General features: G+C 33.1%; 2 long non-coding RNA genes and 1 pseudogene across 2 annotated transcripts; all 3 read right to left on the bottom strand.

The window, feature by feature from the left end:
- Positions 1 to 9740: 9740 nt before the first annotated feature.
- Positions 9741 to 49652, bottom strand: LOC127708303 (FACT complex subunit SSRP1-like; annotated as a pseudogene).
- On the bottom strand, positions 34461 to 36286 carry LOC127710189 (uncharacterized). Its single transcript, XR_007986030.1, has 3 exons — positions 36244 to 36286; positions 35107 to 35367; positions 34461 to 34567 (listed from the first exon to the last, which is right to left on the bottom strand). It is a non-coding gene; the product is annotated as an uncharacterized LOC127710189 (long non-coding RNA).
- Positions 49653 to 130195: 80543 nt separating the features above from the next.
- LOC127710188 (uncharacterized) lies at positions 130196 to 137971 on the bottom strand. Its single transcript, XR_007986029.1, has 4 exons — positions 137836 to 137971; positions 131134 to 131293; positions 130796 to 130902; positions 130196 to 130346 (listed from the first exon to the last, which is right to left on the bottom strand). It is a non-coding gene; the product is annotated as an uncharacterized LOC127710188 (long non-coding RNA).
- Between the last annotated feature and the right edge of the window lie 6208 nt (positions 137972 to 144179).

Here is a 144179-nt window from a genome sequence, read left to right on the forward strand (position 1 = left end):
TCCGAAACATTTGATCAGCATATTGCAGATTTACGACGTTTTTCAAAGACTTTCGAATGCAGATTTAAAGCTGGGACCCAAAAGTGCACTTTTGCTCAGAATTCTTGTATATACTTAAGTCATAAAATTTAAAATAAAGGAATTGAGCCGCCACCGGAACGTGTTCAAGCCATTGTTGATTACCCTATACCAAAAAGTGTCAACGAGTAACGTCGCCTTGTTGGTCTATTTAATTGGTTTCGAAAATACATTAAACATTTCAGTGCTGAAATGGAACCTCTGACTAGACTTTTAAAGAAATATGAACGTTTTAACTTGATCGATGAACATCAACGTACATTTCAGAATGTTAAATCACTCCTGATGAATTCTCCTATTCTGGCCTTTCCAAACTTCAATTTACCATTTAGACTTGCTGTAGACTCTTGTTGCAATGGGATTGGTTACGTGTTCTATCAGAAAATTAATGAAATTGATGAAATTCGTGTTATACGATTCGGATCTAAGGCACTTAATAAATGGTAGAAATCATATAGTCCAACAAAACTAGAATTACTTGGCATGGTTACAGCCGTTATAGAATGTTCATCATACCTACGAACCAAGCCGTTTGTTATAGACTGCTACCACCAAACGCTGAAACCGCTATTTATCAACCAACTGGCGCCATTTATGAGCGATGGATTGCTATTTTGCAGCAGTATAACTTTGAAATTCAATAAAAACCTGCACGGGAAATGCAAGTTCCGGATGCCTTGTCAAGATGCACGCAAGAGACTAGTACATGTAATGCTTTTGAAAGTCCAGACGAGAAAGATCCGTACTTCCCATATGAACCCGAAAATACAGGACAATTTATTGTTCCAGGAGGTATACAATTGACCACTTTATTACGTGACTCTTATACTAGCGACAGTAATAATTTATCTTTCTGTCTGCGCCAGTTCGTATGTAAACCGTCGTTAAAAGTGTTCCACTCAAAAAGGTAATGCTACATGCGAAATGAATATGATGCCGACACTGAAGACATTGATCAACAGTATATACATGTATCAAAGAAACGTAAACCCCGAAAAACGATACAACTTCACCCACGAAAGAAATATAACGTAGTGAAAGAATTGGAACATTTGGATTTGATTTGATTTGTTTTTTGTGTTTTAACGCCACTTTTAAGCACCGCTTTTGGGCTATTTCGTGGCGGCCAGTTTGTATTGGTGAAGGAAGCCGGAGTGCCCGGAGAAAACCACCGACCTTCGATAGGAAAATAGAAAATCCTAGTCAATTAAGATTGGAGTCGAATGCACCCGCACGAGCGGGGTTCGAACTCACAACCTCAGTGTTGACTGGCTGGTGATTTCAGTAGTAACTACTTAGACCACTCGGCCACCGAGGCCCCTCGGAACATTTGGATATCCATAGTAAAGATAAAATGACCGATTGTGATTCAAAACATACCAAAATGTCGATTTCGGATCAGTTGAACCAGTTCGACAACGTTTATCAGCACATCACTCAAACGACTAATTTATAAAAATCGGATTAAATATTTGATCAAAGTACTGATAGTGCTTATTCTCAATGTGATGCAACATTTTTAAATCAAAGCACTGAAAGTTCTCATATTCAAGATCCAGACAAAATATTCAATAAAAGCACTGCAAGTGATACTATACAGGATTCGGACAAAATATTTGAACAAAGTACTGACATTAATGATACGCATACTAGTTATAATGGTATGAGTGACAATGAAATCAGGAACAATTATACCAAAAAACGAGACTCTGTTACTTGTGTTGATTCAAATGTAAATATTTTGACATCGATTGACATTTTTCGGGAAAAGGGATTTAGTGTCGATTCGATACATGAGTTGACGCAAACGGCAGACCGTTGATTCGGTATCTTGAAGGAAATGAACTACCAAAGCTGCAGAAAGAAGCGCGCAGATTTCTTTCATTAATACCAAATTTTCACTTGATCAATGGAATATTATTTCATACACGAAATAGGAAATCGGTCCGTTCAAAAACAATGAATAATTTTCAGCTGGTTGTTCCTGAACCTTCACTAAAAACAATAATTGAATTTACACCGTGATTCAACGTTAGGTGGATATTGCGGTATACAAAATACTCTTGATTTGATCCAAGAACAGTAGTATTTTCCGAATTTGAGTGAAAAAGTAACTGACTATATTCGTTCATGTCATCAAAGTCAAAGCAGAAAAAATACCACGCTAAAAAAAGCAGTAATTACGTCATTTCCTACGTCGTGTGCACCATTTGAAGTTTGGGAAATGGACCTTCAATATGGATCCGTTCCTGTCTTTCGCAGTGGCAATTCTTACATTTTTACTGCAATTAACTTATTTAGTAAATACATGTTTTTAGAGCATAAATGGTAATCTTTAGGTACAGACGAAAATTTTTTTTTACAAGAAACCAAACCAAAGTGTTGGATTTTCGCCTTTTGAAATAGTGTATGGGAAAAGACCACAATTTCCGTTGTCTCTACATATTAAGGACACCGACTTTTCGTCTGTACCTAAAGATTACCATTTATGCTTGTGAGAGACCTCACAGAACTTTGTCTGAAAGACTAACGCTGTTTCTTGTAAAAAAAAAACATGGGAGGATGTATTACCGGGAATAGAACAATACTCCAAACCAAAGTGTTGGATTTTCGCCTTTTGAAATAGTGTATGGGAAAAGACCACAATTTCCGTTGTCTCTACATATTAAGGTTACCTAACACTTGTCCGTTAACAGTTGGAAATGCTCTTTTTAAGTTAGTCACGCAATTTGGATATTATTCAGGAATATACCCCTAGCTTCGCTCACCACTGTTTGGGAGCTTGTGAGAGACCTCACAGAACTTTGTCTGAAAGACTAACGCCGTTTCTTGTAAAAAAAAACATGGGAGGATGTCTTACCGGGAATAGTATTTTCGATGAACAATACTCCAAACCAAAGTGTTGGATTTTCGCCTTTTGAAATAGTGTATGGGAAAAGACCACAATTTCCGTTGTCTCTACATATTACGGACACCGACTTTTCGTCTGTACCTAAAGATTACCATACGTATCTCAAACAGCAATGTGAAAAATTAAACATTATACGTACTGAAGTCGAGAAAAATATTAATTTAAAATTTAAAATGCTTGACCGAGTCAATAAGGACAAAATACAAAATATTTCATTCCATGGAAACGACACTGTTTATTTGTGAAAGAGCCAACCGGATCAGGACAAAAATTTAAGAATAAATTTGCCGGTCCTTAAGTGATCTCTACAGTAATTAGTCCTCATATATGTGTACTTTGAAGGACCCAAACACGAACAAAATATTATCACAGCCAGTGCATGTTAATAGGCTGAAATCTGCTTATGTAAGAAAACCAAATCCTTCAAAAAATGTAATGGATCCCGTTCTTACAAAACTTGACGATGTTGAAGTACAAGATCATACTTCTATGGATGAAGATAGTACGCCTGTTAAGGACAATTCAAACACCAATTATGACAATTTATCAGATAACACTTCCGAATCTGATAAAACACGGAAATCAGACAATATTCTATTTGTTCAAAATAACAAAGCCCCGTCTCGCCCAAAGCGCGCTAAGAAATTGCCAGCTAGGTTCAAAGATCGGAATTTTATTAATTTTAGTGAAGTTGACGTGTCTAGGGAATCAACGTCTGCAAGTCAGTTAAAAGTTAAACGATTCCTGGCGCAGAAATTTATAAACGGACATAGTTCGTATCTTGCTCATATAGTTAGTGAACCAGCCCAACACGCTATTTGGCTTCAGGAAAATCAGCTTGGACCGAAAGCAAAGGCAAAATTGAATTCTCGACCTCCGCCACACATTTAAACATTTTATTTTCTTTATTCAGTGGATTGTTTTAAGTCAACATATAATCATGGAAATAGTGTAAAAAACCCCAAGATCATCTTCATTTAATATGCGTCCACACTTTATACTCGTTAGATTTATCTCATGAGCACATGTGTAATATAGATGTGTACATATATTGACAAGTTACTATATGTCTGTGAGAGTTTTCTCATGACTATTAATAAAGTAGCTATGCACAATTAACGTAAAATTCCTCTTGATTTGGAATTATATCGAATCGTAAATAAGGAAATCGTCAGGATCTATGTGATTTATTGTTAGTGCTGTCTGTATTTTATTCTTCCGCAGACTTATTTGTGAGATTTATCTCATAGTAAGATATCCGGCATACTGCAACTTCTTCTATAGATGTCAGTAAATGAAGACCATAGAATAAAAAGAAAAGACAAATATGAACATTTATTGTGTGTTCCTTTATTATATTTTGTATCATTATGCATTGATGTTTGTTTTTTTTATATCATTCCAGCATCACTTACATTTTGATTACTTTAATATGATTATTGAATTTCGTATTTTGTACGTATTGATTATTGATAACTTGAATAATTTTGTTTGATTAACATGTTTTTGTTTTGTAATGAAGCTTTTATTAGAGTTTAAAGGAAGTTAGCCTAAATTGTTTTTGAAATGCAAATTTATTGAATATAGAACAAGTAGTAAGAACCGTTAGTTCCTTCTCTGTTTTAACTGAGGATTTTTGTATACCGTATTTGAATGTAATTTGTTATAACAATGAATGGTCGAAAGTTAAAAGGATTAGTTAAAAAGAATGAATCGTATTGTCAAAAACTATACACTTTACTTTGATAACCGAACATTTGTTTTTTCTAGTGTTGACTGTTAATGAAATAAGTTTAAAACCCCCCAAATCATGGACATTGGAATAGTATGGCATAGCTAACCAAATGAGATTGTGTGAATATCTGTCAGTGACCTTTATATGTTAATCACAAATAACCTTAGTAGTATTGCTATGAGTGGTTAATGAGAAATTTCGAGTGCATGAGAGTATTATGAGCTGGTCTTATATTGTACATATGTGTGTGTGTGTGTGTGAGACTGTTTGAATGTTTGTATATTTCATCATTTTAAGCATTTATCTACAAAATAAGAGTAAGGTCTCTGGTGATTTCATAGTATTTTATATGATATTTACTGTCACGTTAATGACGAGCAAGATATTTTCTATGCATGTAGTACTCCGCAATGTGTTATAAGATGCTTATTTCACAAAGTTATCCATACTAGTTAATTGTTCGTTTATATATATATATTGAAAGTTAAAGAATCTTGAATAATATGAAAGTTAGAAAGATATATTGGTAATCTTGATCATGCATTTTTATTTGAATGTGCTCTGAATTCCACATATGCAAAAATTCATTGGGAATTTTCTTTCTGCCGAGGGATGTTATATATTTAGATATATATTATATTATATATGTGTAATTCAGTTTTATATATTTTATACGATATTATACAAGTGATGTCCGGAAACGCCTTTTTGTTTTACTCTCTCTCTGGTAATAAATGTCGTTCATGTAAGACGTGTTTTTATTCATGATCTAGTTCCCAATCGAAAAACTAAAGTTAAAAGACGAGGCTCATATCGTCTAAAGTGGTATGCATGTTTTTCTCGAACTGTTAATGACGTCTTTACACTAAATTCATTGGATGTTGGATGTGTACTGATTGATACTTTAGTCTTAGATACATGACTATTTGTATTAGTTGTTATTGGCTTTGAACTAGCTGTCAGTAACTGCGAGTACTCTTAGATCTATACTTAGTGTTTTTTTTTTGTTGTTGTTAGGGATGAGGGATGGATATATACCCTGTCATGTCCTGTCAGTGTTTTTGTTTGTATTGCTTTGATGAGTAAAGCATTTTCAAATGATTTTTATAGTTTGTTCTTATGTTGTGCTGTTACACTACTGTCCAAGGTTAGGGAAGGGTTGAGCGCCCACAAACTTGTTTAACCCCGTCCACATTCTTTATATGCCTGTCCAAAGTCAGGAAGGAGCCTGTAGTTCAGTGGTTGACCTCTGTCATATTTTTTTTCTCGTAAATTGTTTTGTTTTAAATTAGGCCGTTAGTTTTCTCAATTGAATTGTTTCATATTTTTCATGTCGGGGCCTATACAGTATGTGATTTTCGCATTGTTTAACATGTTTAAGGCAGTACAGTTGCCTATAATTGCTTACATCCACTTTATTCGAGCTTTGGTGGATAGTTTTCTCGTTGGCAATCATACCATATCTCCTTATTTTATATAAATAATATACACATATATCAAATGACACTGCCCAAATATCAAAATCTATCAACTTTGCAGTTTAGTTTTACTTTAACAAGTATTGTTGTCCTAATAAATATGTAATATGTAATCAAAATCATCATCATTAAAGGGCAATAAATCAAATATGGAATCATCTTAAAATTTTCCATTGATTTGCGGACATTATTAACAGTTTACTTAAAAGTTGAAATACCTCTTTCAATAAGCTTTCAACTTTTAGGGATATAAAATCCGCATTTGTACAGAGATGTTCTTTATAGCTCCTGCATTCAAACACGATATATCGATTCATGCAGACTTTTTGATCCTTTGGATAACTTCTTCTAAAAGGTTATCAATTTAACACCGTAAAAAGATCTTCGAAAATTGCTTTAATCTTTACCCTCATTAATTTGTACTTATATATATTCCTACAAGTTATTTTAAAACACTTACGGTCCTACGTCGTGTCGATGCTTATATTTTGACATTGCACATGTTCACATTTCCCCCAGACTGTTAAAGTCGTTTTTACACTTAATGCATTGGATATGTACTAAAAAATATTATAATTTCGATTCCAGATTTTAATTATATCTATATAATGCTGCCATGTTATTTTAAATACTTCCTCCAAAGGTGTTCAATACAGGAACCAGTTTCTCTACCTTTTTTTACCCCCAATGCCCATGCTCATCTACATGTCAAATAAAAAATACTCCAGAAAAATTAATGTTTAAGAGACTTAGTTTGAAAAGCAATATTTTTAAGAACTTCATATATAATGATATATATGCAGCAGGATTTTGACCACCTGACTTTGTTACAATAATTATCCTCCTTTTCCTTCTTTCAACCACATGTACATGTATCAGTTTTAAAAAAAATAATTTTATTATATTTAATCTAACAAGTTAACCTCAAGAAATCAACCAGAAACAACAATTTGCACAAATATAATTTTACTCTATTTCCAGTCCATCCTTAGCAACGGTACCAGAGACCTTCCCCTTTTGACCTGGAAATCAATCAGATTCTCCCACTTTTCTGTCTCTTCCATCTGTACAAGTTGTTTCACTCTTATAGAGAAAACTCAGTTGCCATCCTTAGCAAAAAAAAAAATGATAAAACAAAAGCAAATTCGTCAGGAAACTATTATTTCCAAAAATCTTTATCGGTAACAACTATCTTCTACTTTGCCCTATCAACTCCAAAATCTATAGGATTCTTCCTCTTAACTCATACCAGGACAACTGATGGTTTCAGTCTTATAACCTTTTTGAAGCCATTCTGATAAATTTCGCTTCTTGGTGTTACTGTGTATCTATTCACAAGCTATAAACTATGAAAATATAAAATGGATTTATTTTTGCACTGTGAATAAGGTACATACTGTTCTTGGCAGGTGAGCTACTCTTTTTCTTAATTGAATAGGATTGCCAATTGTCCTGACAAAGGTTTTCTCCCGGTAATAAAAAACAGCTGCACCAAGAGCCCATCATACGACAATATTTGAATTATTGCAAAATAAAATTGGATAGTAAGAAGGCATTTAATCAGAGGAAAATAAAACGGCTCTTTAGAAAAACATGCATGATTATACCCTTATGCATGTAAGTATTGTGTTAATTAAGACTATTAAAAGTCCCCATAACTCTGAAATAACAAATCAGAAATTTTTCAAAATTAAATGACTATATTGTGTTAGTTATGACTATTAAAAGTCCAATAGCTCTGAAATAACAAATCAGAAATTTTTCAAAATTACATTTGTTCATTCACAAATCCCAACAATAGTGTTAAGTATGTTGTAATTTGATCCAACCATACTATAACTACTGTATGGCATTTAAAAAAAATGACTTTTACTTACGACTGTTGTAATCCCATACATCTAGAATAACAGATCTGATTATTTTTAATAGAACAGTGCGTTATTTTCACCAAATCCAAAAATTATGTCAAGTTGTCAGTTTATCATTCCAAATGAATGAACATAGTTTCAATGTCCCCGGAGTTGCAAATATCTAAATGTCCAAGGGTCAATAACAAAAAAAAAACGTCTTTTTATAAATATGTTTAGAGAAATGAAGGCTTGACAGCAAATGTATTGCAATTTCCGATATAGTTTATATTTCCAAGGGGATAACACTTTTTTTGCATTTATTTTCGATCTTGTCCAAGACATTTCTGATAAAAACCTTTGATATATATTTGATAAAACTGGAAAAAATTGCACACGAGAGAGTGCTTGCTATGCAATTTTCCATATAACTAAAATTTCCAAGGCACATAAATCTTTTAAACATAATTGATCGATTTTCAAAATTGTTAGAGACATTGCTGATATACACCAATGAAATAAGTTTGATTAAAATTTAGCAAGAATTGTGCACATGTACATTCAACTGGTTAAAGTCCCGATCTCTGGAACAACAAAGTAAAACGTTTTTAAAATCAAAAGTGAGCTTTCTTCCCTCAATCCTTGTGTTGTGTAAAAATTACATGAGAATTGGTTAAAGCAAATTTGAGATTTAATCATAAAGTGATGACTGACAGCGTATACAAACTGCCTAAACTGGCCATCCCAATATAGCCAAGAGTGCTTTCAGTGGCATCAAACATCAATAATCAACCAATTAAGCATCTTCAGCATGTGGTATTGTCTGCCCTTCTTTAAAATTTACTGCACAATCTCCCTACTTTCTCTTTTTATCCATGAACAAAACTTAAGTATTTTTTTTTTAAATTTGAGACAAAAAGTAATATGTCAACAACCAGTCAATAAACTAACAAGTCTGCACTGAAAGGGAGTGCCCCATACTTTATGAAAGGCAGTGCCCCATACCTTATGAAAAGGGGGTGCCCCATACCTTATGAAAAGGGGGTGCCCCATACTTTTTCTTTTACACTAATGTTAGTACAACAAAAAATATGGAACTTTCATCAGTGATGTTCATACTGGGTTAATGCGAAAAGTACTGTGGATTCATTAATATTCGTGGGATTCCAATTTTAGTTGATTTCGTGGGTTTTCGTAGTAGAAATTTTCTATCAGCTTATATGTAGACATTGGCAAAACCACGAAATCAAATATCCACGAAAACACGATTTTTCAACAATCCATGAAAATTGGTACCCACGAAAATAAATGAAACCACAGTAGCAGTTAACATAAAAAAAATCAAATCCTGTTTTGAACAGACATGTTTTACATTTTTTATTGCTCAGGCCTTTCATAGCTTACCATACAGTATGAGTTTTGCTCATTGTTGAACGCCATACGGTGACCTATAGTTGCTTTCATCGAAATCAATTGATCTCTGGTGGATTGTTGTCTCATTGGCAGTCACAACATAGTTTTAATTTTTATATACATATGTTCTCATAAAGTTATTTATTCAACCTGTTGGATTGCGCTCATATTATCCTTTAAGGTAGGATAGTTTAACCTGATTCAAATCATAGCATTTTATATTTCCACATCTCTGATATTGTTTAAGAAGATTAAGAAAGGGAGTAATAATTCACAAACAGTTTGTTATATCTTTACTTTCAATAAAATAACACAACAGGCTACAAAGATGAAGTAATACATCTGAACATTACAAAGTCATTAATGATATACATTGTTCTTTATTTTCACATTTTGTATTCAGTTTGGATACAAGTGAAAACATTCTTTGTATCACACTGGTATTCTATAGCAGATGAAATCACCAGAACAAATTTATCAGTGATACTGTTCTCTAATGCAGTCACCTTAAAATGAAAAACATGATTTTAAAGATCAACTTATCTACAAGAATGTGCAGAAAGTTAACTCTAGATAATTGTTCAATAAAGAGTTATTTAAACAAACCAAAAATACTATACTATTCTGTTTTCATACTTCTAATTTTTAAAATAATGCTGATTGACATGGTCAGTGATGTGGTGTCCATTTGTGAAATGAAACTGACAATTTATCAATTACTTGCACTTCCACTTTTTTATATACGGTCAGCATTGGAAACCTCCCTGGAGAATTGTTTGTAACTTCATCAAATGTGATTTTTATAATTTTTCTCCTTTTCTTAGTTTAGTTTTAGAGCTATTCGATAAAGACATAAATGATACCCAGGGAGGCACTTAAGAAATCTCAACTTAATTTGTGTCACATAAATCTTATTATAAAACTTACTTGCTTTCTTCTCCTTCACTTTCCTCACCACTGCCTGCTTTAGGTTTATTTTTCAGATATTCCTCCATAGCAATGTTATATTCTTCCTTTGCTTTGAGACATTTTTGCTCCCATTCCTACAAAAGTTCAAACAGTAGCAGATATTAATACACTGTTAACACAGAGATACGCCTTGTCTGTGTGACCAGAAATACTGAACTTCCAACAACTGTTGATGCTAATGACACAGGAAACCCACCCCTTAGTATTGCCTCTGTGACTTTTGTGTAGGTGAGACAAAAATTACTTCATAAAACAATTTACATAGATTTGTTTTTAATTAACTAAAGGAAATCTGAAATTCACAAGAACTCATCATTATTTAAAGATTGGAAATGAATTGACATGAAGTGAAGGGTACAGGACATACAAGTGGGAGCACTGAGGTCGTATTTTATCAATTGCAGAAATTGAAGGAACAAATGACAAAATGAATGAGGAAGATATTAATAAACTGCATGTACATGACCACACAGAGAGTTAGGAAATATACACATATAAATATATAATGAAGAGCATCAGTGTCCCAGAGGTCTAAGAAGTTCATCTACAGTCCTGACTAGCCTGTTTGAATCCCACTTGTGGTAACATGTGTTTGACACTGAACTAAATAGACTGGAATTGTTAGTTTTCCATCAATAAAACAGGCTTCCATAATATATATCCAAGGTCAGTAAAAATGTCATTAAACACGCAAGCACACATATAATGTACACTCACACCATGCATTACAATTATAACTCATTTTTTCTTGTACATCAAACCCAAAAATGCAACAGGGCCAATATGCAGAAGTTTTGATAACTTTAACAAATTTTGAAAAACTTGGCTTCAAGAATTCCTAATGAAAGATTATCCAGAAATTTCCTGAACAGTAATCCATTGTGTATATTATATTTCCTTTAGCTATCATAGCCATCTTGAATTTCAGATCAAACCACTGGACATTTCAATTGTGGAAAAACGATATTGTAAACTTACTCCTCGTTCACTAGCATCCATACTTCTCCAAAGTTCTCCGCTTTTCTTGGATATATCTGTGAAGGAAGCATCAGGGTTCTTCTCTTTGATATCATTTCTGTTCGTACTTAACCACATAAAATATGATGTCATTGGCTTCTTAGGTTTGTTTTGGTCAACATCTTTCTTCTGCTTCTTCTTCTTTCTTGTTGAACCTTTTTTCTGCATATGAAGAAAAGAAAAAGGTTGTGACATTTATACTCCTTTTAAAGGATTGTTTGTATGCTTGATATTTTTTTCTTAACATCCAGTTCATGGTATTGAAATCATGTAGTCTCTATTTATACATTTTCTTTAAATTCTGCATGTTATTTTTCAGTTACTGTGGAATCATTTATTTTTGTGGGCACCATTTTTTGTAATGTTTAAAAAGTCTGCATACAAACCTTTAGAAAATTGTTCTTTGCTGAACATTAGATTTCTTGATTCACCTGGACCAACAAAATCCACGAACATTGGTACCCCACGAATAATAATGAATTCACAGTAGTCTAAATTTAAAAGTGCTTGTCCAAGGTCAGGAAGATGTATAAATATTTTACCACAGTTTTAGCAGTTTTAGACTTCTTTTCCTTTTCCTGCTTTTTTTTCTTCTCTTTCTGTTGTTTCTTTTTCTCTGCCCTTTTTTCTTTAGCTTCTTCGTCTTCCTCTCCATCTTCACTGGCATTGTTTCCCCCTGAATCATACTCGTAGTCAGTTTCACTATCTGATGTTGTTGGTGGATTGCTGTCATATGTATAAAATTATCATGATTTTTACTCTCAAAACGTATATATGTTTTTGATTGTAAATATCAGACAAAATTGGCAAATGGTGACTGGGGATTGTAAATATGGTAATCTGCCATCTGGCATTTAGAACTATGATGGGGATATCAATTAACTATGCAAGATATATACATACACAATGATGTATGGACAGAGAGAGAAAATTAAATCTTATTACCAAAGCAAGCTGCTACAATTCTTAAGTAATTTCTGCCTTGTGCAAATATCCCTCATTTTCAACTGCTACAAGAGTTATCTAAAAATTCAAGTAGGCAATTTCTATTTCCTCTTAACAATAAAAAGTTTAAATTACTGACCAATGAATCAATAATAGTTTTTCAACACAAAATAGCAATAAAACATTACGAAGGAGATACAAGTAAATAAGAGGTGGAAAAGACCAAGGAGACATTCATAACTCAAAAGTCGAAGAGAATCTGACAACATCGTGGCAAAAAAAAAAACAACTAAAGGGCAGACAAGTTATGTAAATCTTATTATAGAACTTACTTGCTTTCTTCTCCTTCACTTTCTTCACCACTGCCTGCCTCAGCTTTATTTTTCAGATATTCCTCCAAAGCAATGTTATATTCTTCCTTTGCTTTGAGAAATTTTTGTTTCCATTCCTACAAAAGTTCAAACAGTAGCAGATACTAATAAACTGTTAACACAGATATATCCCTCTTCTGTGTGACCAGAAAAAAACCGAACTTCCAACAACTGTTGATGCTAATGACACTGGAAACCCACCCTTTAGTATTACTGCCTCTTTGACTTTTTAGGTGAGACAAAAATTACTTCAAAAAACAATTTACATAGATTTATTTTTAATCAACTAAAGAAAATCTGAAATTCACCAGAATTCATCATTATTTAAAGATTGGAACAGAATTGACATGAAGTGAATGGTACAGGACATAAAAAAGGGAGCACTGAAGTTTGTGTGGTTATCAATTACACAAATTGAAGGATCAAATTAGTAAGATATAAAACTAGAGGCTCTCAAGAGCCTGTGTCGCTCACCTGTATCTTCTGTGGTTTTGAAAATCATGTAAAATAAGTGCATTCATCCAATATAAGTATGCTGAAAGAGATGGTGTAATAAAAGAACCTTTGTGAGCACGCTCACATACCCCACGCCCCTACATTGTCACTGGACAAACAAAATCTCACCAGATTTCTAAGTTCAAAGACTCATAACTCTACAAAAGTCAACTGATAAAAATTTTCTTGTGGATATGCAAATTTACACAGAAGTACATTTAGGCCAGAATTTTAAATTCAAATGGGCATTACTCCTGGAAAAAAATCAATAGTAATTTCCGGTTGATATGCACATCTGCATAGTATGTCCTTATTATATACAAAGTTTCATGAAATTCTGTTGTGTGGTTTCAGAGAAGTTGCGATGACAAACTGCTGCAGTAGTATAATTGGGCCAAATTCTAAGTTCAAAGAGGCATAACTCCTAGAAAAAAATTCTATCGTAATTTCCTGTCGATATGCACTTCTACATAGTATTTCCTTATTATCTACAAAGTTCCATGAAATTCTGTTGTGTGGTTTCAGAGGAGTTGCGATAACAAACTGTTGTAGTAGTATATTTTGGGCAAAATTCTAAGTTAAAGGGTCATAACTCCTAGAAAAAAATTGAATCGTAATTTCCTATCGATATGCACATCTACATAGTATGTCAATATTATCTAAGAAGTTTCATGAAATTCTGTTGAGGGGTTTCAGAGGAGTTGCGATGACAAACTGTTGCGTAGTATATTTTGGCCAAAATTCAAAGTTAAAGTGACATTACTCCTCGAAAAACAATTAAATCGTAATTTCCTGCTGATATGCACATCTACATAGTATGTCCTTATTATCTACAAAGTTTCATGAAATTCTGTTGTGTGGTTTCAGAGGAGTTGTGATGACAAGAACAGGACTGACGGGTCAAAAACATTATACCCTCCGCAACTTTGTTGCGTGGGGTATAATAATGGTTTATAGAAAAGTTACTGAATAATTTTGAAAATGAAAAATATCAAAGAAAATTATAAGCACCCCCCCCCCTGAAAAAAATGCATCCTCCCATGGGAAAAAATCAAGTCATCCCATTGTAGTCTTACAATAGTTACTGAGGACCCCTTATCATTATTCAATTTAGTTTTCAAGTTGTTACCATTTGAAAATGTTTTTTCCAACAATTTTCCTGTGGACTTCTATAGTAAACCCATATGTTCTATTTTTAGCCATGGCTGACAATGTTGGTTGGATGGCAGGGTCATAGGATATAATTTTCAATCAAGATACCCTATGGAAAATTGTGGCTAAGTTTAATTATATTAGGCCCTGTAGATTAAGTGGAGAAGATCTTTGTAAAAGATAACAAAAATTTACAATAAATTGCTTCGCCGAGCGCAGCTGGATACGACCGCAGAGGTCCAACCCTGAACAGTTGGGACAAAAATGGACACAATATTCGCGCTTGATACATGTCTGAATTTGGATTGTAACTAGATATCATTGAGATGAGAGCCATCTCTGTGGGCCCCGCTGTGAATAATGTGTGGTATAAAATTTGTATCTTTATCATTGGACATGGGGTTGTCAACTGAAACCAAAGTTTTTTACCTTGACCTTTGACCAAGGAAGTTGTACACAAATTATGACACACCCTCTTGTGTTTGTTTATATGCATGTCAAGTATAAACTTTGAAATCATAACGGTTCTCAAGATATAGAGCGGACACGATCTTTACCATATGACATGGGGTTGTCAACTAAAACCAAAGTTTTTGACCTTGACCTTTGACCTAGGAAGTTGTACATACATTATGATACACCCTCTGGTGTTGGTTAATATACATGTCAAGTATAAACTTTGAAATCATAACGGTACTCTAGATATAGAGCGGACACAATTTGTTACGGACGGACGGACGGACGGACGGTCGGTACGACAGACGGACGGACAGACTGATCACTATAGGGCGTCCGCCATTCGGCGGGGCCCAAATTAAATATTTGACACATAATAGGTTTCTGACACTGAATAACTGTAGTCAAAGGACTTAGAATTGGTTATATGATTTGAATTTATATTAAATTTCTTGCTTTTGTGCAATACACTGTGCTGTTGCACAATACTTAGTAAATCTGTTTTCAGATGATATACAAAGAATTAGCAATTGTGAAACACAATTTTTCTTTGGAAAATTGACAATTTCTTAAATCTTGAAGAAATATTGACCCCCAAAAAAATTTTTTTATATACCTTCATCAGCATTTAATAGTAACTTCTAAAAATAAATTGACAGCTAATCACCTCAAGACAATACAACATTTCTTTATAACAAAACCATTGTAAGGGAGGTAACTCTTAATGCTCAAAAAAACTTTCATGACTTTACATATTTTAAAAGCAATGTAAGGGAGGTAATTCAATTATAACATTGTATTATTATCTTTTAAATTTTGTTTAATGTTTATTAAATCAAAAACAAAACAAATATTATAGCCTTAGGACCAAAATTTGGACTAATTAGAAAATGGGCCCAACAACAAAATACGAACAAACCAGTTAGCTTCAGCATAAGAAAAAAATGTAATTCTTATAGCATGAAAAACTGTTATACTTATAGCAAAAAGTCCCAACATATAGAATCAAAGCTTTCTCAAAATCAAAATCCAAAAGTATTGTTTTCTTCTATATACTGTAAAATATCATGAATCAATCGAATGCTATCCCTTATATAATCCATTGAGTATATTATATTTCCTTCAGCTTTGATAGCTAGATCTTGAATTTCAGATTAAATCACTGGACATTTACGATATTGTAAACTTACTCCTCGTTCACTAGCATCCATACTTCTCCAAAGTTCTCCGCCTTTCTTGGATATATCTGTGAGGGAAGCATCAGGGTTCTTCTCTTTGATATCATTTCTGTTCGTACTGAACCACATAAAATATGATGTCATTGGCCTCTTAGGTTTGTTTTGGTCAACATCTTTCTTCTGCTTCTTCTTCTTTCTTGTTGAACCTTCTTTCTGCATATGAAGAAAAGAAAAAGGTTGTGAAAATTCTATTCCTTTTAAAGGATTGTTTGCATGCTTCATTTTTTTTGTTAACATCCAGTTTATAGTATTAAAATCATGTAGTCTCTATTTGTATATTTTTTTTAAATTCTGCATGTTATTTTTCAGTTACTGTGGAATCATTTATTTTCGTGGGCACCAATTTTGATGTTTTAAAAAGTCTGCATACAAGCCTTTGGAAAGTTGTTCTTTGTTGAACATTTTCGCCTGAAGGTGCTAACTTGTTTATACTAGTTGCTAAAATCAGAGACATATATTATATGTCTCTGCTAAAATTAGATGGACGGTTGAGTCAGTAAACACGCTCATTAAAACATGGAAGTATTTAGATAAAGTTGTCCCAAATATCGATATCTTGAACCTTAAAGAATACTTGAGAATAGTAGGCACTATATGCAATAAATTCAAGCTGCCGTTAATCACATCGGTTGAGGAACATATGGTGCCATAGCTAGAAATATGCTAGAAAAGTCCAAACAACCAAACCTTTTACAAGGGTTTTGAAAGACCAAGCATTGAGTAAAGCATTACACGACTGTAAACATTATGACTGACAGAAGATTATTTATGATTTCTTACATTTGGTGTTTACCAATTATACCAGGCTCCTAACTATGCCGACCAGCATCTTGACACTGACTGTGATATCGATATCTTTCTACACACTGTCTCTTCGTCCATCATTCAAGCCATAATACAATCCAGACACACTAGCTGTAAACAATACAGTCTTTGGCTTGAATTAAATGAGGATAATGATACCCATCCAGTTAACGGTTGGTTTTGTGAGTGTAAGGCAGGAGCCCGAACTGTGGGATGCTGTGCCCATGTAGCTACGATAATGTGGTACATGCGATATGCCAGACATACAGAATATAAAACCTAAACAAACAGATATTACTCTGCATTTAAAGATTCCAGTATAGACATTGAAACAGAGACCGATCATGAATCAGATTAGAAGATTTACAATATGTTAATGGTATACCTATAGTTGCTTACATCTAAATCATTTGGTGTCTGGTGTGATTGCCAACGAGCTACATTCGGTATGTGCCTGTCCCAAGTCAGGAGCATGTAATTCAGTGTAATGGTTGTCGTTTGTTGCTGTATCATATTTGTTTTTCTTTCATTATTTTGTACATAAATCAGGCCGTTAGTTTTCTCGTTTGAATTGTTTGTGTGGATATGAATTATTATAAGAGTCAGAGTCAATCTCTCTCACCAACAAAAAAGCAAGCCTACTGTCAATTACTTTATCAATGGACGTCTCCTTGTACGCGTGAAGGATACATCTATAGTCCCGAAAGTCGTTCGGTTGTCATCGTATAACGAAGATATGTTTTAACCCGCCACATGACACTGAAACTGCGTTGATTCAGCGATGGAATTGGTCACAGGCATTGTCAATTCTGCGTTGCATTGTAAATAGCAAAACACCCTGCAGACACAATATTCGTCTGCTATAAAAAGAGGGGAAATAAAGCGCTGGTGATGGGAACGAACGCCAGGAGTGATATCGACTCGTTGACTTCTACAACTTTTTGTTTATTTAACCGTACAGTGCCCATTTATTTTCCCCTTCACTTTCTCTCACTCGGAGTTTCCTCCCTCTCTCTCATATCTCTAGCTCGTATTTTATTTTTATTTTTTTTTATTATGATTTTTTGTTTTTGACAAAACGATGTTGAAGCCTTGGCTTCTGAGCTTCCGCCTAGCTACGCCACTGCGGTGGCACCTCAATTTTTATTTTCATATATATATATGTATATATGTTTACATAAACAGTTGTTTATCCAACATATTGGATTCCTATCATATTATCCTTTATTGTAGGACAGTTCAGCCTCATTCAAATCATAGCCTTTCGCTTTCCCACATGATCACTGATATTGTTTATGAAGATTAACAAGAGGCTCTCAAGAGCCTGAATCGCTCACCTGTAATTTTTTGCTTAAATCTTTCATCAATGATTATTTTTGCTTTTTTATATATATTAATTGAGTCGCTTAATAAAATGCTCCGCAGGGCGCAGCTTGATACGACCGCAGAGGTCGAACCCTGAACAGTTGGGGCAAGTATGGACACAACATTCAAGCTTGATACAGCTCTGAATTTGGATTGTGATTAAATATTTGACACAGCATAGGTTTCTGACACAGAATGAATGTGGTCTAAGAACTTAAAAATTTTAAATTGGACATTCACCTATTATGGTCCAATATTCAAAATCTAAATACATGGTTAGATTCAGCATATCAAAGAACCCCAAGAATTCAATTTTTGATGAAATCAAACAAAGTTTAATTATGGACCCTTTTGACCTCAATGTGGACAAAGTTGATAACGGGGCCCAAAAATCAAAAATCTAAATACATGGTTAGATTCAGCATATCAAAGAACCCCATATATTCATTTTTTGTTGAAATCAAACAAAGTTTAATTTAAGACCCCGATTTGGACCAACTTGAAAACTGGGACCATAATTAAAAATCTAAATACATGTTTAGATTCAGCATATCAAAGAACCCTAAGAATTCAATTTTTGTTAAAATCAAACTTAGTTTAATTTTGGACCCTTTGGACCTTAATGTAGACCAATTTGAAAACGGAACCAAAAATTAAGAATCTAAATACACGGTTAGATTCGGCATATCAAAGAACCCCAATAATTCAATTTTTGATGAAATCAAACAAAGTTTAATTTTGGACCCTTTGGACCTCAATGTGGACCAATTTAAAAACGGGGCCCAAAATCCAAAAACTTAATACACGGTTAGATTCAGCATATTAAAGAACCCCAAGAATTCAAGAATAAAACCCCATTGAAATTGGTCAAGAAATAAGCAATATATACGAAGTATCTTCTTTTGCACAATACTGTGCAATTGAATATTTCTTGCTATTGCGCAATACTGCACAATTGACAATTTCTTGCTATTGCGCAATATTGTGCTATTGGATATTTCTTGCTATTGCGCAATACTGTGCAATTGAAGATTTCTTGCTATTGCGCAATACTGTGCAAATGAAGATTTCTTGCTATTGTGCAATACTGTGCAATTGAAAATTTCTTGCTATTGCACAATACTTATTATATGATAATTTACACATCCTGTTTGGTGTGTATCTCCTACCATATCATTATTATTTGCTTTTAAATTTAAATCAGAAATAACCAACTTAAAATGGAAAATTTTAAAAGAAAAAAAAAAGGAAAAAAAGAAAAAAAAGGAAAACAAAAAAACTCCCCCCCCAAAAATTTTTTGAACCCCCTTATGATTCATCACCCCCAAACTCAATCCCAGCCTTCCCTTTGTGGTATGGTACCTTGCAGTACAATTTCAGAGAGATCCATACAATTGAACGCAAGTTATTGTCTGGAAACTAGAAAAATGTGTTTTTTGGCCCCTTTTTGGCCCCTTATTCCTAAACGTTTCGGGCAATTACCCCCAAACTCAATTCCAGCTTTCCCTTTGTGATATGGAACCTTGTAGTACAATTTCAGAGAGATCCATACACTAACACACAAGTTATGTCTGGAAGTTACAAAAATGCTTATTTTTGGCCCCTATTTGGCCCCTAATTCCTTAACTGTTGGTACCATAACCCCCAAAATCAATCCCAACCTTCCTTTTGTGGTATTGAACCTTATGGTAAAATTTCATAGAGATCCATTCACTTAAACTAAAGTTAGAGTGCGAAAACCAATGTGTCTTCGGACGACGCAGGACGACGCCGGACGAAACGCCAACATCATACCAATATACGACCGCAAACATTTTTGCGGTCGTATAAAAATGACATTTAAATGTTCTTTGCATCCGTCATATTTTCTTCACAAGCAAAAAACTCCATTTTCGCCATAGTGGCTATGTTTCTTGACGTACAAGTAAATAAAACACAAAATTCATACTAGACACTCTGAAACTCATTCAGCCCAAGTTTGGCTGAAATTGATTCCGCAGTTTCAAAGGAGAAGATTTTTTTTAAGTAAGCAAACTAGATGAACAAATTGTGAAAAATTGTCTTTAAAGAGCAATAACTCCTTAAAGGGTCAATTGACAATTTTGGTCATACAAACTTATTTGTAGATCTTACTTTGCTGAACATTTTTGCTGTTTACAGTTAATCTTTATCTATAATTATATTCAAGATAATAACCAAAAACTGCAAAATTTCCTTAAAATTACCAATTTAGTAGCAGCAACCCCACAATGGGTTATTAGGTTCACCTGAAAATTTCAGGGCTGATAGAACTTCACCAACTTATTTGTAGATCTTACTTTGCTGAACAGTTTTGCTGTTTACAGTTTATCTTTATCTATAATAATATTCAAGGTAATTACCGAAAACTGCAAAATTTTCTTAAAATCATCAATTCAGGGTCAATTAAAGAACCTTAGTGAGCGCGCTCACATACCCCACGTCCCCACATTGTCATTGGAGAAATAAAATAAGTGTAAGAAAAAAAATTGAATCATAATTTCCTGTCAATATGCACATCTACATATTATGTCCTTATTATCTACAAAGTTTCATGAAATTCTGTTGTGTGGTTTCAGAGGAGTTGCGATGACAAACTGTTGCAGAAGTACACTGAAGCAAATAAGTTCAAAGGGGCGTAACTCCTAGAAAAAAAATTGAATCGCAATTTCCTGTCGATATGCACAACTACATAGTATGTCCTTATTATCTAAAAAGGTTTCGTGAGATTCTGTTGTGTGGTTTGAGAGGACTGACGGACTGACGGACGGACGGACAGACGGACGGGTCAAAAACATTATACCCCCCGCAACCCGTTGCGTGGGGTATAATACCCTAAAAATCTGGCTGATAATTTCAGAGCAGGCAGGCCTTGACCTAATGAATACTTTACTTCTTGTCTGATTTGCTCTAAGTGCTTTAGTTTCTGAGATATAAGTCAATCAAAGTGCTTGTAAGCACAGGAGGGTAAAGATTGAGTTAATTTATCAGTGGGAAGTAAAATTAAATATTGCATTGTCAATAAATTGATTGAACTGCAATTCTGGACAATGGGAGATAACTCCACTTTAAAGATGACTTTAACAATGACATCATTTACATTTTTAGAACAGATATTAGATTCCTGCACCTTGGAAAAGTTATGTAATTTTCTTAACAGGTGTAACATTGTTTTGTGACTTGAATATCTGAGCATATATTACATTGATAAATTTCTGGAAATGTTCATGGATAGGATGTACAGAATGTTATGATCAATGCACTATATTTTGTGTTTCAAAAAGGTAGTGATAAGCCTTGGAAGTTTTAGATATCAAGTCAGTTACATAGGGTTTAGATTACATTTCATGCAATCTTTACCAAAAAATTGCATTTTACCCCCATGTTCTTTTTTTAGCCATGGCAACCATGTTTCCTGAGGAAACAGAAAATAAAGTACAAACTTTATTCTAGATAACCTAAGAATCATTCAGCTTAAGTTTGGTTTAATTTGGTTCATTAGTTTCAGAGGAGAAGATTTTTTAAAGTTAGAAAACATGATATTAAAACAAATTGTGTAAAATTGTCCTTAAAATGCAATAACTCCTTAAGGGGTCAATTGACAATTTTGGTCATATACACTTATTTGTAGATCTAACTTTGCTGAACATTTTTGCTGTTTACAGTTTATCTTTATCTATAATTATATTCAAGATAATAGTCGAAAACTGCAAAATTTCCTTAAAATTACCAATTTAGTAGCAGCTGATAGAACTTCACCTAATGAACACTTTTACCCCGTGTCAGATTTGCTCTAAATGCTTAAGTTTTTGAGATTTAAGGTAGTTCAGGGGTATAGAAAATCAAAGAGCTGAAAGCTCTGAGGAAAAATGACGCCACTGTCTCTAATATTGTGATATTTTTTATGCAAGTCTTGATTTTCACATACCGTAATAAGTTTAACATTGCAACATGTCTCGTAAGCATATAATTGATATTCGTATATGTGTCTGTTTTTTCAGTACAAATGAATAGGTCAAGACTACCTGAATGATCTACAGTATCCAATTACTACTGGCTGTTTTTTTTGTATAAATAAATAGGTCAAGACTACCGGAATGATCTGCAATATCCAATGACTACTAGCTGTTCTTTTGTACTAATAAAAAGTCAAGACTATGTGAATGATCTACAATATCCAATGACTACTGGCTGTTCTTTTGTACATATAAATAAAGACTACCTGAATGATCTAAAGTATTCTAAGTAATGTGATTTTTTTCTTGCAATTACATTTTTCTAAATCAAGAATATAGACTTCTAGTATCCTTTTCAAACCAAATGATTATGAAGAGCCTGTTGTTAGCAAGCTCTTATACCCCACATACTCATTAAATAAGTTACTAGTGACCTAGTTATTTCTGTTACTTGAAGCAAATTGTATTTCTGTATATTTAGACAATAGTATAATATTGTTTTACTAGTTTTATTTCACCTTGAAGATTAGACAAATAGAGATATTCCTTCGATTTTTTATTTCATGTCAGTCAGGTCGCTTTATATGAAACTTGAAACCACTTCTCTGCCATATTGTTATTTTATAACAACTCTGCCCTTGACCATGTTGACCCATGTAATTGATATTCATTCCTTAACCATATATCATAGTCAGTTAGTTTTTGATTTTGCACTCCCACACCACCTTTCATGTCTTTCAGGTCAAATGTCTGTCTCCATTTAAGTTAATGACATTGAACAATCATGGTATTAAACACAATTTCAATAGTGATAATGCTGTTCTCGTGGGTCACCATATATTCAACTTGGGTAGCATTCCAGTTATTGAAATTTGTGTCAGATTAGAACAATGATCTAGATCTTTAGGAACGGATCTTATAATTTAATATGGAGCCATAGTATGGGACCCCTACACGGTAACAAAAAATACAAGCTTGAAAGGATACAATGTCAAGCGGCAAAATCTATCACCAGAGATTACAAGTCAAAAGAGGATGGACGGGATACGTCTCTAAAATGCTTGCTGAACTGGAACTACAGCAAGACCTCCAGACAAGACGAACAAAGCGTTGAAGCCAGAAGTTATTATTTATGTAAAAAGTAGTTGAGGGGCTGATTCCCGCTATTGAACCATACTGTCATTCTATAATATCATTGCGTAAGTATTACTGTATTGGCCTTGTTATTGGTCCATGTCTTGGGTGTATTGGTCTGAGGCGAAGCGGAAGGCCAATACTGCTGGCCGAGGACCAATAATAAGGCCAATACAGAAATACACGTAATAGTATCTTTATCAATTAACTACAGTGTTACAATATTTTTTGTATTTCATTTCACAAGAGATAAACATTTTTACCTTGAGGTGGAACTACCAATACAGAAATACATGTAACAGTATCTTTATTAATTAACTACAGTGTTACAATATTTTTTTAATTTCATTTCACAAGAGATAAACATTTTAACCTTGAAGTGGAACTATCCAAATCTCAGTTTCTTTTTATAAGATGCAATATCTAATGATTCGGTGCCGTTTGAAGTATCTTCAGCCTTTTTTCTCGTCTGATGAATTTTTCTACCCTTTCCAGTCACTATGAAGTGTTACAACTTTAATTTAGACACAACACATAAATAGTAATTGGAAAGGTACTGCCATTGCATGTGTAATGCAAATATATTTAAAAAAAAAATAATGTAAGAGTTGAAATTGATACAACTATCCTTAAGCCAATTGACCAAAGAACGAAGATTTGCACAATTACAGAATGCATATGCCTTGTTCGGGTTTAAAAATAAACGACCGTTTACATACAAAACATGAGAAGCGACAGTAAACAGTAAACAAAATCGATTTGTACCATCGACATGATGAAATTATGAGGTCAAGAAATGAACTTTGTGATAATTTACTCGTTCCCCAAACCTGAAATAATCCCATCGTCTATTTTCAAAATGCTTTTTAAATGAATGGGACCGTCTTTAACCTAAAATATATGCCATACTGAACGTTTCAGCTTGTTTATGGTGAGTAAACCTGCGTCTTACAAACAACTGTTTACTTTCAGTTTGAGTTTATCGTGACTTACGATCTAAAAACTAGAGACGTTCCGAAATCCTGTTTTGTAAACAAAGATTCATACGCACCGCGTGGGTATAACCGTATTACTAATTTCTGGTTTTTAAAATCTTCGTAAATCTGGATAAAGACCAGTTTCTATCCAATGGATATCAAGATGATTCCAATTTTCACTTTTTTTAATGATTGTAAAGTTGAAATGGCATGAAAGGCTGACATCATTTAGAACTATTTTGTCTAGCGATTGCTGATCATTGGAGGGTAAAAAGTCCAACACCATAACAAAACGGATCTATTTATCATGTATACATACCGATTGTTTACGATTGTAAGACATGTGCATAAAAGTGAAAGCTCGAATAAATATGAAAAATATAAAAAAGGGATAGCTCCAAATACAATTTAATAACAAAAACATATGGACAGGTCAAGATATCTTTTTGGAAAATAAAATAAAGTATGTAAACTGGTTCCCGTCCGACTACAACACTTTGTTCGAGTGTAGCGTAATACAAGCAGATTCCAGTTAGTATGTAAAATAGTAAATATGAAACCGAGTGCGGTAGGCGGAGGCAATAATCGACTTCCGTAAGTTCTGGTCAATGGTATCGGAAACATGCCGCTGATAGCGTCATTTTCCAAAAATGACAGAATTTTCTTATACTTTGTGAACTTAAACCTTGTAGCATGGTAATTGAAAAAATGCAATAAAATTTGGGGGTCACTGGCCATCCAAGAAATTTTTTTTTACCTCTGAAAATGAGTGCAAATAGGCTAATTTCTCAATGGATATATAGGGAAAATTGACATAAAACCTCTTTGATTGAATATTCTCAGCCAAAAAAATGACAGAAGATGCTCATTTTTTCATACTGAAAACTTTGATGTCTCTATTTTATAAAATTGGAATAAAATTTGGGGGTCACCAGCAATATAAGAAAAATAATTTATTTTTTATGACTGACTTACCATGGAAACAGACTAAAAGTAACAATTCAGAAAAAAACATTTTGGAGTGTTTGTCCGAAAACTGGAAAATCCCCCTTTTTAATGAATAAAACCCACAAGTTGGAAAAGTAAAATCGAAAAGGGAGCTTACGTCAATAGATATAAACAATTCACCAAAGTTTCATGCACATTTGTTAAAGGGTTTAGAATTATTGTCGGACATGTTGACGACGGACAAAGCAATTTTTATGAATGGAGAAGTTTGATATCAACATATCTTTTAAAGTTTCCAAGTGAATTCAATAAAATTTGGAAGGGTAATTAGGTACTATTTGCAGAAACAAAAGTTGATTTTAGGGGTTTCCCATGGTAAAACACGGACTCAGCCATTACTCCATTTCAAATGTCATCAACATGTCGCTTGCAATTTTCATTAGTAAGAATTAATTAAAACTTCAAAGGATTATTTTAAGTATAATTTGTAGATATGCAAATACCCTAATAGAATTTTTATTTATTTACCAAACTGACTTTGTGGTCAATTATGGTAAAACAAGGACTTTGCTATTTATGTGTACTTTAATATCTCCTTTCTGAGGAGTACCCCCATGCGATATGGTGTAAATAAGACATTTAGTACATGGAACAGACATAGATTAGTGTAAGTATTTCCTTATCCAGTTCAGTAGTTAGGCTGGGATGGTTCTTACTACCACAATGTTAACTACCTTTCAATTCTGGTAAAGCATGGACAAAACCATTTCTACAATTGTAATTTGTCATAATTCACATATCTCCTATATGCAACTTCCATAGGACTTAACTTATTTTTTTAGTTATTAATTTTAGTGATTCCACCATTGATTACCATAATCTTTGAAGGAAGTCTCCATATATTTCGTTCTCTTGTGTGCACATTAACAAACATAGCTTGTCTTGCATTGATAGATGGTTGCATCTGGGTTGAAAATTGAAAAATAGTTTTCATACCTCCAAAATGGTATGGGGTGTAAATAAAAAATGATAAGATTTTTCTTAAACTTTGCACAGTTGATCCTAACAATACGTTCTTCGAAAAAAATATAGAAAAAAAGTTGGGGGGTTACCCATTACCGACCATTTAAAAATTATATTAACTCCAGAAAAAAAGATTTTTTTGCTTCATTAGTTATGATATAGAGTGAAAATTAATCCTTATCCTCTACCAGTCTTTAGGAAGACATGAATTATAGACATTCGTCATTTATAGATACGAAGTACCACAATTTTAAGTCTTAAAAACCTTTGCCATATACATAGACATATGTGCATCAGTAATATCTCAGATGTTAAATGCTCCAAAAGAGTATACTTGTATATTAAATGTGAATTTTTGATTCACTAGTAAATATTTGCAGCCAAAATTGATTCAAAGAAATGTCTTAAAATATAATATATATCTATACGTCTTCGTAACAGAACCAACTACTTATTCATATAGCTGACTAAATTTCCTACAATGCTCTTTCACAACATAAACAATGTAGTACCTGGATTTTCCTAAAATTATACAGAGTGAAGCTTTTCCAATGAGATTTTAGGCCATTTGTCTTCTCTGTTTAAATGCCTCTCATTGTGTCATGCACAGGCCTTGTTTCGCTGACTTTACAGTATGGACATTGCTAATTGTTGAAGGCCTAAGATTGTTTTGTATTGTTTAACATCATTGTTCTTTGGTCTCTGGTGGATATTTAAAGTAAACAGGTGAAAAAAAGAAAATGTTTTACATTTCTTTCAATTTAGAGAACATTGCAGATATTAAGGTCCACTCAATGGGATATTTAAGTCCAATTGTCAGATTTTTTTAGTTAGGGGCGGATCCAGATTTTATTAAGGGGGGTTCCAACCATATGTCCATTCAAAAGCATTGATCGTAAAATAAAGTGGGGATTCCAACCCCAGGAAGCCCAAACTTTAACTTTCCATGATGTATGTTTGTATATATTTTCAAAATTCTTATGAATCCTGTATAATGGCCTTATTGACTGGTTTGCCACAAAATTTCTCTGTTGCTACATGTACATGCTCAAATTGGCATTTTTTCATGTTAAAAGAACATGCATTGTGTGAAGAAAAAATGTTTGTACCAAATAATATTTTGCTATTTAGGGTAAAAATATAACTTTTATTGTATAAGAACTATCTTTCAATCTGAATTGTTTTAGCATAGCCTGATTTTAATTAATCTTCATTGTAGACTTTTTTAATTCTGTCCATGAAAAGTGAACTGTACTAGTGGTACATGTATAACTTCATCAATTATAATTAATTCTGCAAAGTGAATACAATCATGACGAATATTTTATTACTGTGCTTAAACCATGTTTGTGTCGACATATGATAAGTGTGAGCTGAGAGTCTGCAAGGTTTTTATGCATACTTGGCATTCTGACTTTCTATCTGACAGGTTTTTATGTGTCAATATTTGTGTTTCAATATAAAAAGATGTGGTATGATTGCCAATGAGACAACTCTCCACAATAAACCAAATGACACAGAAATTAACAACTATAGGTCAATATATAAATAACACATAGCTGAGAAGGTGATAGAGCAGATTGTTACCCCGAGAAAACATTGTCAACTGAGGCAAAGCCAAGGTTGACAATGTCTTTTCGAGGGGTAACAATCTGCTCTATCACACTCTCAGATATGTGTTATTTAATTTATTATACTGAATGTTCTGTTATTACTGTCTATTAAATTTCAAATTCAAATTAATAAACTATGTCGTCTTGTACATAACAATCATCCGTATTTATTAAAGTATTTTTTAAAACGCACACTTGAGCAAGCGTCTCCGTGAAGGGTAATAGAGTATTTGCCATGGGATAGAGTAAATTGTCTCCCTCGTATTAACCAATCAAAATCTGGCATTTTGACATGAAGTATAATAAAAGCCGTTACCGCATAGTCAGCTATAAAAGGCCCCGAAATGACTAATGTAAAACAATTCAAACGAGAAAACTGACGGCCTAATTTATGTACAAAATAATGAACAATAACAAATATGTAACACAGCAACAAAAGACAACCACTGAATTACAGGTTCCCGACTTGGGACAGGAACATACAGAATGTGGTGGGGTTAATGTTTGAAGGTGCCAACCATCCCCCTAACCTGGGACAGTGGTGTAATGGTACAACATATAGAAGGCTTTTATCAAGTTGTATTATTCATTTGTGAACTCTGAATCTAAAGAAAAGTAAATTATCACAGAAAAAATGTGCAAAATGTGTTGTATGAATGGTCATCGTCTAATAGCCTTTATGAAGCAAGTAAAATGTGAGGAGCTTTGTACATAAAAGTCCATCATAAAGATTTCACTAAATTTGCACTTTACAATGTCTTTTGTAACTGTTGCATTTCACATACCATCTTTCTCTTCTACTGTAGGATAGTAAGGGATCATAGATTAATTCTTACGAGCAAGCTCTGAGCATGCACGGAGGATGCTCGGAGCTTTTTAAGTAGGCTCTTCTCAGCAGTTAATGTGACAATAATTATCATGATCCATTAAGATGTCAATCAAATCTACACCACTTCTATGAAAAGGAAAGTAGAGCATTATAGAGGAAGCTCCATAAACACCTGTGTAAACATCTGGTCTATTCAAATACATTTTGCATGACAGTTTACAAAACAATAAAATAGATTAGAAATTCTTCAACAGTGCTGCGTATTGCTTGGAACGAAATCTCAATTCTCCACAAAAAGTAAAAGTCATTTAAATATTTCCTTTTTATATTTAATAATCATTCCTTTTTTTATAATAAAAAGACACAAACAACAGTCAGGTGGCGATACTAAACAAGTAATTTTTTTTAGTCACTTTTATAAGTATTTTTTGTTTTTAAAAATTATTTAATAACTCAATAGTTATTTTAAATGTCAAATAAAGCATGGACTTAATGTAGTTTTTAAGAATTTTTATATCATTTCATTAAATAAAATTAAGTCTTTATCCAATTTTAGATGAGTATAGAGAGGTTACTTTAAAAAATAATGACAAAAATATTACTTTAATAAATTATTTTATACAACTTCAAAAAACTTAGTACTTACAATTATTTAAGGAATATATGTAATAGCTTATGATTAAGATTCAAATTATAAATAACTACAAGTCTAAATTAAAGGTTCCATATCTAGTTATAACTGTCTATCTCTAAGATTTTAAGGGGAAATGATATTTTAATAGCCCCAAGAGGCCAATCTTTGACCAAGAAGTGTGGCATCAGAAAAGCAATTAGTGCTTGTTGAGGATTTAAATAGTTTTACCAGTATATTTCATGGGGAAAATAACCAGATGTCTGTGAAAATTTGTTAAAGCTAGAAAAACCTGTATGAATGGACACCTATAAAAATGATATTAACAGAAGTTACTTATTCATGATATAGATATTTGAAACAGCCTCGTTTTCAACGTAACTTGTATAGGTAATTTTGAAAATTACTTGCTTAAGTAATGCCCCTAACTAAACAATGGTAATATGTTTTTTTTAAATAGCAAACTAAGTTCTTTTATAGAAAATTATTGCTACTTTAAGAAAAGTTGTAATTCTTTAGTGGAAGCCTGGTTTGAGGGGGTAATACCACCATTGTTTTCCCTCTAGTACGTCTCTCTTTTCTTGGCATTTTTTTGTTTAATTGTGCAGATTTAGCTTTGTTTTAAATAAAGAAATACTTGGCATGAATAAAATTATTTTCCCCCTATAAGTCTTTGTTTAATTGTCATGATTGTTATATTTAAAAAAAAATGTGAAGAATTTATCTATCTTTTAAATAAAGAAATACTTGACATAAATAAATGTCCTGTACTACAGTGAAAATACAGCATAACTTTTCAGTGCATATAAGAAAGTAAACATGACCATCGAAGTTAACCAATCAAATTCTCTCCCCCTTTTTTCCCTGCAGAATAGAGTATATTTTTATTGCTTTGAAACATCCAAGAAACATGTTTACGACTCAAAAAAACTTTTCTGCAATGAAATGGAGGGTTAATTTCAAACAACTGTCAAATTAAATGGAATATAAACAAAGATCAACCCTTTTTTGCATGAAACTGAATGTACTATGTTTTGGTAGTATGGTTATAAATCAATAACCATAGTTTGTGTCTTTGATGACTTTTATATTTCATTTTATATAAAATAAATTTAAAATATATTTATATTTCAAATATAAAATTTGAGTGTTTTTCTGTATCATGTGTATTGAAAAAGAATGATATTAGGAAATTTTTTTTAAATCATTTTCTTTCTGTGAAGACTTGATACCAAGCATTGTACAGTAATATTGAAGAATTTCTCATCTATTTTATAGTTTTGTAAAATTAATGCAAGATTTGTTTGAATAGACCAGATGTTTACACAGGTGTTAATGGAGCTTCCTCTATAATGCTCTACTTTCCTTATTATAAACGTGCTATAGATTTGATTGACATCTTAATGGATCATGATAATTATTGTCACATAAACTGCTGAGAAGAGCCTACTTAAAAAGCTCCAAGCATCCTCCGAGCATGCTCAGAGCTTCCTCGTAAGAATAAATCTATGATCCCTAAGTGGTTCAAATATATGCCTGTTGAGACTAAAATTACATGCAGATTTTTCACTGAAAAGTGAAAAAACTTTGTATTAGACCATACTGTCTTTAAAAAAGTTTCAGTATGCATTTTTAAATGTAAATACAATGCATGTGCTATGGCCTAAATTAACCCTGAATTATTTTCAGTGTTATTTGGCCTAAGACCATTTAATACTAATATGATATGCTATTTGTAATTTTCTTTCCATTTAAAGTATATTTTGTACATATGGAAGGATTATTTGTAACAAAAAAACTTCACAAATTTTAAATTGCTGAAAAAGATTACATCTTCATGCAAGGCCCCCCTTCATTCGAAAACCTTTATTTTAAGGCACAGACTCATAATTTTGACTTTTGAATAATTTTTATACATCTGATACATCAAATGAGTATTCTTTTGCTTTAAATACATGACACATTTAAAATTAGGGCATTTAAAAGGTATTTTTTGCAATATTTAAATGTTTAAAGCCCCAAATGTTGATAGTTGAAATTCTTCAATTTTAACGTCAAAATTTAACAACCAAAGTTGAATATACATGTGGTCATTTTGTCTATAATATATATCTTATTGCCATGAAACTTGGTCTTTTAATTTAGTAAGCTTTGGTCATACCAAGTTTTATTAAGATTGGTTAAGTCTTTCTATCCTATTAGATAAGAACACAGTTATCGTCCTTGGATTTTTCGGTGTCTACAAATATAGACCCTAGTGTGAACAGTGTATTACTTTCAATATTTTCATACAACTTTAAAAATTTATTTCTTCATTTTTTTATGCCTTAAAGAGGAAGTATGGGGATGAAATTACACTGTAAAAAAAACTTTGTATCATGAATGGTACAGCTGAAAAAGATTAAAAGTTAGTATGTCTGAAGCTGTCAAAAGAATTCCAGACCTGCTTAACATGAAATTGTTCATATTTTGAGTAAGAGCTGATGAAGTTTTCTATAAATTTGATATAAATTGTCCCAAAAGACCTCAATGTATTTAAATAAAATAGATTATTTTAATAATCAAATGTCATTTTCATGGCAAATTACGACAATAAGCATGACTTACGATATCATTGAGCAACTTCATGCGCAGACAGCGCGAAAATTTAAACCCCCAAACTACCTTAAGCCAAAAACTGCATTATACCCCTATGTTCTATTTTGAGCCATGGCGGCCATGTTTTTTGACAAACCAGAAAATAAAACACAAACCTTATTCAAGATACCCTAAGGGTCATTCATCTTAAGTTTGGTTGGAATTGGTTCTGTAGTTTTAGAGGGGAAGATGTTTGAAATAGTTTACAACGAGGGACGACGACGACGCCAAGTGATGACAAAAGCTCACATATTCTTCGGAAAGGTGAGCTAAAAAGGGATATAATATAATATAAATAATAACAGTTTGTTACATTTTTACTTCCACTGAAATTAGCACAAGAGGCTACAATGATGAAATCATACATCTGAACATTACAAAGTCATTAATGATATACATTGTTCTTCATTTTCTCATTTTGTATTCAGTTTGGATGATTACAATTGCAACAAGCTAATAACGTCTTTGTATTACACTAGTATCCTACAACAGATGAAATCACTAGAATAAACCTATCTGACAGTGATACTGTACTCTGATACAGTCATTTTAAAATGAATAAAATGCTCCGCTGGGGCGCAGCTTGATACGACCGCAGAGGTCGAACCCTGAACAGTTGTGGCAAGTATGGACACAACATTCAAGCTTGATACAGCACTGAATTGGGATTGTAATTAAATATTAGACACAGCATAGGTTTCTGACACAGAATGAAAGTGGTCTTAGAACTTAAATTTTTTCAATTTGCCTATTTAAACCATATCATTATTATTTGCTTTATATATAAATCAGAAATAACCCAATTTAAAATAAAAAAATTTAAAGAAAAAAAAAGGAAAACCCCCCCCCCCCCCCCCCAAATTTTTTGAACCCCCTTATGATTCATCACCCCAAAACTAAATCCCAACCTTCCCTTTGTGGTATGGTACCTTGCAGTACAATTTCAGAGAGATCCATACACTTGAACACAAGTTATTGTCTGGAAACTAGAAAAATGCTTGTTTTTTGGCCCCTTTTTGGCCCCAAATTCCTAAACATTTAGGGCAATTACCCCCAAACTCAAACCCAGCTTTCCCTTTGTGATATGGAACCTTGCAGTACAATTTCATAAAGATCCATACACTTACACACAAAGTTATTGTCCTGAAACTAGAAAAATGCTTGTTTTTTTGCCCTTTTATGGCCCCTAATTACTAAAATTTTGAGGGAATTACCCCCATAATCAATCCCAGCCTTCCCTTTGTGGTATGGTACCTTGCAGTACAATTTCAGAGAGATCCATACACTTGAACACAAGTTTTTGTCTGGAAACTAGAAAAATGCTTATTTTTGGCCCCTTTTTCCTAAAATTTTTGGGCAATTACCCCCAAACTCACTTCCAGCATTCCCTTTGTGATATGGAACCTTGTAGTACAATTTCATAAAGATCCATACCCTTACACACAAGTTATTGTCCTGAAACTAGAAAAATGCTTGTTTTTTTGCCCTTTTATGGCCCCTAATTACTAAAATTTTGAGGGAATTACCCCCAAAATCAATCCCAGCCTTCCCTTTGTGGTATGGTACCTTGCGGTACAATTTCATAGAGATCCATACACTTGAACACAAGTTATTGTCTGGAAACTAGAAAAATGCTTATTTTTGGCCCCTTTTTGGCCCCTTTTTCCTAAAATTTTTGGGCAATTATCCCCAAACTCAATTCCAGCTTTCCCTTTGTGATATGGAACCTTGTAGTACAATTTCATAAAGATCCATACACTTACACACAAGTTATTGTCATGAAACTAGAAAAATGCTAGCTTTTTGCCCCTTTTCGGCCCCTAATTCCTAAAATTACCCCCAAAATCAATCACAGCATTCCCTTTGTGATATGGAACCTTGTGATACAATGTCAGAGAGATCCATAGACTTACACACAAGTTATTGTCATGAAACTAGAAAAATGCTTGTTTTTTGCCCCTTTTTGGCCCCTAATTCCTAAAATTTGGAGGCAATTACCCCAAAATCAATCCCAGCATTCGGTTTGTGATATGGAACCTTGTGGTACAATGTCAGAGAGATCCATACTCTTACACACAAGTTATGTCTGGAAGTTACAAAAATGCATTTTGTTGGCCCCTAATTCCTTAACTGTTGGTACCATAACCCCCAAAATCAACCCCCACCTTCCTTTTGTGGTATTGAACCTTATGGTAAAATTTCATTGAGATCCATTCACTTAAACTAAAGTTAGAGTGAGAAAACTAATGTATCTTCGGACGACGACGCCAACGTCATACCAATATACGACCACAAAAATTTTGTTGCGGTCATATAAAACATAACCTTAATGATCAACTTATCTACAAGAATGTGTAGAAAGATAACTTTGGTCAATTGTTCAAAAAATAATTAGAATTGACATCAACCATTGTCAACATACTAAGTGTTGATTTTCATTTCATTTTGTTCAATATGATCCAGATTCTGATCCTGATCCTTTGTGTGATGATTTTGGTGTTGCTAAGATCTCCTCATCAGATGGCAGCTGTAAAAAAAATAAAAAAAAATTGTTTATATCATACAATGAAAATTCAACATTCGAAGATTTCAAAATGATGATGGAAGGCTGTTTAATGTCAAACATATTTTACGAGTAATAGATCTCACCTTTAGCTATCATATGTCATATGAAATATCTCCACTCCTTACATATTTTTATAAATAAATGGTGTACTGATACATTATATGCAACAGAAAAGCGTCTATGTGAACAAAAATTTCCAAGAAGAAACTAATATTGGAGCGGCATGCGGGCCAAAAATATGCAGAAACTTTTATTGAAAAGTCAATTTCTCCAAAACAGGAGCAGGAAAATCCAAAGAACTAGGAAACAAATTGGTGTGGCCTAAGATAAAAAATCTAAATATAATTTGCACAACTTCGTGTACTGTAGAAGGATCTGGGCAAGTTTGGTTGACATCTGTTGTTAAAGAGTTGCAAATTAACAATGTGTTGCCTACAATAACTCAAGACTCAAGACCCCCCCCCCCCCCCCCCCAAAAAAAAACCAAACAAAAATATTACCTCTCCTGCACTACTAGACTTTTCTTCTTCACTTTCTTTTTTCTTTTGTTCCTTCTTTCCCTTTTCCTTTCCTTTTTTCTTTCCTTCCTTAGGTTTTGATTTTTCTTTCTTTATTTTTTTCTTCAGTGGGGCATCTGAGTCTGAGCTAGAACCACTTGAGATGTATTCTTTGCTCTTATAATTCCCTCCGTTCCAGCTTTAGTATCAACAGCCTTCTTTGGACTGGATTTCTGAGATTTCTTCTTTTTACTACTACCTGATCTGTTAAAAAAAATAGGAGACAGATTCGTAAAAATAAATTTGCTTGATTCTGACTCCTAGATGTTTATTTCAAGTGTATTTTATTGTCACGTGATGATTTATCTGAATAAATATTGTTTACACACATAAAATACAATACTTTTTATTTTCATACTTCTTCCTTTTAAAACAAGTGAAACTGCGAGCTACTGCTCACTGATGATACCCCCACCCAAATACTTGACAGTAAACAGGAAGTTATTGAGTTGAGTTATACTGTGTAAAGCGTTTTTAGATTCATCACTCAACAACTTCCTGTTTACCGAATATGTAATGTAGTTCCTGAGAAAGATGTGACAAAAATATTCAAGGGTCGGACGGACAGATGGACTGAGGGATGGACCAATGGATGGATGGACAGACAGACAGACAGACAGACAGACAGACAGACAGAGGTATAACAGTATACCCCCCTTTTTTTTATACCAAGGCAGAGTATAATAATACTGATTGACATGGTACACTATATATAAAAAAAGATGTGGCATGATAGCTATAGATTGTTACCCCTTTTTCAAAGTGCCTTCCCAGGGTATCATATATGTTTTAGTGAAACAGCCCTTATGTGTCGTGTTTTTTAACTAATTTTGTGTCACGTGACAACTTTTCCTATTTTATAAGAGAACTTACTTGCTATCTTCATGTCAAGTGACAACTTTGCCCATTTTAAACGAGAACTTACTTGCTATCTTCTCTTCAAGACACAACTTTGGCCATTTTAAACGAGAACTTACTTGCTATCTTCTCTTCAAGTGACAACTTTGGCCATTTTAAACGAGAACTTACTTGCTATCTTTATGTCAAGTGACAACTTTGCCCATTTAAACGAGAACTTACTTGCTTTCTTCATGTCAAGTGATACCTTTGCCCATTTTATACGAGAACTTACTTGCTTTCTTCATGTCAAGTGATACCTTTGCCCATTTTATACGAGAACTTACTTGCTATCTTCTCCTTCATTTTCCTCACCACTGCCTGCCTGAGGTTTATTTTTCAGATATTCCTCCATAGCAACATTATATTCTTCCTTTGCTTTCAGAAATTTTTGCTCCCATTCCTACAAAAGTTCAAACAGATATACGTAGCAGATATTAATAAACTGTTAACACAGAAAAACACCTTGTCTGTGTGACAAGAGACTTACCCCTTAGTATTGCATCTGTGACTTTTGTACAAGTGAGAAAAAAATAAATCATCAAACAATTTACAAAAAAATATTTTTAATAAACTATAGGAAATCTGAAATTTCACCAAAATTCATCATTATTTATTTCAATTTTTTAAGATTGGAACAGAATGACATGAAGTACCAATCTACAATTCTAATTGATTTTTTCTTGTGCTTCAAAACTGAAAATACAAGAGGGCCAGTATGTAGAAGTTATGTTAACTTAAATTTTTTTTTGAAAAACTTGTCTCCATGAATTCATAATTATAAAGGTTATCCAGAAATTTCTTCAACAGCAATCCATAGTGTATACTATATTTCCCTTAGCTATGATAGCAATCTTGAATTTCAGATCAAACCACTGATTATTTCAATGGTGGAAAAACAATATTGTAAACTTACTCCTATTTTGCAAATCAAATCCCCTAGTTTCATTAGCAATTAATAATGCAGGGGGGAACCTTAGCGTCATTGTTGTAGTGCTAAGGGACATTGTTCACAATCAGTAGTGTAATAAAATATTTGAAGTTGGAAAAAAAAAGCAAACTTACTCCTCGTTCACTAGCATCCATAGCTCTCCAAAGTTCTCCGCCTTTCTTGGTTATATCTGTGAGGGAAGCATCAGGGTTTTTCTCTTTGATATCATTTCTGTTTGTACTGAACCACATCATATATGATGTCATTGGCCTCTAAGGTTTGTTTGGGTCAACATCTTTCTTCTGCTTCTTCTTCTTTCTTGTTGAACCTTCTTTCTGCATATGAAGAAAAGAAAAAGTTTGTGACAATTCTATTCCTTTCTATTCAAAGATTGTTTGTATGCTTGATTTTTTTTTGTTAACATCCAGTATGGTATTGAAATCATAAAGTCTCTATTCATATATTTTTTTTAATTTTGCATGTTATTTTTTCAGTTACTATGGATTCATTTATTTTTCTTGGGCACCAATTTTTGTGGTGTTCAAAAAGTCTGCAAACAAGCATTTAGAAAATTTAAAGTGTTCTTTGTTGAACATTAGATTTCTTGATTCACCTGGATCAACGAAATCCACGAAAATTGGTATCCCACGAATAATCATAAATTTACAGTAATTTAGATTTAAAAGTGCTTGTCCAAGACCGGGAAGTCGTACAAATATTTTACCACAGTTTTTGCAGTTTTCGACTTCTTTTCCTTTTCCTTCTTTTCTTTCTGTTGTTTCTTTTTCTCTGCCCTCTTTTCTTTAGCTTCTTCGTCTTGCTCCCCATCTTCACTGGCATTGTCTCCCCCTGAATCATACTCGTAGTCAGTTTCACTATCTGAGGTTGTTGGTGGATTGCTGTCATATCTACAAAATTTACATGATTTTTACTCTCATATCCACAAAACGTATATATTTTGACAAATGGTGACTGGGGATTGCAAATATGGTAATCTACCATCTGCTATTAAAAGTAAAAACTATGATGGGCATATCAATTATCTATGCAAGATATATACATACACAATAATGTAAGGACAGACGGAGAAAATTAAATCTTACTACCAAAGGAAAGGTGCTACAACATTAATTCTTTACTAATTTCTGCCTTACACAAATATTTCCCTCCTTTTCAACTGCTACAAGAGATATTGAGCAATTAAAAAGAACAGCTTTTGTATCAAGTTTAAATCATTGACAGAAGGATCAATAATTGTATTTCAACAAAAAATAGTAATAAAACATTATGAAGAAAATCGAAGTAAAAAAAAGAGGTGGAAGAAACCAAGGAGATATTCATAACTCAGAAGTCAAAAAGAATCTGACAACGTCTTGAAAAAACACAAAAGATGAAGAAAGGGCAGACAATTCCGCAGAACACTACACAGAAAAACTAAATTGCAACACACCACCACTAAAGTCAAGACTTTTCATAACAGTTAAAAGTAGTAATAGCTGTTGCAGTATGCAGCCACTAATTAGGTACTCTTATATACATGAAAACTCCAAACATTTTTACCCTTGGACTGTACAGAATCACCACTATAACCTTCTGATATTTAACTATGTCATAGACCAGCATAACTACTTAAATTTTTAATTTTCAATGGCGTCCTCGCTACTGCAACATGATTTATACTTACTCTTCAGCCACTTCACTACCACTCTCACCAGGGTTGAACGATTCATCTGAAAAACGTAAAAATATCTTTAAACCTTTTCATTTAAGATTTCTTACTTATATTCAGGCAACACAAAATTATGCATTCAAATATTTGAACAGCAGTGTCTTATCTTATATAAACATCAATCACTTGTTTCGTATTCCAAGTATATAAAAAAATCAATGGACTATTGCTTTAAATACAATGGATGTGGCCGGGTTGGAAAGGATTCTCTTGTGTTTGTTTGTACAGTATTCCTGTCAAGTAGTGTTGTCATTTTAGCAGTATTTAACATTGCCATAAAACCAGGTTCAACCCACCATTTTTTCTTTAAATCTCTGTACCATGTCAGGAATGTTGCAGTTGTTATCATATAGTTCATTTCTATGTATGTTGGCATTTGTTTTTGTTGCTGTTCAGTGTTTCTGTTGTTTTGTTGTTTTCAACTTATAGTTGATGTGTCTCCCTTGGTTTTAGTTTGTAACCTGGATTTGTTTTCTCTTAATTGATGTATGACTGTTGAACAGATGTATACTACTGTTGCCTTTATTTCTACAAAATCTCCCCACAACCAATAGTTTATTTGTAATTTTGCATACATCAAATAAACATACAAACACAACTGAATGACAATGTCCAAAATTGTAACTTCTCTTCCTACCTTCAACAAATAATTCTAATGGAACAGGCCTTAGTTATTTAAATCCAACAATTTACCTGAGCTGTCACTATCGTCATCCTCATCTCCACTGAATCTGTCTTTACCCTCCTGTTTCATACGTTCTAAGTAATGAACAATATTTACCTGAGCTGTCACTATTGTCATCCTCATCCCCACTGAACTTGTCTTTACCCTCCTGTTTCATACGTTCTAAGTAATGAACAATATTTACTTGAGCTGTCACTATCGTCATCCTCGTCTCCACTGAATCTGTCTTTACCCTGCTGTTTCATACGTTCTAAGTAATGAACAATATTTACCCGAGCTGTCACTATTGTCATCCTCGTCTCCACTGACCCTGTCTTTACCCTCCTGTTTCGTACGTTCTAAGTAATGAACAATATTTACCTGAGCTGTCACTATCGTCATCCTCGTCTCCACTGAATCTGTCTTTACCCTGCTGTTTCATACGTTCTAAGTAATGAAACAATATTTACCTGAGCTGTCACTATTGTCATCCTCATCTCCACTGAATCTGTCTTTACCCTCCTGTTTCATACGTTCTAAGTAATGAACAATATTTACCTGAGCTGTCACTATTGTCATCCTCGTCTCCACTGACCCTGTCTTTACCTCCCTGTTTCATACGTTTTAAGTAATAAACAACATTTACCTGAGCTGTCACTATCGTCATCCTCGTCTCCACTGACCCTGTCTTTACCCTCCTGTTTCATATGTTCTCAGTAATGATCAATATTTACCTGAGCTGTCACTATCGTCATCCTCGTCTCCACTGACCCTGTCTTTACCCTCCTGTTTCATATGTTCTCAGTAATGATCAATATTTACCTGAGCTGTCACTATTGTCATCCTCGTCTCCACTGACCCTGTCTTTACCCTCCTGTTTCATACGTTCTAAGTAATGAACAATATTTACCTGAGCTGTCACTATCGTCATCCTCGTCTCCACTGAATCTGTCTTTACCCTCCTGTTTCATACGTTCTAAGTAATGAACAATATTTACCTGAGCTGTCACTATCGTCATCCTCGTCTCCACTGAATCTGTCTTTACCCTCCTGTTTCATACGTTCTAAGTAATGAACAATATTTACCTGAGCTGTCACTATTGTCATCCTCGTCTCCACTGAATCTGTCTTTACCCTCCTGTTTCATACGTTCTAAGTAATGAACAATATTTACCTGAGCTGTCACTATTGTCATCCTCGTCTCCACTGAATCTGTCTTTACCCTCCTGTTTCATACGTTCTAAGTAATGAACAATATTTACCTGAGCTGTCACTATCGTCATCCTCGTCTCCACTGAATCTGTCTTTACCCTCCTGTTTCATACGTTCTAAGTAACGAGCAATATTTACCTGAGCTGTCACTATCGTCATCCTCATCCCCACTGAACCTGTCTTTACCCTCCTGTTTCATACGTTCAAAGTAATGATCTGTGTTTGTTTCTTCTTCATCAATCAGAGGCCAAAATATCCTCATCACATTTCTGTTTCTGTAACATAAAAATAAATTTTCATTTAACGGAAATATAAAACTTTGGAATATTACAGAATATTTCATCAGATTTTTACTTATACTGATTTCCATTAGGGAAGCAGGAACCTTTACCCTTCAAACATGCACAACCTTAAATTCCTCAAACATAAAGTAAGGCTAAATAAAATAATATGTGTGTTTCCTATTACATCTTTGAAAAAAATACGGTAGGTAGGTAGAGAATTTTTTGTTTATTTTACATTGAGTCTATGGGAGAGAATTTCTGACTTTAACAGTGCTTATTGAAAAATGACCAAAAAAACTATAAGGTACATGTAGGCTATTTCTAAGCTTAAAATATAGGGTAGGTAGGGAAATAGGAAACACATGTATTATTTTTTTTGGCCTAAGGACTGTTTCAAATTTACATTTAGATCATTTTGTACACAAATATAGCAAATGAAAAATTTTGCCTGGCTTCTATATACCTCTGATTTGTTAAAATACATTCGTTTAAGCCAGTATAGTGACCTCAGAAGAATAAAATTTTAAATCATTTATTTTCGCACACGATTTCCAGTGTTAAAATAATATGTACACATTTCGTGATTTCTACATTTTTTGAAACTTTTTTCTTTGATCTATTCTATAGAAAATGTCAAATATCTCCAACTATGATGTATTTATAATAATGACATTGTATATAGCTTACAAGTATTATATTGTATGTATGTCATGTATATGTTTTAATTACTGGAAATAAAAAAATCAAAATTAAAAAAAAAAAAATGTGGATAGTGTCCACATGTGGACACAGATGATGCCCCCGCTTGCATATCATATAGTTATAAAGAGACTTAACTGAAGAACGATAAAAGTGACGCTACCCAAATTTGAACTTGATCTGAGTTTTGTGGTAATAAGCATTGTGTGTAAGTCTCATAACATTTGGTTGAGGCTAACTTAAGTAGAGAACAGAAACTAAAAATTCAGCAATTTTTCTATTTGTAAACACCCATAACTCTAGAACAGTTGTGTATAAGTTTTACAACATTTGGTTGAGACAAACTAAAAAATTCAGCAATTTTTATGTTTATAAAGGGACATAACTCTAGAATGGTAAAAGTGTTGCCAACTAATTTCGTACTTAATCTGTATTATGTAGTAATAAGCATTGTGTATAAGTTTCATAACATTTGGTTGAGGCAAACTCAAGTTAGAGAACTGAAACAAAAAATTGTACTTGATCCTTACTGAGTTTTGTGGTAATGAATATTGTGTATAGGTTTCATAATGTTTGGCTGGCGAAAACTTCAGTTTCAGAATGGAAACTAAAAAAATTTGCAATCTTTCTATTTATAAAGGGGCATAACTCAATAATGGTTAAAGTGACACTACCCAAATTCAACTTGATCTGTGTTTTATCAGTGGAAGTCAAAATTAAACATTGCATTGTATAAAGCATTGATTGTAGTTGATCCAACTATAATCATGGTCAAAGGAAGATAACTCCAATTTTAAAAATATATTATATAAACTTGATATTTAGAAGAAAATAAAAATTTTGCAATTTTTCCTTTTATAAAGGGGCATAACTCTAGATCGGTTAAAGTGACACCACCAAAATTCAAACTTGATCTGTGTTTTGTGGTAATAAGCATTGTGTATAAGTTTCATAACATTTGGTTGAGGCAAACTTAAGTTAGAGAACGGAAACTAAAAATTTTGCAATATTTCCTTTTATAAAGGGGCATAACTCTAGATCGGTTAAAGTGGAACCACCAAAATTCAAACTTGATCTGTGTTTTGTGGTAATAAGCATTGTGTATAAGTTTCATAACATTTGGTTGAGGCAAACTCAAGTTAGAGAACGGAAACCAATTTCGGGACGTACGGACGGACGGACGTACGTACGTACAGACGGACAAGGGTAAAACTTAATGCCCCCTCCGCTACGGCGGGGGCATACAAATCGTGATTTCTTACACCAAACATATTTGAGTTTCATTTTTCCAAGGCCTGAATCTGATCTGCCTTTAAAGTCAATATACTTGAAGAGATATTTGTATGATATTTTTCTATTCATCACAAAATTATTGTGGAAATAAATTCCTGTAGAAAATTTCCCCAATTACAGTATACATGGATGTATCTTACCGATTTGCCTCCAATTTTTTTAACAGACAGTTTCTTCTGTGAAACAAAATCATACAGTTTGCCATATTCATCTCTACAAAATAAAAATATAACACTTATTAAACTTTAAACTCAAAAAAGAAATTACAAATCATATTACCAGTATGTGCAAATAAACTCATCATAAATACCAGGATAGAAATTTTGTATTTGGCTAGACACACGTTTCGTCTACAAAAGACTCATCAGTGACGCTCGAATAAAAAAATGCTAAAAAAGGCCAAATAAAGTATGAAGTTGAAGAGCATTGAGGACCAAAATTTCCTAAAAGTTTTGCCAGATACAGCTAAGGTAATCTATTCCTGGGGTAGAAAAGCCTTAGTATTTCAAAAATTCAAAGTTTTGTAAATAGTTAATTTATAATTATGACCAGACCATATCAATGATAAGTCATGTCAACACAGAAATCAACAGTTCTTACAAGAAAACACTGTACCAGTATAAAGTCAACAAGTCTGCCAACAACTACTGACATATTTGCTATTAAAAGATTAACTCCAGTCATTTTCTGGATAGCCAAACACCACTGCATGTAGTAGTAGTTGCAAGAAATGAAACCAAGCAAGCACTGAGTCAAAGTCATAAACCATTTTTTTGCTAGTGATTCCTTTTTTTTTTTATGTAAGTTCACAATGTAGGCAGCCAGGGTTCAATCCCACAACTTCCAACACTCTAGGTGAACAAATTTCCAAGAGACCACCAAGACAGTTTCATAATTTCAAGATTAAAACCTACTTTTCTATACCAACAAAGTTGTAAGTTGTCCCAGATTTAGTCTCCACATCAAAGTCAAAAGATCTGGTATTCTCAGCACTTCTGGCAAAGTTAATATTACCGATTTCATCAAATCTGATATGCATTGGCGGTTTATGTACGAAGATAAAACCTCTTTCTATGGGATACAGGAAACCAGTCGCAGCCTTGTATGAACAGCCTATGGCCTGGGCACCAGAATTCCTACAAAATATCAAGTATACAACTTTGAAGATACTATTTTATATCCCAATCATAAGTAACTGTGAATATCAGTTTTAATCATGTACAAAATTTACAATTCAGAACATCTTTACTGTTAAATGAAGCTGACTTTCAAGACTATAATGAGTGGTTGTCATTGGTTCATGTCTGTCGTATTTATTTTTCTTAGCAGTATTGTTTATAAATTAGGCTGTTAGTTTTCTTGTTTGAATTGTTTCCCATTTTTAATATTTAAGCATTTTATAGATGACTATATGGTCTCTTTGTTGTAGGCTGTACAATTGTGTATATCCACATCATTTTAACTCTGGTGGATAGTTGTCTCATTGAAAATCATAGCACATCAAATTACCTTTATTCTAAAAATGCTTTTTTGTATGTAATTTTTTTTCTATTAAAGCAAATATACAAATCAATAGAAAGAATTATTTAACAAGAACATTTTTAAATTATCTTTAACCACAGTTCAGTTTACTAATTATAAACATACGATTTAAATGTCCCTGGTAGAGTTATTTTTCTCGTTGTGACAGACTTGAAAATTCTGCTGACCAATTCAAACTCTGGTCCGGACATTTCTTTCTGTAACTTTCCAATTCTTCTCTAAAATTCAATAACATTATTCTCGCATTTGATAGGACAAGTAATATTATCTAATTGGAAGTTTTTGCTATTAATTTTGGGAATTTTTTAAATTGTATTTCCGTGGAATAAACTATTTGTTATTGAAGGAATGAACTCTTTTATTTGAAATTATTTGATTGTTTGCAAATCGTAAATTGATTGTGAGATATGATAAAAATTGAATTTGCACAAAATAATACCAGAAATTTACTAGTATATGAAATAGCAATTTCCATAAGAATTTGTCACCTTTAGCTTTGAGTTTTTACCAAATACATATTTGCAACTTTTCTTTCAGATAATTCTTGCTGTTGTTTTTACTCTTTTTTCAAATATACTGGTCCTTTGGGCATAGTTTGCCTCTCTGAAAATATGTAGACTATAACAAAAACTAAAGGGGCAAGTGAGAAAAGATATTCAAATAAAAAGAATCCAGTTGTTTCAGTGTTATCATTTCTTTCACAAAATCAAGTTTCCATTTTTAAGTAAAATATACATTATATACATAAGTGCTAACATTTGACTACATAATAATACTTACTACAAAGAAAACCTGTCTTCCATCTTTGTGTGGGAGTAAAAACAATCGTAATACAGTGGTGTATGGTATCTTATAATCAAATGTTTTACCATGAAGCTGAAGGAAAGTCCCGTATATCTTAATATCATAACGACCTCTGAAAATACAATAAGGCAGTTTTAAACCATAGTATTTACCTTTTTTTTTTAACTTTTGAATGAAAACAATGAAAATGTGATAAAGGGTACAATAAATAAACAGCTGCGCCATGAGCGCATGATACGTCCGTGGCTTTTTCAATAAAGTTCAATAACTTCTCAATGTTATTTATATCAGAAATTTATAAAAAAACTAAAGGGAGGTTATCTTAATAGATATAAATCAGTCATCAAAGTTTAATGAAAACTGCTCTAAGCACTTTAAGGATATTGTCCAAAAACTTGAAAATCACCACTTTTTCATGAATAAAATCTTATATAACTCAGAAACGTTAAATCTTAAATTTATAAAAATCAAAAGGGAGCTTACAACAATAGATATTAACAATTTACCAAAGTTTCATAAAAAATGCTGAAAGCATTTTTTAGTTATTGTCCGAAAACTGGAAAATCCCCCTTTTTGTAATGAATAAAACCCCATAAATCAGAAACATATCGTCTAAAATTTATAAAAATCAAAAGAAAGCTCATGTCGATAGAAATAAACAATTCACCAAAGTTTCTTGCATATTGGTGAAATTTTTTTTGAGTTATTGTCCGAAAACTGGAAAATCCCCCCTTTTTTAATGAATAAACCCCCAAAACTCAAAAACGTTAAATCTGAAATTTATAAAAAACGAAAGGGAGCTCACGTCAATAAATATAAACAATTCACCAAAGTTTCATGCATATTCAGTCAGGGGTACTACTTGTACAAGTAATTTTTATTTACTTGAAGAAGTAAATATAAATATACTTATATAAGTAAATTTGTAGGATACTTATACAAGTGTATTTTATTCACTTGTATAGGTAAATAATTTTTTGGCTTAGTTATGTCCCTTAGACATTCAGATTTATTTACTTATATAATTTAAAAGTCATCCTATCTTCTTATCTTGAATTCTTAGGACTTCTTTGCTCTAATAGAATTTTAAATTGTCTGTCCTTTGCAGATGTCTTTACTTATTAATTTAGTGTAATTTCTATGGACAATGAAAATCTCATTTGTCTGTTATCTTCATTAAAGGCATGTTTTTACATCTCAAAACTTGAGAATTTTAGTGGGATTGTAAAAAAAATTTACTTATACAAGTAAATTTATGAGAAAATTAAGGGGAGATTATTCAAACATTTTTATTAACTTATATAAGTATATTTTTTTTACTTCTTCAAGTAAACAAGAGTGCACACGCTGAAATGTCTCGCCTTCTTTTCTAATCATTGATATTATGTTGATAGTCCTAAATATAAAGCTTTCTTACAACTGTCACATAAACTTAACATTAACCAAGAAAACTAAACATTGACCAATGAACCATGAAAATGAGGTCAAGGTCAGATGAACCATGCCAGGCAGGCATGTACTCCTAATAATTCTTCCATACAACAAATATAGTTGACCTATTGCTTATAGTTTAAGAAAAACAGACCAAAACACAAAAACTTAACACTGAGCAATGAACTGTGAAAATGAGGTCAAGGTCAAATAAAAACTGCGCGAATGACATAAAGATCATAAAATATTTCCATACACCAAATATAGTTGACCTATTGCATATAGTATTAGAAAAAAAGACCAAAACTCAAAATCCTAACTTTGACCACTGAACCATGAAAATGAGGCCAAGGTCAAATGACACCTGCCAGCTAGACATGTACATCATTAAATATTTCCATACACCAAATTTAGTTGACCTATTGCATACAGTATTAGGAAAACAGACCAAAACACAAAAACCTAACATAAGTAATGAACCATGAAAATGAGGTCAAGGTCAAATAAAACCTGCCAGACTGACATGTACATCATTAAATATTTCCATACACCAAATATAGTTGACCTACTGCATACATTATTAGGAAAACAGACCAAAACACAAAAACTTAACATTTAGCAATAAACCTTGAAAATGAGATCAAGGTCAAATAAAACATGCCAGACTGACATGTACATCGTAAAATATTTCCATACACCAAATATAGTTGACCTACTGCATACAGTATTAGAAAAACAAACCAAAACACAAAAACTTAACATTGAGCAATGAACCGTAAAAATGAGGTCAAGGTCAAATAAAACTTGCCAGACAGACATGAACATCGTACAATATTTTCATACACCAAATACAATTGACCTATTGCAAACAGTATTAGAAAAACAGACCAAAACACAAAAACTAAACTATGACCACTGAACCATGAAAATGAGGTCAAGGTCAGATGACACCTGCCAGTTTGACATGTACCCCTTACTATCATTACATACACCAAATATAGTAGACCTATTGCTTATAGTATCTCAGATATGGACTTGACCACGAAAACTTAACCTTGTTCACTGATCCATGAAATGAGGTCGAAGTCAAGTGAAAACTATCTGACGGGCATGAGGACCTTGCAAGGTACGCACATACCAAATATAGTTATCCTGTTACTTATAATAAGAGAGAATTTAACATTCCAAAAAATTTGAACTTTTTTTTCAAGTAATCACTGAACCATGAAAATGAGGTCAAGGACATTGTACATGTGACTGACGGAAACTTCGTAACATGAGGCATCTATATACAAAGTATGAAGCATCCAGGTCTTCCACCTTCTAAAATATAAAGCTTTTAAGAAGTTAGCTAACGCCGCCGGGGTAGCCGCCGGATCACTATCCCTGTCGAGCTTTCTGCGACAAAAGTCACAGGCTCGACAATAAAGATTACTTGTACAAGTAGTACCCCTGACTGATATTGGTTAAAGTGTTTTTGAGTTAATGTCCTACATGTTGACGACGGATGGACAGACAGACAGACGGTCAACGGTATACTATAATACGTCCCGTAAACGGGCGTATAAAAATTTTAAGAGTTTTTCACATTTAAGAAATTTTAAACAAATTTTAACAGCAAAAGACAAGTTTTAAGTCACCACTCCAAACAAGCAAGATTGATGCTTCACATTAATATGTTCTTCTACTTCATTCAAAATAAAAAAAAAATTATTGCGGGGTATTCAGCTGAATTTGCTCTGAATCATCATAGATCTGCCTTGGGATAACCTTATGACTTCAAGCAACAATTACTTTTTAACTATGACATGAAATGTTTTAAATTGTGATGCAATATTTTGTTTGAAAGTGTAAATAGTCCATATTTCAGTGGTAATATTACCTTGGTGTTAAGCACTGTACTTCACTGAGATTACAGATAGCATCCCCTGTAGCCTGTATAATGTCTGCTTTGTCTACAACTTGGTTGTAAAATTCCTGCAAGAATAATAATAGAAATTCTAATTTGACGTCCTTCTTTCACTTCGGAAACAAAGCCATGTTCCAATTACAATAAAACATGGGCTGCAAATGATTGATGTCACAATTGAAATTGCAACGTCAGTTGTATTTTGAACAACACTGGAGATCGAAATAGACATTTTTGCTGTTGTTGGTCGCTAGGAAATCAAATATAATCATTCTAAAAGTAAGTTTACCCATGTATGTTAATCATTCTAAAAGTAAGTTTACCCATGTATGTTAATCATTCTAAAAGTAAGTTTACCCATGTATGTTAATCATTTCATTGGCGAACTGTTGACTTTCTTACATAAAAATTTTTGGTTCATGAAATCAAAATAGCTGCCTTTCTAATGTGTATTATATAGGTCTGCCTCGAAGTACAAAGTACAAAAGTTCTTAATAATCCTATCAGAAACAAAATAATTTTATCATGGGTAGGCATTATAATTGTCAATACTTAACACCTTGCTGACGCTCATATAAACATATTCACAAATAATGCTTACCCATGTTAAAATGAGCATACAGCATGGCATGAAAGAATTATTTCTTTATGAAATCACAGATAACACACTGACAGTATAGATAATCATCATAAAGAAATATTTTGGTTTTGTTGTTTATTAACAAAGTTATCTATGTAATGCAAATTCACTGGTACATTTTAAATGCCTCAGTTTCCAGGAATGACCCCTTTGTCCAACCAAAACATATATGCTTTCATCCAATATTTGCCCTAAAGTTTGTCTAAGAAAAATAGGTTCCTTTTTTTTACTTTTTCTTCTTTTCAGTAAAAAGCTCCTCTTACAATTTCAGACTAACCCTTTGCATTAACAGGGTAGTAACAATTGCAAATTTTATGTGTAATTTGTTTCTCGATGGAGGCATTCAATACCTCCCCCACCTCAATCCACCTAAATCACCTACTGTTAAGTATACAAAAATATTCCATACCTGTTCAGTATCTTTTTCTGAATCTTTTGGGTCATTAGGTATATGAAATCAAATTCTAAAGAGTTCCCTGAAAAAAAAAATCAACATAAATAGTTGTTGGTTTTTATATTCAAATATCAATTGCAATATTTCTGCACGCCAAAAAAGTATATATAATTCTAAAACGAATAAAAAAAAATTGGACCAAAAAAAAAATATACCACAGATTTTTAAAAACATGATTTATCCTATATATAGTCAGTCTTAAGCTTGGTCTTCACGATAAACTTTTACAGCTACAGGGCCAATAATTTTTGGGAGGGATTTTGCAGATTTTGTTAAGAAATTCTTACAGGACTTGTAATTTTTTCTAGCCTGGGCTTGTCCCAGGTTAGAGGAAGACATAGCACTCATAAAAAGGTTTAACATGCCACATTCTGTATATGCCTGGCCTGTCCCAAGTCAGGAGTCTACAATTCAGTGGGTGTCTGTTGCTGTCTGATATCTCTTTATCCTTTGTTTTGTCAAATAAAAGGCCATTACTTTTTTTTGTTTTGCTCATTGTTGAAGGCCCTATGGTGACCTATAATTATCTAAAATACGCGTCATTTGGACAACATCTCATTATTCATATCATGCTCGAGCATGAACCCTGTAATGTGTAAATAAATGGAAAAGTAAGTTTAACTGAACAATATGATATTAGAATACAGGTATTCAACAGGCACTTTGCACTATTCCTCTTGTTATCAACAAAGTACATTTACAATGTATCTTTACCTTCAAATTTAGCAAGACCCCAATTCCATCCTTTGACAGAAACGTCTCTTTTTTCTAAACTCACACTGTAATACTTTGAAATGAAAGATGCAAGCTTCTCAAAGTCCTGAAAGAAAAAAAATATTTCAACATACAAAAGCAGCTGGGCTTTCTATAAATCTAATACCATTGTACTGGGTGCAGTAATTTTTGGTTCGATCATTTCTTTTTCTACTTTTTCCTGATCTTAGATACACTAGGCAGGTTTGGATACACATTAAGCAAAACAACTTATAAGTTCAGATAAAATAATGGACTACCTATATCAAGAAAATATTCTTAACACCCAAGCGATTGAACATAAACATACGAACACGTAAACCTTATATTGCTTTGTTTAATGTGTACATAAATGTGTTTTGTTACTTACCCAATATTTTGTACCCTCCCTTTTTTTTGGTCAAATTTGTTTGCTTTCCATTTTAGTTCAACTGCATTCAAGTTTAAGAAGAATTGATCATGTTGATTTTCTTGGCAATGATGCTCTGCAATGAGTGACTGTACATTCAGTCAGGGGTACTACTTGTACAAGTAATCTTTATTTACTTGAAGAAGTAAAAAAGATATACTTATATAAGTTAATTATACTGTTTGAATAATCTCCCCTTAATTTTCTCAAAAATTCACTTGTATACAGAACTATTCAAACGAACCAGCTCTCCCACACCCTACACCAAGGAAAATTTCGGAGTCACTCGGAGAAACTCCGATATTCCTCCCAAAATGTTGGGAGGAATCAGGAGTAATCTCTCCCAAAATCGTGTAAATGTTAATTGTGATAGCGAGCTCACTCCCAACACCAAGGAATTAATTGCCCTAATCCTACTTTAATCTATGCCAGCACACGACTGATAGGGCAATTGGATTACCTGATGTAATAAACAATTATATTTCCAGTCTACTGTACCAGTTTAAGTGTCAAACAAGTGTATAATTTTAAATGTCTTTTTATATTGGTTAAGTTTAACTTTTGTGTTAAAAATGAGTTAAAATATTTTCTTATTTCTTGCTTGCTAATCAAAAAATATATTTACCTAAATGGAATTGCTTGTTTAAAAAAAAAAACCAGACATTACCGAAAAAGGTTTATAAAATTTTGTGGAAAATGAGGAAAAAAACACGAAATTCTACATTCGGCATTTTCTTTTTACGATTATCTAATTCCTTGAAACAAATAAAAGATTTAAAAGCAAAATGTTGTTGTTAGTTCTTTCAATTGCATTAAAGTTTTATAAAAAAAACTATACTTGATTTTTTTCATCTGTAAACTAATATTCTATTTACGAAAAGGGACATACTTGTGTAAAAATAAACGGAAGCTACCGCTGATTAAATGTGAGCAGTTTAAAGAAAATTACGTGTCTCAAAGTTTTGTATATGCAAGTAAAAATGAAATTATTATTCACCATTTGTTATGCTTAATAAGTCTACGGCATTTTCTTTTTAATAGGTTAATAATACATTTTGGCTATAACAGGAATACTTCCACAGCTGCATTAACTCGTCTTTGCATAATATTTATTTACGCACAATGAATGTAAACTTGTGTGTTGTATTTTGGACAGTGATCTTAAAAGATTTTAAAAGAAATTAATTTGCGGTGGGAAGACAATTCTACGATACACATCTCAGTGATCAACAGTGTGTGGTTGAACTTGAACTTGACTTCGCTCACAATATTAAATGCTAAAAATAGCTAACATCAATTTTATCCACAGCACGAGATTTTATATGGCGGGAAATAATATCATGTACCAGTAAACTCAGGTGACCTCTCTGAACGACCGTGGGAAAATTCATTCAGGTTTATATAGTTGCTATGTATTAATGATTGACATTTTTGTGCGTTAGTATTGAGGCTCTAGAAGGTCCTTTTACAATTGATTAACCAGAATCTAAAATATAATCCTTTTCCGAATAAACGAACACATGTTTTCTTGAACTATTTTATTTTTTTATGTTTTATCAGTCAAAACAGGACGTAGACCTGAACATTAGTTATACGTCCATGGTCAACAATATTAATTTATTGTAGATGAAAACATGATGCATGTCGTTAAGTTGGGCGTTGGTAGATATCAGGCATGGGGATGATGGGGTAAATTACATTGCAATGTAATGCATTATATTACAATTACTTTGACAAAACCATGCATTAAATTACAATTACAATTACATGCATTTATCAAAGTAATGCATTAAATTACAATTACTTTTGCAAAGTAATGCATTGAATTACACATTACATTTTGTAAATTTTTGTATCAAGTGAATAGAAAAATCAAACATTTTGAAAAACAACATAAAGTCACAAAAGATTCTAGCATATGCATTAACTGTTCCATGTATTGAATTTAAGTAGACATGAAAAAGTTTATTCAATACGACTATTACATTTTTACATTATAAGGGTTTCGAAAGGTTTCATCCTTCATGCACATTCTATCAGGCCTGAACACTTTTAAATGATATTTCTGACTACCTGACTGTTTCACAAAACCCATCAAAGTTGATTGCTCTTCTATCTTTAGTTTTCATGTTTCAAGGTATACATCTCTGTGTTTTCTCTAAAAAGAAATTACAGAGATGAAGTTTAATACTTATTTTAACTTAATGTTAACTTTACTTTCATAAATATACATTTTTTTTTAATTTCAATCAAAATATTTACTGAGAATTTCTTTCCTAATTATATAATAAACATAGAGCGTAATCTATGACCAAGTGTCAAAATGGTGAAAAGATTGATTTTAAAACAAACTATTAAATTAGTGTTTTATGAAAATGTTCAATTATCTGTTATTTAATCATGACAAGGTATTCATTGATCTTTTGATCTTCGGACAACAATGGAACACTTTAACAGTAATGCTTTCCAAATATCAATCTTTTTATCCTGGAAAATGTATGAATAAAAGGAAATAAAACTAGAGGCTCTAAAGAGCCTGTGTCGCTCACCTTGGTATATGTGCATATTAAACAAAGGACAAAGATGGATTCATGACAAAATTGTGTTTTGGTGATGGTGATGTGTTTGTAGATCTTACTTTACTGAACATTCTTGCTGCTTACCAGAGTTCGCGAAAACTTATTTTGACCCGTCGGTCATGGGACCGACAAAGCATGATTATTTGTCAGTCCTACAAAATTTTAGCCAGTCCTACAAAATCTCTCAATTTTATCCTGAAAAAAAATTAATAACATATTTTATCGAAAAATAACTTTATTAATATTAGTTTTATTCTTCGCACCCACAGGCAAATTAACAATGAAAGACCAGTTCAGGTCTTCTGATTGTTCTTATTTAAAGTCATCTTCACTATCCATTTCATCATCTGAATCACTTTCTCGGCTGTTACAGTATTTGTTTGCTCCATTGTAGGGTTCAATCGACGATTGTTTGCCAGGGATGGCTCTATGGACAAATAAGTAGGCCATGTGTAGATCGACGCTTTGGTTTGTTTATAATAAATCTGTAAACCAGTACCGGAAATTGGCAGCGGATACATCTGATAACCGATGTAAACACTTATTGGAAACAGTTGCGGTACATCTAATAACCGATGTAAAAAAGTGCCAAAATATGCACTACAACGGCCGTTTTTACATCGGTCATTGGGACCGGCACTAGCCTTCAAAATACTGGTCCGAGCCTCATTTTGACCGACAGTACCGACAGGACCGACCATTTTCGTGAACTCTGGCTTACAATTATCTCTATCTATAATGAACTTGGCCCAGTTATTATAGTGGAAAATATTTTGTAAAAATTTACAAAAATTTACAAAATTTATGAAAAAATTGTAAAAAATTGACTATAAAGGGCAATAACTCCTTAAGGGGTCAATTGACAATTTTGGTCATGTTGACTTATTTGTAGATCTTACTTTGCTGTACATTATTGCTGTTTACAGTTTATCTCTATCTATAATAATATTCAAGATAATAACCAAAAGCTGCAAAATTTTCTTAAAATTACCAATTCAGGGGCAGCAACCCAACAACGTGTTGCCTGATTGGTATGAAAATTTCAGGGCAGATAGATCTTGACCTGATAATCAGTTATACCCAATGTCAGATTTACTCTAAATGCTTTGGTTTCAGAGATATAAGCCAAAATCTACATTTTACCCCTATGTTCTATTTTTAGCCATGTCGGCCATCTTGGTTCGCGGGCGGGGTCATCGGACACATTTTTTAAACTATATACCCTAATGATGATTGTGTAAAAGTTTGGTTAAATTTGTCTTAGTAGTTTCAGAGGAGAAGATTTTTGTAAAAGATTACAAAAATTTACGAAAAAATGGTTAAAAATTGACTATAAAGGGCAATAACTCCTTAAGGGGTCAACTGACCATTTTGGTCAAGTTGACTTAATTGTAGATCTTACTTTGCTGAACATTATTGCTGTTTACAGTTTATCTGTATATATAATAATATTCAAGATAATAACCAAAAACAACAAAATTTCATTAAAATTACCAATTCAGGGGCAGCAACCCAACAACGGGTTGTCAGATTCATCTGAAAATTTCAGGGCAGATAGATCTTGACCTGATAAACAATTTTACACCATGTCAGATTTGCTCTAAATGCTTTGGTTTCAGAGATATAAGCCAAAATCTACATTTTACCCCTACGTTCTATTTTTAGCCATGGCAGCCATCTTGGTTGGTTGACCGGATCACTGGACACATTTTTTAAACTAGATACCCCAATGATGATTGTGACCAAGTTTGGTTAAATTTGACCCAGTAGTTTCAGAGGAGAAGATTTTTGTAAAAGTTTACGGACGACGGACGACGGACGCAAAGTGATGAGAAAAGCTCACTTGACCTTTCAGGTCAGGTGAGCTAAAAAAGAACTCAATCTGATATACAGTGTTGTGTTTTTCCATCTAGTGATTTATGTAAAGTGTGAAAAATAAATAGAAAATAGAGAATCAACATTCAAATGATTATGTTCTTAGTTAATCAAGAAATCTTAAATTCTGCTTTAGTTAAATCTCCAACAATCTGTTAAAGATATATAGTATGTGAAAAAGTAATGCCATGTAATGCAATGTAATGCATGAAATTACATAACTTTCTGCTAATGAAATGCATTAAATTACAATTACATGTAATGCAAAAATTGCTGCATTACACATTACATGCAATTACTTGGTAAAATGTAATGCATTACCATGCATTACAATTACAAATTTGCATTACCCCATGCCTGGTAGATATCCTCTGTGAAAATTTGTAGATCGCTAAAATCCTGTCCGCTTATTTTTTCACATATTTTTTTCTTGTAGCATTTGGGTACACGATATAATTTCATTTTAATATTTTTCGTACATATATTTGATTTTTTTCATTTTGCCAAGGACTTTTAACGAGCAGAAAAAATACGAATTGCGATCATCCAATTTTATTTTAAATAATTAAAGATCAATAACAGAGATAAACGCATGATTTTTTTCCATATAATTAATTAAGTTGTGAATGTTGTGTTGTGCCTGGGCAGGGAATTTCTCTCAGTGTTTTGTTTTTATGAATAAAGGGCATGCATACAAAACTTATTCCCTTTGTTCAACAGAGTTGACACTTTACAGTTTATTTTCGGAATTCAAATAATTCAAGTCGGTCATGTACCGAGGTAGTGAAACATAATATTTAATTAACATTGCAAAATAAATATGCACCGGAAATTGCTTACTGAGTAAGTCATAAAAGATTCTAATTGTGGTAAAATCGTCTTTGTTGAAAGAACACAAAGTATGACCTGACCGGACTATAATAGAAATACAAAATAAGTTTTTTCTTCGTATTTTTATTCGTTTGTACGTTTTATTTCAAATGAAAATGACATGGGGCAAAAACATGTACGAATAATTATCTTATGCTGAATGATAATGTCACATCTTTATCTGTCAAAGAAAGGAAAACATTTGTTAAAATTTTAATACCGTGTTTTTAAAGCACACAGGTGCAATCAAGATCGATCAGATGTACATAGGTAAATAATCTGGCTAATCCGATTATGTTGTCACAGGGTTTAAGCTAGGATTTTGAGGGCTTTAGTCACTTTTGCATGAGATGAAAATCAACCTTATTTTGGGTAATAGCAAGGGACCAAGGATGTATACTACTAGCTATACATCTTTGTCAGACTTTGAAGGACTTATGCATGCTAGGCAGTTATTGCATGATTTGACTGATGTGGCACTTAAGTATAAAGATTATGATATAGGATCCGGAAATCTAGTTCTCAACTTTCACTTCAGTTTGTTTCAGTGGACATTCCTGACCAACAATCAAAGCACTGTAAGCGCTGTAGGCAGTTAACCAAAAACCAAGGCTAACGTAATTATGAAAACTGTGGCAGTGTTGCTTCAGATTTTTTTTAAAGATTTGAAAGAACAAACATTAAACATTCGTATATTGTACATTTATGTTCATTAAATGAATTGATTATTAAGGCAAATTAATTAATATTTCATCAAGGTTTTCAAAAGCAACTCATATATCAATGTAAATGACCCCCATCTTCATCCCCATATGCATGATGTTACTCCATACCAAGTTTGGAATAAAATGACAGGTGATTATAAAACAGTTGGTCAAACATTCTCGGGCTTTACACTGCTTGAAAGATTTATATGTTTTCTTTAAAATGAGCCATAAATGAAAATTATTATAGGCCCAGAAATAATTTAATAAATTATTAAAGAAAATTCAATTAACCTAGGCTCATTTTTTGCATCAATAAAATTTTATAATAAACAAGAAATAATTGTAACAGGATGCTGTTACGAAGTCTCCCAAACAAAGCCCCCATAATTCGTCATTCCGATGGTCTCCTGACATTGGGCAAAGTCCAGTTCATATTGGTTTGGTCTAGTAAAGTGATATGCATATGTGACACCTAGGAGATTGACCCTGTATGTCATTCAAATCTTTTTGAAATGATGAACAGGAATAAATATGGTTTAGGTGTGGGTATCTCGACCGTTTACAAGTTCTCAAACAGGAGGGGTGGGGTGACCCCAGGGACTCCCCCTACATTTCATTTGATTTGTTATATTGTCCCATACATGAATACATATGGTTTAGGGGTGGGGATCTCGACCATTTCCAAGTTCTCAAACAGGAGGGGGTGGGGTGACCCAAGGGACTCCCCAAATATTTCATTTGATTTGTTATATTGTCCCATACATGAATATATATGGTTTAGGGGTGGGGATCTTGACTGTTTACAAGTTCTCAAACAAGAAGGGGTGGGGTGTCCCCATGGACTCCCCCTATATTTCATTTGATTTGTTTTATTGTCCCATACATGACAAGAAATAATTGTAACAGGATGCTGTTACGAAGTCTCCCAAACAAAGCTCCAATAATTCGTCATTCCCATGGTCGCCTGACATTGGGCAAAGTCCAGTACAAATTGGATTGTGATATGCATAAGTGACGCCTATGGATTGACCCTGTATGTCATTCAAATCTTCTTAAATGACGAACAGAAATATATATGGTTTAGGGGTGGTGATCTCGACCGTTTACAAGATAAAAGCACATTCTCAAATTGAAGAGGGGTGGGGTAAGAATATAAGGGGGGGGGGGGGGGGGGGGGGGGGGGGGGGGGGGGGGGGGGGTGGTGGTGGTGGTGGTGGGGGGTGGTGATCCCCAGGGGACTCGCCCTTCATTTCATATGATTTGTTTTTTTGTCCCATACAAGAATATATATGGTTTAGGGGTGGGGATCTCAACCGTTTACAAGTTCTCAAACAGGACGGGGTTGGGGTGACCCCAGGGAACTCACCTTTTATTTCATTTGATTTGTTTTATTGTCCCATACAAGAATATCTATGGTTTTGGGGTGGGGATCTCGACCGTTTACAAGTTCTCAAAAAGAAGGGGGTGGGGGTGACCCCAGGGGACTCGCCTTTTATTTCATTTGATTTGTTTTATTGTCCCATACAAGAATATATATGGTTTAGGGGTGGGGATCTTGACCGTTTACAAGTTTTCAAAAACAAGGGGGGGGGGGGGGGGGTTACCCCAGGGGATTTCCCCTAAATTTCATTTGATTTGTTTTATTGTCCCATACAAGAATATATATGGTTTAGGGGTGGGGATCTCGACCGTTTACAAGTTTTTAAAAAGAAAGGGGTGGGGTTACCCCCGTGGATTTCCCCTATATTTCATTTGATTTGTTTTATTGTCCCATACAAGGATATATATATGGTTTAGGGGTGGGGATCTCAACCGTTTACAAGTTCTCAAACAGGAGGGGGTGGGGGTGACCCCAGGGAATTCACCTTTTATTTCATTTGATTTGTTTTATTGTCCCATACAAGAATATCTATGGTTTCGGGGTGGGGATCTCGAACGTTTACAAGTTATCAAATAGAAGGGGGTGGGGGTGACCCCCTGGACTTCCCTTATATTTCATTTGATTTGTTTTATTGTCCCATACAAGAATATATATGGTTTAGGGATGGGGATCTCGACCGTTTACAAGTTTTCAAAAAGAAGGGGGGTGGGGTTACCCCCATGGACTTCCCTTATATTTCATTTGATTTATTTTATTGTCCCATACAAGAATATATATGGTTTAGGGGTGGGGATCTCGACCGTTTACAAGATAATAGCACATTCTCAAATTGAAGGGGGTTGGGGGTGGGGGGTGACCCCAGGCACTCACCCTATATTTCATCTGATTTGTTTTGTTGTTCTGTGATCATTTCTAAAGACTGTGTGTGTCTATCACTTACAATTTTCAAGTTAAAGTCATTTGAAAATTTTAAAAGATAAAATCTCAAAGGTTTCTATAGTAAACCCCTCCCTTCTTTATGCCCCTGGGGGCCTCGGTGGCCAAGTGGTCTAAGTAGTTACTACTGTAATCACTAGCCAGTCAACAATGAGGTTGTGAGTTCGAACCCCGCTCGTGCGGGTGCACTCAACTCCAATCTTAATTGACTAGGATTGTCAGTTTTCCTATCGAAGGTCGGTGGTTTTCTCCGGGCGCTCCGGCTTCCTCCACCAATAAAAACTTGCCGCCACGAAATAGCCCAAAAGCGGTGCTTAAAAGTGGCGTTAAAACACCAAAAATCAAATCAAATCAAATCTTTATGCCCCTTAAAATACCCCTTTAGAGACCCCAATGCACAAATGATTGGTTGATGGCTCCCCTAGACATGTAAATCTAACATTTTTTGAAACCCTAAGTAAATCTGACAAGGGGTTTTGGAGAACCGCTGCGGACAAGTTCATCTTTAATGTGGCGGAAGAAGAAATAGAAAAAGAAGAAGAAAAAGAAAAAAAAGAAGAATAATAATAAAAATAATAAGAACTGAGCAAAAACAATAAGTCTCCAAACTTTGTTTGGGAGACTTAAATATATATGGTTTAGGGGTGGGGATCTCGACCATTTCCAAGTTCTCAAACAGGAGGGGGTGGGGTGACCCGAGGAACTCCCAATATATTTCATTTGATTTGTTTTATTGTCCCATACATGAATGTATATGGTCTAGGGGTGGGGATCTCAACCATTTCCAAGTTCTCAAACAGGAGGGGTTTGGGTGACCCCAGGGACTCCCCATATATTTCATTTGATTTGTTTTATTGTTCCATACATGAATATATATGGTTTAGGGGTGGGGATCTCGACCGTTTACAAGTTCTCAAACATACATACATGTATATGGTTTAGGGGTGGGGATCTCAACCATTTCCAAGTTCTCAAACAGGAGGGTGGGGTGACCCCAGGGACTCCCCCAAATTATTTTCATTTGATTTGTTTTATCGTCCCATACAAGTATATATATTGTTTAGGGGTGGGGATCGTGACGGTTTACAAGATAAAAGTACATTTTCAAATTGTAGGGGGTTGGGATGACCCCCAGGGACTCACCCTATATTTTGGTTGATTTTTTTTTATTGTCCTGTTCTTATTACTGAAGACTGCATGAGTCTATCACTTACTGTTTTCGAGAAATAGTCATTTGAAAATTTAAAAAAATAAAATCCCATAGGGTTCTATAGTAAACCCCTCCCTTCTTCATGCCCCTCCAAATACCCCTAAATAGACCCCAATGCACAAACAAAAGATTAATGGCTCCGCTAGACATGTTAGTCTAATATTTTATGAAACCCTAAGTAAATCTGACAAACGGTCAAAGTTGTCTTCTTAGACGGTTTGAGTGGATTCGGTCCGACTTGTCTCGGGGACGAGTTGTCCACATTACTTAAAACATCCCATCAACGTCGATTTCCACATTTGTTTCATGACCTCGTTTCATTCATAAAATAACAACAACCTTATTTGGCAAGATAAGTTAAAAATAAACGCCCACTTATATAACTTTATTTCCTCTATCATAGAGATTTGTTGTACATGAACAATATTCCTGCGCATTTTGCCATTTGGGAAATATAAACGACTTGTAATTACCGATTTTCGGCGATGAAATATTTCATACAATTGTTCTTTGACATGGTAGCCAAATGCACAGGGGATAATAAACTACGTACTGATTTCTATTGAGCACTTCTTCCTATGTGCAACTTCAAAAGTTTCGGGTAGTTCGACGATCATTTAAGGTTTTTCTGGTCATATTTTTTGTATTCCAGAAATAAAAGTATTAAAAAAATGTCCAATTAGTTATAAATAACATAATAGCCAGCTAGATAATAACAATGGCACGTATTTCAGCATTTATTGGGTAGAACACAAATCTAGGGTGCTCGCATAAGGCAGCTTAACTGCCTAAAAAATGAATTCAATTTTTTTTTAAATCAGAAATCACAGGCTAGGGACACAGCACAAATGAACTTGTAACGACTTTTTCACTGCATAATCATTATCCTTAAAAAAAACCCGTTTAAATCGATATTTGGAATTCATTTCTATAAAGTTGGAAACAAGAATTTATTGGAACAATTCTAATGACTTGTAAAGAGGTAGTAAATCAATCAAGAATAGATTATCACGTTCGTTTACTTTCGATTTTCAAATGAAATGAAAGCGGGAAGTCATACATGGATAATAAATTCAGAATGAATCCAGATTCAACTACGGATTGGTTCGTGTTTAAAAATAGGCAGGACATTATCATTTTTTAAATTTAATTTGCTTAGTAAGAGATATATATTTGTCTCTCTCATTGAATTTGATACTAAATGATTTCATATTTTACTTATTTAGTATCTTTAAATTCACAGGAATACTTTCACGCATGTGCAGGACATAGTAAAGGAATTCGAAGCACCTGTTTGACTCGTGAAAACATTTCTGACATGTTTTGAATAAAGTTCTATCTTTTTAATCGAAATTGTCGAAAGTTTTTGATGAAAAGTTGTATCAAATATGACGAAAATACGTTCAAATGACGAAACTACGACAAACGAACTGCAAATTGTGATCGTTTGAGAAATATTGAAATTAAAATGCAAACAGGTCGGCTGCGGGGGAAAACAATTCTGTTCAATATTGTCGAAACTTTGACAAACTGCAAATATTACTAAGAAAAATTATTATGATGGTCAATTAAGGAGGTTTATAATTAACGGATTAGTGACCCATCCGATGGCGATAAGCGGATTACCTGTAATCACAACTTATAACACCTGTTGTAAATGTTAATTAGAAGAGGGTCATAAACAAAAGTGGTCATAAACTTGTCAGAAACATGCATGGAGAAAGGTAGTATTATAGTATTTTCATACGAAAATATTTTTACACTTTCCAAATTTAAGTGACGAAATTGATTTGTAATACTTTCGTTATTTTGAAAACTGTTTCGTAAATGACGAAAATGACGAGCGCTAGAAAAATCACTGGTTGTCATGCGTTGTTATTTTTTAGGACATCCGATGGGCAATAAACAAATAAACAGCCACGCGGTGTTGGGAGAGAATCTTTGGAGGAAATTTGGAGTATAATCTGGGGTACACAGTGTGACTCCGAAAAACACAGAAATTGGAAAAAAACGATTTCAAATCAATCCGTTTAAATGGTACTGCAAGTAAATTTTTTTTACAATCCCACAAAAATTCTCAAGTTACTACTAAATAGAGTTTAATGGCGACTACCCTTGCGGGTATTGTGCCAGATTACCTTATATAAAAACATTTCAAATAAATGTTTTAAAATTTATTATTATTTAGGAATTAACCTGTATTATATATTCATATTATAGTAAATTGTGTTTTTTTTTTTTTTTTTTTTTTTTTTTTTTTTTTTTTTTTTTCCCTTAAATTTAATCTTTATATTTAAATCTGAACTATGGTGTGTATTTTAATTATCTTAATTATCTTGTGGTTAATTTATAGTGAGAAGAAAAATTTTTGTGGACTTATTTTTCTGTTATTTGTAACTTAGCCTGCTTTATTTATAAATATTAAATGATTTGGTAAGTAGGTGTGTTTGTTGTTTATACATGAGAACTGTAAGTATCAAATACTCTTGGATAGACATCTGACTTTTCCAAATATGCAAATCCTAGAAGGGGTCAAGTTCTCAAGTTTTGAGATGGAAAAACATGCCTTTAATGATTTTTCCCAGGTCAGCTCATAATTTTTGATTAGAGTTCAATGTTTCATCTCATTAATTCAACAAAGAAACTGATTGTGCAAAGATCTTAAGTATTTGCGCAAGGCCTTCAAAAATTGCTCCTTGGGGGCTTGTAAATGAGCAGTGTTCTGAAGATAACAGACAAATGAGATTACACTTAAATGATTAGTTAAGACATCTACAAAGCACAGACAATTTAAAATTCTATTAGAGCAAAGAAGTCCTAAGAATTCAAGAAAAGAAGATAGGATGATTTTTTCACTTATATAAGTAAAAAAATCTGAATGTCTAAGGGACATAACTAAGTCAATTTTTTTTACCTATACAAGTAAATAAAATACACTTGCATAAGTATCCTACAAATTTACTTGCATAAGTATATTAATATTACTTCTTCAAGTAAATAAAAATTACTTGTACAAGTAGTACCCCTGACTGACATTTTCTAAAACTGATTAATTAAATTCTGATTTTAACATGGAACAGTGATTATTTATTCTTTTAGTGAAATATTTCAAGCCCCTATTAGAAGACAAATTTATATTTTGCAAGAAATTTACAAATAAGTCTCTGAATGAATGATAAAATTGAGAATGAGTCTTTGATTCATTATGGAAATTGGTCTCTAAAAATTTTGTGAAGAAAAATAACTTAACAATTTGACAAGGGTCAAGGTAATCACTTGATAACTTTCTTGACTTTTAAACCCAAAATATGCAGCCTACTACATCATGTACATATAGTCATTTAAGCAGTATTATCATGATTATCAACAACCTGATAATATATTACAGAATTCTGCCAGTGCATGCTAAATATAACAAGGATAGCTTCAATAATACATGAATACAAACTTTTATACCCATTGTACTTACATCATCTTTAAACTGGTCAAATCTGTGAACATTTCCATTGTTAAGTCTGAACTTTAAACAGTGACCTCTGGCCTGTTTCAACCACTCTGATGATCACCTCCATTCCTGTGAACTGTTCAACTTTTCCTGTTTTATTGTTCTTAAAGATTACACTATTACTTTGAAGTTTTAATCTTCCTGGGTTCTAAAAAATAAACACAAAGCACATTTATTTGGAACAATTATATCAAAAAAGTTTCATGATTCTGTAAATTTTTGTATATAATATTGCAACATCTATGACTTCTCATTCTCTCTGCGTCTACGATAAAACAATACAGAGAGAGATCACATGACGGACTTGTAATAATAATAATTGATAAATTCTAGAGATGTGCAAGGGCATTGAACTCCTTGTCATATGAATAAGTAATAGACATGTCTTTTCTCATCAGCATCATGAGCATTAGACTCATAAGTGGCACACTTTTATCATCAGGATTTAACTCTTGTTTCATTAGTGTTGAACAGTTGACAGATTTGACAGGCATATATTCAGCTGGTTTCAGATGTTTTCAATCAAATTTTATTAGGCCAATTAAAATTAATTGATAGATTTTCATCCCCACCTGCCCCTCTGAAATCGTCCTGCCCCGAATTTTGTTATTTTACAATTTCCGTTACCGATAACCGTCGATAATTTCGTTTCATTCAAAACTTCCTGTTTCAAATTTCAGTTTTCATATTTCTTCGAGTTATCTAACCGAAATGATTAGAGACAACACATTCTGCTGCTCTCTGATGACAACATCACCTACCGAGAATAGAGATTGATTACCAGAAGGGCATGAAATAGCCGTGAATTTTTATCTATTTATATTTTATACAATGACTTTGTGTCAGGAAATTTGGACTGTGAATGATATCCAAAGCGCAAGAATCGTGGAACACATTGGTACAAAAACATGACTGTAGTAAAGAATTTGACACAAGTGAAGTATGAACTTACGAGATTAATGACTGTATATTGAAATCAAAGTCAGGAAACATACACATTGTGTTATAACCATGATTACTTATAGCAAGCCCTTAGATTTAGCCATGGCTGTTGTTTTTGTTGACAAACAGCACTGAATTACCCTCTGTCCCAATACCCTCAATGATTTCCTCAATAGAGTCATTAAACAACTTCTTTTTGGTTAAGTTCTTGTTAAACATTGTATTTATATTTGCATCTTGTATAAGAATCTTAAATGCATCAATCCTATTCATTACTTTTTGAGTTTGAGTTTTACTCTGTACTCACAATAGTATACTTGTGTCGCATACCAATGAATTTCTTCATTTTATGGGCATTACAAACCATCGCTTAGAAAGCAAAAAAAATATGGTCTATGTTCATGATGTTGTCAAACTGAAGAGAACATTTCACCGTATTTTTGCTTTTTACTAAAAAAAAAAGGTTTATAAAGGGGCAATTACTTGAAGAACAGTGGTTCAATGCGCGCAGTGTTCTCCCCAGATATTTATTTTAGCATCCTGGTAAACAGGGGAAATTGAAATACCATCTTGTTTCTAAAAATTATAGCATCACATCCATAACATAGTCTATAAGAAAACCACTTCAGATAGCATCACATATAAGATTATAGCATCACATTACCATGATACTAAAAGGCCATGGGGAGAACACTAAATGCCAATCGGACGCATGAAATTACATGTATTAAACGTGTTGTTTTCAATTATTTAACATTCGAAAAATTATGTAGGATTCCTCATAAATGTGTATACGTGATCTAAGCTTTATTATTATTACACTTGCATGTATGAAGAACACGTCACAAACAGGGTTTCGTATGAAATAAAAATTAAAAAATTAAATCCTCCCACCCACCCCCTTTTTTTCAAAAATCTGGATGAAAATCTACTTATTAAATTTAGTTGGCCTTAGTCAGTAGAAAGCCAGGGGTTCAAATTAACATTTGGTACTGGAAGGTCCAGGTGCCTTGGACACTCCAAACTGAAAGGTCCACAAACCTAAAGTCCAGGTCCTACTTTTACTTGAAATATTTCATAAATCAGTAAGATACAAAATTATGGTGCTTTTGGTATTAAGGAGGGTGTCACTATAGGTGGGTGTGTTGTCTCAATGATTGGTAATATATTATTAATTATAACATTATCTCAGACTCAGGGCTCTTCAGAATCATAGGGAGAAGCAACTTCTCTTTTTGAAACTGATAGGGAGAAGTGGTGAGATTTGGAAGAGAAGTGCTCACTCAAAGCACTACAATGTTTGGTTTTTACTATAACAATGTATAATATAAAGGGCTATATGTATCTCTTTTATCATATTGTTCAATTCATACCCAAGTATACAATTAAAGTAACAGTTCAAATTCAAAGCTGTTTAATCATATTATCTAGTTGCACTATTATATTAGTTCCTCTGTGAAAATAAAGTAAGAAACTTCCATTTTTACTGGCCCTTCAAAATTGAGATGAAATTACATCTTGGAATTATAGTATTATGTGTACACAATAAAAACATCTACATGTAATATCATCATTTATTAATGATAAAGAAAATTGCTGTCACATTTTATTGGATTTTGACATCAAAATTTGTGAACTAATAGTAATTTTTAGTTTCTGTATAAAATATTTCCTGATTTTTCTTTCTTTTCCATATATCTTTTGGTTTTCAATTCTAGTGTTTATAATTCACCATCAGTGATGTATTTTGTCATCTGCCTGGAATTATATTTTTTTTATTGTATTTGATCGGCAAACCCAGAATTACCCTTAACCGCTCTGAGAATCTGATCCGGTTTTGTAATTGTCTTATGGCATCCATTATTTTTCAATGTTGTTTTTGTCAGTCAGATACGATTTTACTCGGATTTACACATTACATATTGGCTATTTTCGGTATAAAGCTAGCAGTTAAACAAAATTCGTAAGGGTTCAGCGGAACCCGGTGTCTCGCCTACTTTTGCTGTTAATCGCAGACTCAACAAAAATGAGAAAAAATATTAATAAAAATATTCCTCTCAATACTATCTTTTGATTGTAAGAAGCTTTTGTCCAAGTTTGGTAAAAATCCAAGATAGTTTATGAATCTGATAAATGTTTCAAAAACTTTAACTGCAGGCTGTATGTAATGTTAACTGGAAGAAAAACTGAGTCCATTTATAAGTAAAATACGAAAAAAAAGGTACAAAATTTTTTTTAAATTTCCTTCTGGATACTATATCTTATGATCATAAACAAGCTTCTGTCCAAGTTTGGTAGAAATGCAGGATAGTTTAAGAAGGTAATTAAAATTTCAAAAACTTTGACCACAGAGTGAATATAATGTTTCCTGGGAGAAAAACTAAGTCCATTTATAAATAAAATATGGAAAAACCAGAATTTTTTTTTAAAATTTACTACTAGTTAATTGTAGTTACTACATGTATCTTATGATCATAAACAAGCTTCTGTCCAAGTTTGGTAGAAATCCAGGTTAGTTTAAGAAAGTTATTAAAATTTCAAAAACTTTAACCACCAGGGATGGGCACGATTACTGACAAATGTAATCGATTAATAATCGATTACATGAAGAATTTTTGTGTAATCGATTAATAATCGATTACTCTGATTTTTGTATGTAATCGATTACAATCGATTACTTTATTAAAAGTAATTACATTACTTTTCGATTACTATCAATAACATGCTACAAAATTAGAAAAAAAAATGATAAAGAAAGTTGAACACAATTATGTTGCTCAACATATTTATAGTGAAAATTTAGAGCTTACAAAAACATAATTTAAAGAATAGTTTCTAAATGTTATGTTGACAGTTGTTATCTAGATGGAAGCTTACCGAGGATCCAAAATATTATAAAAAATTTATTGAATTTTTTGTTTTATGAGTGAGTGTTGATAAAGTTCTTGCAATGACATGGACCATTACATAAATCACTTCTTTATATTTTAGGCCATTTGCTCCATATTTCTTGCTGTTAAGTTTTGTTATTTGTTATTTGTTTTTACTCATCATCAAGTAACTTGTATATTTTAATATAGTTTATCACAATGTTGGAAGTTAAAACAAAAAATATGAAAAAGTAATTATCAACTCAGCTAATTTTTAAAGATGAAAATTTATAATTTATAATTGCATGCATGAATTTATCCTTTTGTTTGGATAATCTCCCTAATTAAGGTGATAACACTGCCAATGGAGTAAAATTTATAACCTAGGGCAATATAATAATATGTAAATCTCACACTTAATTAGACATACATCTAATTGAAATCAAAGCAAAGTCTGCATTTAATTGATTAAAAGTCTTTGATCATCTGATTAGTGAAAAGAAGAAGGCAATTGACAATTCTTTATTCTCTATTCAAAATTATAATCAATATATATATTTAGTGTCAAAATGGTCTACATGTATCTATTACTGAACAATAATTTCATTTCATTGGTTTATTGTCAATAGGATATTGTATCCTTTCTTAATCTTTATATCATAAAATTATGATGAATCAAAGGCTTATCTACTCTATGCTAAAACTCCAACTCTTATAATTGTTTTTTTATATATATATATAGGAATTTTAAAATAAACTTTTTACTTCAAAGTAGTACAGAACTGAAGTCCATTTTATAATTTTTTCTAATTTCTATTATAAAAGCTTTTACAGTATTTACAGGTATTGAAAGCTGGAAATACAGTAAACTTTGTTAGGAAATCTGGTTGAACATTATGCAGCCTGAGACATCAGGTCTGAATAAGTCATTTGACAAAACTATCAAGTCATATATTTTTACATTCTATTTTATCTGTACTATAAACGGATGAATACATGCAGTTGTATAGTTTTATTTAAACTAGGTTCTATTCCATCAAACTATTTTATTAAAGTAATCGAAATGTAATCGAAAAGTAATCGATGATTACATCATAATTTTTGCTGCAATCGATTAAATTACGATTACATGTAATCGAAAATGTTGTCGATTACAGATTACAGTCGATTACTTGAAAAAATGTAATCAATTACAATCGATTACGATTACAGATTACGATTACCCCATCCCTGTTAACCACAGAGTGAATGTAATGTGTTTCCTGGCAGAAAAAACTAAGTCCATTTATAAGTAAAATACGGAAAAAATGGAATTTTTTTTTTTACAAAATTTACTTTTGAATATAATCTTATGATCATAAACAAGCTTCTGTCCAAGTTTGGTAGAAATCCAGGATAGTTTAAGAAAGTTATTAAAATTTCAAAAACTTTAACCACAGAGTGAATATTTGTGGACGCAGCCGACGAAGACGACGATGCCAACGGAATGTAGGATCCCTATGTCTCGCTTTTTCGACAAAAGTTGAAGGCTCGACAAAAATGTTGAATTTAGTCCTGCTATCTCCCCACTTATGTATAAGAATAAACTTCAAATGCAAAAAGGTCTGACAACTTGCCCCACCTAAGAAAGTATAAAATCCTATTAGTTTTAGTCCTGCCAACTCGCCCCCCCCCCCCCCCCCCCCTTTTTACAGACAATAGACAATATGTTATTGGCACAAACGCATTAACAATAAATGGTAATGACCGAATGGATAAACAATTTACATGGTAGTAAAATACAAACAATTATATATTTGTGAATAAAAAATTAAAGGTATAATGAAAATCTATTGCAATAGATTATTTCTTGCATTTAAACAATTTGTTACGAAAGAGGAAGACAGTTTTATTTTTAAGATTTATTTTATTTTTATCACACAATGTGGTTATATTTTTTCCTGTAATTTTGAACATTTTTGTCGAGCCTTCAACTTTTGTCAAAAAAGCGAGACATAGCGATCCTACATTCCGTTGGCATCGTCGTCTTCGTCCGCTGCGTCCACAAATATTCACTCTGTGGTTAAAGTTTTTGAAATTTTAATAACTTTCTTAAACTATCCTGGATTTCTACCAAACTTGGACAGAAGCTTGTTTATGATCATAAGATTATATTCAAAAGTAAATTTTGTAAAAAAAAAAAATCCATTTTTTCCGTATTTTACTTATAAATGGACTTAGTTTTTTCTGCCAGGAAACACATTACATTCACTCTGTGGTTAAAGTTTTTGAAATTTTAATAACTTTCTTAAACTATCCTGGATTTCTACCAAACTTGGAAAGAAGCTTGTTTATGATCATTAGATAGTATCCAGAAGTAAATTTTGTAAAAAAAAAATTCCAATTTTTCCGTATTTTACTTATATCGTCTCGTATTGTGTTTTCGACCGTCTTACGTTTTCGACCTAATTCTACTTTCACTTCCCGTATGCTGCGCATGCCCGTGTGACATCACATTTGACTGCTATATTTAGTAACAATAGCAAATAATACCACATGTGGTGAAGATGTTTCAAGTAAAGTTATTATAATTAAGTATTTACGTTATTTTATTTGATATCACATTTTTGTACCTTTTCACTAAAACTATTTTTACCTTCCTCAAGAATCTATCAAAAATAAACAAATATTCTAGAAATATGGCCGAGGACTTTAAGCATGTGAAGTTAACGTCAAGGTCATTACGTCACATGACTGTCATGTGGTTAGTTGTAATACTTAAAAGTTATTTTTAATACGGAAATGTGGACGATCCTTACAGCTTTTTGCTGAAAAAAATAAAATATCAATTAATTTTAATTCACAGAAACAGCAGTATGTCAGGGGAGATTACAGACAATACTCACCAACCTCACTTCACAATGCCTTCACTAAAGTATATTGAACAGAAACATGACTGTATACAAGGATCTTCAAGGTTTCCAAAGTGCCTCATGTGAAATGTGTACAACTAGTCAAATAAAGATATCAAAATAATATTTTATATCTTATAGTTGTATATGTCACCATTTAATTCATTAAGTCATAAGTTTGATCGCCTCTAAAACTTTAAATAATTTGATATAAACATTGGCATCAAATTATAACCAATTTCGGATTTGTACGACATGTCATTCCGACTTTGGACCCGTTTCTTAGATAGGTCGAAAACACAAGACGCTAGTTTTTGTCAACAAAGGTGCCATCTATCTAATGAACTCAAATAAAAATAATATTTAAGATCGAAATATATTTTAGATACAATTATTTAATGTACAAGTATACTAGTGACTCTAAAAAATATTAGGCATGTATATGTTCAAACATATAAAAGGGGAAATATTGATAAATATGTGAGTAGGTCGATAACACAATACACGAGGATAAATGGACTTAGTTTTTCTGCCAGTTAACATTACATTCACTCTGTGGTTATAGTTTTTAAAATTTTAACACCTTTCTTAAACTATCCCGGATTTGTACCACACTTGGACAGAAGCTTGTTTATGATCAAAAGCTAGTATCCAGTGGGAAAGCCAGTGACATTGAAGAGTTCTTTCCAGTGGTCAATCGGGAAAGGGGACACTATTGTTTCAGAAAAAGGGTGAAGGTTTGGTACCATTAAAACGTTTAAACCCGCTGCATTTGTTTGCACCTGTCCTAAGTCAGGAATCTGATGTTCAGTAGTTGTCGTTTTTTTATGTGGTTCATAAGTGTTTCTCTTTTCTCGTTTTTTATATAGATTAGACCGTTGGTTTTCCCGTTTGAATGGTTTTACACTAGTAATTTTTTGGGGCCCTTTATAGCTTACTGTTCGGTGTGAGCCAAGGCTCCGTGTTGAAGACCGTACTGTGACCTATAATGGTTTACTTTTATAAATTTTGACTTGGATGGAGAGTTGTCTCATTGGCACTCATACCACATCTTCTTATATCTATAAATTTCTAGGTGGCGCTGTAATCAGCGTGTAAACAAAAACATAGCATATGATTCAGACAATAAATTTATCAAAACGATTTATCATCTAACAGTATTTGCGGTTTAATCTTCATCAGCATCTATAGACTTTGTCACACGACTGCCAAAAATATATTAAAATAAGTGCTTCGTTATTGAAATATGATAAATCAAAAGACTACCTCCGTTGGTTTCCAAAAAACCACGGGTAATACCCCCCGTCTGAAAATAACTGACACAATTGCATCCTAAAGCTTTTCATTTGTTGAGATATAAATAAATGTGACACAGAAACACATGGACACATGGGCACATGACTATGTAAAGAATTCCCCGTCACTTCGAGTCTTGTTTACATAATAAATACCTCAACCGGAGGTCAAAATTCAACATTTTTCTAACGTTTTTGGCGTTATTTTATTGCAAAATGGAGCAAATGATGTGTCTGGGCCCTGGTAACAAATATTTGTCATTGTGTTTTCAAAGTTTGTGCATGTTCTTAAAGAATTGTTTTGAAAAAGTTTAGTGGCCATTCATCAAATTTGTTTTTCTTCCATACATATAGTAGCTGTATTTATTTTATCATTAGTTCTGGATTTAGAATGTTTATCACATGCTGTTTTATAAGGTCCTTCATACTTGACAAATTGGTTTGCAAATTGTTGAAGGCTAAAATAATTTCCAATGAGACAACTATCCCCAAAAAATCAATTGGAGTGGATATAAGCAATTTTATGCTACACTAATGACAGTCATAATTACCTTGGATTATTAATAAGATACAATTGTTATTCTAATTTATTAAAGAAAAAACTTGTTGAACAATCACAAAAAGCACTGTATGCATTATACTATAAGTTAAGAAATGTAAACATCCCTTCAGATCTGCAGTTTCGACTATTTGATTGTATGGTCGCTCCAATTTTACTTTAAGGGTCGGAAATTTGGGGTCATGAAAATGTTGACATGATTGAAAAGGTGCACTTAAGTTTCCTAAAAAGAGTCTTGAATGTTGGATCAACAACACCAAATTAAATGGTCTATGGGGAAACTGGCAGATTTCCATTAAAAATTAATATCAAAACTAAATTACTATGCTTTTGGTCAAGGCTAGTGCAAAGCGGTAGTAACAAATTATCTGGGATTTTGTATCCGTTAATGTATAACTTACACAGTGTTACATAACTCAGGCCAATACTCATTTAAATGGTTAACTTCCCTGAAACAAATTTTAGACGATACAGGATTTTCTTTTGTCTGGAATGCACAGGGTGATATCATAAGTTGGGATATTAAAAAAGAAATAAAACAGAGATTGGTTGACCAATTCGGACAGAGTCTATCTGCTGATATGACAAACTCATCTAGAGGTGTGTTTTATGCTTCATACAAAACAATGTTTTGTTTAGAGCCATATTTACTCAATCTTAAAGTGGCAGATCGATACATCTACAGTAAATTTAGATGTTCAAATATCAAAATCCCTATCGAAGTTGGTCGGTGGAAAAATACACCAAGAGAAAATCGTATATGTTGTCACTGCGATTCAAATACAATTGGTGACGAATATCATTATTTTTTTGTATGTTCCAATGAACAAATTATGTCTTTAAGAGAAAGGTATATATACCTACATATTACACAAAAAATCCTTCCCAATTGAAATTTACTGGTCTATTATCACACTGTAACGTGCCAGTGCTAACAAAAGTGTGCATGTTTCTAAGACATATTGAAAAAATATTTTCATAATTCATAGCATGTTACAATAACTTCATATCCACGTTGCAATTAAGAATTTTGCAAACAAATCAACCAAATATGGTATATTTCAGTTTTATTGTATGATATCACTTATTTATTTATTGTGTGTCTTGCTTGTAAATGTATAAGTATATATGTAATTGTTAATGTATAATTGTTATCCTCTTGTAGCACCATACATGTGCCTAAGTTGTAAATAAATTGTCTTGTCTTGTCTAAAGCCTTCAATCATGAGAAAATCTCATAATGTATATACTTCAGTTTGTTTTTAGATATTTGTTATTATTTTTTTGAAATTGAAATTATTCTTATTTTAATCTTAAACATGTTAAATAATCAAAAGTATGTATATAAGCTTCAATCAAAATAAACAAAAAAATTTAAGACTTTTAGAGTAAATAAATAATTTATTTTAATGACTTTATATGATATGTCTGATAAGAAAAGGTCATAATCATATACAGCAACATATGTTCAAAGAAATTTGTCTATTTATTTATTAATTTACTTCAGTATCTTAACATGTTAAAGTTAAATTCATCACTATAATAACATATCAATCTTTTTAATAGATATTAATATATATTTTATGATATTAAATGTAAGTAAACGTCATAATTACAAACAAAATATCAGTATGAGAGCAAAAATATAAAGTAAATGCACAAGTAAGTCTGCATCCAGGTTGAGAATTCAAACTCTTCTTGTGCAAGTTATCTGAACTAGGATTGCTGTAATCAAAGGTCTGTGGTTATCTATGACGGACGGACAGACAGAAGGACGGATGGACAACGGTATACCATAATACCTCTCATAAACGGGCGTATAAAAAGGAGGGTTCTTTTTCCAAATTGTCTTTGCCTAATGAATATTCTATTAAGAATTTCTTTTAAATATTTAGGAAATTTCCTTTCAATATTAAATGACATTTTATCAAAATAAATGTGAAAATTACTAAGAATATTCATTTCTAATGAAAATTAATCTTCAAAATGACAACAGATTATGGGTCTATTCTAAATTTTTAAAAAATGTAAAATTAATAAAAAAAAAATCATAACTTCATATTAATTACATTCCTTTAACTGTATCTGAACATGATTAATGAAAAAAAAACACTGACTAGATTGTCAAAATCTTATGAAGAATATTTATATTTATATTTCAAGTAAAGACAGAAAATGTTGAAATGTTGACTTTCTTATAAGATAACCTATGTGTAACATCTGTGGTCAGTTTATTGGGAAGAGTGATATATAAATTACAAGGACTTCAAACTGTGAAGCTAATCAGTTGTGAAATTTGAGATTCCCTCAAATCTGAGGGCATTCTTTGGGCTGTACTATAAAGTATATGAGCAATCAGGCATCCACCACCAATAAAACTTGGCCACAACACCTTGCCAATACTGTGGCGTTAAAAATCAACAATCAATCACATGTATATATAATTTGTGTGTTTTTTTAGCATAGAAGGAGGGGCAGAACTGATACTTTCCTCCTGATTAATATTTCATATACCTAAAATCTGTTCAATATTTTTCATGACCATATATGCATTATCTAACAAAAAAATGGTACTGTTGCTCACATAAACAAGGGTCTGGATGGGGTGTCCTCCATTTCTATATTATTAAATCTTTAAGGTCATTTGTCTCTATTCTTTATACTTTTTGCCCATCATTCTCTTTTCTCAATAAATTAGCACAACATTATTCTCTATTCCTTATATTTTTTAGTCAATTTTTCTCTATTCTTTATACTTTTAGCCATAGTACTCTATTCTGTTGTTATTTTTTTTGTCACACACTCATTGAACCATGCATAACTAACCTTTTTTCTATTCCAGAGAATCAAACAAATGATCACAAATGCTTTACACAACCTTAATAATTAAACTAAAATATAAATGCTATCATTGACAGGCCAAAATTAAAGTTTTATTTAAAATTGAAGTCTCACGCTGGGAAAGGGGCGTTTATTTATAATTATATGATGTGGTCTGGAAATTACAGCATCGAAAAAGGGGCAAATATATAGCCATAATTTGGCATAAACCGATCTGATCAATAAAATTTTGTTATGGATATTGTTCATATCTTTCTACTATTCTTTATACTTTTAGCCATAGTACTCTATTCTGTTGTTATTTTTTTTTGTCACACACTCATTGAACTAACCTTTTTACTATTCCAGAGATTCAAACAAATGATCACAAATGCTTTACACAAACGTAATAATTAAACTAAAATATAAATGCTATCATTGACCATGTTGACAGGCCAAAATTAAAGTTTTATTTAAAATTGAAGTCTCACGCTGGGAAAGGGGCGTTTATATACATGATGTGGTCTGGAAATTTCAGCATCGAAAAAGGGGCAAATATATAGCCATAATTTGGCATAAACCGATCTGATCAATAAAATTTTGTTATGGATATTGTTCATATCTTTCTACTAACCATTAAAAGAATAATACTAGGATTTTGTGAGCACAGAAACCGACTATTCATGTGGATCTGTTGAAAAATGGCGTCGATTTATGTGCTTCCCTTTCGCAGCCTCAGTTGCTATTTGACACGATGTCAAGGGTAGTTGTTATGCATATATTTAGGGACTCCCATCATCATAGATACTATTTTTGGTCATTTTATATTTAAATAGCTATTAGGATGCAAATGTGTCAGTTATTTTCAGAAGGGGAAAACACCCGCCATATTTTTATCTTCCAAAACAACAACGTCACTTGCCATTTTCAGATGTTTGTTTCTTGTAAAATAAAATCTCCTAAGAAGAAAAGTAGCATGGTCACCTGTTAAACTTACCTATATAACTAATTGATGTTGAAATGATGCAAGTTTAATTGTCTTTAATAATAAATTTCTTGAAAAATCAAACGTACACGATGTAAACAAATGACCGAGATGGTGCGATACTGTCGCCGTCTATGTAAAAATCGCGATTGTCGCCCTTGAATTCTTGTCCGTTACGTGATATGGAAGGAGGCGCAAAACTGACGTGTGGCTTTCCCACTGATCTAGAAGGAAATTTTGATAAAATTTTGTTCCATTTTTTCCGTATTTTACTTATAAATGGACTTAAGTTTTTCTTCCAGTTAACTTTACATACAGTCTGCAGTTAAAGTTTTAAAAACATTTATTAGATTCAAAAACCATCCTGGATTTTTACCAAACTTGGACAGAAGCTACTTACAATCAAAATATAGTATAGAGAGGAATATTTATTAATTTTTTTCCTCATTTTTATTGAGCCTGCGATTAACAGCAGAAGTAGGCGAGACACTGGGTTCTGCGGAACCCTTACCAATTTTTAATACAAAAGTCTCTCTAATACTGGAGTAACCTCTGCAGTATAGCAGCATGTGCTGTTCATTTTCAATTTTGCCACTTTTACAGATTTCACACAATTCTTTGATCTCTGGGCACTTTTAAATATCTTCCTCTTTCAATGGCAAGGTTATGAGCACTAACTCTTAAGGCTTAAATTAAAATATTGTTCGTTTGCAGTTTACCGAACGACCATGGAAAATCCGCCCGACTGTGAAAATTTTATTGCTTTTAATTTGAAGAAATTATTTTTATTTTTCTATTGACGCAATCCAGAACTTCTGGTCGTTTCCGGAATTGATTTAAAGTCTGGGTCGATTACACGTTTCAAGTTCAGTTTTTCTTACCTTCTTGTCAAGCGTACATGGGACCGTTTAATAATAAAGCACATGGAGATTGTTTACAGGTATCGATGAAGACTATGGAGGAGTACTTTGCGCTGTCGTTTTCTGTCAATTTTAAAACATATTACAACCAAAAAAGTTTAATAGTAAACTGTTTATACAGATTCAGACAGATATCATTGACGATTTGAGAACGCATTATGCAGCGGATATTCATAAAACCGACACGATAACAGTTTCCATCCCAAACAGATCGGGTACAGAATCTCTTGAGCCTGACTTTATGGAACCAATATCAGTGGTTAAACAATTTGACAGCAGCCTGAAGTATGCCATAGTTTCTATAAAACGTTGTGAAGACAACAAGGATGAAACCACTTCTCCATGACTTCACGGATACCTGTAAACACGCCAGGAAGGGTGCATTTGAAATTTATAATCGATAGACAATGCCAAATCTATAAGAAGCCACAGAAACTACACAAAGATGTAAAGAAAATGAATGGTTGGCTTGTAAAAATAATATACTTTCTCTATGTTAAATCTATCTTCTATTGCAATGAGTATGCTCCTTTAGGATAAGGGGAGCTACCCCACTCATTGCAATTCTTCTCCCTCTTACAATATTAAATATACCCAAACAGTGTGGCTTGTGTGAATTGAATTAAAACATGTCCTTAGGAGCTATGCTGCCAATTTTTTATGCAGTCAAAACATTTCAGTACAGACCATTTACTTTTAAAGGGGTGCCATTGATTTCACCCTGAAGTCTAAGATTTTTTTTGGTTTTAATTAAAGCTTGATCACATCAACATATCTTTCAAAATATAACCTTATTACATATAATTAAATATTGTTAGATTTATGAAAACAGTCAGATGTCAAATATATGTTTTCAAGTTTCCTTTTTTTTTTTAATCGAGAAAGATTCAATGGTTAATTTTTTATTTATTGATAACACTCTTACATTGTCTTATGAATCTTTGATATCTACATTTTCCTAATGAAAATACTCTACTCATGAAAACTTTCTAGTAAAGAAGCATATGTCAGTGAACAATTTCTTTAAAACAATTCTAAGTCATTCCTTGTTTATAAGATCTTATAAGTGTTCCAGTACTAGTATTTAATAATGTCATAAATTGGATAATCACACCATATTATAGTTTCAATTTTGGTTGAAAAGTTTTTATCTGAAAATGCCTGTTCATTTCATGTTGGTTTTCAGTGTTTGTTTTAAAAAAAATTCTTCACAAGAAACTTGGTTTGTGTAACTGCTTGTTTAAACTTCAATTTGGCTGATAAAATAAAATATTTTTCCTACCTACCGACCCTTCAGTCTGAAGGTACAGTCGGAAAACTGCAAACAAACATATTTTTAAGGTTGGCCTAATTTACACAATGATGATCGATCTGATCTATTTCTTAAAGCATCAACATAACCTGCCCGTTCACTCATTTTGTAAACACTCTGGAAAAATGTTAATTTTGGGGATGCCGAAATATTTGCATGTTGTTCCTGAAAACCCTGATCAATTAGTCTTTGTTTTATAAAACCAAAAAGGGGTTTAATAGTAAGGTTAATAAAGTTTGACAAATATGATAAACCTAAATTTTGAATAATAATATTTAACCTTTTAACCCATGGGTTGCTTTTTTTTGTAGCATTATATATTTGGTGAACTAAACTTCCTTCTGAAGTGATTAAATGATCCCAGAATTTAATACTAGATAACATTATCCTATTTTTCAATGGCAGTCTTGCAAGTTCGGAAAGACATGCATCATTCGAGGCCTTAGTGTACTCCCAAGATTTCTTTAATAAATTTAGGCCTAAAATAAAATATTGTTTGTTTCCCCAATCCCGATCGACCCTGCAAAAATGGTGCTACTCGTAAAATTTTATTGTCAAAACTAAGTCAAATATTATTTTAATCATTTTGGATATTCAGGCTTGCCAGATCGTCCGATAATGTTCAAGCTTTTTGGAAAAATAATATTATTTCCCTACCTACCTACCCACACCTGGCTTGGTAGGGTCGGGATTGGGGAAACAAACAATATATTAATTTAGGCCTTATATGCAACTTTTCATAGGCATCACTGTCTTTAAACGTTGAAATAATTTCCCAGATTTCACTACAATAAAGGAGAATAGGGGCTACTAAAGAATCAAAAAGTTTTTCCAGAAGTTTACAAGAGTTATCTAATCCTATTGTTTTCTTTATTTTAAAATATGCTTTCCTAGCTTTTTCCAGAAGCGAAGTGATGGCGACATTAAAACTGCCATTATATCTAATATTAATACCCAAGTAACAATAAGTACCAACTGTCTCTAAGGTTTTGTCATTATAATAAAATTTGTTTAAAAAAGACTTTCCATTTGAATTGAAAACCATTACTTTTGATTTCTCTGTATTGACTTGTAATTTCCAAGAAGAACAATAATTACTTAATGTATTGAGACAATTTTGCAAACCCTCTTTGCTATCTGATAATAATACAATATCATCGGCATACAACAGAGCATTTAATGAAACATCACCAACTACAACTGGATCTGCATTGATATTTTCCAACTCTTATGACATGTATGAAAATACAAATCAAATCTTACTCATCAAGAATTATCATCGGATGAGTAAGTGGTAAAGTGGGGAGATTTAGCCTTTTGAGTGAGTCGTCACGAGTTGACAAAAGCTCTTTAGAGCCTTTCATTGAGTTTCAAATCAACAAAAGTGGGGCGAGTTGCCAGCTGAGAAAATGTCAGCAATATAATTTATAAAATTCCATTTACATATGTGAACAAGTTAGTCAACTAGAGAGGTGCGAGTTGTTTACTTTCAGTTGGGCGATTTGATATAAAGTTGGCAGAGTTAGTGGAAAGGGTCGTGTTCAGTCAGGGATATCTCTCTATAGGGTTATTACAGGAAATAACTTGCATGTGTTATTACAGATATTTTTATGAGTTGTCTACTCTTTAAACCTAAAATTTTCTAAATCTGTAATAACATGTTTGTTATTTGTAAAATAAATCATCAACATTTTAATTTTTCAGTGGGCTCTAGGGAACTCTGGAAACTTTGCGCAGAAACTAAATGCATAGCCTTGATAACTAATTTTTAAATTAAATTAATACATTTATCATTAACCATGGTAAATCAATAAGACCAGGCTTTTAAGTGATAAACTTAGCTGTAATAGCATCTTGGCTTAGTCATTAAAGGCATGCAACTTATTATGAGACACTTGGGATTTACTGGGAAACTTGCGCAGAACCTCATTACATGCTCTGGTTATTATTTCTTACAATGAATTAAAATAAATTGTAATTAAGCATGACGTATGTCTGAGCAAATGCTTTGGAGTGATATAGAGAAGCTTTAATAACACCCTTTAGTTATTACAGGCCAATTTTTTCTGTAATAACATAGGTGTACTATGCATGATTGTCAAAATATGAACTGTTATATCTTTCTATAGTTAAGTATACAGAAAGACAATAGCAATATCAATAGAACTTGTATACACATACATGTGATTCTTCCGGCGGGAGTCAAAATCTCCCGCATTTCAGACCCTCTTCCGTCCCTTCCGTTAAAATTTGAAATCTTCCGCTTTTTGAAAATGTCAACCTCGTAAAATTTTCATTAGACATTTTTGTTTACAAAATCGATACGGACAGAGAAAAAGTCCGAGAAACTCGAAATTGATATGGGAAAAGTCCGAGAAAAACGGAAGTTTCCTGTAATGGATTTTGTGTCAAAAGTTAAAATAGGTAAAATTAGCCTGAGGTGTTTAGGATTAAACTGTATATACAACAATAAATAAAAGATAATAGGCAATTACCTAGTGATCAACTAGCTAGTTTAAGACACAAGCAAGGTTGATTAAAAGTGAAATACTGACAAAGGATTAAATTGTACAAGTTGTATAAACAACAATTTAATTTGATGCTGTTGAAAACGTGGAACGTTTACTGAACCTCAAAGACAAATGAATCAACTCAAATATGATATTTATGGCTTGTTTTCTATCCAAGCCAATGGAATACCTATATAAGTACAGTTGTCTTGGACTATTCTAAAATTTTAGAATTTGACAAAATGCAAACCGTATTTTTATATCACCAAATACCCCAGCAGCAAATAAAAGAAGACCAAGTATCTAGCCAAATTCAACTCTGCCTGGAGATCTGATTTCAAATGATGCAGATCCAGTACCAAGGGTCAAGACCATGCTTACTACACTTCATGCAAAGCTGACTGTGGTGGCCCTAATGATTTGACCAAACTTATGGGGACAGCTACCCACCAGCAAGCCTACAACTCTATCAATTAACACCTTCTGTTACAAGCATGTTCAGTAGTAGTACCAAAGTTGACAATGTAGCTGAATCAGGGGTACTTTTTGCCAACTCTGTATGATGGCTGATCGCTTTATCTTGAATTATATATAATGAATAAATATTTGAAACCCCTTATCTTCTATTTTTATCAAGTAAAAATGGATATGGAGTTGTTGAAAGGTATGGAATTATTGTTCTTTTAACAAACAAAAAAGAAGATATGCAGTTTAAACACACAAAAAACCATTGCGTACGTCGATAAATAGGTCGATAAAAAATCTCCAGTTATGAAGCCCAAACTCCAGCTGAAAATTTCCAAATCTCCAGTTGTGGCCTGACAACTCTGTCACATGTCTGTATACATTTTAACAAAACTAATGATGTGTATTGTCCCTTTGAAACATGTAACATACATATGTTATCACGGGTCTTTGATTTGTTAGTCCACAATAACAAACATATGTTATTTTTCTCTAATAACCCTATAGAGTTATATCCTTGACTGGTGTTGGTTGGGTTCTATAATTTTCAGTATTTGACCAGTTGTCTAGCTTTCTTTTGTTACACAAAACAGATGTCTTCTCATTCGACTGATATTTAAGGGGGAAATACTAACTACTGCGCCTCTAATTTCTTGAACGACGTCACCATATTCCTGAAGGTCGCTCATTGTTGAAGAAATTAAGAAATTGCTGATCTATTCATGTGCGTTTTTCCCTCAAAACAATAAAGTGCACCAAGAGGGATAATTTCCGGTTTGAAATTTATATTTGTTTCTGCTAACATTTGATTATGAATCATTAGTTCTTATATTTTCTTATGAAAAATTACAAAGATTAAAGACAAATGTCAAAAATATTTCAATGAAAAAGAGTTTGGCAAATTTTATACAGGGAAACGGACAAAACATTTGAATCTAACGGTTCCCTAAATAGTAAGAAAAAATAGCTGGAAAGGGTAGAATAATTGGGTAAAAACCTGTATTGTGTATCCGTACCTGAACCATATTTTGTAAATACACACAGTAAAATATAACAGATGGTTTATTAAGTTTGGTCATTTATTTTTTTATAACCTAAGTAATAACAGAGACATATAATACTTGTATTATATGTCTCTGGTAATAAAAGAGAGTAATTGTTCATCTTCTGGTAATCTTCTTCCGTCCACGTTGGGACAACCTAAAATGAGTATTATTCTGTCATCTTTATGTACAGTAATCCGTCACCATAGTAAAATCCATCACCAATTTTTATATACACCATATATACACTATAGTCATCAGGGTGAAATTAGCACTAAAAGTTCACGGCACACTAGCAATATATTTATTTCTCTATTAGATAGATTACATTCATCTTTTCTTAATGTCCAACGTTCTATATCTAGCTACGTGAAGACAGAGACATATATATGTCTCTGGTGAAGAGCATAAATCAACTGTCTTGAAATATCTTCTATTCTTTGGTATAATTTGTTATCACTTGTATACCGGGAAAGTAGCACGGTGCAATCCAAGATAATTTGTATTTGGTCATCAGTTGGTATGTCCCTCATTCTAAAGTTAAAAAAAAACTAATAATTTCGTCAATTTGGTTGAGATATCTTTCTCTAATGCATTGAAGAATTTTACATTTAAGTAAAAAATGAGAACGATCTTCGGTATCTATATCACATAATTTACAGATAGGTGTTTCGTTCAGGTTATATCTTGATCTATGGGATTGTAGAATGTACGTATCAGTAATAACCTTCAATTTCACAGATAACCGGACAGCCTCTCTGGTTGGATCACTTGTATTTCCAATGAATAATAAATTATGTCATTTTCCTGGTGAAGTATTCAATGTTCCAAGGTATTTCAAAGATTTATAAGTACAACTCTTTTGTATTAATACATTTTTCCAGTAGCGGTCGATCGCTGAACCGGGACGGATTTCTTCCAAGAGTATTTTGTTGGTGGATCATTCAGAAGTATGATTGGTGAATGTAAATCATATTTGAATAGTACTCTCTTGATCGCTACGAACCAGCTATTACTTTCTTCATTTTTTGTGATTAATTGCCGTCTTGTTATTTTCTTTTCCAAATTTTCTTCATTTTGATTACAAATGTTGTTAAATAAGTTTAATGATTTTTGATCAATTTGAGCTTCTATAGGTAGAATGCCAGACAGGATGTATATACTAGGATCAGGAGCCGAAATTGGTAAGGTTAAAATTTGTTTTAATATTTTCTTCTGAAACTTTTCCAATTTAAGTAGGTTTTGAGAAGTTGGTAGTATGACTTCGAGACCATATGTTAGGATAGGTTGTACGAAGGTTCTAAATAGTTGGATAGCAGTACTAGGGTCAAGTCCATTTTCTCCATGCATACCGGCTGACATTAAGCTGTAGGCAGCTCGTCTTGAATTTGTGATATTCTGTTCAAAAGTAGCATCTTGTGTTTTTTGACTGGTTGTTGATCTTATAATGCCCAAGTGTGGAGATTTTTCTGTAACTGGCATTGTATTGTTATTTATGGATATGCATACCGGAACGTCCGTTTTTTTCCGGTTTGAGGGTTGTACTTTTAGAACTACGCCTTTCAGAGGTTGTAAGAGGTAGTGATGGTCTTCACTGTATTGTGCAGCAATATTCACAAGGTATTGTAGATCATGTGGATTTTCACTAACGATTGCTACGTCGTCGGCACATACTACTGCATTAATCAGCGTTTCACCTATCTCACATCCTGATGTAGTATTTTCAAATGTATTAAGAAGATCTTCGATATATACTTTATATAGATCAGCACTCAATAGACCACCTTGTTTAACACCTTGTAGAACTGGAAATTTTTCAGAGATTTCGGTTGACCATTTTATACGAGATTCAGTGTTCTTATGAATTTCATCAACCAGGAGCCATACTGGTGACAATAAACCTGTTTTTATGATGTCTGGAAGCAACCTTTCTTGGAACATTCGATTAATCAGTTTATATAAAAATATTTTAAATTGTTGACCGGCATATAATATATTTTCAATAGATATTCCAAATATATCTTCAGCTTTTCCTTTATTGATTGATTTTATAGCTTTCTCGATAGTGTCTAAATCTACATGTTTGGTAGCATAATGTTCACTTATCCTTTTTATAGAGATATAATCCATTTCGCATAGTGCTAGGTGTTGATGGTTAAATTCAGGATGTTCTGAAGGAATTGCCAGTTTGCTGAAGTGTTGGTTCCAACCATTTATTATATCATCTCTCTCAAATATTTCATTTTCAACATGTAGGTCATTTATGAATGTGTTCCCGTTTTGCCTTTGTTTGCGTATTAATTAAAAAAAATTCTGTTTATCATTCTGATTGTAGTTGATAATGTCATTTCTTTCATTATGCTTTCTTCTAATTTCTTCATTTCTAATGGCTGTCCTGAAAATTTTTCGAGTGAGTTTCTTTTCCGTTAAAAGTAAATTATCTATATTTGAAGGTCTACCAGCTGATTTCCAGTTTTTATACGCCATTTTGTTTGCTTCTAATGATTTTGAGATTTCTTTGTTCCATACATTGAGTTTTAATTTATTTTTGCCATACGTTTTCTTCTGGTCAAGCTGTTTTGCAGTGCCAGATAAGAGGTCCATTGCTTGAAGGGTGATCAGTTCTATATTAATCCTATCAGATTTTAACATTTCTATATAATCTCCAATATCGCTATTGATAGACTCTTCATATCTAGATTTGTCTACTTTATTCCATCTAACTTTGTGTTTTTGTTTTCCAGAATTCCTTGATTGTTGTTCTCGTGTTATGTTGCATTTGATTCTCATTGATATAGGATGATGGTCTGATACATTAGATGATAAATCAATGAGTCTTTTTGATGGTTCACATTTCGGATCAGTATATAAAAAGTAGTCAATTTCCGATGTATCTATACCATTTACATTTATAAATGTGAGGCCTTTAGAATTAGTTTTCAGTTTACATTCCACCATTAATTCGTTGAGTTTTTGTTCACGTCTGCTGCTATTGGATGGATTGTATAGGTCTTCATTGAGGTCTCCTCCAATTATAATTTCACGGGTCCCACCATACTTTTGTACAATTTCGTAAATCTGGTCTAAACAGTCTAAAAATATGTCATAGCTATCATTTGAGGATTTTGTAGGAAGGTATGCTGAAATAATTATCTGCGGTTTATCTATTACCAATTCGATACATTGTTATCTACTTGATCCGTCAGGCACTGGATTAATATAACGGTCTATTGTTTTTTTCCAAAGTACTGCTACACCACCATATCCACGAGGCATATGCGATGCTGCTATTGGGTTATCTGAATCTACTGCTTTTCCAACACCTAGTATTTTAGGATGTAATTCTTTTACTAGTTCTTGTTCAAAATGAAATAACCAATGTTCTTGAATTAATATAATATCCACGGATTTCTCTATTTCCTGAAAGAATTGACCGGTAGTTTTAATGTTTTTACAGTTGAATGAAAGAATATTTAGAGTATCTTGATTGTTGTTGTTGCACTCTATGCCACTTTCTCGGTGTTTTGATGTTAATTCAGTCTGATTAGCTTGCGACTCATCTCTAAAAAAGAATTAGTAGTTGTTGTTGTTGGGTTTTGATGGATTGGATTATTAGAGTAGTCCTGACTTTCATGAGAGTTAGTCATGGTTTGAGCAAGTGGAGGCTGTATATTTTGTTTCTTGACCGAGGTGTTTATTTTGGATGTCATATCTAGCTTAGGGTTCTTAAGCGGCTGCCTATTGTTCGGATGTGGTTGGTAGTATACAGGTTGTCCTATCATATGGAATAGTTCGGGTCTTGTACTATTAGCAGAGCCAGTATATTGTGGTAGATGGCTATTTCTAGATAGTGAGGGAATGTTGTGTTCCTCAAAGTTCGTACCTGAATCTAGTTGGACCGATGGTTTAGCTTTATATTGCTGTGGTGGTATAGCTACATTTTTGACTTGACTTGATGATGATGGTGCCTGTGTAGTCTTAGGCGGTGTTTTATCAAGTTTTTCATTTTCAAGGTTTAAATTTTTCTTCCATCTTGGATAGTTGCGTATCTATTTGGCGTAGAATAAAGTTGGAGACCTTGTCTTGCAAGTTGTTTAATAGGTGGTTGTTATCCTTTTGGGTACTTCTAACATGCTGATCATCTTGGTTAGTGTGTACTATTGACGGGTTATTATTTTCCGGTCTATGTATTAATTGTACTTCTTTTCGTAGTATCTCATTTGATCTCTCGAGTTCTTTAATTCTAGATTCTAGTTTATGTATGTGAGATTGAAACCATGTTCTTTCATTCCTTGATTCTTCTAGCATTCTTTCACTTACTTTTACCTCCTCTTCACGTTTACGTATCTTTGTCTCTCTTTGCCTCAGTTCTGCTTGTTTAATTTCCTTTTGATCAATAATGTTCTCTTTCTGTATTAGGGCGGTGTTGTTGCTATTGTAAGTACTTTTCACAGTTGTATTTTCTTCATCATCATTCCTCATAGAGTATGAATTTAGCGGAGTAGCTGGAGTACTGATAATCACATCATCTTGTTCAGTGGAGTTCGGCAAGTCAATTCTTTGATCCATATTGCCTATACAGTTGGTACATATGTTTGTATCATCCTTCTCTTTGTTCCGTGTGATACACATTTGGTGACAAGGTAACTTTACTATCATTTTATAAAGAATCACGTCAACTTTTATCCAAAGGAGGATTTAATCTTTGGTCTTGTCCATGCAGTCCTCCGACTCTGCCATATTGCGCAGTTTCCTATTGTTTGATGTCCAAGACCTAAGATTAAATCCTCCTTTGGATAAAAGTTGACGTGATTCTTTATAAAATGATAGTACCTTTGTAACGTCAACACGTTTATTACGTTATTGTAGTCATACAAGCAAGTAGAGTCATTAAAAGCAATTAGAACTGTTCACACGTATTCTATTTACACAAGCGAAGTACTAACCAACTAAACCCAAACATGGGTTGATCGTATGTACATTTTTAGTTTGAGCGCATTCGATGCTTTATACAAAATGTGTTTCTGTCAACGTTTTACACTCAAATACAATGATATAAACATTCAAAAAAAAAAAAAAAAAAAAAAAACAATGTTTGGGGTTAGTTGGTTAGTACTTCGCTTGTGTAAATAGAATACGTGTGAACAGTTTTAATTGCTTTTAATGACTCTACTTGCTTGTATGACTACAATAACGTAATAAACGTGTTGACGTTACAAAGGTAACGTTAGTTACAGTCCGTGAAAGAATAGCGGCAAAATACTTGACACTGGGGGCGCCGAGAAGTGAAAATGATAAAAATTCTTAATAAATACATAGATATCGCAAATATTCACAGTTTAACTTAAAGTCAATGTATGTAGAAAATAAATACCATTTGAATAATTAAAGTCTGTATAAGTATAAAATTAAGACATCAACTGGCGAATCTTTTCCCTGGCGTCCTTCTTCGATTTCCGTTCTTTGGTGTCAAGTGTTGATTGAAACAAATCGCAAGAAACCTCTATCGGGTATAACTTTGAAATTGGACGATTTGTATGTCCATTGTTTGTACGCAAATTCACTGCTCTAACGAGTCCATCCTTGCCAACCAATAGTTCATCTACAATGGCTAGCTTCCAATTAATTCTAGGCGAATCTTCATGTATTTTAACCACATCACCAACTTTGATAGTCTGATTATTGTGTCCTAAAGTCGTGTGGTATTCCCTTAATGATGTAAGATATTCATTTTTCCATCTTCGTCGAAAATGTTGAATAATGTTGTGCTGATCGGTAAATACATGTAGTTTCCTTACCTTGGTGTTGATATTTGCAGATGATTCATTGGTAAAATAAAATCTTGGTATTTCAAGTGTGACTGCTTGTTGTAAGTCCTCCAATAAAGCGTACCATATACTCTTTATATCATCTGGTAAGAGCTCATCCCAGTCAAATTTCCTCTCCCATATAGTCTGCATCAAAATCTTAGCTCGGACGGTGATTGGGCTTAATACTCCTAACGGGTCAAATATCCTTGACGACTGTTGAAGAATTTCTCTCTTGGTAACAGATTTCTCCTTATCAATTTTAATGCTGTTTTGAAACGATATCGTATCAGTTTCAGTGTTCCATCGAAGTCCCAAAATTTTAATAGTTTTGTTCTTGTCCATGCAGTCCTCCGACTCTGCCATATTGCGCAGTTTCCTATTGTTTGATGTCCAAGACCTAAGATTAAATCCTCCTTTGGATAAAAGTTGACGTGATTCTTTATAAAATGATAGTAAATTCTCCTCGCTATGAAAGCTCGACAAAACGTTGTCCACATACAGGTCTCTCTTCAATGCTCTAGCAGTATCTGACAAATTATTTTTCAGATGTTTTTTGATTGTGGCATTCAACATGAATGAAGAACAAGTTGTTCCAAAAAGAACTACTCGGAAACGATAGGTGATTAGTGGACTAGTAGGGTCGCTCGAATCGCTCAACCAAAGAAATCTTGTTACATCTCGGTCTTCTTCGTCTAATTGAATCTGTAAAAACGCCTTCTCGATATCCGTTGTTTCTGCGAACTTGTGTAGTCTGAATCTTGTGATAATTCCTGTCAAATCATTTATAAGTGGTGGAACTGACATGAGACAATCATTCAAGCTGGCTTTGTCTGGTGATTCTCTACAGCTACAATCGTAAACTATGCGTATTGGTGTTGTTGTTGAGTCTTTTTTAACAGCATGATGTGGAATGTAATGAATTCTTGTACTTCTGTCGGTTTCCTCATTAACCTTCTCAACAAATCCACGCTTTTCTTGATCGTTAATTATACTTCCGTATATTTTTAGCATGTCTTGGTCCTTACTGAGCTTGTTTATTAAATTTTCAGTACGACGTTTTGTTATATTGTAGTTAGTTGGTAAGTCCTGAAAATCGTCTTTCCACGGTAATTTGGCAATATATCGATTATCTTTGTACATAATACTAGATTTCTGATATGTTTCATAAAAATCTATGTCTGTCTGTGTTGACTCATCGTCTGCTGTAACTCCCATGGATTCCAGTTTCCAAAAACGCTCTAAATCAATCTCCTCCTTCTTATGTTGTACCAAAATATTCATCATTGAAGCTGCAACTGTAATACCTGTTGTGTTGATCATCGGTCCCGATAATAAATACCCAATTTTTGATTTCACAGCTGTTGGACCATTTCCGCGGATTATATTGTTTTCAACAATGTCCCAATAATAGTCTGCGCCTATTAACAAAGAAATCTCAAATTTATCGTCTTCACATACGGGGTGTGCTAATCTTAAACCTTTTAAATACTGAAGTTTAGATGCTTCGTAATTCATTCGGTTCTGTAGAGGGGCAGCTATTGTGGGTACAATAAGCACTTCCATTGGTATTCTTTCTCCTTGTTGGGTTTCCATCTCAATAACCGCTTTATCAAGGTTACGTACGTTCCTGTTTGGGTCTCCAAATGCAGCTAGACTGACTGTGGTGGTTCCCTTTGTTGTAATTTGTAATTTTGTAGCTAAATTTTCTGAAATGAAAGATTTCTGTGAGCCTTCGTCTAGCAGTATATTTGCGGATACGGTCTGGTTTCCTGTCCAAACTGGTGAAATTGCTGTTTTCAGTAGTACATCAGTTCTAGATTGCATGGGCAATGTTGACGAAGTGTAAAATATAGATGTGTTACTATTTCCCTCTTCAATATCAACTGTATTTACAGATGCGGTTGTCTGCTCATCGTGTAATTTTGTCTTGTCTTTATTACATAGGCTTGTGTGATGTTTGTTATTACATTTACGGCATTTAAATTTAGAACGGCATTCTGAAACTTTATGATTTCCGAGACAATTGAAACAAAGGTTTTTCTGTTTAACTATGGTAAAGTTTGATGTAATGTCCTTTAATTTGTGAATTGACACTTCCAAATGTAAATTGAATTCATCACTATCCAAAATTTCCTGTTCCATATCTCCAACTTCTGTTCCATCTAAAATCTGTGTGTCCAAAGTTTCGAGTAAGTTCCTCTTCTTCATCAGAGTGTCTGTGGCTGCCGAAAGTTCTTGGTTCTCGATTTCATTTTCTGAAATTTTCTGGTTAGTTCTATTGATTAGTCTTGTGACGGCGCTTCTGTGTCCACCACGAATTGCTTTCAGCTTCTCCATGAGTCACGGCACCAATGTTTGGGGTTAGTTGGTTAGTACTTCGCTTGTGTAAATAGAATACGTGTGAACAGTTCTAATTGCTTTTAATGACTCTACTTGCTTGTATGACTACAATAACGTAATAAACGTGTTGACGTTACAAAGGTAACGTTAGTTACAGTCCGTGAAAGAATAGCGGCAAAATACTTGACAGTAACGTACATACTTCACAGTTGATAATATCACCGTCTATCTGTAAATCACATATGCAGCAATCCAGTTGTAGCTCTTCATTTAGAATGTCTCTTGCAGAGTGCAAACATTCAATTTCTGGAGGTGACTTTAACATCAGATTTGGTGTAAAATTGTTACTAATACTGGGTTCCGTACATACTTTACACGTATAGGTATTGTCTCTAGTACTATTTTCTATTTTGTGGATGTCATCTTCGGTTAAATGGCCACACCTATAATGAATCCAGTGTTTTCCATTGGTACAATAAACACCTCTTGTCTGAACGTTTCGTCTGCATTTTATACACTTAATTGAAGTTGTCTCACTGTTTTGTTTAGATATACTAGTATCTTTATGTGTAACAGTATGGTGGGTATTAATGCTAGAGTCCTGACTGGAGTTTGTTGTGGAGATCCTCATACTCAATAGTTGTTGTAATTGTTCTTCTAACTGGTTATTGAGTGTTTGTATATTTACTCGGTTACCATTTAAGACTACATTTTTGATGGTATTATGTATATTGGGTAGGTCGGTTTTCATGAACCTATCGGTATCTTTCCCATTGACTAGTAAGCGACAAGTTGTGTAGTATACTGACAATGTATAGACGTGGGTTTGGTCTATGTACATACGAAATATCATGCTGATAACAAATCCTTTTTTGTCCTGGTCTTGTACCGTTTTTACAGTAATGTTGTTGTTCTCACCATTGAGTTGTTGATAATAATATATCATGGCATTCTTTAATAATTCAAAGGAAACAGCATTAAGTTCTCCAGTAATACCCCCCCCCCCCCCCGTGAATTTATAGATAATATTTGCTTGCCGCTTTGTAGCTTGAAGTTTCCGAAAGATTGCCCTGTCTAAATTTAGCTCAAAATCATTGGATCGCAAATTTTGGGTTTGGGGGTTGGTACTTGTATGTAATCCATGGATGCTAATGCTTGTCATGATGTATCCAGGTTATTAATCACCTTAAATTGGTAGTTGCGTAAAGAATATTGTATCGGTTATTTTTTATTCACAATTGGTTTTTAATCAGATCTATATTTTAACAGCGTGGCTTGGATATCACATGCCTTCTGTTTTTATAGTCTACTTTTCAATTATGGTGTTATTAATACCAACAGTCTTTCTGTATTGAGTCTGAAATTTGACCAAGCCAGGCTTTAGCAAGTAATCTTTTTGGATGTATGCCGTCGGAATATAAGTGGTAGTTTAGGTATGTCTCAGTCGGTTTACTTTTCCCTCTTGATCTTTGTCGCCTACTTTGTAAGTGGATTGAGAAGCAGGGAGATTTGGTTCCGAGAGTACTATTCAAATATTTTATGCCGTCTGTTATGAACGTTTAATTATACTTTCATAGTTTTGTTTAGCCGAAAATATTGTTCCCGGCAAAATTGACAATTTCCTATTTTGCGTTACGAAATTCCGCCAACATGTGGCATTCGAATAACATCTTTTGTTTTCCAGTTTGTTATTAATACTACATTTCCGTAGTAACTGCATTTTACCTGCTTTATATTCCCAAATCGGTGTAAAGTCGGATGAAATTGTCCATTCCTTCAATATAATCCAATGTTTACGTACTTGCTAGTTTTAATACACACAGTTAACCTTGACCGGTAGCGACCTATTTTCTTACACGCAAGGATAAGGCGTGCTAAGTATTATAAAAAGGGGATTTTCCGGATAGCAAAACGAATTTGAACTCATCTTTACAGAAACTTAATAGGTAAATACTTCACGCACGAAAATCACAGAAAACCGTTAAACATATTGTACATTCATTCTTTGTAGTAATTTATAGTAATAATAATAATTTCTATTTCTTGAAATAGTAGTTTAGTTGTTATTTTATTTAGAAAACCTGGCTAATGTATTTCGAAAAGCTATTGAATAGAATAAATATCTACAGACTAAAGGTATTGTAAGAAAGATTGAGAACAATCGTTACACTGGTGGCAGCGAATTTAGTTTTCTTTTTAAAGAAAATTTTAAGAATCTACGTGAATATTTTATTAGGCACGCAATTGATAAGTAAAAATATTTTAAATTGTTACTGTCCATATTTGTTTACACTTAAAAAAAAAACTGAACATAATAAAAAAGGACACTTCAACAAAAGGTGAAAGAAAAGAAAAGTACAGTTGGTGAGATTAATTAAGCTTATAGTATATCTTTCAGTAGTTTTAAATTCAACAAGGATAAATATAAATCCAAGTTGAAAAGAAATAATATAGTTAATCAAAATCTATGTCAACAAGGATAAATTCTAATCCAAGTTGAAAAGGTTATAATTATTAAATTTGAGTATATATCAACAAGGATAAATATGAATCTATAAGTTGAAATAAAATAGTTAAGGGGTATACATCAACAAAGATAAATTCTAATCTAAGTTGAATGTTAAAAGATAAAAATTTTAAGTCAAATTTCAACAAGGATAAAATAAAATCCAAGTTGAGCTAGATTAATATTGAATACCATATTCAATAAGGATAAACTTTAATCCAAGTTGAGTTTTAAAGTTAGGAGTCTATTTTTAACAGGAATAAATCTGAATCCAAGTTGAATAATAATATTAAAACCATAATTTTTTCAATAGGGTCCAGTTGTAAAATTTATAGTCTATTTCAAAGTTGTAAATTAAATAGTCCATTTCATAAGCTTATTTTTTACAACAAGGATAAATATAAATCCAAGTTGTAGTTATAATAATTTTTCGATAGAGTCGAAGTTTAAAAAAAAAAAAAAAATCATAGTCTATTTCAAAGTTGTAAATTAAATAGTACATTTCACAAAATAAGTTTTACAACAAGGATAAATATAAATCTAAGTTGTAGTTATATTTCATTAAGGTCAAAGTTGAACGTCTATAGTCTATTTCAAGTTTGTAATGTATATAGTCTATTTCACAAAGTAAGGATAGATTCATAATCCAAATTGTGTTTTAAAAGTAAGGCATAGGAAATTCTTTATCAATTTCAACAAGGATAAAATTTAATCCAAGTTGATTAGTAAATTGAAACTCTTGATTCCATTTAGCAGTCAAAAGTAAGATGTATAATTTGAGAAATAGACAACCTAGTATGTCTACGGGATCAATGTCTTTAGGAAGGGGAAGAGGAAGGGGATCTGGAATAAACCCACCAAGTAGTTTAGCCATTCCCAACCAGGCCATATCATCTGGGAATATGGAGGCCCATTTTTCAGGGGAATCTAGAAACTCTCATGATTATTTTAATGCAAGGTTTAATATCCCTGAATTCAATAATGGGGAGACAATAAATAAGTATCCAAATATATTGCCTACTTCAATTAATGAAGGAGAAAGGGAGATAACTCATTTGACTGATGAAAATCCTTGTACCATGGATCATACTATCAACTTACCTGCTATAAGTAAAGAAATTGAGAATAACACTAATCCGTTCCTTGTTCCAACTCAAAGTCGAAGTGATAGCGCTTTAATTTCAAGATCAACCAATTCTGATAGTGATGAGCTCACACAATTAAGAAGACAATTAGATGCCTTAAAGAATGAAAATTTTGAATTAAAGAGAACAGCCCAACAAAACAGTCTTCCGATACCAAGTTCAAGTCAAACAAACCCTAATCAAAATCTGGTCAACACAATTACCCAGTCAACAGAGTATATAGAGCCGAATGTATATGCTGGTACCCATACCCATGTAAACCATGATATTGTTAGCAGCAACATTTCACAGAATCCAGTTCTTAACAAGAACTTGTATACTCAGAGTCAATTTGTGAGCAACACCTATCCTCATAATACAATGCAAAGAAGTAACTATTCGCAAAATACAGTACAGAATAGCCGATATATACAAAATCAAGCCCCGAACAGTAATTTTTCACAATTTCCAGTTCAAAATAGAGATTTCCAACAATATCAACCAATCACAGAGCCAAACTTGTTACCAATGCAGCATTCCAGTGGACCACAGTATATCAATACATCAGAAGTTCCAATATTTAATGAAAACGGACGCAGAACAAGAGTGCCATTCTATAACGGGAAGGATCCATGGAATGCATATGTGATGCAATTTGAATTGATTGCAGAAATGAATAATTGGAGTCCATCAACCAAAGCCATAGAACTGGTGACAGCTCTCAAAGATGAAGCAATGGTCTATGCTTCATTTCTTACACCAGAGACAAAAAGAACATATTCAGTACTTTGTGTGTGCAGCCATGTCCAACAGATTCGGAGACCATGGGTACCCTGAAACTTACAGACAAGAGCTCCATACTTTGAGAAAGAACAATAGAGAGACAATACAAGAATATGCATCAAGGGTCGAGATGTTAGTCAGGAAGTCTTTCCCTACAATTGACACAACAACCCACAGTACACTGAGCGTGGAGTATCTGTTAAGAGGCCTGCCAGATCAGAGTATAGCAATTGAACTGCTCACAAAAAGGATTACCAGCATTACAGAGGTAATTCACCAAGTTACTTTATATGAGACCTATAAGAGAGGATCAAGAGATAGAAACATCCGCCAGCTTGGTACAACAGATTGCAGTGACACTGATGATTGTGAATCTGAGGACATAGAGGTCAGAAAAGTAGGAGGGAAGAGATTTGTCACAGAGGAAAGATTGACACAGTTTGAAAGAGGCATGTCAGAGTCTTTGGAAAAGATTATTCAAAGAGAAATGGCAAAGTACAACAAAACACAGGAGTCTGACAGTAGTTCAAGGCCAAATAAGCAGAAGTATAGTGACAAAAAGACCAGATTTAAGAATTCCAGATGTTTTGGTTGTAATGAAGAAGGCCATTACATAAAAGATTGCCCAAAAGGAAAGAGAAACCAGTATCATAAAGATAACAATAACAGAAATGGTTTGAAAATCAACTATGAACTGAATCAAAATCAAAACTTAGAGTCTTTAAACTAGTAAGGGCTGAAACTGTCGGCCAAGTGCCAGCCCCTATAGTTATAGAAAAAATTGAAGATAAAGATATATTAAATGAGAAAAAACCTTGTCAAAGAGAAACAGTGGGTACAACATCTATAAACAGATCATTTGAAGGAGATACATGTAGCCTAGTTACAAGGAACCTAGACTTAAACCTAGATTTGTTGTTTGAGGAGTCAAGGGAGATACAGAAGAACACACAGAAGAACACACCAAAGGAGGTAATGGGTAGTGCAGAACCAATCAAAGTGATAGAAGAAAACATTATCATTGATCGGGTGACAGCAGCTACCATTACAGTTCCAGTGGTCATTAACAAGATTGTGGCTAATGCAGTTATTGACACTGGAGCAGAGGTGACGGTTCTTAGTGACGAGTTGTATAAACAGATTCCTGAGGGTCAACGGCCAAAGTTAAGGAGAGCAACAAGGAATTTGGTGGTTGCTGAGGCTGGAAAGAACCTAACAACAAGAGGAATTACAGAGGTAGACTTTGGTCTAGGAAGTGAAACCTTCAAATGGCCTGTGTATGTAGCACCCATTGGTGACAATATGCTACTAGGTTGTGACCTAATAGATGATATGGATATCACAATTAATTCCAAGAGAGGCCTACAGATAAATGGTCAGTGGATTGAGTGTGAGACAAAAAGACAAACTGACGGAGTAGCCAGAGTCAGAGTAAAAGACACAATAACTATACCAGCTAACTCTGAGATAATAGTTGCTGGAAAAGGTGAAAATAGCAAGTTTCTGTCAACAAGATATTCCATGGTAGAACCGGTAGTGGAGGATGGTAGAAAATTTATAGTAGCACGTACCTTAGTAATTCCTTTTGGGAATAGAATACCTGTCAGAGTAATTAACCTTGACGAACACCCTGTTAGATTGAAAAGAAACTATTTGCTAGGAGAACTTCACCCAGTAGTGGATATAACTGAGGTCAGTAACATGGAAGAACAACAGATACGTAGTGATGGCAACATTCATGATAAGTGTAATACATGTTACTACAATGGTCCAAATCCTAAAGATTTCATCTAACACCAAGAAAATGGGGATAAGGTGATTGTACCAGAGTCATGGGTTCAGAATACAGATCATGTAAGAAAGATTACTGGGGAAAATTGTCAGGATACACAGATGAACAAGGCCGATGTTCAGATGTTGCCTGAATTTTTGCAAGATTTGTATGAAAGAAGTATTAAAGATCTTACAGAAGATCATAGAGAGAAATTGCGACAGCTTCTAATTACAAATAAAGGTGCTTTTGCAGCAAACAAGACACATTTAGGAACCTGTTCTTATATTAAACATAGCATTGACACTGCAGGTGCAGCTCCTGTACGCCAGCCATTAAGACGTACACCTACCAGATTTGAAACAGAGGAAGAGAATAATCTAAAAGACCAATTGGAACAGGGTGTCATTCGACCATCAACTTCACCGTGGGCTTCAAATGTTGTTTTGGTACGAAAGAAGGATCAAACAGTGCGCTGGTGTTGTGATTTTAGAAGGCTTAACGAATTAACTGTAAAATGCGCCTACCCCGTTCCGAGAATCGATATGTGCATCGATTGCCTTAGTTCTGCATCAATATTTTCCTGTATCGATTTACAAAGTGGATATTGGCAGCTCAAAGTTGAGGAAAAAGACATCCCTAAAACAGCTTTTATTACTAAATATGGGTTGTTTGAATACACTAAGATGCCATTTGGATTATGTAATGCCCCAGCCACATTCCAACGTTGTATGGAACTTATATTGCGTGGTTTACAATGGCAAACAGTATTAATATATCTTGACGACGTCATCATTTACAGTTCTAATATAGATGAACATTTGAAGCATCTTAATGAAGTGTTAACTCGATTAAAGAATGCAGGATTAAAGTTAAAACCATCCAAATGCGATCTGATTAAAGAAGAAATTTTGTATTTAGGGCATATTGTTGGTAAGGATGGAGTTAAACCTAATCCTAAGATTATAGAAAGAGTACAATCCTGGAAAACACCTAGCAACACCAAAGAAACCCAACAGTTCCTAGGACTCTGTAATTATTATAGGCAATTCATTAAAGGATTCAGTAATATTGCAGCCCCATTGAGTCATCTGACTAGAAAAGATAACATATTTGAATGGACAGATGCAGTACAAAACAGTTTTGACCTTCTAAAGACAGCACTATGCACAACACCTGTACTTGCATATCCTAAGCCAGATGGGAAATTCATATTAGATACAGATGCTTCAAATATTGGTTTAGGAGGTGTCCTGCACCATATACAAGATGGAAAAGAAAAAGTCATAGCTTATGCCTCTAAAAAGTTGGATAAAACCCAACAGAGATACAGTGTGACAAGAAGAGAGCTTTTGGCAATGGTGACTTTCATACACCATTTCAAACATTACTTGTTAGGCAATAAGTTTACCATCAGAACTGATCATGCTGCATTAAAATGGTTGTATTCCTTTAAAGACCCTCAAGGTCAATTAGCAAGGTGGATTGAGTCATTGGCACAGTATGATTTTGATATTGCTGTCCGTCCTGGCACCAAACATAATAACGCTGATGCAATGTCAAGATTAGATTACAATGATCAGCTATGTGAACACCAACAGAAGGAAGAATTTAATCAAGACTGTAAATGTTGCATAAGTCTAATGAATGACTGGCAGAAATTTAAGTCAGAAATTGACAATATAAAAGAGCTAAATAGCAAGATGGATCATAGTAAAGATACAGAGAGCAAAATAAGGGTTACAACAAGACAACAACATAATCAAAGTACAAACAAAACCTGGTTAGCCAAATATACCAACCAAGAGATGGCTGTATTCCAAAAAGAAGATGAAAACATAAAAGTTCTTCACCAATGGATAAATAGTGGATCTATACCTGATAGAGATAAGGCGGCAAGTCTGAACCCTGCTGTACGCCGTTATTGGTTAAATTGGCAGAATATAGTACGTTTGGAGGGAGTAATTTATCAAAAATGGATTTTAGACCAAAATGGTAGATACAATCTACAGCTTATAGTCCCGGCTGTTCTACAAAAGGAAATCCTGATAAATGGTCATGACACACCCTTTTCTGGACATTTAGGTGTTGCCAAGACAAAAGAAAAAATGAGACAAAATTTCACTTGGTATGGAATGGGCAAAGATGTGACATCCCACATAAAAATGTGCCAGATATGCAATAGATGGAAAAACTCCTCAAGAAAACCAACTGCACCTTTGGGGGACTACAGAGTAGGAAATCCAATGGACCGCATTGCTATTGATATAATGGGACCTTTGCCTGTTACAAAGAAAAAGAACAGATATCTCTTAGTCATAGGAGATTATTTTACTAGATGGATGGAGGTGTATCCAATTCCTCATCAAAATGCAGACATCATAGCAGAGAAATTGGTTCATGAATTTATAGCTAGATTTGGAGCACCACTGGAGATTCATACTGACCAGGGAAGGAATTTTGAGAGCCAGTTATTTGCAGAAGTTTGTAAACTGCTAGAAATCTCCAAGACTAGGACCACAGCTCATCATCCAGCATCAAATGGAATGATAGAAAGATTTAATAGAACATTAGCTGGAATGATAAGAAGTTTCATAAATTCAAATGCAAATAATTGGGATTTATATATTAATCTTCTTTTAGCAGCTTATAGGAGTAGTCCACATCCTGCAACTAGACACACACCTAATTTTATGATGTTGGGAAGGGAAATCAACATTTCTAGTTCAATTTTGTTTCGTTTTCCCAAGGTAAAAGAATATGACAACGAGGATCAATATATAACAAGATTACGAGATAAGATGATGGAAGTTTACAGTATTGCACGAAATCACTTGAAGTCATATGCAGAACGACAGAAGCGTGATCATGATACGAGGATTTACCACAGTCAGTATGAAGTTGGGTCGCTTGTCTATAAATTTGACAAAAACATTAATAAAAAATTTAAGTCACCTTGGGTTGGTCCATATAAGGTTACAAAAATTTTAAGTCCTGTTGTGTATGAAATATCTCATAAGAACAAAACTGAAATAGTTCATTTTGACAGACTTAAGCCTTGTACTTCTGATTGACAAGAGTTTCAGAAAATACTAATCAACTTGGACATGTATGTAGTATAAGTTGATATAACCATTTAAGTAAAACCTTTGGCTAATTTTATGTATTTTCAGTAAAAATGGTTTTCCTTCAATGTTCCCTATGTAGATACCAAGGAAAAAGGAAAAATGCTGTTGATCATTATTTAAAGAGACATTTGCCTGAGAAAGAAGTTCCATATTTTTGTGTGTTATGCAAATTCAGAGCAGTTAATAAATCTAAATGGGAGAAACATTTGCATTCTTTTCCAAAGCATATTAATGCTATTAATTCTTGTCTGACAAAATTATCAGATAGTGCATACTGCAAAGAATCTAACAAGAAATTTGAGCTTGACATAAGTCAAAATGGTCAGCTTGTACCCATTGAAAATATAAATGCATGTGTTCAAACCGTCCAACAGAGCACTAATATATCGTTATTAAATAATATTGGTTGTGAAAACAATGATGAACCCGTTCCTGAATATTCTGAAGAAATAGTGATTGTTCCTATGACGGAGGAAGATCAAAATATTTTTAGTCTAGAAGAAGAAATACTTCAATTGAAAGACACTTTATTAAAAGAAAGAACACAATTTGAAGATTATTTAAAGAAGCTGGAGAAAACTAAAAGTACTCTAAAAACTGAACTAGATCAAACTAAAAATGAACTGCAAAAACAGAAAAATAAAGAAAACCAGAAGAGTGGAGAAAAGGGAAGAAAAGACAGAAAAAGGACTTTCCAGGAACCAAGAATTCAAAGTGTAGTTGTTGTGCCAAAGAGAAGACGGTGAATTGTTAATAAAAACATTTTTTAGTGACAATATTAATAGAGACAAAAACTATAACTTGTTGACATTATTTATTTGTATATATATTGTGTTTATTTTCATTGATATAATTTTTAGCATACTAGGTGTGGTGTCGTGATATCAGATTAATCGTGACATAGCCAGAAATATATATATACATATATATTTTATCCAAGATAATTGAAATATTTTAATTTACTTTTATATCCATAAGCTCCTCAGCAGGTGCTTGTTAAAATCGTTTTATTGAATGTTCCAATTTGTCAAATATCACATTTAATTTTTGTAATTTCGAGACGAAATTTTATTTGATGGAGGGCAGTGTTATGAACGTTTAATTATACTTTCATAGTTTTGTTTAGCCGAAAATATTGTTCCCGGCAAAATTGACAATTTCCTATTTTGCGTTACGAAATTCCGCCAACATGTGGCATTCGAATAACATCTTTTGTTTTCCAGTTTGTTATTAATACTACATTTCCGTAGTAACTGCATTTTACCTGCTTTATATTCCCAAATCGGTGTAAAGTCGGATGAAATTGTCCATTCCTTCAATATAATCCAATGTTTACGTACTTGCTAGTTTTAATACACACAGTTAACCTTGACCGGTAGCGACCTATTTTCTTACACGCAAGGATAAGGCGTGCTAAGTATTATAAAAAGGGGATTTTCCGGATAGCAAAACGAATTTGAACTCATCTTTACAGAAACTTAATAGGTAAATACTTCACGCACGAAAATCACAGAAAACCGTTAAACATATTGTACATTCATTCTTTGTAGTAATTTATAGTAATAATAATAATTTCTATTTCTTGAAATAGTAGTTTAGTTGTTTTTTATTTAGAAAACCTGGCTAATGTATTTCGAAAAGCTATTGAATAGAATAAATATCTACAGACTAAAGGTATTGTAAGAAAGATTGAGAACAATCTTTACACCGTCGTTAACTTTGACTATTTGTTGTTGTAGCTGTGTTTCCTGTTCTGAATATTTGTCTATAATATCTGATTGTGTCACCAAGTCGCTATGGTTGTTATTGCTATCCTTGTGATTATTTTGTTTTTTGCTGTTGATCTTTGAGGCTATTTTCTGATTATATTTGATGATGGAATAGGGTGGTATTTCAAGTATTGTAATCTTAGAACGTGGATATTTCTTTAAAGTATCAATACACTCGTGAAATTTGTCTAAAATGAGTTGGATAGTATCATCATTTGTAGATGTTATAGAAATGTAACCGTTCTTGTCCCTTGTAGTGAGGTTACAGGTACCTGACCATATATATACACTGATATCACCGACTTGTTGGATCTTGTTGTTTATATTTGTTTTAAGCCACTCTAATTGATCTTGGATAGTTGTGCCTGATTTACACTGCCAGTGTATATTTTTGTCAATTGGATGAATAACCTGATCTCTTAAGTATGTCCCTTTGCTGTCAGAAATAATAATTGGCGTTAACTGTTGTGTACCAGTTAGAGGTTTGCGTAGAATTTGTAAGTATTTTATTATTTTGCCTCCGTCATGTATGGTTGATATAATAATTTATATTGCTAGTGTGCTTTAGTTGATAAGGAGTTGGTTTATAAAAGCTTAAGCAGTTATCTATGCAGTATATATAACCTAAATAAGCTGTGCCACTACTAAAATTCTATATAAAAGTATTAGACTGTTATATATAATATATATATATATATATATATATATATATTAGACTGATGGGTCCAAGTTGTTTAGTACTTCCGAGACTAAAAGTTCAAAGTTCGTATGTAAATTGTACAATCAGCAAGCAGCGTGGCTTGGATATCCCATGCCTTCTGCTATTTGATGTACTATTACAGCGTTAAAAATATTTATGATTAATGTTTATCTCAGATAATATGCTAAAATGACTAAAATCTTGTTGTAGATCACTGTGCTAGAGTTTTTATTTACACACGGTCCTTCACATTTTTTGGAATATTCACAGAATGTGTAAAAAGTTATAAATAGCGGACGGTGAATTGTTAAATAATATGTATTTAAGATTTCCTCCAATAAAAGTTCATATATATAAGTTGCTAGTGATGTATCATAAAATTTCTTAAAAAGTTTGTTGAATTTTCAAAATGGCTGCCACATGTGGATCTCTTTCTCGAATAAAAAAAAATCTCAATAAAAGGTAAAATTCGTTTCACCGTAGTTCAGGAATGAATTATTAGGTGTATGCAGGGTTACTCATGACATAAAAGTATTTTCTGCATCTGTTGTCTGTATATATAAGCTGATAAAAGTTTATTTTCCACCACCATATAAAAACACGTCCGTCACCATGAAATCTCGTTGCGATTTATAATACTTTCCTCGAAATTTTAGTTTGTTAGTGGACTGGTCAGTAATGACTTTATTCTTCCAAATAAGAGTTATGATAATAGACGCAAATTTTTATATTAAAACATTGAATGCTGGTATAGCGCAAATGAAGATAGCCAAAAATGTAGTGCGTCTTCATTGACTTTGCCAAAGCCTTTGATAGCGTGTGGCGGAATGGATTGTGTCAGAAATTGCTTGGACATGAAACTAATGGCAAAACTTATAACGCAATATTCAATATGTATAGTGGTATTAAATCAAGAATTGTATATAATGGTCAACCATCTGACTCTTTTTCCTGTAATATTGAGGGAACACAAGGAGAAAATCTCTTTGCTTTCCTATTCACGGATTATCTGAATGATTTGGAATCTTGTTTTACAAATGCACGATGTTTTGGGACTAAGCTGTATATCTGAATAGATTGAGAATGGGATGAATATGCATAATAAACATTTTGCTTTATTATATACAGATGATACAGGGCCTGTTTGCTGAATATGTTCTTTTTTAGTCCCAACTTTATACATTTAGTGAATATTGTAAACTTTGGAAACTTAGTGTAAATTCTGTTATAATGAAATATGATTTTTTTTTCTAGCGGACGTTTATCGCAAAATTTTCATTTTTATTGTGATAATGTTGAATTAGAAGTTGTCAAAAATAATTCCATACTTGGGGTTGACTTTTTCAATGACAGGTAGATTTGCAAGTATCAAAAAGATATATTACTTAATAAGGCATATCGTGCTATGTATGATGTACATTGTACTTAAAAAGGAAAGAGTTCTTACCTTTCTGTGTGATGTCAGCATGATTTGTTCGATAAGATAGTGAAGCCTATTTTACTTCATGGGTGTGAAATTTTGGGGTTCAGTAATACAGATATTATAGAGAGAGTAACTTGAAATTGAGCAAGCTACTACTGAACTTTAAGAAGTCGACTTTAAACTTTATGGTATACGACGAACTTGGTGTGTATCCCATTGCAGTCTACCCTAACTTGACTGCGTATGGTAAATTATTAATCTAGAATTGTTCAAGACAAAGAAAATAAGTTATCACACCTTTTGTATAACTTTATTTTTTTTTAAATATTCACAGAATAATTGAACGTCTGAATGTGTTATTTTATATAAAATATTATTGATACTTATGGTTATAGCAATATTTGGTAGTACTAGCTGGCTTTAGCACAAAATGGCTAAATGGAGTATTATTGACGTTAATCTAAACGAGAAAATTGTTAACAAGTCACTACCAGCTATTTCAAGTGAGATACAATCAGGTCATGAACTAACTAAAGTCATGACACAAGTTAATACCATTATGAAAAATGCAGCAATAGAATCAGCGCCTAGAGCAAAGGTATACAGAAGAAAGAAACAAAAACCTAAGATCAGATTCTTATAAACAAATCAAGCGAGTAAAAGATGCAAAGAAGCTTTCGCAAAATGGAAAGCAATTGAAAGACCGACATCACAGGAAAACAAAATATACTGTGATATAAAATTTGCTAAATACGAACTTAGGAAAACATGTAGAATAGAGATAACGCTGAAAGTCCTAAATGATAGACAAGAAATTTTAGATGCTAGAACAAAACTTGATCAAATATTCTACAACTTACTTGGTAAAATAAAAAGGAAAGCTAAAGAAATGTATATCCGAACTGAAGGTACAAGATAATATCTATAAATCCGACAATGAAATTGTAGTGGGATGGAAACATCATTTCAATAAATTAGCTGAACCAAATAATGATCCTGATTACGACGACGAATATTACAAACAGCTAGCATTAGATCTAGACAATATAATTGATATTTGTAACAATCAAACTGATGCCATCTCTGTACTGAAAAAGACGTTCAAGATGCCATCAATAGATTAAAAATAAACAAATCTCCTGATATTTATAGCATATCCTCTGAACATATCAAATACGGTGGGGAAAAGCTGCAAGCAGTAATAATAAATATGATAGTGTCATCATTCAAATTAGGATTAATACCTGAAATACTTAAAATGGGTCTCCCCACTCCTGTATTTAAGAATAAAGGAAATAACAAGAACGCCACCAACTATAGAGGGATCACTATCATGCCAATACTGCTGAAACTTATTGAGTCTGTAGCAGAGGCTAAGGTCCAACCTAAAATATTAAAAGAACAAAATAGGCTATAAAGAAAATTTACTGAGAACTCGGCTCCCATGAACTGCTCCTTCTTTATAGAAGAATTTATTAGAGAATGCAGAGATGCTGGTAAAGTAATATATATAGCGCTTCTAGATGCTAATTCGGCATTTGATGTGGTAACGCATATGAGAGTATCCTAAGAAAGCTATACATAGCAGGCGTAGATGGGCTACTATGGAAACTTATACATAGTCTCCACATAGACTCTAGTAGTGTAGTTCAATTCAATGGTCTAATATCCGAACCATTTTCAATATGCCAAGGCGTAAAACAAGGTGGTATACTGAGCGCCGACCTGTACAAGCTGTACATCAATAATCTAAAAGATATTGAGCACTCAGGATTGGGAGCAAGAATAGGATCCATTCGTTGCGCCGCTCCGACTTGTGCAGACGATGTGGCACTAATGAGCGACAACCCTGAGGAACTGCAGGTACTTATCAACATGGCATACAACTACAGTCGAAGGGAGAGATATAAGCTTCAACCAGTGAAGAGTGTTATTCTGCCAGTGTATCCAAATCGTAGAAAACAACAAGAACCTTCCTTTCCATAGCATAAAGGTAACTCAATAATGCCAATAGTTAACCAAACAACCCATATGGGGGGTCTTACGCACATCAAAACCAGATGATCCTAATCCGTTATATGAAAACGTGAAAAAAGCAAGACGAGCCTTGTACAGTCTCATGTCAGCTGGATTGCATGGGAAAAATGGACTAGACATGCAAACTTTACTACATATATTTAATATCTATGTCATTCCTGTACTTCTGTACGGCCTGGAATTAGTAACTCCTTCGGGAAAAAAACTTGGATATTATTGACATATTCCACAAAAAATGTATTAAGCAATTACTTTCTTTACCAACAAGTACAGCTACTCCCGCCATATACATTCTCTCTGGACAACTGCCAATAGAAGGCCAAATACATAAAAATATCCTGTCATTATTTGGAAATATATGCAGACAGCCACATGATAGTCTAGAAAAACAAATTGCATACAGACAACTACTTAATTGAAAACGGATAATAGTCACAGTTGGTTTATTATTGTATAAACGATCCTAGCGAAATACAACTTACCATCAGCATTATATTTATTAGACAGTCAAATCCAAAAATTAAAATGGAAGACCATCGTAAATAAAGAAGTATCAAAGTATTGGAAACATTTTATCGAGGGTCATTGTAAGCTGTACCCCTTACTAAAGTATTTAAATCGTCAATATATACCAGGAAAGATACATGTATTAGTAAACCTATCTGCTAGTAATTCCATGCAAGAAGCTCCATCCATGTCCAGTGCACAATGTTAAAACAATATTGTCGATATCGTGTCAACATCTTTACATTGTATGAACTCTTATATGTACTGTTTACATCGTTGACATTGTTAACATCGCGATGTATACAATGCTGTAAATATATCGTGTTTACATCGTTTACATCGCGATATCAACAATGTTAACACGATATTGTGTCAACATCGTTCACATTGTAACAATTGTTATATACTGTTTACATCGTATACATCGCGATGTATACGATGTAGTAACGATGTAGTGTTTACATCGTTTACATTGCGATATTAACAATGTTAACAAGATATCGTGTCAACATCGTTTACACTGTAACAACTCTTATATACTGTTAACATCGTTGACATCGTTAACATCGCGATGTATACAATGTATTATCAATATCGTGTTTACATCTTTTGCATTGTAGTGTGCACGATATGGTGTCAACATTATTTATATTGTTTGAAATGTTATATAATGTTTACATTGTTTACCTCGATATATTACAATTTTTTAAAATATATTTTATGGATTACAAATGTGTCGAGTTTTGTGATTGGATAACAACACAGAGATGTCAGTATATATTTAGGAAACTGCCGGGGTATATACTACACTTTTTTACCCCAATTGCAACCTCAACAACGTCATCACAGCAAACGTTACTATGTGACGTAGTCTTAAGCTATACAGAACATTTAAAGAATGCAAGAGCCTCACAGAGGAAACATAATGACGTGTAGCCGTCAATAATGTGTTTTTAATTTAAAACCATGCTATTTACACATCCAATACTTAATTTAATGTCTTAAAGTGTTATTACTACAAATTATTGCATATATGATAGAATTATTTTCACAGCAAATTATAAAATCCTTCACGTATGCGGAAAAAGTTGAGTTTTTCAGTATTTTTTAGTTGTAAAAAAAAAGGTACATAAAACATACAAACGGTATACATGAAATCTAAATCTTTATTGAAAAATATTCTTAATAAAGAAAAAAAAAATTATTTGAGAAGATGGAAAACTTGCATTTAAAAGAATTACACAAAATATTAAGTAACAATAAACAATAAACATGTACTGAATATATATACTCCATGGTGAATATTTTAACAAATACCTGGTACTGGTAAACACAAAAGTATATACTTGGTATACAATATAAACTCAATGTTGACAATGTGAACGATGTAAACACAATATTGTCAACATCACGATGCAAACGATGTGAACGATGTAAACACAATATTGTCAACATTACGATGTATACGATGTGACCGATGTTAACACAAAGGTGTACCCATTGTATACAATATAAACACGATGTTGACGATGTTAACGATGTAAACACAATACTGTCAACATCACGATGTAGACGATGTAAACGATGTAAACACAAAAGTATAGACTTGGTATACAACATAAACACGATGTTGACGATGTGAACGATGTAAACACAAAATTGTCAACATCGCACTGTCTACGATGTGAACGATGTAAACACAAATATATAGACATGGTATACAATATAAACACGATGTTGACAATGTGAACGATTTAAACACAATAGTGTCAACATCGCAATGTCTACGATGTGAACGATGTAAACAAAAAGGTATAGACTTGGTACACAACATAAATACGATATTGACGTGGTGAACGATGTCAACACAACATTGTCAACATCACGATGTATACGATATGAACGATGTAAACACAAAGGTATAGACTTTGTATACAATATAAACACTATATTGATACAATGTTGTGAACATTGCGATGTATACGATATGAACGATGTAAACAGAAAGGTATATTAGACTTTATATACAACATAAACACGATGTTGACACGATATTGTCAACATCACGATATATTCGATGTGAACGATGTAAACACAAAGGTATAGACAGGGTATAGATGGGTACAATGTTAACACAATAAGGACACGATAAAGAAGACATTGCGATGTTGACAATATCGACAAAACATTGTGCACTGGACATACTTCAGAAGCTCAGAGGATACCTGTGAAACTGAGAAGCTATATACTCATGACTGATAGAAAAAGGCATTCGAAGAACAAAGGACTATTGGCAACGTGTCCTTTGTGCGAAACATCAGATGAAACCTTAGAACATTTCTTACTGCTTTGTCCTGCACTATCGGACCAGAGAAATTCAATCTTAAATAATATCCGACTGCTACATGAAAAGCTCAGTAATCATTTTAAGCACAACGGTAGTGAAGTAGACATATTCCAAATGATAATTCATTCAAGCACAATTGGATTACTGGAACCCAATTGTGATAATTCAATCCTATTGGATATAGAATTTCAATCAAGGAGACTATGCTTTCTACTACACACAAGCAGGTCGAAGTATTCTTAATGATAATGATCGAAAATGAAGTCGGCTTAATAGACACTTTAAGCGTGGGTTACGCCACAATTTACTGACACAACTAGGAAGTGACTTCAATATTAAAGCAAAATGAGCGTGGGTTTCGCCACACTTTACAGCTCAATCATAGTCCACAACGTCATCCACTGCAAACTTATATTAATAAAACAATGTTAAAGCGTGGGTCTCGCCACACTTCCACGACGGTCAACAATATCGTCCTCTACAAGTTTACGTCAATACAACAAAAGCGTGGATCTCGCCACACTTTACTGAAAAGGCTAAATACATATCATCATTTATTAGAGAGTAAGCGTGGATTACGCCACACTATACTAATTTACTACAACTCAATCCAATAAAGTCCTTTGAAGCAGCAAGCGTGGGTATTTTGCCACACTATACTGTGCAATGCAGATATAAGTTAACTACCTAAGCTAGTAAACCCAGTAAACTTGCAGAATAACGATTTCCGTGGTTCATATATATACATATAAATAAACTGTAAATATTGTGGAGGTGCTTTAAATTCTAGATTTCATGATATTGAACTAGTTCATATTTTTACGCCGGTATATATGTATATACACAACACTTTTGATACTAAAATATATTAACATTTAAAGATGATGGATGACTACCTACGTGACTTTTATATTTTAAACATTAAGATATACATGTACTTTTGATCTGGTGGTGGATTACTCATTGAATGAGGTGCTCCTTTATTGGAGGAAGATATGGAATACAAGACAAGATAGTTAAGAACAAAAGTTATTTTGCCCATTTCAACAAAACTGGCGTTTAGATGTTTGTAATTCGTCAAAAGACTTATCATACAGGTTATTAAAGGATAGATCTTGACCTATTGAACATTTTCCCCCTTGTCAGATTTGCCATGTTGGCCATGTTTGTTGATGGATCAAAACTTCGGATACAATTTATAAACTAGATACCCTAAGAAACATTCAGTTAAAGTTTGAAGGTATTTGGTCCAGTAGTTTCAGAGGAGAAGCTTCTTGAAATAGTTTACGACGACGGACGACGACAACGGACGACGACGAACGTCAAGTAATGGCATAAGCTCACATGGGGCCCTTCGGGCCCTGGTGAGCTAAAAACCTAATTTTTACGATGATGTTGTTTATGAAAACTGTAACTTTAAAGACGATCCTTATAAAGTCTCGATCTTTGAATACTGTTTTAATTGGTATTACCATTGGTTTTCCTTTAATGAATTAAACATTACTTAATATGTAAATACAGTTATGAAACATTATGATCCTAAATTCTGTCGATATTTTGTACATATACTATTTACCTCTGTTTCGCCGTTGCATACGGTTATGTTTTTGTAGACTATTTATGACGTCTTTACAATAAATCTTTTGGACGTGTTTTGTTTGATACTTTAACATGTATATTCTATGAGAATAAGATTGTATAAACTGTAATAGTTTTAAAAAAGCAGTACATGTGAGTATTCTTAGATTTCTACTTTGTGTCTTTTGTTTTCTGTCCGTTGTTTTGCGAGCTCCTTAGAAATCTATCAAGCCATTTCCAGCCTTTTGTTACTATTTAGTCTTTTAATTGTCGTAACCCCATCCTCGTTCTTTTCCTTCGATTGTGACATCAACCAGTGGAGCCGGAACTGTTTACCCCTCTGGAGCTTCTGAGGTCACCCACAGTTATTGATGGGGTTTGTGTTGCTCAATCTTTAGTTTTCTATGATGTGTTTTGTGAACTTGTTCTGTTGTATTTGTTTGTCGTTTTATTATGTTTGCCATGGCGTTGTCAGTTTTTCGACTTATGAGAATTGAATGTCCCGTAATTTGGGGCCAAAACAAGCATTTTTATAGTTTCTAGACAGTAACTTGTGTTTACGTGTATGGATCTCTCTAAAATTGTACTGCAAGATTTCATATCACAAAGGGAAGGCTGGGATTATTTTGGGGGTAGTTACTCCAAGGGGGAGGGGGTTCAAAAAGTTTGGGGGGATTTTTTTTCCAATTTTTTTTGGGGGTCCATATTTTTTTTCTTCAAAATTTTTGAAATTTCAAATGATTGCACAGTATTGCGCAATAACAAGAAATCTTCAATTGCACAGAATGGCGCAATAGCACAGTATTGGGCAATAGTAAGAAATCTTAAATTGCACAGTATTGCGCAATAGCAAGAAATCTTCAATTGCACAGTATTGCACAATAGTAAGAAATCTTCAATGATACAGTATTGCGCAATAGCAAGACATCTTCAATTGGCCAGTATTGCGCAATAGCACAATATTGCGCAACAACACAGTATTGCGCAATAGCAAGAAATCTTCAATTGCACAGTATTGCGCAATAGCAAGAAATCTTCAATTGAAAATAAATACAAATCTTTTAACCAATTTCAATGGGATCAATTCAAAGTCTTTAATTTTTGGAGGTTCTAACCTTGTATTACTTTTTTGGATATTGGGCCCCATTTTTGAATTGGTCTACATTGAGGTCAAAAGGGTCCAAAATTAAACTTTGTTTGATTTCATCAAAAACTGAATTATTGCGGCTGTATGATATGCTGAGTCTTATTGTGAATTTAGATTTTTTATTTTGGGCCCTGTTTTCAAATTAGTCCATATTAAGGTTTGAAGGGTCCAAAACTAAACTTTGTTTGATTTCAACTTAAAAAAATAAATTTTTGGTGTTTTTTTATATGCTGAATCCAACCATGTTTGTTAGATTTTGGATATCAGACCATTCTAGGTAAATAAAATGTCCCATTTCAAATTTTTAAGATCTTTGACCACAATTATTTTGTGTCAGAAACCTATATTATGTCAAAATTTGATCACAATCCAAATTCAGACAGTATCAAGCTTGAATATTGTGTCCAAACTTGCCAGAACTGTTCAGGGTTCGACCTCTGCGGTCGTATCGTGCTCCGCTTAGCGAATCATTTTATTGGCTTATATCTCTGAAATTAGGGCAAACCAGACTGGGTAAAAATGTTCATCAGGTTTAGATCTATCTGCCCTGAAATTTTCGGACGATTCAGACAACCCGTTGTTGGGTTGCTGCCCCTGAATTGGTAATTTTAAGGAAATCATTTTTTGGGGGGTTTTGCCTTGCACGATAAAAATTATAATAGATAAATAGACACTTTAAATCACAAAATGATCAGTAAGGCAAGATCTACTAACAAGTCAAATTTTGCTGATATAGGTATTAGACTGTAACTCTTTATAGGAGTGATTGCCCAGTCCTTTAAATAAGGATTTTTATACAACCGCAAACAATTTTTTGCGTTCGTATAATGCTATGAGGTCGTTGTCGTCGTCGTCTGCGTCAGTGTCGTCCGAAGACACATTTGGTTTCCGGACAATAACTTTAGTTTAAGTAAATGGATCTCTCTGAAATTTTACCAGAAGGTTCAATACCACAAAAGGAAGGTTGGGATTGATTTTAGGGGTTATGGTACCAACAGTTTAGGAACAAGGGGCCAAAAACAAGCATTTTTGTAGTTTCCGGACAATAACTTGTGTGTAAGTGTATGGATCTCTCTGAAATTGTACCACAAGGTTTCATATCACAAAGGGAACGCTGGGATTGAGTTTGGGGGTAATTGCCCAAACATTGAGGAATAAGGGGCAAAAAAAAACAAGCATGTTTCTAGTTTCCAGACAATAACTTGTGTTTAAGTGTATGGATCTCTCTAAAATTGTACTACAAGGTTCCATACCACAAAGGGACGGCTGGATTTGAGTTTGTGGGTAATTACTCCAAGGGGGGGGGGGGGGGGGGGGGGTTCAAAAAGTTTTGGGGGGATTTTTTTTTCCAATTTTTTTGGGTCGTTCATATTTTTTTTCTTCAAAATTTTTGAAAATATTCAAGAAGAAATCTTCAATTGCACAGTATTGCACAATAGCAAGAAAACTTCAATTGCACAGTATTGCGCAAAAGCACAGTATTGGGCAACAGCACATTATTGGGCAATAGTAAGAAATTTTCAATTGCACAGTATTAATAATAATAATAATAATAATAATATCTGTCTTTAAAGAGAGCAACTCCTTTGGATTAAACCAATTTTCAATAAGGCTCTCTACATACAATATCAACTACATGAATAAAACATAATTAATCTACCATTACACACATATAAACAGTAGATATATATATACACAAATATAACAACAACGAACAAAAAATTTAAAAAAAATAGCACAGTATTGGACAATAGCAAGAAATCTTCAATTGCAGAGTATTGCGCAATAACACAGTATTGCGCAATAGCAAGAAATCTATTGCACAGTATTGAGCAATAGCACAGTATTGCGCAATAGCACAGTATTGCGCAATAGCACAGTATTGCGCAACAGCACACTATTGCGCAATAGCACAGTATTGCGCATTAGTAAGAAATCTTCAATTGCACAGTATTGCGCAATAGCACATTATTGCACAATAGCACAGTATTGCGCAATAGCAAGAAATCTTCAATTGCACAGTATTGCGCAATATCAAGAAATTTTCAATTGAAAATAAATACAAATCTTTTAACCAATTTCATTGGGATTAATTAAAAGTCTTTAATTTTTGGGGGTTCTAACCTTGTATTACTACTTTGGATATTGGGCTCCCTTTTTGAGTTGGTCTACATTGAGGTCAAAAGGGTCCAAAATTAAACTTTGTTTGATTTCATCAAAAACTGAATTATTGCGGCTGTATGATATGCTGAATCTTATTGTGCAATAAGATTTTTTATTTTGGGCCCTGTTTTCAAATTAGTCCATATTAAGGTTTGAAGGGTCCAAAACTAAACTTTGTTTTATTTCAACTAAAATTAAATTTTCTGCGTTTTTTTATATGCTAAATCTAACCATGTTGTTAGATTTTGGATATTAGATCGTTCTAGGTAAATTAAATGTCCCTTTTCAAATTTTTAATATCTTTGACCACAAATATTTTGTGTCTGAAACCTATATTATGTCAAAAATTTTATCACAATCCAGATTCAAACAGTATCAAGCTTGAATATTGTATCCAAACTTGCCCCAACTGTTCAGGGTTCGACCTCTGCGGTCGTATCAGCCTGTGCTCAGCGAAGCATTTTATTTTTACCCTCTTTTGTGTTTTGAACAAGAACTAAAGTGGATAGTGAGAAACTAAACAGACTAAATGATCAGCAATACAAGATCAACAATTCAGGGATTTTTGTCATGAATTCTACTCTCGTCTACAATGTTGTAGAGTGTCCTTTATTGAATATGCACATAAACCAAGGTGAGTGACACAGGCTCTTTAGAGCCTCTAGTTTCATAAGAAAATTGCGTCCGGGACACATTTAAATAAGTAAATTAATATGAAAAAATGTCCGGTGGACAGTTTTCAATGTGGACATTATTAAATCCTACAAATCCTTCTAATGCTAATTACATTAATTTTCCATATTTGACGAAGGTCAACAATTCTGAGTAACCTGATTGGTCTTCTTTAGAGTTTGAATGATCTACCTCAAAGTTATGTTCTGATTTAAATAAACTGTAAAAACTGACAGGCTCATCAAACAAAAGATAATTTCTGCATGTATATAGTTGTTTATAAATAAAATCCTTGTCTTTTTATCAATAAAAAAACCAAGCTTGTCAGGAAAAATATCAAGAAAATGTTATAAACACTTATTGAACATGTTGAAGTGATTACATTTTTACTTCTCAAATTATTTGTTTCAGTGATTTTAAAAAGTCTGTGTTTATTTTTGTGAAAATTTTCAATTTATCAAACTAAGCCAAAATCACTTAATCACTTGTATATTAGTAGTACCCCTGACATGTGAAAGGAAAATTTACTTGGCTTTTATGAAAGGGAATAATCAGTTATGCTTCAGTTTACATGTTACCTATAAGAATATTCTTATTGCATTTATTAAAAGTGATAAAAGTCATTGGAGGCTTTTGTTTATATAACGTCACAGTATCCAATTTGCGAGAAAAATGCAGCTGAAATCTTACAAATGTTCCTTAGAGAAAAAATAATGTTTAGTTATATAATTTGTCATTATGCATGTCTTTCAACGTAGCTAAATAAATTTCAACATATGAAGTATTCAATGAAAAAAGTAAAATATGTAGATCCATCACATGCAATGTACACAAAAAGTAAACTTTAAAAAATGTACAATTGAAATACATCTGATTGATGGACTATTGTCAAATTGTTCTAAAAGCGTGGATAAAGAAAACAAAACAATTATGTTAATGGATTTATAGGAATGTGAATTAATGCATGGATACAATATATGTACTCCTCATTACAGAATCTTGTGTTGTTTTGAGGTCGGTTAAGAACACATTATTCTATGATTCAGTACATGCAGTATGAAATTAAAAATTTAGTTGTGGATCTCAACAAAATAACCACTGATGGAAACTTTTGCAGAAATTTCAAATAAACATTAGGTGAAAAAAACTGTCGAAATAGGAGCAGTTTGGTATCCTCGTTTTACATGTTTTACTTAAAGATGTAAAAATTGAAGTAACTAATATTTAATTGATGTATAATCAAATTAGTCTGACTTCAATTTTCTTTTCAAGGCTTTGATAAAGAGACGTCCCCTAATATTTCCCAGAAAACTGAGTTTTACAGATAACTTGTTTACAACCCTTTGAAATCTTATTAATTTTGTTGAAGTCAAAGCTCAAAGTTTTATGATTAGACAAGCTAGGGGTTAACCTTTGATCTCTGTAGCTTTAAACATTGAAGAAATCAATGTCGTACAAATGTTTAGTAACTGAGCAAGTATAAATGTAAAGTAGCTGAGCAATACGGGTACCTTAATAGATATAAGAAGATGTGGTATGAGTGCCAATGAGACAACTCTCCATCCAAGTCACAATTAGTAAAAAGTAAACCATTATAGATCAAAGTACGGCCTTCAACATGGAGCCAAACAGCAAGCTATAAAGGGCCCCAAAAATGACTAGTGTAAAACCATTCAATCAGGAAACCCTTAAACATGTTAATTCTCTAATATGTTTTTGATGTCACTGATGAAGATATTTTTTACCTGTAAATCAATAAACTTGGATAAATATAAGTTTTTGCCGAAAATGTACTGATTTATAAAAGGTTGATGCCACAGTCTGGAAACAGCATAAGTCCTGCTTCAACTACTTTCTGGCAAAATCCTTAATATAATTACCAAAAAAATCAAAATATGAATACTAATTTTACAATATTTAGGCATTATATACAATCTTCCCTTGCTGGAATGATATATGTAAAAATCATTCAATCTTTACTTTACAAACCTGATAATTATTTACAGGTGTATACATACATTTGTACATCATTGTAAATGTGACAGATTTGTCATGTCACAACTATAGATAGGAAAACTTTTTGCTGGAGTTTGGGCCTGACATAGTATTACTATTAAAGTATTCTCTCCAAAAAGCGAGACATATCGATCCTAGATTCTGTCGTCGGCGCCGGCGGCGTCAACATTTAGGTTCAGTCTGAGGTTAAAGTTTTTGACGAGCTTCCGACTTTTGTGGTAGAAAGCTCGACATAGGAATTGTGATCCAGCGGCGGCGGTGGCGTTAACTAACTACTTAAAAGCTTTATATTTAAGAAGGTGGAAGACATGGATGCTTCATATTTTGTATATAGATGCCTTATGTTATGAAGTTTCCGTCAGTCATACGTCCATTGTCATTGACCTCATTTTCATGGCTCAGTAACTCCTGAAAAAAAAAGTTAAGATTTTTTATAATGTTAATTTCTCTCTTATTATGCCTGTCAGACAGTTTTCACCTGACCTCATCTCATTTCATGGATCAGTGAACAAGGTTAAGTTTTATTGGTCAAGTCCATATATCAGATGCTATAAGCAATGGGTCAACTGTATTTGGTGTATAGAAATATTTGAAGCTGTACATGTCAGCAGGTTTTATTTGACCTTGACCTCATTTTCACAGTTCATTGCTCAGTGTTAAGTTTTTGTGTTTTTGGTCTGTTTTTTTTCTTAAACTAAAAGCAATAGGTGTATGGAATGATTGTAAGGTGTTCATGCCCAACTGGCAGGTGTCATCTGACCTTGACCTCATTTTCATGGTTCATTGGTCAATGTTAAATTTTCATGGTGAAGTTTGTTTCTTAGATACTATAAGCAGTAGGTCAACTATATTTAATGCATAGATTGATTGTAAGGCGTACATGTCTGTCTGGCATGGTTCATCTGACCTTGATCATGTTGATCTCGTTTTCATGGTTCATTGGTCAATGTTAAATTTTCTTGGTTAAATTTGTTTCTTAGAAACTATAAGCAATAGGTCAAATATATTTTGTGTATAGAATGATTGTAAGGTGTACATGTATTTCCTGTTTGGTTTATCTGACCTTGGTCTCATTTTCTTGGATCATGATAAGTTTATGTGAAACTTGTTGTAAAGCTCTATATTTAGGACATAAAATGAATGATCAGTTAAGCAGACGAGACATATCAGCGTGTGCACTCTTGTTTTAGACATTAATAACTTTGTCAAACCTTTATGGAATGTTATGAAATTTGGACAGGAGCTTGTTTATGACCAAAATACAGTATCCAGAGCAAAATTTTGAAAAAATTTATTTTTATCTTTCCGTATTTTACTGATAAATGAACTTTTTTTTACAGTTAATATTCAGATTCAGTCTGAGGTTAAAGCTTTCCTGTCATCAATAACTTTGTCAAACCTTCGTTGAATTCCATGAAATTTGGACAGATGCTTTATAATGTAAAAAAAAACAGTATCCAGAGCAAAAGTTTGAAAATATTTATTTTAATTTTACGTATTTTAATGATAAATGAACTAAGTGTATTTCACAGTTAACAAGTATATGAGGTCTATGGTTAAAGTTTGTTAAACTTCAAATACTTTGTCAAACCTTCTTAGAATTTTATGAAACTTAAGCAGAATCTTTTTTATGATTTAGAGATAATGTCTGAGGCAAAAAATTTTCAAAATATATTTTCATTTCAGGATTTTTTTGATAGATGGACTAATTTGTTTTCTAAGGTTAACATTTACAGACAGTCTGGGATTAATTTTTTTACATGATCATAACGAAAAGTTTGTAAACCTTCATGGATTGTTATGAAACTTGGACAGAAACTAATCTCCAAGACCAAGAAGTAGCATCTAAAGAAAAAGTCTGAATTTTTTTTCAAATTATGTATTTTACTGATAAATGGACTCCATTTTAGCTCACCTTGTCCAAAGGGCTAAGTGAGCTTTTCTCATCACTTGTCATCCGTCGTCGTTACAATGTAGCTGTTAACTTTAACAAAAATCTTCTTCTCTAAAATTACTGGGCCAAATTTAACCAAACTTGGCCACAATCATCATTGAGGAATTAAGTTTTAAAAATGTGTCCGTTCATCCCGCTCGCCAACCAAGATGGCCGACATGGCTAAAAATAGAATATAGGGGTAAAATGATAGTTTTGTCTATTATTTTGAAAACCGTTATAAATAAAGAAAATCAGACACCAGCAGAAATGTTCAGAATGTTGAAGTCTACCTATTATCAGTTTAAGTCAAAACTGTCAGAAGATTGCTTATAGGAGTTATTGCCCTTAAATGACAAATTTACCTTTTTTTAGCTCACCTGGCCCAAAAGGGTCAAGTGAGCTTTTCTCATCGATTGGCGTCCGTCGTCTGTCGTCCGTCGTCGTCCGTTAACTTTTACAAAAATCTTCTCCTCTGAAACTACTGGGCCAAATAAAACCAAACTTGGCCTAAATCATCCTTAGGGTATCTAGTTTTAAAAATGTATCCGATGACCCTGCCCATCAACAAAGATGGCCGTCATGGCTAAAAATAGAACATGGGGGTAAAATGCAGTTTTTGGCTTATATCTCTGAAACTAAAGCATTTAGAGCAAATCTGACATGGGGTAAAAATGTTCATCAGGTTAAGATCTATCTGCCCTGAAATTTGAAGACGCATAAGACAACCCGTTGTTGGATTGCTGCCCCTGAATTGGTTATTTTAAGGAAATTTTGCAGTTTTTGGTTATAATCTTGAATATTATAATGGATAGAGATAAACTGTAAACAGCAAAATTGTTCAGCAAAGTAAGATCTACAAATAAGTCAAACATGACAAAAATTGTCAGTTGACCATATAAAGAGTTATTGCCCTTTAAAGTCAATTTTTCACAATTTTTCGTAAATTTTTGTAATCTTTTACAAAAATTTTCTTCTCTGAAACTAATTTTTGTAATCTTTTACAAAAATCTTCTCCTCTGAAACTACTGGGCCAAATTAAACCAAACTTGGCCTAAATCATCTAGTTTAAAAAAAATATGTCTGATGACCCCGCCCAACAACCAAGATGGCCGCCATGGCTAAGAATAGAACATGGGGGTAAAATGCCGTTTTTGGCTTATATCTCTGAAACTAGAGCATTGAGAGCAAATCTGACAGGGTAAAAATGTTCATCAGGCCAAGATCTATCTGCCCTGAAATTTTCAGATGCATCAGACAACATGTTGTTGGGTTGCTGCCCCTGAAGTTTTTTGTTATTATCTTTTTCTATTATAGATGAAGAGAAATGTAAATTAGTAAAATGACCAGCAAAATAACATGTGCATGTAGATGATAATTTTACCCTTTTTTGCATTTTTGCGGAAACTGTAGCAGATAGAGAGAAATATAGTAAATCTTTTTTTTTTAAATAAGATCTAGTAAGGGAGCAACCAATTAACTTCAAGGGGGGGTTATGGTTTTTTGTCTGAGCCAGAAATCTTTTTTCGCGCTGATTGCGATCATTTTATTTTCAGTTTTTCGACGCTATCAATCAAATTATTTTTTTTCAATATTTAACACTATTGGGTATAGGGAAAATCTGGATTCAGAATATTTTTTTTGTCATCTGCTTGACCAGAATATTTTTTACATCATATTGGGGATCAGAATAATTTTTTAGGAAAAAACTATAACCGGCCCCCCCCCCCCCCCCCCCCCCCCCCCCCTAACGTGCAACTCACTTCAGACGGGCAATACGTCTTAACCGTATTACCAGACAAGCAACCCGTTTCAACCTAATCAATTTCAGTCTTAGCCTTACTAACTTCAGTTAGGCAACCCGTCGTATCCCGATTACTCCATATTCAATTATTATCATTATTCTATTCAAATAAGTTCTTTCAAAATGGTAACCAAAAAGGAATTTGAATGAACTATAATTAATTAAGCAAATACATTAATAGCCTGATATAATTTAGCAATGAAAAGGGAAATAGTCCATACCTATAACATTCCCCCCTTAAGACAAATCTTTACGAAATAACATTTAACATCAACAACAAACAAATAATGCTCATGAAATGTTCATTGTAAGCTGGGAGTATAATAGTCCCAGGTGTAAAAATACAAAAGAAATGCCCAGTTTGTCAAGGCTGTGCCAAAAAATAAGAAGTCAGTATCGACGTGATAGTTGGTTGTGACACATTTATGTTTTCAAAGTTGATCATAGTTGATACATATAATTTTTTTTTATCACGCTGATATGCGATGATAGTATTGTGACGCTATCTCATTGGTCAGATCCAAGATTTTTAAAAAGGGGACCCGGGGCAGGGGCGGATCCAGCCATTTATAAAAAGGGGGGTGGCGGTTCCTTACCCAGGATAAAGGGGAGTTCCAACTATATAACCCCATTCAAATGCATTGATCGTCAAAAAAAGGGGGGTTCCAACCCCCAGAACCCAAACGGGGTTTGCGGGGGCCCCAAACTAGACAAAGTTTGGAGTGGAACAGGTGAAAAAGTCTGCATTAACCACAAATGAAGCTCAAAAAGGGGGCCGGCACCCTGCCATCCCACCCTAAATCCGCCGAAGTCCGTTGTTGAAAACGATGAATTTCTATGGAGGGGGTGGGGGGTGGGGGGCTCTTCTATGGATTACAACGATAAACTTTATTTTCAGTGTTTTTCATATTCACATAGCGATGCCTGTAAAAGTCACCAATATGATAATATAAGTCAGTCAGAGACATATACATATGTGTATATATGAGTCAGTACACTTCTTCCTCTTCTGATATATACGGTGTCAGCTTCATATATATTAAATATTGAAGATTACGAACTGTTGCATGCGCAGAGTATGTGATTAAAAATATTCAAATTATAGTAAAACAACAAAATTTATTTTTTTTTAATTTGCAGATTACTTCAAGGACGTATATTAGATAGTTATACGTCCTTTATTACTTGAATGGTGATATTTACATGAAAGAAAAAAAAAGACAACAAGTGATTAAAAAACTCATTAATGTACTCAGTGTGGGGTCCTGATTTCCACTTCCCTCTCAAACTCCCACTTTCCTTATCAATTTCTGAATTTATCCCCTTCCTCTCAGACGACTGAAATCGCCCATAGAAACTTTTAGTCAAATTTAGCGAGCGAAGCGAGCCAAAAATATTATTAACATTTTGAATTTCTTTTGTGCCAGAATATTTATTTCTAAAATCAGCCAGCATCCCTATCCTCAGTTGGAAACCGTAGATCTTATGGTCCTGTTGGTATTTTTGACAATTGGCGGACAATCCTTGAGGTTTATAGCCCATTTGAATGATTGCGCGTAAAGAACTCGCACGTGTTTTAATTAAATGAGTTATTTCCCCCTAGTACCGCGAGAAGCTACGTAAATTTCTTCTTGGTAAAATTCCCGTTCGAACTTTCTGATAGTTTATTTGCTCTGCAGAAAACATTTATTATGTGAACTTTAAAAGAAACAAGGTAAGAAAGAGATTATTTACAATCTGTTTTTTCTCTGTGTATTCACATGACAAATCATATCAGATTTTCAAAACTTTAAATATTTAAAAGCAGAGACATATAATACAACTCAAAGTTATGAAAATATTTATGTCACCCCTTATGAAACCCCTTTTGAACTAAATTCCGAAAGAAATACATTTTTTGACATTGTAGTTTTTTGGTCTTACAATATATGTCTCTGTTAAAAGTGACCAACATTAAGTTGATTAACCTGGATACCATCAACATGATCAATATAATTTTAACCAGTGTTTAACCATGCACAACTTGCCAGAATATTTTACACGTAGAATGTGGGCAGAATATGGAATAAGAAATCAATGACGTATATCTAAGACCCTAGTAATATAAATCATTGGACTACTTTAGTTTCCGTGTACACTGGTGCACTTTCTTCTTTATGTATATCCCTCCACTGTTGGAGCACATATAACTGAATGTGTTAAATGAGGGTGGTAAAGGGGGGGTGCTTGCACGGAAAAAACGTGAAAGAAGACATAATTTCACGTTGAACGTGAAATAATTTCTGTCATGAACATTGCATGAGAAATAAAAACTTTGATTAAAACTTTTGTGACTGAGTCACTGTCCTCTTGTATATATAAAAACTCTCTGTTTTACTTAATATTCCGGATTAAGTATACACATTTATGATATAAATGGTGTACGGCTTTTAAAAAAGTATATAACCATCTTCTTAACTTTTAAAATGCAAATAAAAGAACAACATCATAGGCCTTTCTGCTTTATCGAAAACCAAAATTCAATCATTTTTTTTACTTGACGCGGGATCCCTGTCTAGTGTTTGAAATTTATTTGAAAAATACCGAGCACGCAAAATAAGCATTTGAAATTCACGATGCACGTAAAATTAAATAAGCAGAACACGTTGAACGAGGCACCTGTCTTGCACCACTGAACGTCAATTAAAAAAGTAAAAACACGTTGAACGTGAAATAAAAAACGGCGATCATGTTGCACGAAAATAACCCATTTACCACCCTCTTAAATTAAAGGCAACAGAGGAATTTTCACATTAAATTAATCCATGATTTACAAGTGCAAGTACTTGAACATACAATTATATAAGCCTTAGATTGATTTTTGGAACATTCAAATAAAAGATGAATGTCGGCTGTTTTGTAGAATATCAACTCAATTTTTCGAACAGTTATTAGTAAATTTACGCTAGGCAGACAGGAGAAACTTTTTGTCTTTTTGTCTTTTATTTTTTTTTTGTGAAAAATCAGTTTCGATCAGAGAATGTTGTTGTTAAGGGAGCAACCATTTAACTTCAAAGGGGGGGGGGGGGGTATTGTTTTTTTTTCTTAGTCAGAATTTCGCGCAACAAATTTATTTAGTTCTTTGACGCAATTGAAACCGGGTGGCATCAGTATAACAGCACTTGGTTGTAAATATTGTAAGGATTCTTTATTAAAGGTCTTAGGACTTCAACAAAATAACAGTAGTCTCATATAAAGACCATACAAAACACAATTATAAAATACTATAATTACTAGTGCAAAGAAAGATAACTCTGACATGTTTATGAACAAGTACATTGCACTGTATAACATTTTGAGTAAAATAATATTGTCATTCTCTTTTACATCTATATTTTCTGTCTCAAAGACTCAACTTAAACTTGTGTCTTACATGTATTAGTTTATGTATCTCATAAACTTTACTGTGATAAATATTCTGTTACCATGTAAAAAATATACTCTACATGAATTCATAAATATAAATAAATAAAGCAAAACAGCAAAGCATTAAAACATCTACATGCAGCAAGTAAGCAAAGCAAATTAAGCAAATTATTAACTAAATTATAAAACTACATAATACAACTCTTTGCTTACCTCAAGTGCAAATTCGAGGGTCACAAGACTATGCACATCATATGTGTATGGCTACATCAAATATTTACCTGAAGATAAATATGAATTTATAACTAATGTGTTCCATGTCTACAATATGACTTCATTATATGCACACATACCAAAAATATGAAAATCTGTTCCCTTAGATACTAAAACATAATAAAGGTTTAAAATGAATATTTAACTATTTATTTACTTCTTACTTATACAGAAGAAAACTCTTTCTTTCTATTGTCTATTTAATATCATTTCACTCCAATTGTCAACGTATATTTGTTCCGCCTAACAGAAGTTCCACTGGAAACTTTGTTATAAACAATGTCATAATATCTGTTCCTGTTGGAACAAATATTCTATACCATTTATTCCGTTAGGAACATTTACATGATTTACTGTAATATTTATTCCAGTGGAAATAATATTCCAGAATATTGTTTCCATTTGGAACTTATATTATGAAGGAACTTCTATTCCGTGACACAATGCTCCATTATAATCTAAGATTTAAGATTATTTAATATTTTAATCATTTATCAATCTTTAATGATTTAAAGCATGTTAATGATGTTATGGTTAATTAATTGTATTTATCATTCATAAAGGTCAGAATCACACTACAGATTCATTTCTCCATTCAATCAATCAATCTAACCAAATCTTGCATACTCTGTTAAAACCTCTAGGACTATTAAAATAATGTGAGAAAAGTATATACAACTGACCTGTAAAGTAGTAATTAAGATTCCCTAAGATTCAGCAATATATTATAATCAAGCCAATTTACAAACTCCAGAATTATTAAATATAACTGGTCAGTAAGACAGTTGAAATAAAAGTGTCCAGAACAATAGAAATTTCCCTCCGAAAAGAACAGGTGACCAAAATCACTATCCATATAGAAAAATAGTCTTAATTAAGATTCTTAATATATGGTAACATAGACAAACAAGTAAACTGGTCAGTATAACAGTATTCGGACTGAACAAATTAAATACCATTCAATTTGTAACTAATAATATCAATAGTATGAAAATCATTTTATTTCAATAAATCTAATCAATATATACAAATTTACAATTACAAAAATATACTAAATTCCACTCTACCACACAAGTCATTGTGCAATCAATCAAATGACTTTTTTTTCAAAATTGAACACTATAAGGTATGGGGGGAATTTGCATTCAGAATATTTTTTATTGTGTCATCTGCTTGACCAGAATATTTTTTTTCATCAAATTTGGGATCAGAATATTTTTTTAGAAAACATTTAAAGAGATCATCATACAATTTTACAATGCATGATTGAGAATTGTCAAAAGAAAGCTTGAGGAACACTTTTTTGATTCAGCCAATGCTGGATCTTTGTGATCACTCTGGTTATAGAGATGGTGCATAATACTAAGTTAAAGACATATAATGCAGACCTAGCCAAACTTAAATTGTTTTAACAGGTCAGGAGGTCCAGTAACAACTATTTTTTACTGGACCTTCCTTCCTGTTACAGGACCTGTCACGGAATAGAAGTTCCTTCATAATATAAGTTCCAAAAGGAAAAAATATTCTGGAATATTATTTGCACAGGAATAAATGTTACATTATATGTTCCTAACGGAAGTAATGGTATAGAATATTTGTTCCAACAGGAATAGATATTATGACATTGTTTATAACAAAGTTTCCAGTGGAACTTCTGTTAGGCGGAACAAATATACGTTGACAGACCTACTTATTATTACAGGTGAACAGCGCTTTGCGCTGCAAACTTGCTAGGGATGTCCCTGGGCATGCCCCCCTGAAAAATTTTGAAAAATTAGATGCAAAATCCTGCATTCTGAGTGCTTTGACTATGATAAATGAAATAACCAAAACTACTATCTTGTACTACACTTTTGCATGTTTAATCACATTGAATAAAACTTCATTTTTTAAGACTTTATTTAGATTTATTCCTCTTTGGCATAATCTAGTATTTTATTTGAGTTTGTCTCAACTTTTTTTGGTGTGCTGTACTTTGATCATCGGCCTTCTGTTTTTTGACCAGGCACAGTCCTATCATAAAAACAGAGGAAACTCATGTTATTGGGAAAACGGTACTATTACATTTTCCCAGCATTAGGTTGGTCTTTTGTGTACCCAAGGCAGGTGAAGGAAGTCAACTTAGGAGCGCTGTGATTGGATGTTATGGTACAATATATTTTTTTATTTATCTATGAATAACTGCAGTGTGTATATTTACAATATAAATTTTGAAACCTATTGAAATATTTTCTAGAGAATTATTCGAAAAGACTTCAAAAATTTCATAAATTTGGTGTAAAATGGCGGTGGGCATGGATAACATTAACAAGCTCCATTGGAAGTTGGTCATGATACTATTTGGCTTCAATTTTCAAAACAGAATAATAAAGTACTAACACCACACATAACTGTTTTATCGGGGTTTTTATTAAAAAAAGTGGTAAATTTAGAAAATGTTAGTATTGTCGCCTATGGCAGAATAAATAGTACCGTTTTCCCTATACCTAAGATAGCAAGGGAAATCAAAATCAATCCGACTTCAGTTAAAGTATACTATTTTGAAGCTTTTGGTTAGTACATTTGATTTTTATCACAAAGAATAGAATTTTTTCACTGAGAACAATACTGTGTTGAGAAAAGTGCTGAGTCATCATGATAAGTCAAATTCATGGGTACTGATAATATGTTTTCAGGAATGCATAAAATAGTTGACAAGAAAATCTCGCCGTGTGTCAATGGAAGCGTGGTTTCTATTTGTGCTGCCCATATATCTATAAATATGACTAGGGTATGTCCACGATCCTTATTAATATTTAATTAATTAATTGTTTTTCATTGATCTCGGGAGGAAAACAATATTTTGTGTTTAATATAGCAACACATTTTTCCCAATTTTAAAACTGTATGCTGCAAAAAATGTACAGGACAGGAGGTCCTGTAGTTCACAGGATGGTGGCGGACCTTCAAGTTTTTTACAGGTCATGACCTGCGGTCTGATGATGTTTGGGTTGGTCTGATAATGAAACTATAGCTAATTATGTGTTTTTATGACTTGCAGAAACTTTATATGTAGTAGATGGTTTCTTATGCTCAGGAATAACACTAACGAGGATGTAGGGTTCTGATGTTTATCACAGTCGCCTGAAGAATACTATATAATACTACTAACAAGTTGCTTTTTAAAAAAAAAAGACAATACGTGAACCTTAGAACTTTTTTATTCTAATTATTAATTCAACTGAATAAGAAATTATATATCAGTGTTATCTTGGCCATGTGTGTGGAGGATAATATTTTCTTTTTATTGTATATCATTACACTGAATTTTGGCATGTTGAGAGAAGTGTTAAATCTAAAGCAAGGAGAGAAAAAAAAAGATTCCCAGACGTATAATTTCTTAAAGAATAGTAATAATTCAAAACATGGAGGTCAGCTAGCAGGACACATTAATGTTCGTTACTGACCAATCATCAATAAGTGTAATTCTCCCGCGAGAGATACTTACTTGATCTAATTATAAATATAAAAAAGAAGATGTGGTATGATTGCCAATGAGACAACTCTCCACAAGAGACCAAATGACACAGAAATTAACAACTATAGGTCACCGTATGGCCTTCAACAATGAACAAAGCCAATACCGCATAGTCAGCTATAAAAGGCCCCGAAATGACAAATGTAAAACAATTCAAACGAGAAAATTAACGGCCTAATTTATGTACAAAAAATGAACGAAAAACAAATATGTAACACATCATCAAACGACAACCACTGAATTACAGGCTCCTGACTTGAGATAGGCACAGACTGTGGCGGGGTTAAACATGTTAGCGGGATCCCAACCCTCTCCTAACCTGGTACAGTGGTGTAACAGTACAACATAAGAACGAACTATAAAAATCAGTTGAAAAAGGCTTAACTCATCAGATGGATACAAACAGAAATACTACACAGAGTGGACGTGGCCGGGTACTTGTATATCCCAATAACAAATAGACACTAAGTACAGATCTGAGAGTACTCGCAGTTACTGACAGCTAGTTCAAAGCCACTAACAACTAATTAAAAAAATCATGCATCTAAGACTAAATTATCAATTAGTACACATCCAACATCCAATTATTGAAGAGGCATAACTTTTACATTCAAGATACAAAAAAATTCATTAATAAAATAGAGTCACACGAGTAAAAAAAAATGTTGGTTCTTATTGCCTATGATGTACGTCAATGTGCACACATATGATGATTGATAATTTAGAAAAAAATGTTATCACTGCATTAGAATTTATTGACACACAGGAAAATATACTTTAAAGATTCTCAACAAAATAGATTTAACTGCATTTGTTAAATTAATTCTTAGAAACAATGAATTTGAGTTTAATGGACTGTTATACAAACACATAATAGGTGCGCCCATTTTCACCAACATGCACAGATCTGCATCTGTCTGCCCTATTCATTAAAATCTTATATAAGTTCCAATGGAGAGAAAACATCAAATTACACTGTCAATAGGGATGACGGTTTTATGGTCTTCACAGGCAAATTAGAGCAATTTGAAGATTTCGTTAACCTTGCAAACGAAATTTACCATCTACTTAAGTTCTAATATGAAGTGTCGACATCTAGTATGGCCTATTTAGAGGGTGGTAAAGTGTTATTTTCGTGCAACGTTTTAGGCCTTTTTATTTCACGTGTTTCCGTGTTTCGATGTTTTATTTCTCGTTTTCACGTGTTTGGTTAAATGTGTGTGCTTCGTGTTTTCCCTTAATTATTTTCCGTGTTTCGTGTTGGTACTCTTATTTTCTCGTGCTTGTCCCACATTTGATTAAAAAGTAAACCGGGACTTATTCAAAGTCAGCCCAAATATTGTTTTAAATTATAAACTAATTAACTGGTCCCAAGATATTTATTAATAGCCTATTGTATTACTATGATAAATCGAATCGGATGCAACTATTAAACGGACGCTAAAAGGTGACCACATGCAGGGTCGCCATGTCCATTTATAATGACTGCATGATCTCTAAGAACGGCTGAGTAATAACTTTTGGTACTTTTTTCCTTAATATTTACGATTTTATTCCTTGGCTTCGTTTTTCCAGAGTGTTTTTTTTTTCCGTGCAACGTTTTTGCGATTTGTTATTTCACGTGTTTCCGTGTTCAGACCCTCCCTTTTACCACCCTCTATTTAGATACCGAAGTGTACAAAAGTGAACGATTCCATAATAATGGAATTCTTGATGTTAAGCCACATATATTAAAACACAGAAACGTATCAATATTTACCAATCACTACGAACAGTCTTTATTTTACTTGTTTTGTTTTCATTTGAAACAGATATTTTTTTATCTGATTTGTCAAAATGACAAGTGTGCATAATGATTTTATTGTTACAAATCAAATCCCAAAGCCCACTATAACTCATTATGAAGAAACCACAGCACTATTTTAAAATATCTCTCTGTGAATCTATACACAGATGTTTGATACCATAGGTCGTTATAATTAAATCTTGACCATTTTACTTTCACTTGTTTATCAAAGGGTACAACTGTCAACTTTGCTGAAGTCATTACCCAGCAAACAATTCAACATTTTAAAAATGTTTTAAAAATGTTTTGTTTTGGTTTCTAGAATGTTTTATTAAAACGTTTTAAAAACCAAAATTTGTAGACTCTTATAAATGTTTCAAAAACATTTTGAAGAAACGTTATTTTGGAACATTCAGAAAACGTTGAAATAAGGTTTTATGAAAAACGTTTCTGTCAACCTCCAACAAACATTTTCAACACATTTGTGTAACAATGATGCATTAGTGCGACCACCATTACTTTGGTTTAAAAATATATAATTGATTGTGCAGTGTTTTGTATTTCATTCATTTCTTAATTGGTAATGCACGTGTTTAATTGAAGAAAAAGCAACATCTCCATAAGCTTGGATGGATGGTTGGTTGTTTAACGACCAGTGGCAAGTCAGATGCATATTCTGGATGAGAACATGATTATTAGAAATTAATACCCTGTCTTGTAATAGACCAACATGTTGTGCCAGATTTTTTGGTTCTAGCCCACAAGGCAAGTTTGCAGGATGACATGTCACATTATTCTGACTACGGGCCAAGAAGTCTTTGCTCTAACTCATTTTGGGTAGAAGCAACAAATAATAATTTTATTGTCATTGGTTTGACCGGGCCGAAGTTCCAACCCACAACCTCCGCACTTGAGGCGACCACTCTCACCATTACACCAAAGCTCTAAAGGAAGATATTCTTAATACAAAAACTATGCCAAAGCAAAGCTTGTCAACCTCTAACTGTTTAAACTTGGTTCTGTGACCTTGAAAGTCAATTCAATAAGGTTCTTGCATTGACAAGGAGATAACATATCTCTCAAACCGAGAATCTGACATATTATCATAATAACTTCAATCAATGATCTAGTTTATAACCAAAGCTTCAATTGTTGCAGAAATTGGAATATAGTTTTATAAACATCTTTAATCACTTTGCAACAAAAAAAACAGTATTGACAGGACTGAAATCAGTAGAATCAATGTACTTTTAAACAGATTTATTTGTTTGGACTCCAATTCTTCTTGCGCAATCGTCTGTCCTTTTCTTACAGGTTTCTGAAATGATCAAAAGCAATTTGTTAACGAGATCAGTACGCCCAAGTACACTGCTCTTAACCCCAGTTAGTTGTTGTACTCCCTTTTAATCAAGCTATTTCATTAAATCTATAAAGGGGAAATTATCCTATTTTTTGCAATCCAAGTAATTATTAAGATAGGCAAAAAACATAAATAATATTTAACATGTCAAAAGCAATTGCTACAAATGTAAATCTCAATGTTTTACTTGCAGGATAAAGACAATAATTCCATTGTCAAGAACATAACAATGTATTATTCTAATGTCTCTAAATAAACAGAAGTTCTGCATGGTTGGCAAATGGTATATTGCTATAAGTGGCTCAGAAATTTGTGTATAGATATTCAAATTGCAAAAATAAACTTTTAAATAAATAAAACCTTCCACTTAAACGTATATTAAGATATTTTATTCAATTGAAAAATACCTTATATTTTGGTCCTCCTGGCTTGTGTGGGGCCTGTTTTAGGAAGTCAATTAAGACTCCCTCCATATCGGAAACCTTGGATTTTGGGAACACTCTTGCACAACTTTCTGAAAAAGTATTACAGAATTTAAAAGATATATTTCATTATTATTTTTAACTTCTTTAAACTTTTATATATATATATAATAACTTTATGTAACTTTGCACTCTGTTTCTATCTAAAATAATAAGTGAGAATTCATATGAATTCTTTTTGAGATTAAAGTCAGATAAAAAATCCAATCTATATTAATGGCACTTGCTTTAAAATGTTCGACATATTTTCTTAATCAACTTACTCATGATTATCCTGCACAAAGGGTGACCTGTGAATGCCTCTTTTCCCTTTTGCCCCTTCAGACTGTATTTGGCCTATAACTGATTAGTGCCACACTTTTTCATCATCCTTCCTATACAGTTTGAAGGGCTGTGACCACCCTGTGACACCAAATACTAGACCTACAAAATTACAATTTAGTCCTGTTGTTATTTATTTTTCGAGAAATCAAATATTTGTTTATAAATAATCGTGTCCATGAACCAATCTTAGCAAAACCTACTAATATTATTGCCGAAAAGATATTTTATTTCTTGTCCGTATCGAGTTTCTATAATGATTTTCCATGTATCGCTGTGTATACATTATATGCAATTTTATATGCATTTGAATGTTTGTCTTCAATTACAGGTTTATTCTATTAATGCATGATTTTTTTATTCATATATATAGCATGTTTCGCTTATATATATTTACTTTAAATTAATATATATTATCTTTAACTGTTAAAATCTGATTTGACCTTTTCTCGGTAGATTGTTCTGGTGTTACATTATAAACTTTTACACATCTATTTATTTGAAAGGATTTCCCCAACGTAAATGATCTGTGGTAATCAACACTGGTCGTATATGAATTTCTTTAATTGATGATATTACACCTGGTGTTTCGGATATCATTCAGGTCAAGTTCGACCAAGGCCGTTCATCCTCGTCAGGTGCCCTTGCGTAATATTTTTATTTACTATAACATTTGATTATGATTACTTTTTAACTGTTTAGTGTTATCAATATGTTTCTATCGTGTAACGTATCAAATGCAGTTACATTTTGCAGTATACTGAATTGTTCATGACTGGCAAGTTACAATCAATTTTAGTCAGACATAAGATATTTTGTAAAATGAGGCCCAGCACTGGCAGCACGGCTATGGGTAGTCCAAAAACAATATGACATCTTGAAAGGATACTTTTGATTTTTGCTGTTGCTACGAAGTTGGAGGAGGGCGTCCACATTTTTTTTGTCAAATAAGAAAGCCGTACAAAACGTCATTATTATTTGACTACGCTCTGGGTAGTTTAAAAGATTAATTATGCTGTCTTCGGAGGCTTGTTTTTATTAAACTCGTGTAAAAGTCAGACCAGTAGCCCACGAGGCATGACAAATTGACACGTGATGGCATCATGCAGTGAACACGTTCTCATCTAAAATAAGAAATTCTCATTAACGGTCATTTGCCATAATTCGTACTCAAATAGGTCGAATTATCGCTCATAAGACAAACTTGTGCAAAAACGAGAAAAATAAAAGAAAAACACGTTTTTCTTTTTATCAAGCACTTGAAAATCGTGAATCTGACATATTGAACACCTGGTGTATGCTGAACTGAATTGTAATAAATTAACTTGCATTTCTCAGGCCTGTATGCCAGCATACGAACCTGGTGTATGCTAAAGTCTACATTTGATTTATACATTGTATTTCTCAGGTCTGTATGCCTGCATACGAACCTGGTGTATGCAGAACGGCAAATATTGAATCAAATGTTGTATTTCGCAGGTCTGTATGCTAGCATACGAACCTGGGTGTTTCCAAAAAATCCTTTACTTCAGTAGTTGTGTTTTAACGCTGATTTCGATTTTTTTTTTAAACTAAAAGCCTACCACTGACCTCTATATTTTCTCCCGATAGGTAAACAGAAAAGCGTTAATTTGCAGGGCAAACCGGTAAAGCGTTTACTGTTGTAAATCTAAAAATGAAAACCGATTCACAAGTTCCACGACTATGATCACTTTGTATTGACATGACAGTTATCTGTTTGTTTGCAAATTAAAATTACGGAAAAATGAGGCGATCATAATTTGTACAAGGTTCCAAGTTGTTGACAAAATTTTAAATGACGTCAGGGACCTTCTGACGTAAGGCGGAGGGAATTATAGACGGATAGCACTTGACATACGCGAGTTACTTTTTACCAGTACACTTAATTAAAATAATAGCAATTGATTACAAAACAAAATGTTTTTTTTATACTTTGTATTGGTAAATGATAAAAAGTCAAAGAACAAATGGACTATTTATCTGCGTTGAATGACCTAATAACACCTTATGTCACGCACTCCTATATGACGTCATTTACAAATGTAAACAATGTGAATGATCAATGAAGGAGTTCCCGTCACGGAGAAGAAAATGGACAATTCATTGAAAAATACGCTCTATTATCTAAATTTTAATATACCAGAAGCAAAACAGAATGTCAGATACATTTACGGTAAGTAAACCTAGCTGTTTTTGTACATTTTCCACGAATTCCATAGAACACCCTCTTTTTTTAGAAGTGACTGACTGATTTAATCCGGCTTGAAAACTATAATACAAGATTATTGATTACGCTAAGTTTGTTTTCTCAAGAGGTTTGTTCACTTCAATCAATTTCATGCTAGACATCATGTGGCGAAATTTACTGCTGTTTTATTATCAAGCTACCCCACCCCAAAAAAAAAATAGCCTTGCAAGACGTCATAAGTATTTGGACTACCACCCCCCCCCCCTCCCCCCCCGCCCCCCTTGAAAGTATTTAGAGAAAAAATGAATGGGAAATACGATTATGTGTACATCCATAGTGATGTCTCCTTGCATTAGTTACAATTTTAAGGATTTTAAGGGGTGCTTTGTGGGAAAAATTTAGTTGATTTATTGAGGGAAACAATACTGGAGCGGTCCATTTCTAAGGAATTCAGCGCCCTCCCCAGCCCATCCCCCTTATGAAACTTCTGGATCTGCCACTGAGTTAAAGTCTCCCGGATTTAAAAAAAAAATTGAAATTCAGCCCCTATCCAGATTTTCAAAATGCATGGCCAATGCCCTTCAGTTCTTATTCTAACAACTTTTAGGGAAACAAAAGTCCAAGGTAAAAAGGGGGGGGGGGGGGGGGGTGAGCGCTCACATGTTAAAACCGGCCACACTAGTCTTTATGTGCCTGTCCCAAGTCAGGAGCCTGTAGTTGAAGTTGTCATTGGTTCATGTATGTCGTATTTCTTTTTCGTAAATTGTTTTGCTATAAATTATTGTTTCTTATTTTTTATGTTGGGTCCTTTTATCATCTGACTATACAGTATTGGTTTTTCTCATTGTTGAAGTCCGTACAGTTGCCTATACTTGCTTACATCCACTTCATTTTGGACTTTGGTGTACAGTTGTCTCATTTGCAATCATCCCACATCTCCTTTTTTTTACAAGGAGGTTGTATGATGTGTCCTTGTTTTGGAAAACTGTACAGTACATTTGTCACATGATCACTGCAGCATTTTGTGATGTGTGTATGTAAGAAGCTGTTACTGTAACAGGGTAATATGAAAAGCTATCAACAAAATCGAAAGACAGACAGAAAATTTTAAAATATAGTGAGCAATAAAAAACAAAAAAAGAAGTAATTCAAACAAATTAAACATACATTTATTGCGAAAAGATCAGAACAGCACATTTCAAGAGTGTTCAATTGGAAAAATGAATGTTAATAAGGAAATGACATATTTCATTGATCTTCAATCAGATGCATGGCGACAAAAATACTTTCAACTTCAAGGGAACGACTTCAATTCAACCACTAAGAACCCTTAGTTCATATACATTCTAAAATCAGTAATTGTGATAATGTTAAAGTTGTGAAGTGTATAATATTCACACATATATATATATGTATATAATATGTAGTTTCCATTTCTCGTTTCAGCATTTTTCAAACAGTGGCTATACCTTTCATGTAACTATTTATGTGTTGCTTATGAATTGAATTGTAACACTTCTTAGTGACTGGATAGGTTAAACCAATGCCTTCCTAGAAAACTACGACATCAATGAACAACACCTGACCTTTTGCTGTTCCTGCTAATAAAGTAAAAATGGCTTCACTAGAAAAGGACGACACCTAGAACATGTAGAAAAAGCATCAATTCTTTGGCTTTCCTGATTGAAGGATTTATTTTTACAACTCCAGTGTATAATATGCCATTATAAACAATTTTTACCATAGTATAATGCTATAAATTCACTAATTTCCATATCTATTAGCTAATACAGTTAGATATCGACTTATGATATGCAGTGAAGACAGATCATTGCAAATTGTTTACATTACCGATAATTAAAATAAATGTATGCATGTTTGGCATACATCTTTGTAAAGCAAATTGTATACAGACATCCCCCTAAAAGCATTAAAAAAAAACAAGAACTTTGGCATACACCATGTTGACAGGCAGAGATGCAAACACAATGACTTAAACACTTTGTTGTATCACTGTCTATTTAGTATGCATATTGCCAACTATATCAGATTTTAAGACAGTTTCATTTTCTCTCCATCAATTTCTAACCAAGAGTTCCAAATGGTGAAGTTGAAATCATCCCTTCGTAAATTATACGGACGCCATCACGAGTTGGTTGACCGTTATGGAATAACCGTTTCACAGATGATATCGGATATGTTTCTTACGTCGTAACTACAATCCCCTTCCCTTTTCATGAATGTGACTAACCGAATTAGACTATTTACCGGGTTTGTAATAACATGAGCAACACGACGGGTGCCACATGTGGAGTAGGATCTGCTTACCCTTCCGGAGCACCTGAGATCACCCCCAGTTTTTGGTGGGGTTCGTGTTGCTCAGACTTTAGTTTTCTATGTTGTTTCTTGTGTACTATTAATATTTGTCTGTTTGTCTTTTTCTTGCCATGGTGTTGTCAGTTTATTTTCGATTTATGAGTTTGACTGTTCCTCTGGTATCTTTCGCCCCTCTTGACACAATGCTTGAAGTTACTAACTTAGAGCATGATGAAAAATAATAGTTTTACAATTTAAAATATGAATACATGTACAACATACAGCTGGTTAGAATGCAAACCATTCAGCTTGCTAAATATCCAATAAGTGCCACAAAATATGCAGAAATTTTAGACTGGAGGCAAACCCTACACAAATACACTAGCTCAATGAACACCAGCTTGGTTTGACAATACTAAAATGTATGTAAAACTATAATTTAATAGAACATAGGTGGGTATACAGGCAATCAAATCTTGTATATATCCAAGTAAAAAAAAAATAAGTGTTCACCGTACACCAGTGTTGTATGCAAGAATACCGTGAACTGAAAATGTCAAACAAATATGCAAACTTTTATGTTCCAATGTGTATAGGACTATAGGTCGGTATGCCGACAATCAAACCTATGAATTCCATTTTTTTACAAGAGTTTATTGAAAAGCGGGTTGATATACAGGAATAAACCCCTGAGTGTTGCAGTTAAGAATTGAGAGCTCTCTTTCAAATTCAAACGAAGTTGAAGGCTATACATAAGTAATTCCTTACATCGATGTAATTCGGCCTTTGACATGTTTGATGGAGATACATTTGTATGTCTCTTTCAAAATCATACACATCTCCTTATTTTCTATGGGGGGGTTGGTTATGCAAACATAAGTAAATAAGAAATGTTACTACACAGTAAATGCTTAGCATTCAGGCAGACAGACTTGCCAATACAAACATGAATCCAGAATAAAATTTTAGAATCCATGCAGGCATACAAGTACCTGGCAGAAAAATGCCAAAATAAATAATAATTTGAGTCTATATGCAGGCATACAGACCTGACAAATACTAATATACGCAGAAAGTGAGAGTTTAGCATACGCCAGGTCGGTATGCAGGCATACAGACTTGACAAATACTAGTATACGCATACAGTGAGAGTTTAGCACACACCAAGTCAGTATGCTGGCATACAGACCTGACAAATTCTAGTATACATTTGTACACATAGAGTAAGAGTTAAGCATACACCAGGTCAGTATGCAGGCATACAGACCTGACAAAAACTAGTATATGAATAGAGTGAGAGTTTAGCATACACCAGGTCGGTATGCTGGCATACCGACCTGACAAATTCTAGTATACACATAGATTCAGGGTTTGGCATACACCAGGTCAGTATGCAGGCATACAGACCTGACAAATACTAGTATATGAATAGAGTGAGAGTTTAGCATACACCAGGTCGGTATGCTAGCATACCGACCTGACAAATTCTAGTATACACATAGAGTGAGGGTTTAGCATACACCAGGTCGGTATGCAGGCATACAGACCTGACAAATACAAGTAAGAGAAAAAAGACTGAATTTAGCATACTTTTCATTGAAACATCTGAAATAAAGATGGGCAAATGCTATGTTATGTATATATTTCAAAAATGGCATAAAAGTATAACAAAAATGCAGAATGAGTAATTTTTTAAGGTTTATTTGCTTCAACTATTTCCTGGGTGTTGAAATAGTTCATTCTAGCATCCTATGAAAAAGGTTTATGATAAAATGATGAAGTTTTGGATTCGCATTTACAAAAAAAGACCACAAATCTTGCAAAAAAATGACAGACAAATATTAATAATGCTATACAGTGACTTTTTAACGCGAAATATATCAATCACCCCAAAAGATGTAGCTTTTTCACACAAAAATCAGTTAAGTGGCATATGAGAATTTCTAATTTTAGATGAGAACGTGTTAGTGGTGAATGTGAATTTATGCCTGTAGTAGTTAAATCTGTTAATCATGTAAATAGACTCATGCAAATCATACGAATGTCATTGAGAAAATAATGCAGTAATTTCTCTCAATTTCTACAAAATACATCGAATGTTTATTGATTTTATACATACCTCATAGACTGAACGCTATTCTGTAGAACTGCTCTTCTAGCATGTCTAGTGTTGTTGTTTTCCCAATTTAAAAAAGGCGGTGAGAGTATCCGGGAGTTTCGAACAAATTTTATCTAATGAAGAATTCTGCTTTAATACAAATTATTGTCGTAAATAATACATTTTTTCAATTAAAATGTCTATCTTCGAATATGATAATACTTTAGAGATGCGATAAATGGAAATATAGAAATAAAATACGAAACTAACTAATAAGTTACAACTGGTTCCCGGTTCTACAGAAAAGAAACCAGTTATTAGAATACAAGAATTTTTTTTGACATAACATATCATCACATATCGACAGATCGAAGATGACTTTTTGTAAATTAAAAATTGAAAGTAATTATTAAAAACAAAAATATTGCGGTGATATGGGAAACATGATTTAATATGAGGCAGGCATTACCTGTTAAAAGGGGACGAAGTCTATATAATTTTTTTTTTTTTAATTCAAACATATTTTAAGTTCTAAATCTGTTAAAAAAGAAACGGAAATACCGTAACGTTTCCGATTTTGGTTCTGTTGTTAGGGATTTTAGTTGTGACGTTATTTTAGTTATGACGCCATATTCAATGTAAACAAAGAAACGCTATCATCAGGTAACGTTTTTTCATATCAAAGAATAATTAGAAATGAAATTGTTATTGTGTTCCTTCCTATATTTTACTGGGCTGATAAATATATGTTTCACTCAAAGTCTCATGACAAACGAGACCGGAAGAAGGAAGTAGATTTCTGCGCAAATGCGGGAATTAAAAAAAGTCTGAAAAAAAAAAGTTAACGATTTTGAGTTCATTAGTACAATGAAAATTTCGGGAAATTTTCCCGGATTTTTTTTTTTTTTTTTTTTATTGATTTTTCTACTGTAATAGGGGACTTCGTCCCCATATAAAGTTATTCTATACTTATTAAAAAACATTTTTGAAACATTATTAAAAAACCAAATTAAAAACGTTGTTTTAAAATGTATTATTTATGTTCATCAAACACATTTTTGAAAAAATGTTTTTTTTACGTTTAAAAAATGTTTGCAGAAACATTTCTACTATAGTTCCAGAAAACGTTTCAATTTAACCTTTTAAAAACATTTCTTAAACGTTTTTTCGACACTAACTTATTTGAAACCTTTAAAAAACGTTTCTAAAATGTTCTGTGTTTGGTGGGTAAACCCTTGCAATGCATAAAATGTAGCTTTACAATAAATATACATGTTTGAAAAGGATCTATAGATTGTTTATTATCATATATCAGATAAGTGAATTAGCGATCTGTGAAAATTCTTTATTGCCATGTTTTAAATATCTTAGATACACTGTATGGAGGTGCTCTTAATCGCAGGAAGCTAATACAGATAAGATGAATAGGTGTTCCGAATGAAACAATAACTTAGCTTCCGAATATTCCTCCATAGACTATATTTCTAACTAATAAATATGCGTGAACCCTCAGGGGGTTCTTAAAAATATTTTATTTCCCCCATTTTTTCGCTATAATTATGAAATCTTCAGGTGACTGTGTGTTGATTTACCAGTAGTTTAAAAGAATTCTGAAATAGCAATATATCATATATAAATAACTAACTATTTCAAATAACATAAGTATGTACTTTTACAAAATATCACATACTATATAATACAGAAATATAATATCAAATCATACATTTAACTGTTATGAACTAAGTATTAAAAACAAGGTATTGCAAGTAGAAAATGTTCATTGTTTACAGTCATTGAAATTTATAAGGGAGTCACGTGTACATTGATAATTGGGTTAACCTTAAAAACATGTTAAATTACACACTATTTCGGCATGTGATCTATAATTTTTATGTGTATCTGTGTAAATGTATAATCTACTAATGATTTACTTTACATACAGTATATAATTAATGCTATATCTGCATTTATCAATAATAACTTAATTAAAATATATAATACTTATAATTATTAACTACATAATATCATGCAACAATCATAAAGTTGCAAATATCGTAATCATAAAGACTAATGATGTTAATATTATTGATTCGTTAAAATCTCTAAATCTACGGGAGATAACTCATGTTTACAATTACAATATTGTTGATCGGCTATAAAAAATGCCAAACTATAATTAAATATACTCTTACCACTTGTGGAGTGAGTTTAATTGGTAAAGGTTAACAGCAATCATACAATCATGGTTTCTATTATATAAGTAAATCGATTGTAGTCATGAAATCAAAATATGAACATAAATACTCGGACTCGAATTATAAAAATATACAGTGTGACAAATAATCTATACTCATTCATGTTTGTTTTTTATGCCCCTTATGCCCCCGCCGAAGGGGAGGAGGCATTAAGTTTTACCCTTGTCCGTCTGTACGTACATACGTCCCAAAATTGGTTTCCGTTCTCTAACTTGAGTTTGCCTCAACCAAATGTTATGAAACTTATACACAATGCTTATTACCACAAAAACACAGATCAAGTTTTAACTTTGGTGGCGTCACTTTAACCGTTCTAGAGTTATGCCCCTTTATAAATGGAAAAATTGCAAAATGTTTAGTTTCCGTTCTCTAACTTAAGTTTGCCTCAACCAAATGTTATGAAACTTACACACAATGCCTATTACCATTAAATACAGATCAAGTTTAAATTGTGGTAGCGTCACTCTAACCATTCTAGAGTTATGCCCCTTTATAAATGGAAAAATTGCAAAATTTTTAGTTTCAGTTCTCTAATTTACACAAATGATTTAAGTTTGCCTCAACCAAATGTTATGAAACTTATACACAATGCTTATTACCACAAAACGCAGATCAAGTTTGAATTTTGGTGGCGTCACTTAAATGGTTCTAGAGTTATGCCCCTTTATAATGGAAAAATTGCTTAATTTTTAGTTTCAGTTCTCTAATTTACACAAATGATTTAAGTTTGCCTCAACCAAATGTTATGAAACTTATACACAATGCTTATTACCACAAAACGCAGATCAAGTTTGAATTTTGGTGGCGTCACTTAAATGGTTCTAGAGTTATGCCCCTTTATAATGGAAAAATTGCTTAATTTTTAGTTTCCGTTCCCTAACTAAAGTTTGTCTCAACCAAATGTTATGAAACTTATACACAATGCTTATTATCACAAAATACAGATCAAGGGTGAATTTTAATGCTGTCACTCAAACCTTTCTAGAGTAATGCCCCTTTATAAATGGAAAAATTGCAAAACTTTTAGTTTCCGTTCTCTAACTTGAGTTTGCCTCAACCAAATATTATGAGACTTACTCACAATGCTTATTACCACAACACTCAGATCAAGTTCACTTTTACCGTTCTTCAGTTATGTCTCTTTATAACTATATGATATGCAAGTGGTGGCATCATCTGTGTCCACATGTGGACACAATCCACATTTATTATAAAAACTATTACTTTATATAAATGGAAACATTTTTCCATCTTTTGTTTAACAAGCCGCCATTTATAAGATATAGACTATTCGTGATAATAATCAAAATGTAAATGGTCATTATAGACGGGACATAAATATAATCAACTGTCATGGCTATCGTCCCATGGAAATGTACTTGGTACAAAACAGAGGCGCGAAATATTAACAACCAATCAGATACAATGATTCAAGTAACAGTTATAGAAAATAAAGTGAATATTACTATAAACAAAATTAAGATTTGCAACTCAGATTCAATATTCAAAATAAATAATTAAGCTAGAGAGGCCAGGCCTATATAATTACAGGAAAATATAGTGTATAATTGAATTATATGTAAAAATCATGTCAAGACGAGCATTTTAAGCCCTTGTTTTCAAAAATCCAATGTACGGTTACAAAGTTATGATCGATTCAAAGTTGATGTTCGGCCCCCTTTTTTTTCTCCAAGATGGCCGCCAATAAAATCAAGTCGATTTCAATTTTACATGTTTTAATAGGCATATTTTGTAGCAAGTAGCAAGTACTTTGCCTTTAAACACCATATTCTATCAGAATACCTCCATTCTTCACAGAAATTCATTAATACTCATTTAGATATGTTTTAATAGATTTTTTTCAGCAAAAAATTTTCCCCGGAAAAAACAATAAAGAGCCTTCACTGATTTTATTGATAATATACAGCTTTTAAAATTTATCGTTGCATAAAAATTGTGCATAATCTAAAAGAGAGCATGTTGTTTTGATGTGGTGTGGTACTTAGTTTCAATAATTGATTTTTTATATGCTGATTCACAAGATAACAGTCCTATCCCAATAGATATTTTTACTGTCCTAGCTAAAAAGCATTTGCTCTTAATACTAAATGCTACATTCAAACTAAATGTAAGTAAAGACAAAGCAAATACCAGTTTTGGAAATTGTAAATTTGACCTGCCGTTTGAATAACCAGTAACATCCTGCACTTGTTCAAACTAAATCTAACCAAAGATATAGCAAATACCAATTTTCAAATCTAAATGTGGATCTTTGCATTTAATAACCAATAACATCCTGCACTTCAACATGCTGTCTGCTGAACCAAAACATTGTGAGATTTCCAAGGGCTATGTACATGTATACACTGATATAACCCAAATAATGCAGTCCCTCCTCGTGATCGACTCTCCCACTCGCGAATGTAGCCGTTGAAGAGCAGTGGAAGATAACGACTGAATTATTCGAGTTAACACTGATATGATTTTTCAGGAATTAGCGCAGTTAGCGCTCTCACAGGTATAATTCTTGCCAGATTTTTATAAAACTTATACTATACTTTGTAGGTTGATATCAGCAATATCTCGGACAAGTTCTAAAATGTTGGACAATCCACTTTTTTTAAAAGAGTTATGCCTCTTGGAAATATTAAATTTATGGAAAATGGCCTCGTTAAGCGTTCTCACGGGTACAATTCTTGCCTGATTTTTATAAAACTTATACTATAGGTTAATATCAGCAATATCTCGGACAAGTTCTAAAATGGTGGATGATCGACTTTAAAAGAGTTATGCCCTTGGAAATATTAAATTTATGGAAAATGGCCTCGTAAGCGCTCTCACGAGTACAATTCTTGCCAGATTTTTATACGACCGCAAAAAAATTTTTGTGGACGTATATTGGTATGACGTTGGCGTCGTCGTCGTCCGAAGACGCATTAGTTTTCGCACTCTAACTTTAGTTTAAGTGAATGGATCTCTATGAAATTTTACCATAAGGTTCAATACCACAAAAGGAAGGTGGGGATTGATTTTGGGGGTTATGGTACCAACAGTTAAGGAATTAGGGGCCAAAAATAAGCATTTTCTAGTTTCCAGACAATAACTGTGGAATGGTGTATGGATCTCTCTGAAATTATACTACAAGTTTCCATACCACAAAGGGATGGTTAGGATTTGCTTTGGGGGATTATGGCTCAAACCGTTTCAGAACTAGGGGCAAAAAAGGGGGAAAAACAAGGTTGTCCTGGTTAATGGACAAATACTTTAGTACAAAACATAATTTAAAGCAGTGTAAGGGAGATAAATCAAAAACATTGAAATTATCTCCCTTACACTGCTTTTAAATTATGTATAAAGTAATGGTTAATGAACAATTAAGATAATTTAAAACAGTGTAAGGGAGTTAATCCAAATACAACGTTTTGGTTACTTCCCTTACACTGCTTTTAAATTATGTTTAAAGAAATGCATATTTATAAAGGAAGACCAGTAAAAATATCTGCAAATGTTGCATCTTTTTTTTTTACAAAAAAATCCATATGAAAGATTTGACACTATATTTTAAATTCTATTATAAAATAGATTAAGTTAGCACTATGGTAAATTTAAATGGGTAATTATGGTTGCAAACTCCATTGGAAATTTGAATTGAGATTATGACCATATCTTGAGGGAAAGAATTTTTTGGGGAAAAAAAAGGGGGGGGGGGGTAAAAAGAAATTGTGGGGGGTCAATTTTTTCTCATTTCAGATTTCAGAAATTTAAAAGAATTATTCTTCAAATATTATTTTTTTTTCAAATTTCAAATATTGAAAAATTTCAAGAAGTAATCTTTAATTGCACAGTATGGCGCATTAGATTTGTAAAATCTTTGACCACATTTAATTATTTGTTATGGCGAATCTAACTGTGTATTTAGATTTTTAATTTTGGGTCCAGTTTTCAAATTGGTCTACATTAAGGTCCAAAGGGTTCAAAATTAAACTTTGTTTGATTTCAACAAAAATTGAATATATGGGGTTCTTTGATTGCTGAATCTAAACATGTATTTAGATTTTAGATTTTTGGCCCAGTTTTCAAGTTGGTCCAAATTGGGGTCCAAAATTAAAC

Source organism: Mytilus californianus, unplaced genomic scaffold (assembly GCF_021869535.1).
Source record: "Mytilus californianus isolate M0D057914Y unplaced genomic scaffold, xbMytCali1.0.p SCAF_7, whole genome shotgun sequence".
In the NCBI taxonomy this organism is placed as follows: domain Eukaryota; kingdom Metazoa; phylum Mollusca; class Bivalvia; order Mytilida; family Mytilidae; genus Mytilus; species Mytilus californianus.